The sequence below is a fragment of the Nycticebus coucang genome, chromosome 13 (assembly GCF_027406575.1).
Source record: "Nycticebus coucang isolate mNycCou1 chromosome 13, mNycCou1.pri, whole genome shotgun sequence".
Taxonomy (NCBI): Eukaryota; Metazoa; Chordata; class Mammalia; order Primates; family Lorisidae; genus Nycticebus; species Nycticebus coucang.
In genome coordinates, this window is record NC_069792.1 from 35,005,491 (window position 1) to 35,149,669 (window position 144,179).

The following is a 144,179-nucleotide window of genomic DNA, read 5'->3' on the forward strand; positions in this document are numbered from 1 at the left end:
TATCGATTTATAGTATACTCTGAGGTCTGGTAGTATAATTCCTCCTGCTTTGTTTTTATTTCTGAGTAGTGTATTGGCTATTTGAGATTTTTTTCTGATTTCATATAAAATGATGTATTATTTGTTTGAGGTCTTTAAAGTATGACAGTGGAGCTTTAATAGGGATTACATTAAAATTGTATATTGCTTTGGGTAGTATGGACATTTTAATAATGTTGATTCTTCCCAGCCACGAGTATGGTATGTTTTTCCATTTGTTAACATCTTCAGTTATTTCTTTACTTAGAGTTTCATAGTTCTCTTTATAGAGCTCTTTCACATTCTTTGTCAGATAAACTCCCAAATATTTCATCTTCTTTGGCACTGCTGTGAATGGAATAGAGTCCTTGACTGTTTTTTCAGCTTGACTATTGTTGGTATATATAAAGGCTACCAATTTATGAGTGTTGATTTTGTAACCTGAGATGCTGCTGTATTCCTTGATCACTTCTAAGAGTTTTGTAGTAGAATCCCTGGTGTTTTCCAGATATATAATGATATCATCTGTGAAAAGTGAAAGTTTGATCTCTTCTGACCCTATATGGATACCCTTGATCACCTTTGCTTCCCTAATTGTGATGGCTAAGACTTTCATTACAATGTTAAAGAGACAATGGGCAACCTTGATTCCACTCTTGATCTGAGTGGAAATGATTTCAATTTAACTCCATTCAATACGATATTGGCTGTGGGTTTGCTGTAGATGGCCTCAATCAATTTAAGAAATGTTTCTTTTATACAAATTTTCTTAAGTATCTGATCATGAAGGGATGCTGGATGTTATCAAAAGCTTTTACTGCATCAATGGAGAGAATCATATGGTCTTTGTTTTTTAAATATGTGCTGAATTATATTTATAGATTTACGTATATTGAACCAGCCTTGAGACCCTGGGATAAAACCCACGTGATCATGGTGCATAACTTGTTTGATGTGTTGCTGGATTCTGTTTGCTAGGATCTTGTTGAATATTTTTTGCATTAATGATATTGATCTATAATTTTCTTTTCTTGTTGGGTCTTTTCCTGGTTTGGGGATCAAGGTGATGTTTGCTTTATAGAATGTGTTGGGTAGTATTCCTTCCATTTCTATATTTTGGAAAAGGTTGAGTAATATAGATACTAGGTCCTCTTTAAAGGTTTGGTAGAATTCTGACATGAAGCCATCTGGTCCCGGGCTTTTCTTTTTAGGGAGATTTTGTATAGTTGATGCTATTTCAGAACTTGATATAGGCCTGTTCAACATTTCCACTTGATTCTGGCTAAGTCTAGGAAGGTGACGTACTTCCAAGTATTGGTCAATTTCCTTCAGATTTTCAAATTTCTGAGAATAAAGTTTCTTATAATATTCATTAAGGATTTTTTTAATTTCTGAGGAGTCTGTTGTAATCTTGTCTTTGCCATTCTGATTGATGAAATTGGAAATTTTACTCTTTTTTTCCTGGTTAGGTTAGCCAAAGGTTTATCTATTTCATTGACCTTTTCAAAAAAACCAGCTTTTTAATTTATCAATCTGTTGTATAATTCTTTTGTTTTCAATTTCATTTAATTCTGCTCTAATTTTGGTTATTCCTTTTCTTCTGCTGGGTTTGGAAATGGAATGTTCTTTCTTTTCCAGTTACTTGAGGTGTTCCATTAAATTATTAACTTCCTCTCTTTCTGTTGCCTTGGGGAAGGCTTGGAGTGCTATAAATTTCCCTCTTAGGACTGCCTTTGGGGTATTCCAGAGGTTCTGATAATTTATATCTTCATTATCATTTTGTTCCAAAAATTTGGTAATTTCCTTCTTAATCTCATCTATGACCCAGCTATCATTCAGCATAAGGTTATTTAGCTCCCATTTTGTATGAGTATGCAGATTCCTGTTGTTACTGAGTTCAACTTTTATTCCCTCGTGGCCCAAGAAGATGCAAGGAATAATTTCTATTGTTTTAAATTTACTGAGGTTAGACTTGTTACCTAGCATGTGATCGATTTTGGAGTATGTTCCTTGGGGATGAAAAGAATGTGTATTCAGTTTTGTTAGGAAGAAATGTTCTGTAGATGTCTATTAAATTCAAATGTTGAATGGTTAAGTTTAAATCTAAAATTTCTTTGCTCATCTTCTTATTGGAGGATCTAGCCAACATTGCCAAAGGAGTATTAAAATCTCTGACTGTTATGGAGCTGGAGGAAATCAAGTTGCTCATGTCTGTTAGGGTCTCTCTTATAAATTAAGGTGCATTCTTGTTCGGTGCATAAATATTAATAATTGAAATCTCATCATATTGAGTATTACCCTTAATAAATATGAAGTGATTGTTCTTATCGTTCCTTATTTTTGTTGGTTTAAAGCCTATTGTATCTGCAAATAGAATTGCAACATGTGTTTTTTTCTGATTTCCATTTGCCTAGAATATAGATGACCATCCCTTCACCCTGAGTCTATATTTATCTTTTAAGGTTAGACGAGATTCTTGTATGCAGCAGATATCTGGCCTGAGGTTTTGTATCCAGTCAGCCAACCCGTGCCTCTTTAGAGGACAATTTAAGCCATTCACATTAATCATGATAAGCCTGGTAGAATTTTGGGTATTGAGTTTTTCAAAAGTGCAGAGGACATTTTTAATCCTTTCCCCACAGTGGAAGTTGGAGTTTGATCAACAGTTTCTGAGTGAGTTTACTTTTGTGGTAGAGGATTGGGCTGATCATTATGGAGGATAGGTCTGAGAATATCCTGAAGAGTTGGTTTGGTTATGGCAAATTTCTTCAACATGTGAATGTTATTTAAGTATTTAATTTGTTCATCATAAATGAAACTCAGTTTCACTGGATACAGGATCCTGGCTTGAAATTTATTTTGTTTTAGGAGATTAAAAGTCGATGACTACCCTCTTCTAGCTTGAAAGATTTCAGCAGAGAGATCTGCAGTCATTCTAATATTCTTTCCCTTGTAGGTTATGGTTTTCTTACATCTGGCTGTTTTCAGAATTTTCTCCTTCATATTAACTTTAATGAAGTTAATTATGATGTGCCTGGGGCATGTCTTATTTGGGTTGAGTCATGCTGGGGTTCTGAAACTGCTTTCTGAATTTCAGAATCTCTTGGCATGTCTGGAAAGTTCTCTTTCATAATCTCATGAAGACGAGCCTCTGTGACTTGTGAGGCAACTTCATTGCCTTCAGGGATTCCTATAAGGTGAATATTAGTTTGCTTCATATGATCCCAGAGCTCTCTGAGGGAATGATCCATTTTCCCTCTCCATTTCTATTCCTCTTTGAGCATTTGAGAGCGTTCAAAAGCTTTGTCTCCAATGTCAGAAATCCTTTCTTCTGCTTGCTCTATTCTATTACTGAGGGATTCTACTGTATTTCTCAGATCTTTGAGGCATGCAAATTCTTGTGTCAATGTGTCAAAATCTTTTGTGATTTTGTCTTTGAATTCATTGAATTCTTGAGACAACTTTGAAATGCTCCTTGAATTTCTAATTCCAACTTTACCTCCATTCTCTTAATCTTATTTGCAATCCATATTCTGAATTTGATGTCTGACATCTTGGCCATTTGTTTATGAATGGGATCTTCAGTTGTGTTTGCCATATCGTTCCTTGGGGGAGTTGATCTACTCTGCTTATTCATGTTACCGGAGTTTTTCCACTGATTCTGCCCCATAATTATTTATACCATTTCGCTAGATGAGCAGATAAGGTGAAGTTGGGTTGTGGGGCTCCTGGAGTAATGATTACCAAGCCCTTTGTTCAAAATCTAGGACTGCTGTCTGTACCTTTCCCCTTAGAGCTTTGCCAAGGACCTGCACAGCGCTACAGTGTGAGAAACAGGGGACCTGCTTGGTGTGGTGGGGTAAGTGTCTCTGTCTTATTTTCAGCTGGTCTCTGTCCTGCCCTAGTGAATCAGTTACTCTGGGTTGAAGTCTCAACTGTGGAGAAATACCAGCAATTAAGTCACCCCTCCCCCCCTAAGCAACAATTAGTAAAGGAAAATAAAACCTTCCAACAATCACACACCCAGGGTACCACTTGGTTAGTCCTCAGGTAATTGGCCCAGTTCAAGAGGTCCAAATCAATTGTCTCAGTCAGCACGTGTCAGGTGGGAGAGTTCAAAAGGTCTCTGGCAACTAGATAGCACTTGAGTATGACTCCCTCCAGTGCTCCGTGAGGTCAGAAGGCCCAGTCAGCAAATAAATTAGTCTGAGAAGGTTGATGCCTACTTCCCCACCTTGTACCTTTATCACACCCAGTCACTGATAATGCTTCAGGGCTGTGAACCAGTTCCCTCCAAAGAAGAGATACTCCAGGGGTTTGCACCTGCCTGAGTCACAGGGAGATCTATGTCTCCTCGGCCAGTCCTCCGCTTGTATTGCTGCTACTATCCAGCAGGGAGAGGTGAGGCCTGATAACCTTGTGTGCTTAATGGAGGCTGGGGTGGTACACTCAGTTCCAGCCCTGCCCCTGATTGATGTTTGTGACAGAACAGAACAACGTTGCAGAATTTGTTTCTGTCCTGGCTATATTCCCCTGTGGATCAGATGCTGTTTGAGTTCACAGAAACTGTGATTCAGCCCCAGTGTATGCCGCTGCCCAGTCTCAGCTGCAGTTTATGTTGGGGCAGGCAGGGTTAGAGCTCACACTCAGTTGTCAGTTCCAGCCTCTGCCTGCCCACTTTTGTCTCAGCTATGATCTCCTGAGGGCCGGGTATGGCTTAGGCTCAGTAATGCAGTCCTCTGGGACAGCTCCACCCTTGGCGTCTGCCATCTCTGCGCATGCATATTCTAGTCCTCAGGCTCTGCCCAGGCCAGTACCGCCTTAGGCATACCCTTTACTCACGGGGCCTGTGTTTCCGTCCCAGATCTGTTCCGCCAGTAGCTGCCACCAGAGAAGATGCCTGACCTCCTCTGGTTGCCCAGAGAGACGGGCGTGTGACTCTGGAATATTCCCATGGGTGTGCACCCTCTTGTTCCCAGAATAAATACTGTACATATATAAGTAAATATATAAATAAATACTGTACTTCGAATTTTTCTGAAAATAACTTAAATAATTATATTTAAAAATTTTGGTAGCACATCTAAGATCTCATGGCATACTGGTTGAAAATCATTGCCCAAGAGTATATTTTGAAGTCAGGTAATGTGATGCCTCCAGCTTTGTTCTTTTTGCTCAAGATTGCTTTGGCTATTCAGGGTCTTTTGTGGTTCCATAAAACTTTTAGGATTTTTTTATTTTGTGAAAAATGTCATTGGTTTTTTGATAGGGATTACATTGAATCTGTAGATCACTTTGAGTATTATGGACATTTTAATGATATTAACTCTTCCAGGCCATGGACATGGGATAGCTGTCCATTTATGGTTTCTTCAATGTTTTACTTTTCATCATTGTTCTATACTTTTCAATATTTGGTACCTTCACCTCCTTGGTTAAATTTATTCCTGAGTACTATTTTGTACCTATTGTCAATATAATTTTTTTTTTATTTCTTTCTTGAGTAGTTTGTTGTTGGTGTATAGAGATACTACTGACTTTCGCATGTTCATTTCGTATTCTATGACTTTATTAAATTCATTAGTTCTAACAATTTTTTTGATTCTTTAGGTTATTCATATGTGTATATATTATGCTCATGTTACCTGAAAATAGGAACAATTTGAGTTTCTCCTTGCCAGTTTAAATGCCTTTTATTTCTTTCCCTTGCATGGTTGTTGGGGCTAGAACTTCCAGTACTATATTAAATAGGAGCAGTGAGAGTGTGCATCCTTGTCTTGTCTTGTTTCTGATCTCAGAGAAGAAAACTCTCGGCTTTTCTCTGTTCAGTATTACGTTAACTGTGGCTTTGTCAGATATGGCCTTTTATTTATTTATTTATTTACAGTTTTTGGCCAGAGCTGGGTTTGAACCCACCACCTCCAGCATATGGGGCCAGCACCCTACTCCTTTGATATGACCTTTTAAAACTATTAAATATTAAAATAAGCAAAGAACAAAGACAAAAATTTGTAATTCTGTGCTGTTATTGTATCTTCTCTGAAGGAAGAAAAACACCATCTGTCATAACTAATTATGAAATGAAAAACAAATTAACTGAATGAGACACCTGGGTCCATCAGACATATTTCCATGACACTTGGCATCATGGCACACATGGACTCATGCATTTCTGGCCTTCATTTTAGTACTGCTAAACATACGAGTCCCTAATATGTTCTGTATCACTATATTATGAATAAGGGTTAAGAAGATCAAGAGGGGTAATACCTTCTAATTAATCTGACTTCAGTTCTCTAAGGCAGGCCATTACTGTATCCAACTGCTTAATGGAGAGCTACACCTACACTGCCCATAGTATTTCAAATGTAGGAGGTCCCCACCTGAATCTCCTCCTCTGTCTTTGTCAGTTGATAGCACAGCCATTTGCTCAGAGAGTAAATGCCCAAGACTTTTTTCTTTCCAAATATTTTTTGCTAATGACCTCTGTTTTCTTTTCTTACGAGTCCCTAATATGTTCTATATCACTATATTATGAATAAGGGTTAAGAAGATCAAGAGGCTTAATACCTTCTAATTAATCTGACTTCAGTTCTCTAAGGCAGGCCATTACTGTATCCAACTGCCTAATGGAGAGCTACACCTACACTGCCCATAGTATTTCAAATGTAGGAGGTCCCCAAATCTCCTCCTCTGTCTTTGTCGGTTGATAGCACAGCCATTTACTCAGAGAGTAAATGCCCAAGACTTTTTTTTCTTTCCAAATATTTTTTGCTAATGACCTCTGTTTTCTTCAGTTTCTCTAGTTAGGTTTTTAATCTTAAGTATTCAGTAAATATTTTTGAGCACCTACTATGTGGCAGATCATCTTCTAAGTGGGGAGAGAAACAGGGATTGGAGGAAAATAAACAAAACTCGACCTTTTGGGGGAAGGACTGGGAAGGAGGGCAGATGAAACAGCTAATAATAATAAATAATAAATTTAAGATTAAAGTGACTGTTTTGAGGATATTTTAGGTTTCCTAAAGAGGACAAAGTCAGTCAGTGAAGAGTCTGGGAATAGCCTCCTAGACAGGGGATATGGCCAGGTTGGGAGGCAGGAGAGCTTGAGATTCAAGGAGCAGAAAGGCAGCTATGTGGGATGGCATTAGAAAAGCACAGCCAGCAGGGTGGAAACCGTGTTTGTAGGACACATAAATAAGTGTAAATTTCATATTATTTTATTGCAATGGGCAATCTTTGAAAGTTTTTAGGTAGAGAGAACATGATGTGATTTAGGTTTTTCTTTATTTTTGCAGTTTTTGGCTGGGGCTGGGTTTGAACCCGCCATCTCCCATATATGGGGCCTGCACCCTATTCCTTTAAGCCACAGGTGCTGCCCATTGAAGATTTTATTTATGTTTTTGCAGTTTTTGGCCAGGGCTGGGTGTGAATCCACCACCATGGGGCTGGCACCCTACTCCTTTGAGCCACAGGTGCCGCCCATTGTGATTTAGGATTTTCAAAAAGAAAACCGTGGCTCCTGCAGGAGAGTGGATCATAGTGCAGCAAGGGCAGAAGCATAGAGATCAATTAAAAGACCCAGTAATGGCTCATTTGAGGTTTTTTTTTTTTTTTTTCTTGAGAGTGGAGATACAGAGAACTGGATAGATTTAAGGTATAAGAGAAATCATTCCTATATCCTCCCAAGCCTGGATGATATAAAATTGATCTGTCAAAGTTCATCTTCTCTATAAAATCTGCTACTGACAGTCACAGAATCCTGAATGCTTGTGACTAGCAGCTTTCATTTTAGGACAGCTGTGTACTTCAGTTCCCCCTAGAAGAGAGGTATGATTATCGATAATTAGTTGTTTCCAAATGTGACTATACCAGCTGTACTTGAAAAATTTAAATGTTTATTAATGGTATCTGAAACAAGAGAAAGCTGGAGCTGAACAGCTGCTTGATATGCCCTTCTATTATACTTTTAAGAAGTTGAAAATTGCTAGATCTCTACTTTTTGCTAATCTTGCCCTTCTTTCCAGCTCTCACAACCCCATAATTCACCACGAATACCTGTGCCATATTAGCCATAATGATGCACAATAATATATGTGATTTGCTGGAAGGAGCCTTAGAAGTTCAAGCACTTTTGATACATCTCACAGATGTTTCTCTCCCCTTTAGCTTTTAAAAGAGAAACGAGTTTTCTCCTTTTTCTTTGCTAACAAAATGCAAACTATTTTCCCAGGTAGATGTCCCTTTGTTCATACAGGTGTGTATAAAAGGCCTTATCACTCAGGACTCCTTGAAGGGATCATGTGTCTCTTAATTTTCATAATTGAGTGCCAATATGTAGCAGATGATCAGTGTTTGCTGAGTAAACAAATGAAAGAATAGTCTATTTAATTTTTTGAACTGAAGACTAACTTTGTAAATATTTAATGATGATACATCCATACTATACTGTTATGGACTGAAGGTTCATCTCTTTCCAAATTTGTAAGTTGGAGTCCTCACTCCCAGTGTGGCTGTATTGAAAGGCGGGACCCCTCAGGAAATAATTAGAGTTAAATGAGGTCATAAGGCTGGGGTCTTGTTCTGATAGGACTGTCTCCTTATAAGAATAGGCACCAGAATGTTCACCCAAAGTTCCTTTGAATACATAGAGAAATGGTGGCTGCCTACAAGCTGAGATGAGAAGCTGGTATATTATATACACGTTCTGTGTATTCAAAATGAAACCTACCTTGCCAGAACTTTGACTTGCCAGGCTCCAGAACTGAGGAAATATATTTCTGTTTGTTGTTTAATCCATCCAGTGTGCAGCCTTTTGTTACAGTAGCACCAGAAGACTAATAAACACACAGGCACACACACACACGTTTAATTGATTTAGTTTCATACACATATTTCATTTACCAAAAACATCCTCAGAAGGGATTTTTAAAATGTCTAATACATGCTTTCTTCCCTTTAACTCAAGAAATTTTTTTCTTCTTTAACCTTTTCTAGATAACAACATGCATAGTATCATGAACAAAAGAGCCTTTTGGTGAAATCTTTTATCTTAAGCTTACAATCTACAATATAAATTCAAGATAGCTCTTAACAAGTGGCTAATGTGCTTGTGATTCTCTTGCCCTTCCCTGTGCTCCTCACAACTCAAGTTTGCAGATGGCTGCAGCAGCACCTCTGAACATCTGGGATCAAAACCAGAGGAAGCGGAGAAGAGGCTTTATACCTAATATGCTTGCCTTTTCATAGGAAAAGATTTCCCAGAAGCTACCGACAGACTTCCATTTATCTCACTGGTCATAATCATGACACAGGCTCAGACTCAGCTGCAAGTATTTAGTTTTCATAATTGCTATCTTAGAGGTGGCAGAGCAGAACAGGAATGCAAGTATCTCTTGGGTAAGCCAGTGAACACTGTCTATCCACAGAACTAGAGGCTTGGCCTGGCAGATCAGGCTAATTCTAAAGAGTTCTCCAGAATTCTAGGCTTAATGATTCAAAGGGATTTACATTTTCACACATTAGCAAAAGACATTAGCTACTACTTGATTAATGTTAATACATTTTGGATTGTAATTAGCTAGGCTTCAAACATTATATTAGCATATTTAAGATTTACACTTGTTCTCACCATATCTATTATAATACAGTGCTATCTTTCATTTATTGAGTATACATTGGCTGCTTTGCTTTTTGTTGTTTGGTTTAAGTGGAGATAATGACATTGATCTACTTTTCTTTAAAACATAAACGTGAGATAGTGGCAGTGAGGTTCTAATTTGAGGCTGTGATTGAAAAATGCTATTTTGACTTCATTCTGTGCTACTGCCAAAAATCTATTGCTAGCTTATCCCTGGCTAGAATTGCATTCCATATTCACTAGTCTTACTTCAAGCCATTTTTACAAGAGAAGAATAATTTAGTTTTTTTGTGATCACTGCTATCATTTACTGATGGTGGTAATTTTGTTAGATCAAGCATAGGCTATGGCAAGTTCTAAATGTAGTCAAAAATGCATTCAAGTCTGAGACTTTAGCAGAACAAGTACGTTCAACAGAATACCTTAAATAGGGAAAAAATAAGGTCAAGAGGTAAGATTAAAAAATACCATAAATATCATCTTCTATATAATACTATAACATACTATGTATTAATCGTAACTACAAGAGAACTACAATTTGGTTTAGAGCTGCCTAAGAGACTAAAACAAGAATAATAGAGTCTTTAAGATAAAAACAAATCAACAGCTTAGGAGAAGCAGAGAGAATTTCTTCCTGCGAGTCTTCATAAAAGTACACTGTGAATTACAGTAGCTATCAGCCTTAAAAACACACGTGTTGAAAATGTATGTTTTGATGATTGTTTTGCTATTAGAAGCCAACAGCATAGCAGTAAAATGTACGGCAGTGAAGGCAATTCTAAGAAGAGTCAAAATGTGGATCAAATTGCAGCTCTCACAAGATAAACTAGACAAAGGTAAAATTTAGATTCCTCTCTCTACTAGTTGGGAATACCAAGTTATCTTAACATAATCCCCAAACTCCTCTACCCCTGTAAATAATAAAATCCATTTCAAAACTAGATATTTTAAAATCTAAGGCCACTTTTCCCTTCTAATATTACACAGATGAACTAGACCATATAGAAGATTTATCTGAGAAACAAGGCTTCTTAAAAATGTGTTTTAAATGTCTAATCTCCGTATTGACAGACAAAACAATTTTAAAATGCTAAGTTTTATATTTGTACTAGCTAAATGTGAACTTAATTTATAAAAGGCTAAGGTAAAAGATTATCCACAAAAACGTTTTCTGTTTCAGTTACATTCAATTTATTATCAATATTGGTTACATTTGAAGTGCATTACACCTATTTACAAAAACTTTTAAAACATCATCAGCAATATAAAGTGTAAACTTAAAAAAAATCCATAGACTCATTCCACTTAAAAAAAATCACAGACTCATTCCACATCTGTGAAATGTAGCACATAAATATAATTCAATTTACAGTAACTATAGGGGGGACGAAGAATAACAGAAAGTGGAGGGGGAAAATCATATCTAACATCTGAACACAGCTACTGTTGTACCAAGAAATAACTTATTTAAAATGAATATAATACTGGGAGTAAAAGGCATTATAAATTAAAAAAAAGTAAATTCTAAATATAAATAATAGTGGTTTACTTAACTAACTGAAATTTTTTCTTCACCAATTCAGAATTTTAAATATAATCTCTGGAAAGCCAGACTATAAAAGTGTGTGGTTCACTTTAAAACAGGCAGCGCTATAATATTTAGAATTTGGTAAAGATCATCTTGTGTAATTAGACTTAAAATAGCACTGATTGATTTAAATGATTGTTCTTTTTAAGCCTTTTTAAAAATCTAAAAAGATAATTTAAAAATGAATAAGCACACTTATTATATTAATTTCTGTCTCTAACAATAGTAAACACATTTATAGTGTAGTTTGTGGAGAATATTCTGAGTCAGAGCATACTTGTGCATTTTCACAAAGACTTAACATTTTTTGTACTTCCGTAAAAAATAGTCTCGTAGTCTCCTTTTTAGATCAAAGGGTAACAACAGCCATTTGATGTGTTTACCTGCGCCAGAATTTCACATAGCCATATTCCAATATGTACATCAAGATACTGACAAACTTCTGAATAGTAAAAAAAAAGGAAGACTGTTATTCTATTTTGCCAGTAAATTTCTCTCAGTTTTTAGAAAGCACATGCAGTTCAATGTACCAACTAGGATTTCAAAATAATAGCATGATTACAATGCATATTAACAGCAATATGCAAAACAGTAGAAATAGAAAATAAATGAGTCACTTCACACTATAAAAACGAAACAAGGCACTTTCAATAACTGTACACAAAGCTGAAATGAACATAAACATTTATCTCCTAGACTCTAGGAGACTTTTGTAAAAAGTGAATTAGTAAAGGCACTACATAATTCTTTCTCCTAACTCTACTTACTAAAGAAATTCACCAATTAAACTTGGCACAAAGGAGTTTAATTATCATAAAGTGCATCACTTGGCTAAATATATTAAAGAGAATCAGCTATAATACACTATAACAACATCTTCACATACATAGAAATAAAAATGCAATGCCAGGAGCCAGTTAGAAACTTAGTAGTATATATGGCTTTTGATTTTGTTTTCTTTTTAATATAACTATCTGCTTAGAATCTGTATTTTCAAAGGAATATGCCCACTAAAAGAGGTAGTATTCTGAAAGAGGCTAACTCACAAAATCTAGAGTATATATTTAAGACAAAGATTATGTAGAAAATAAACAAGTATAACATGTTAATAATCTGTGACACTTATAGCATCTTGATATTAACAAATCAGCTTTTAAAATCAAGGGTATTTTTATCATTTTATCTATGTGATTACAGCTCTTTCAAATATTTTTCCTTTGGTCTTAGACAGTCACCTTTTTAAAAATGGAATTACTTTCAAATAAGAAATTTTTATTTAGTGATGGTAAACATATCAACATCTACAACTCAGTTCATGTTTATCTTTACTATGATGTTCACTGATTTAAACCATTAATGAAATCGTAACACATCAGAGGTACAAAGAAGTATACATCACCCAGGTAGTAACATGCAATTAATTTCCATTTGATTAATATAATTGGGGATTTAAAACATTCATACATTAATTTTGAGCAACTTATAAGTAAAAAATCATAATAATTTATCCACAGTACTTAAGTGTGGACTTTGACAACAGAATTCTAACAAGATTATTTTCAGTGTCTTCAATACAATGTTGGAAAAATATAATAAAAGCAGCAGTGAATATATTTTTTATCCCAATAACTTAAAAGACTTTATGTAAACTTTATACATATGTACTCTTGCTCTGTTCTGTAAATTTTTTATAGCTCTTTTTTCTTTTTAAATGGTATTTACTATTCTATTCTAAATTTGCTGAACCATCAAAATGGAAGGAACTGCTCATGATATATTAGTCTTCTGCAACATCATATGCCACTTCTGCTACTTCTATTTCTGATATAACATTTTCAGGTTCACTAAAACTTGAGCGTGGTTTATTATCAGCTCTGCAAAAAAAAGAGAAATATACAAATGAAGGGATGGGATGTATTTCACTTTACCTTTAAAAATTGTTTACTTTTGGAAAAAATTTTTAAATACTTAGTATAAAAGTACTTACTGTAAATGAATATTTAAACATTCAATCAGAAATATAATACTTATAAATAAGTTATTATTGCCAGGCAACACCTTTGGGGATATATTTCTTTTTTTTTTTTTTGGTTTTTGGCCAGGGCTGGGTTTGAACCCGCCACCTCTGGCATATGGGACCGGTGCCCTACTCCTTGAGCCACAGGTGCCGCCCGGGGATATATTTCTTTTAACCCTTTTAACTTTCCAAAGTATCATTCACCAATAAAAAGCTAGTTTCTAATTACCTTTACCAACGTAAAATTTGTTCTCATAATTATAGCTCAACTATTGCCATGAAACCATAAATAATTACATTGGATTTGTATGGAATAATAATGCTCTGTGCTTTAAAATGTTACTTTTCATCATTCCTGTGAGGTAGGCAGGGTGGTTGCTATTACTGCATCAGACTTTTTGAATGAAAAAAGGGTGACATGGAGAGAGATTAAAGTAATCTGTCAAGGTTTACAAAATTAATGAATTAACTGAGTGAGAGCCCAGTTAATTCAGGCATAGTTTCATAGTAAGCAATGAAAAAACTTACACCAAAGACCAAAGACACATTTTTAGGGAGAGCCTATAATTACCTATAGTCCTTCTCTGTTAGCTCAGCAGATTCATAAAATAACAGATTTCATAAAAAAACTTATTCAAAGGATCAGTCTGTAATAAACTAAATATTATATACCTAGATTCTTCATCCAGGACGTCTTGATCAACCTCAAGTGCAGAGGACTCCAACTTTAGGATCTGTCTACCTTCTGTTCCTGACACATACAGTGACTCTTCAGGTTCTAAAGACAAAGTTCTAAAAGTATGTTATAATAACACATTAATTTCTATGAATAAAACAGGTAGATGTTTATTATTGTGAATACATGCAGCTTTAGGAGTCTTCAGTTGTTAAATCTTAAGTAGTCACCTGGCTAATGAATAGCTCACTCTGGGAGTCAACAGAAAAATCAGTAGTAATAATTATGATTTTTAGCATCAATTCAGTATGTGCTAATAAGAAGTCAAACTAGAGCTTTTCTATGTGAAAAGGAGGCATACATGCCTGCAGACTAAGATATCAATTAAATAGAATAGTGATATGCTATTGAATAGTGGTTGTTTGTTTAATATTAATTAAATGATTACTACGGTTTATCTTGTTGAACAGCTAGAGGCTTATTGTTTCCTATTCTTCCTTATGTTTCCCATCCTCCAAATGTTCAGTTTCCTACATAATCATAACACAATTTTCCCAATCTGCAAGGAAGTATGAGTCTATAACTTTCAGAATCAGAAATTTATAATTTATGTTAAAATATAAAAAACATTTAGCCCAGATTATTAAAAGTTTAATTAGACTAAAAACACACACACCTGATTCTGTTCTCTAAAGTATCTATATGAAGTTCCTTCTCATTGAGCTGTTTCTTTAGTGATTCTACCTCCTTTTGTTTTTCCAGTAGTTCTTTCTGTAAGCGGTAGTTAGTCTCTTCTAAAGTTTCACAGAAAGCCTTAAAAATATAAGACCAAACACATGAAGAAAAAGTATAAAATTATTACCCATGCAGTATCTTTCTAAAGAGCATTACTGGTGAGTCAAGGAACACGGATAATCAAAATAATACGTATCTAATCTCACAGGATTTGTTCTCTACTGTTATCATTTGAGGCTACACTATCTTGGCTTTCTTAGTCCCCATCCACCAGGGTGACTTAAAACGAGTCCTTTTTAAGAATTATTACAGTGATCAGCTAGTATGCTTAAAGAGAGTATGTAATATCCCTGTAGCATAGAATGAAGACAAGAATACCTAGTACCTTCTCTTTGGTTTCTGTTCTCTGCAGTCTGTTTTTGCCTAGTCCTACAGGATTACGCTTACACACTGGGGCACTGATCCCATTAGTGTTAGCTCAGTAGCCACACTACTATAATAGCAGCTTCCTTGTTAGCACCTGCAACACTGCTTGGCCCTGGCAGTGGTTCACCTTATTCACTCAAAACTGACATTCTATTCTTTATAGCTAAGATGCCAAACACAGCTGAAATAAAGATTAGAACAATAAACAAAATCATACTATAACAAAGAATGATGCCATGAAAATATTTTCGTCACTTTGATAAAGCTTTCGGTGTTGCTGATCAATTTTTAAAAATTGTTTTTAGTTATGATCTAGTGATAGTTACCCACCACTCCTTGTGTCCTCTGTGACTATTTTAAACGGTTACCTGCACACCCATCAAATACTCTACACTATGTTACTATTGCTGTTTCCAAGCCCAGCAGATCATCTTGAATCCTATACCAAGGGGGGGAAAAAACCTGACTCTTCAGATTCCTAACTATATTTCCATTCTATTCTTGTCTTTAAGAACATGTGACTCTTCCAGTTAAGATCTACCTCTTTGGAAATTTAATTTATCACTTTTACTCCTTCTCAAATTTTCAACCTTTCTGACCTCTTCTGGCCCCTATACTGAATAAACTTGCTTTAAGTTTATAAGAGAAATCCTAAAAATATCTCTATATAAGAACAAAATCCCTCTATCACAGGTCTCTCTAGTTTCCTTCCTTTAAAATAAACTACATGAAAAAGTTTATCATCCAACTTTGGCCAAAATGATGCTATCGACTTCCAATTGTTTTTGTTAATCTCCAGCCCAGACCTTTCCTTACATAGGCATTATTCAAATACCTATTGTTCCTCTTCAACGGATTGCACCAATAGCAAGTCAAATAAAAAAATGTCCTCAATGGAACATCTGCTCAGCTAATCCTCGAGCTCCCAGGCAGGCATGTTAGATCATTCCATTTCCCTATTTTCTATGGCTCAAGGGCAATTCAGTGTTTTTTTTTTTTTGCTTTCTCATACCTCATCATAGTTTCTCGTGCTTTTGTCAGTTACTTTCTATCCCTATTCCTAAGTTCTTTTCTTTTTTTTTTTTAGAGACAGAGTTTCACTTTATCACCCTCGGTAGAGTGCCATGGCATCACAGCTCACAGCAACCTCCAACCCCTGGGTTTAGGTGATTCTCTTGCCTCAGCCTCCCAAGTAGCTGGGACTACAGGCACCTGCCACAATGTCCGGCTATTTTTTTGTTGCAATTTGACTGGGGCTGGGTTTGAACCCACCACCCTCGGTATATGGGGCCAGCACCCTACTCACTGAGCCACAGGCGCTGCCCCACTGTAAATTCTTAACTAAATTATAACATCAGTAAACCAATTGTCTTACGTGTGTTCACTTTGGTACTCTTCCAATTCAAACTGTTTTGAAAAACAGATCTGATTATGTTACCTGTGATTCAACACTGCCTAAAGGACAAGGTTGAATAGCTCACCTTGGTAAATGAGGTACATTATGCACATACTTTTCACTCCAAATTCACAGCTTGCTCCACTGTCTTTGCCTTCACATGCTCCATGTTCCAACCAAACTACTTTCAGTTTCTCACCTATTTGTCTTTATAAAGATGGGATCTATATAATGTGTATCATTCTGTGCCTTGCCTTGACACCTAACCACACATAATGACAAGACAAACATTCTTACATTTAAAAGTCTGGATATATTCATATATAGAAAAAAAATCAACAATGAATAAATTCCATTAATAATACTATGGTGGAATAAACCAAAGCCTTTAACTATAAAATGCCTTGTTAAAATCCCAACTTTTAAAATAGCTGTGTGAATAAGAAACAAATGTAAATCTCAGGGGTCAAAAGTGAAGAGAAATTAAAACAAGTGCCATAAGCATGCACATTGACACTAGAGTTGTAGAGAAGGAAGAGAAGCTTGACTCTTGGGTTGGAATACCAGGAGCACATTTAGGACTATTAGCAAAATAAATGAGATACTCAGGCTAAAGCAAGGGATGGAAAGAGCTAAACCAACAATAAAAGTACACAGATAGAAATCAGGAAAGACTGTTTCAATCTGGATTTCAAGTATCTCCTGAAGAATCTAAAACCATGAGCCAATACATCATGTGAATTTTAGGGAGAATAATATATTCCAAGGAACGAAAAAAATAAACACATACCTAGATACAAGATAGCGAAATTGGAAATGTCAAAATCAAATAGAAAATGCCTGTATTTATTTATTTCAGACAGAATCTTGCTTTATCATCCAGCTAGAGTACAGTAGTATGATCATAGCTCACCACTCATGAGCTCAAGTAATTCTCCTGCCTCAGCCTCCAAAGTAGCTGAGACTAAAGGCACACAACACCACATGTGGATAATTTTTCTATTTTTTGTAGAGATGGGGGTCTCATTTCTTGCTCAGGCTGGTCTCAAACTCCTGGCCACAAGCAATCCTCCTGCCTTAGCCTCTCAGAGTACTAGGATTACAGGCGTGAGCTATAGGCGTGTTGGGCCTCAAATAGAAAAATTTCTAACATACCAGGAAGAAAAAACAATTTGCTGTAAAGGGACAGAAATGCACTGAGAGTAGACGTCATACATCAATACATGTCAAAGGCAGTGCTAAACGCTTCAAAGCACTGAGAAAAATAGCTATCAAGGTAGAATTCTAAACTCACATTAAACTGCACTTTAAGAATGATTAAAAGAAATTCAAACATTGAAGACCTAAACATTACCAACACCTTAACTGAAAGAACTAGTAAAGTAGTACTTTTAAGGTTATGTTAGCCAGCTTGATATAAGCATTCCAAATTGTATATAAAATAAGCACATTGTACCCCATAAATGCACTAATGTACACAGTTATGATTTAACAAAAAAATAAAAAAACAAAAACCAAAAAACAAAGAAGTTAACTGAATCCAAAGAAAAGAAGGAATGGTGAGGAATGAAAGTGGCAAACAGGTAAATCAAAAGCAGCTTGACTACATGAAACATCACAATGGCCAACTATGGAAGGCTGTAAACAACTTGATTGAACAAAAGACAGTGACTACAGAACTCAGAAACTAATAGCAGAGAAAAAAGGAAAGAAAAAAATGCACTAAATAACATGAAAGGGAAAAGAGAAGAAAGGAAGAAAGCAACATTTAAAAAAGCAAAGTAAATAAAAAGCACAAAGTAAAATGGTAGAAATAAATACAAATATATTGATTATATCTATCTATCTATCTACTTATCTATCTACTTACCTACCTACCTACCTTCCTACCTAGCTCTGAGTAAGTAACCTTACTAGGTAATAAACACAGTTTAGAAACATACCTATCAGGGAACAAGCAAATGTTTGCTTCCTCTTTCCTCGCCAAAAGTTATAGTTTTTCTTCAGAGTTGGCAGAATGCAATTCAAGGTGAAAAACATTATAAGTCACAAAGAGTCACTACATAAGAGTAAAAGGGGGCAGTGCCTGTGACTCAGTGGGAAGGGCGCTGGCCCCATATACCGAGGGTGACGGGTTCGAACCTGGCCCCAGCCAAAGTGTGACAAAAAAATAGCTGGGCATTCTGGCGGGCGCCTGTAGTCCCAGCTACTTGGGAGGCTAAGGCAAGAGAATCACTTAAGCCCAGGAGTTGGAGGTTGCTGTGAGCTGTGATGCCATAGCACTCTACTGAGAGCGATAAAGTGAGACTCTGTGTCTAAAAAAAAATAAAAATAAATAATAAAAAGAATAACTTACCAGGAATCTTTCAACTACATAATTACAAGGGGAAATCTAGCAAATCCAACGCAGAAAGGGTAAATACAACATAGTACTGTTGGTAATTAATGGATTAAACAGAAAAAAAATCAGTTAAGATTTAAAAGATTTTACCAATAGAATTAATGAACTTGATCTGATGAACATATATTGAACTCTAAGTATGACAATTAGGAAATATACATTCTTTTCAAGTACATGGAAATTTTAGAAAATTTATTATATATGTGCAAATTGTGAAGACTGCAAAGCACCACCACAATAATGATAATTAGCATTAGCCAGGCGTGGTGGCTCATGCCTGTCATTTTAGCATTTTGGGAGGCCCAGGTAGGAGGATTACTTGAGGCCAGGAGTTCGAGACCACCCTGAGCAAGAGTGAAAACCCCATCTCTATTAAAAAAAAAAAAAAAAGAAGAAAGAAAAATTAGCCAGGTGTGGACTGTGGTAGTGGGCAGTTGTAGCCTCAGCTACTCAACAGGCTGAGGAAGGAGGATCACTTGAACCCAGGAATTTGAGGTTCCAGTGAGCTATGATGATAGCTGCACTCCAACCAGAGAACTCGTCACAAAACCCAAACCAAACCAAACTGCGCTCCAACCTGAGAACTTGTCGCAAAAACCAAACCAAATGAAAGGAATCAGTGTCATAGAAAACATAATCTCTGAAAAAACTGCAAATAGAAAAAAAGGTTAATAATATATAAAAATGCTTAAAAATGTAAGAGCATTTTAAATGTATGGAGCAAAGAAGATATTATAAAAAACATTACAAAATATGAATGACAATGAAGACACTATTAAGACCCGTGACACGAAATTTAAGCAGAATTCAAAAGAAATGTATTGGAAACAAATGTAAAAGGATCCAACTCAAGAAGTCAAAAGGAATAGACTGAAATCAACAAGTATAAGGAAAAAATTAATAGACAAGAGAAGAACTTAAGATCAAAAAAGCAAAAAATGGTTCTTTGAAAAAACTATTAAAATACACTGACTCTAAGAAAAGAGCAATAAAAACAATGGTGAGATTAAAAGTAGATTTATAATTAAAACTCTGTTGAGAGATTTTTTAAAAATCATTTGAGACTACTAAGAACAGTCTTATCAATGCATTTCAAAACCTATGCAAAGTGGTCAATTTCTAGAAAAATACAAATTATCAAAATTGATCCTTCTCTAACAAATTTTAATAAAATAATTAAAGAAATGGAATAAGTTGTGAAAAATTAACCTGCAAACTAACACATTAACTAAAGAAAATACCATATCCAAGTTGCTTTACAGGGACGTTCCAATAAATGTTAAAGGAACAAATACTCATCTTATTCAAATGGTTCTGGATAACAGAAAAAGACAATTCCTCAATTTATAAACTAATCTGAACTTGACGTGAGTTCAACAAGAGCCCTAAAAACAGGAAAATCATAGATGCAAAAATTCTAAATAAAATCATTATAATCTAAATCCAGCAATGAAAACAAAAACCTACTGAATGTATGAGTTAACCCTACAACACAGTGTGTTCTCATTTGAAAATTTATGAATGTAATTTGCCACATTAACAGATTAAAGAAAAAAGAAAACCCATATGATCATCTTTATAGATATAAGAAAAAAAATTAATCATACACACACACACACACACACACACACACTCCCCTTTACAACCTCTTAGCAATGCAGGAATAGAAGAAGACTCCCTTACCCTAAAAACCAAGATAATAAACAAAAAATCATAACCCCCAACTATCACCAGCTTACAGAAAACACCATATCCAGTGGTGAAATATAAGATCATTTCCTTTAAAGTTAAGAAGAGAGAAAAACGGATCGCTACTATAATTACTTCAATTTAACTCCAAAGATCATAGCACGTACAATAATACAGAAAAACAAAATGAAGGATATTAACCATTAGAAAGGAAAAACATAACTGTTAATGTTGTAGATAATATGAAATAGAAAATACAAAAGGATCTACAAAGTAATGAGAGATTTCAGCAAGGATATAACATATAAAATCAATACACAAAAATCAATAATACCTCAGCAACAATTTAAAATGTAATAAAAATACCAATTATGATATCACCAAAAATAAAAATAAATTCTATGGCTTTCCTTAGAAGTTTAAGAAAAAAAATCTCAACTACTATTTAAAAACTTGAAAAAAAGACCTTTACAAGCATAAATCTATTGATAGAAAGATTCAATACTATAAAGACTATGCTCCTCAAAATTAATCCATAAATGTGTAATAATTCCAAACAAAAGGGCAACAGGATTTATTCATGGACCTCCTAAGTTGATGATAAGACTCATATGAAAAAGTGAATAGCCAACATAAAGAAGAACAAGGAAGGGAACCTTTGCTCTACCAGTTATCAAGATTATTTATAAAACCATAGTGACCAACACAGGATAGTCCCAGCAGAGGGTAAAGAAAGAGACTACTGAAAAAAAAAAATTGAATGACTACAAAGAGACTCATTCATACTGAATGATTTAGGATAAAGGAATTCTTAGTGATGGAAGGATGAACTTCTCAATAAATGATGTTAGGATAACTGGTTATCCGTATATAAAAAGCTAATCAATTGTTCAAAGCAAAAGTTTAAATCTATTAGAAGGAAATTAGGAAAGTACCTTTCCTTTCTGTCCTGGGGTACGGGAAAGAAAATAAAACCACAGAAAATATTAACCAAAGGATAGGAACAGGAAATTTAAGTAAGAGAAGTATCAAATAGCTACTAAACATACAAAAGATGTCTGAACTAGTTGTCAATCAAGAAAATTAGGCTAACATAACAGCAAGATTCTATTTTATAACCATCAGGATGACAAAAATTAAAGGGTTGACAATACTAAGTATTACTGATGAAATGGAGCAATAGGAAAATATATTGTTGGTAAAAGTATAAAGTAATAAAACAAATTTGGGGAGTAATTTAAGTATATGTAATAAACTGGAGTGTATAAACTTAATACTACTTTGGTGATTTATTTAAATCAGTGGTTCTAAACCAGGGGTGATTTTAAATTTACACATTATTAATTATAATGTTAATTAAAGGAGAATTTGTAATATATATGATTTTCTTCTGTGATAGAGAACAAACTGCTCCATCAGTACTGGAAAATCTGCTAGTAAATGAAACTTAAAATATAGTTGCATTATTTACTAGAACTCGCATTCTTCACCTGTCTTTCTGGGTTTCACACATTTAGAAATAAGGAAATGAAGTTCTTAACCTATAGATTAACTGAAGATCAAAATTTAAGTGAGTGAATGGTTTAAGGATTTTAGCTATAATTATTTGTACTCATAATTTATGTTTTTATAAAATTTAAATCATAATTCATTTCTAGTTATAAGCTATTCATTAATGCTAGTATAGTAAGAACTCATTTTTTTCCCTAGTATTTTCTCTTCCTACAAGTATTTGAATTTCCCCAAATGGAGACAGACTAAATTTATATCCTTAACCTTTTCCCCTTCTTTTAGGACAGATATGTGACAAGATAGAAATGACTACCTTCAATGGGGGGCAGGAAGAAGGAGGCTAAAGATTTACAGGACTGAAGCTTCCTTTGAATAAGTTTAATTTTATACTCCAAGGGATGGAGGTTGATAAGTCATCTTAGAATTTTTCTTAAAGTGAGAGGCTGCTTAAGTAAGTCTGCAGACGAATGAGATACATATCTTGGAACGTCATTGTAAACTTTATTTTGAAAGAGAAGAACTAGCATGGAATTTTTTCAAATTTACTGTACAAATAAACACTTATTTTCAAGTTCAGTTGCAGGAAAACATATTTATTTTAGAGAAAAATTCCATATTACTTTGTTGAGTGTATAAACTTAATATTACTTTGGTGATTTATTTAAATTAGTGGTTCTAAACCAGAGGTGATTTTAAACTTACATAATACTTGACAATGTTTGGAGACATTTTTGATTGTCATAACTAGGGAGTGCTACTAGTGTCTAGTAGCAACATTCTAGGCCTGGAATGTTGCTAAATATCTAGTGCACAGGCCGGTCCCCCAAGTAGCCCCCTGCCACCAAAGAATTACTAGCACTAAATGCCAATAGTGTAGAGGTTGAGAAACCCTGACTCAAATCACCTCCTCTCTTTCCTCTACCTGGTTATAATACCTGACACACACTAAGTAGGGTGTATTTTGAACTAAGAGATACCAAAAAGATACTCAATTTGTTTTCATAAAAAAGCAAATGTAAACATTAAAAATAAACTAACAGCAGTCTTTAGGAAGGAAGAATTCTATATGATAAAATGGCCAAATAGCTGAATAAATCTCAAATGGCTGAATGGACCAAAACACATATTTCATTAGGCTAGTTTTTAATTTTTAATAGAATTTTAATGCCTTTGGAAAGGGCATGCCTTTTCTATTTTGCCACTGTACATACAGACTATTTTTATAATCCTCAAATCAATTTCAGTCTTTGTGTTCTGATCCTTATTCTAGGTCATTCTAATAAGTCTATTATTCTCGGGCTTGGCACCTGTGGCTTAAGCAGCTAGGGTGCCAGCCACATACACCAGAGCTGGCAGGTTCAAATCCAGCCGGGCCTGCCAAACAACAATGGCAACTACAACCGCCCCCAAAATAAATAATACTCATAATCATAATTATAATGGCTCAGTGCCTGTTGCTCAGCGGCTTGGGCGCCAACCACATACACCAGACTTAGCAGGTTCAAATCCAGCTCAGGCCTGCCAAACAACAATGACAACTACAACCTACAAATAGCTGGGTGTTGTGGCAGGTGCCTATGGTCCCAGCTACTTGGGAGGCTGAGGCAAGAGAATTGCTTAAGCTGAAGAGTTACAGGTTGCTGTGAGCTGTGATGCCATAGCACTGTACTGAGGGCAATATAGTGAGACTGTGTCTCAAAATTCTAGAATATATCCAAGTTAGAAAAAATACATAGTTTTGAATAAAGCTGAATTTTTAAAGATTGCCAGAAAAACTTCATTAACAGTAACCTAGTTGTCATACAGTAGCATATATAATGTCAGTTTCACTAACGAGAATACTTAGGTGAAACAGAACAAGGATAATCCTGAATAATTTGGTTTCATATGGAGACAGTTCACTTTAGTCTGCATACAGAGAGATGACAAGGTCCATACTTTTTGTATTTGGTCACATTCAATCAGAGTAAAATAGACCATGAAAACCAATAGCTTTGCAATGGGAATTTTAGAGTTGAAAAGCATAATAACTGGAATGAAAAATTAAAAGGAGGGGCTCAAGAACAGATTTAAGATGACAGAAAAATGAATCTGTAAATCTGAATATCAACAGACGTTATCTAGTCTAAAGAAAAGAAAAAAATAATTGAAGAAAAACAGCACTTCAGAGACATGTACAAAATTACTAGTGAGAGTCCTAGGAGAAGGGAGAGAAGGGACTAAAAAAATATTTTAAAAAGTAAGAGACAACAAATTTCCAGGTTTGCTGTAGAATATTAATCTGCAATTTCCAAGAAACTCAATCAAGCCGAAGGGTGAAAAACACAAAGAGATCCACATCTCAGTACATCATAATCACAGCAAGAGCAAAATGGTTTATCATGTTAATGGAAACAACAATACAATTAGAGGTTGATTTTTGACCAGAAACAATAGAGGCCAGAAGGCAGTGGAATGACACAAAGTACAAGAAGAAAAAACATCTGCTAGCAAAATTAATTTTCAAAAATGCACATTGCCAAATAAGCAGACTATGCGAATTTGTTACGACCTAGACTCTGAGGCTGAAAAGAAGTGATACCAGATGATCTACAGGGAAATGAAGATGGTCAGAAACGGTAAATGTGCGGCAAGTAAAAGAGTCTATGAAATATTTTGTCCTCATTTCTTCTCTTAAGTTCTTTAATAGATGAAAGATTACATAAAGAAATTGTTGCCCTGAGTTGTTGAGTTTATAACATATTTTTTTTTTGTATGTGTGTGTGTGTGTGTACAATAGCAGCAGTACAAAGAAGGGGAGAGGAAAGGAGATACAGTGGACAGAAGTTTGTATTTTACTGGAATGAAACACTATTACTCCTAAATAGATCATAAAGATACATAATGCAATATCTAAAGCAATCACTAAAAAGTAACTATGAAGTAAAAAGTTCTACAGAGGAATCACAAAAAGATATGTATTAATTTCATATAATTAAAAGGCAGTTTATAGGAAGAAGATAGAAACAGATGAGACAAACAGGAAACAAATGGCAAAATGGCACAGGTAAAAGATGGAGGTCAAAATGACCAAAGATTTTGACACATTAAAGCAAGAATTTGCAGCCCTCAAAGATCTAAAAAATACAGTAGAATCCCTCAGTAACAGAATGGAGCAGGCAGAAGAAAGAATCTCCGGTACTGAAGACAAAGCTTTTGAATGCTCCCAAACACTCAAAAGAGGAAAAAAAGTGCAGAACAAAAACAGATCGTTCTCTCAGCGAGCTCTGGGATAATTCGAAGAGGTCTAATATTCGCCTTATAGGAATACCTGAAAGTGATGTGGTTGCTGCAAAGAATACACATGCTTTGCTTCATGAAATAATTAAAGAGAATTTTCCAGACATGCCCAGAGATTCTGAAATTCAGATAGCAGACAGTTTAAGAACACCAGCATGACTCGACCTGAATAAAAATTTTCAAAGCTGTAAGAAGAAAACCATTACATACAAGGGGAAGAGCATTAGAATGACTGCAGATCTCTCACTGAAACCTTTCAAGCTAGAAGAGGGTGGTCATAGACCTTTAATCTTAAACAAAATAACTTACAACCCAGGATCCTGTATCCAGCTACACTGAGTTTTATCTATACTGGAGAAACTAAATACTTTAACATGTTGAAGAAATTTGCCATAACTAAACCAGCTCTTCAGGAAATTCTCAGATCTATCCTCCATAATGAACAACACAATCCTGCACCACCAAAGTAAAATCACTCGGAAACTTTTGATCAAATTCTAACTTCCATAGTGGCAAAAGGATTAAAAATGTCCACTGGACTTTTGAAAAATTCGATACCCAAAACTCTGTTGGGTTTATCATTACTCTCAATTAATGTGAATGGCTTTAATTGCCCTCTAAAGAGACACAGGGTGGCTGACTGGATACAAAAACTCAGGCCAGACATCTGATGCATTCAAGAATCTCACCTTACCTTAAAAGATAAATATAGACTCAGGGTGAATAAATGGTTATCTATAATTCAGGCAAATGGAAATCAGAAAAAAGCAGGTGTTGCAATTTTATTCAGATACAATAGGCTTTAAACCAATCAAAGTAAGAAAAGACAATGATTGTCACTTCTTATTTGTTAAGGGCAACCCTCAACATGATGAGATTTCAATTATCAACATTTATGCACACAACCAGAATGCTCCTCAATTTATAAGAAAAACTCTAACTGACATGAGCAATTTGATTTCTCCCAGCACCATAATTGTTGGAGACTTTAACACTCCTCTGGCAGTGTTGGATAGATCCTCAAAAAAGAAGCTAAGCGAGAGACAAGAGGGCGCGGGACGGTGCAGGGCACCTGCCCAGTGCATAAGGACGCAGTACCTGGGCCACCTGGAACAGAGGGTGCCGAGTCCAGTGGGCAAACAAGCACCCTTGGAGCCTTGCTGAGAGGCAGCTCTGCACCTTCCCAACTCCTGATGTCACTGAGACCCCAGATGTGAGGGGTTGAGGAGTCTGAGGGCATCCACAAGGAAATTGCTGAAGCTGACTCAGAACATTGAATTTGCCTGCTGTTTGAGGTTTTTCAGCAATATTTTCTATTTTTCACTAAGTCATTTACTTCCATAGTTAAGTTTATCTAAATATTATAGGGGGTCGGAGACAAGATGACTGACTGAAGCCAGCTTTCCACAGAGGCTCCTGTCCAGAAGGAGAGTTAAAGGACAGAAATTTAGCAAGTAACCTGGTGGATTAGAGCTGCACCAAGAGAGAAGGTTGAAAAATGCACATCAACCTTGCTGAGGTGAGCTGCGACCCCAAGGATACAAACAAAAGGTACAAAATCCATCACCAAGAAGATGGGAGGCCCCTCCCCCATGAGAATGGCTCGGACTGCCCCACAAACAAACGAGCAGAGTTCAAAGTTCCTCCCACTACACTCCAAGGTAGAGACCCTCTAAAAACTGGACATACCTGCCCTACTAGGGTGCCATGGCGTTCTCCTGACAGGCATAAAACTGTATAAAACTGTATATATTCTCTATCTGTAACTCTGAGCTCCCAGCACTCTCCTCCACTCTCACTGTGAGGTCCAGAGGCCTATCCCCCAGGAGTCCAGATTCTTGGGTGATTTCTCGAGGGGTGTGGACAGTGCCTGAACTGCAGCTGGTCAGTGCTGATTCTATAGCACAGGAGTGAGGAGAGGATGGCCAGCTGAGAGGGAACCATGCCGGAGCGGCAGTGCCCCGAGGCGCAGAGCAGCAGCCCTTTTTGGCAACAATAGGGCTCACCCCCGGATACTCTGAAGTCACACCCCTTGTACCTCTGGGCAACCAGAGGAGGCCGGGCATCTTCTCAGATGGCAACCATGGCGGAACAGATCTGGGACGAAAACATAGGACCCGGGAATTTAGCAGGGACAGAAACAAATTCCCGCAAAGTTGTTCTGTTCTGTCATCAATCGGGGCGGGTTAGAACTGAGTGAACACCCCTCAGCCTCCACCAAGCGCCCGAGGTTGTCAGGCCTCACCTCCCCCTGCTGGACAAAGACAGAGAGTAGTGGCCTGGCTGAACAGATATAGATTTCCTTGTGATTCTGGGAGGTGCAAACACCTGGAGTATCTGCTCATTGGAACTAACAGAGTCACAGCCCTGCGGAACTATCAGTGACTGGGTGTGACAGAGGTGCAAGGTGGGGAGAGAAACATCAAACTTCCCAGACTAATATATTTGATGGGTGGGTCCTCCTGACTTCATGGAGCACTGGAACAAATCATATTTGAGTTGTCAGCAGAAGTGATCTATTTGCCAGAGAGCTTTTAAACTCTCCGACCTGAGACAGGCGCTAACTGAGACAATTGATTTGGACCTTTTAAACTGAACCAATCGCCTGAGGACTATCCAAGTGGTGCCCTGGGTGTATGGTTGTAGGAAGGTTTGATTTTCCATTTCCAATTGTTACCTGTGGGTGGCGAGATGATGTAATTACTGGTAATCTCCACAGCTGAGACTTCAACCCAGAGTAACTGATTCACTAGGGTCGGACAGACACCAGCTGAAAAAAGACAGAGCCACTTAGCCCCACGACACCAAACAGGTCCCGAGTTTCTCAGGCCGTAGCACTGTACAGGTCCTCAGCAAAGCTCCAGGGTAAAAGTCAAATGGTGAAAAATAATCATGGGGCGGAATCAGTGGAAAAACTCTGCTAACATGAATAACCAGAATAGATCAATCCCACCAAGGAAAGATATGTACTTGAAGTGTACTTGAAGTGATGTACTTGAAGATCCCATTCATAAACAGGTGGCCGAGATGTCAGAAATCGAATTCAGAATTTGGATCGCAAACAAGATAAATAGAATGGAGGAAAATTTGGAATTAGAAATTCGAGGAGCAATTCAAAAGTCGGAATTAGAAATTCGAGGAGAAATTCAAAAGTTGTCTCAAAAATTTAACAAATTTAAAGACCAAACCACCAAAGATTTTGACACACTGAAGCAAGAATTTGCAGCCCTCAAAATCTGAAAAATACAGTGGAATCCCTCAGTAACAGAGTGGAGCAAGCAGAAGAAAGGATTTCTGACATTGAAGACCAAGCATTTGAACGCTCCCAAACTCTCAAAGTGGAAGAGAAATGGAGAGCAAAACCAGATCATTCTCTCAGAGAGCTCTGGGGTAATGCGAAGAAGGCTAATATCCGCCTCATTGGCATCCCTGAAACCGATGAAGTGGCCTTGCAAGGCACTGAGGCCCTTCTTCACGAAATTATGAAAGAGAATTTTCCAGACATGCCAAGAGATTCTGAAAGTCAGATAGCAGACAGTTTCAGAACCCCAGCATGACTCTACCCAAATAAGACATACACCAGGCATATCATAATTAACTTCAGTGAAGTTAATATGAAAAAGAAAATTCTGAAAGCGGCCAGACGTAAGAACTCCATTACCTACAAAAGGAAGAATATTAGAATGACTGCAGATCTCTTTGCTGAAACTGTTCAAGCCAGAAGAGTGTGGTCATCGACTTTTAATCTCCTAAAACAAAATAACTTTCAACCCTGGATCCTGTATCCAGCTAAACTGAGATTCATTTGTGATGGAGAAATTAAATACTTTAATGACATTCATATGTTGAAGAAATTTGCCTTAACCAAACCAGCTCTTCAGGATATTCTCATACCTAGCCTCCATCAATCCTCTACCACAAAAGTAAACTCACTCAGAAACTTTTGATCAAACTCTAACTTCCACAGTGGCGAAAGGATTAAAAATGTCCACTGGACTTTTGAAAAACTCGATACCCAAAATTTCACCACACTTACCAATATTCTCCATTAATGTGAACGGCTTAAACTGTTATCTAAAGAGGCACAGGTTAGCTGACTGGATACAAAAACTCAGGCCAGATTTCCTGCATACAAGAATAACATCTTACCTTAAATGATAAATACAGACTCAGGGTTAAAGGATTGTCATCTGTATTTCAGGCAAATGGTAATCAGAAAAAAGCAGGTGTTGCAATTCTATTTGTAGACACAATAAGCTTAAAACCAACAAAATTAAGGAAGGATAAGAATGGTCACTTCATATTTGTTAAGGGCAATACTCAATATGATGAGATTTCAATTATTAATATTTATGCACCCAACCAGAATGCGCCTCAATTTATAAGAGAAACTCTGACATGAGCAACTTGATTTCCTCCAGCTTCACAAAAGTCGGACATTTTAACATTAATTTGGCAGTGTTGGATACATCCTCCAATAAGAAGCTGAGCAAAGAAATTTTAACCATTGAACATTTGAATTTAACAGACATCTACAGAACATTTCATCTCAACAAAACTGAATACACATACTTCTCATCAGCAAAACAGAACATACTCAAAAATCTATCACATCTTAGGTCACAAGTCTAACCTCAGTAAATTTAAAGGAATAGAAATTATCCCTTCCATCTTCTCGGAACACCATGGAATAAAAGTTGAACTCAGGAACAACAGGAATCTGCATACTCATACAAAAACATGGAAGTTAAATAACCATATGCTGAATGACAGCTGGGTCATAGATGAGATTAAGAAGGAAACTGCCAAATTTTTGTAACAAAATGACAACGAAAACACGAATTATCAGAACCTCTGGGATACCTCAAAGGCAGTCCTAAGAGGGAAATTTATAGCACTGCAAGCCTTCCTCAAGAGAACAGAAAGAGAGGAAGTTAACAACTTAACGGGACACCTCAAGCAACTGGAAAAGGAAGAACATTCCAACCCCAAACCCAGTAGAAGAAAAGAAATAACCAAAATTAGAGCAGAATTAAATGAAATTGAAAACGAAAGAATTATACAACCTCCATCAATCCTCTACCACAAAAGTAAACTCACTCAGAAACTTTTGATCAAACTCTAACTTCCACAGTGGCGAAAGGATTAAAATGGTTAAATTATGGTTGATCAATAAATCAAAAAGTTGGTTTTTTGAAAAGGTCAATAAAATAGATAAACCATTGGCTAACCTAACTAGGAAAAAAAAGAGTAAAACCTCTAATTTCATCAATCAGAAATGATAAAGCCGAAAAACAACGCACTCCTCAGAAATTCAAAAAATTCTTAATGAATATTACAAGAAACTTTATTCTCAGAAATATGAAAATCTGAAGGAAATTGACAAATACTTGGAAGCACGTTACCTTCTAAGACTTAGCCAGAATCAAGTGGAAATGTTGAACAGGCCAATATCAAGTTCTGAAATAGCATTACCCATACGAAATCTCTCTAAAAAGAAAAGCCCGGGACCAGATAGCTTCATGTCAGAATTCTACCAAACCTTTAAAGAGGAACTAGTACCTAGATTACTCAACCTGTTCCAAAATATAGAAAAAGAAAAAAGACTACAGAACACATTCTTTATGAAGCAAACATTACCCTGATCCCCAAACCAGGAAAAGACCCAAGAAGAAAAGAAAATTATAGAGCAATATCACTAATGAATATAGATGCAAAAATATTCAACAAGGTCCTAAAAAACAGAATCCAGCAACACATCCAACAAATTATACAGCATGACCAAGTCCGTTTTATCCCAGGGTCTCAAAGCTGGTTCAATATCCATAAATCTATAAGTATAATTCAGGACATAAACAAATTAAAAAACAAACACCATATGATTCTCTCAATTGATGTAGAAAAAGCTTTTGATAATATCCAGCATCCCCTCATGATCAGAACACTTAAGAAAATTGGCATAGAAGGGACATTTCTATACTGATAGAGGCCATCTACAGCAAAACCACAACCAATATCATATTAAATGGAGTTTAATTGAAATCATTTCCACTCAGATCAGGAACCAGACAAGGCTGCCCATTGTCTCCACTGCTCTTTAACATTGTAATGGAAGTTTTAGCCATCGCAATTAGGGAAGAAAAGGTGATCAAGGGTATCCATATAGGGTCAGAAGAGACCAAACTTTCGCTCTTCGCAGATGATATGATTGCATATCCAGAAAACACCAGGGATTCTAGTACAAAACTCGTAGAAGTGATCAAGGAATACAGAAGCGTCTAAGGTTACAAATCAATATTCATAAACGGTAGCCTTTATATATACCAACAAAAGTTAAGGTGAAAAAACAGTTAAGTACTCTATTCCATTCACAGTAGTGCCAAAGAAGATGAAATATTTGGGAGTTCATCTAACAAATGACATGAAAGATCTCTATAAAGAGAACTATGAAACTCTAAGAAAAGAAATAGGTGAAAATGTGAACAAATGGAAAAACATACCATGCTCAAGGCTGGGAAGAATCAACACTGTTAAAATGTCCACACTACTCAAAGCAATATACAATTTTAATGCAATCCCTATTAAAGCCCCACTGTCATACTTTTAACGATCTTGAAAAAATAATACTTCATTTTATATGGAATCAGAAAAAACCTTGAATAGCCAAGACATTACTCAGAAATAAAAACAAAGCAGGAGGAATCACGCTACCAGACCTCAGACTATACTATACATTGATAGTGATCAAAAAAACATGGTACTGGCACAAAAACAGACAGGTAGATGTATGGAACAGAATAGAGAACCAAGAGATGAATCCAGCTACTTACCGTTATCTGATCTTTGAGAAGCCAATTAAAAACATTCAGTGGGGAAAAGATTCCCTATTTACAAATGCTGCTGGGTGAACTGACTGGCAACCTTTAGAAGACTTAAACTGGACCCACACCTTTCAACATTAACTAAGATAGACTCTCACTGGATAAAAGATTTAAACTTAAGACATGAAACTATAAAAATACTTGAAGAGAGTGCAGGGAAAACCCTTGAAGAAATTGGTCTGGGCGAGTATTTTATGAGGAGGACCCCCCAGGCAATTGAAGCAGCTTCAAAAATACACTACTGGGACCTCATCAAAGTAAAAAGCTTCTGCGCAGCCAAGAACACAGTAAGTAAAGCAAGCAAACAGCCCTCAGAATGGGAGAAGATACTTGCAGGTTATGTCTCCAACAAAGGTTTAATAACCAGAATCCACAGAGAACTCAAACGTATAAGCATGAAAAGAACAAGTGATCCCATCGCAGGCTGGGCAAAGGACTTGAAGAGAAACTTCTCTGAAGAAGACAGGGGCACGGACTACAGACATATGAATAAATGGTCATCATCCTCAATCATCAGAGAAATGCAAATCAAAACTACTTTGAGATCTCATCTAAGTCCAGTAACATTAGCCCATATCACAAAATCCCAAGACCAGAGATGTTGGCATGGATGTGGAGAAAAGGGAACACTTCTACACTGCTGGTGGAAATGCAAACTAATATGTTCCTTTGGAAAGATGTTTGGAGAACACTTAGAGATCTAAAAATAGATCTGCCATTCAATCCTATAATTCCTCTACTAGCTATATACCCAGAAGACAGAAAAATTACATTATACCAAAGATATTTGTACCAAAATGTTTATTGCAGACCAATTCATAATTGGTAAGTCATGGAAAAAGCCCAAGTGCTAATTTATTAATCGATCTACAGATGGATTAATAAATTGTGGTATATGTACACCATGGAATATTATGCAGCCTTAAAGAAAGATGGAGACTTTACCTCTTTCATGTTTACATGGATGGAGTTGGAACATATTCTTCTTAGTAAAGTATCTCAAGAATGGAAGGAAAAGTATCCAATGTACTTAGCCCTACTATGAAACTAATTTATGGCTTTTATACGAAAGCTATAACCCAGTTATAACCTAAGAATATGGGGAAGGGGGACAACGAGGGGAGGGATGGGGGAGGATGGGAGGAGGGAGGGTGACTGGTGGGATTACACCTGCATCTTACAAAGGTACATGTGAAACTTAGTAAATGTAGAATATAAATGTCTTAACACAATAACTAAGAAAATGCCAGGTTAGCTATGTTAACCAGTGTGATGAAAATGTGTCAAACGGTCTATGAAAACAGGGTACAGTGCCCCCTGATCTCATTAATGTACACAGCTATGATTTAATAAAAAATAAATAAAAAACAACAACAAAAAAAGAAGCTAAGCAAATAAATTTTAGAATTAAACTGAATGGTTTAATTCAACATTTGCATCGAATAGATATCTATAGAACATTTCATCCTAACAAACCCGAATACACATTCTTCTCATCAGCCCATGGATCATCCTCCAAAATTGATCACATCTCCGGTCAGAAGTCTAACATCAGCAAATTTAAAAGAATAGAAATCATTCCTTTTATTTTCTCAGCCCACCACGGAATAAAAGTTGAACTCAGTAACAACAGGAATCTCCACACGCATACAAAAACACGGAAACTAAATAAGCTCATGCTAAATGATAGCTGGGTCATAGATGAGATTAAAAAGGAAATTACCAAATTTTTGGAACAAAATAATAATGAAGAAATGAACTCTCTGGGAAACAGCAAAGGCAGTTATAAGAGGAAAATTTATAGCGTTGCAAGCCTTCCTCAAGAGAACAGAAAGAGAGGAAGTCAATAACTTAATGGGTCATCTCAAGCAACTGGAAAAGGAAGAACTTTCCAACCCAAAACCCAGCAGAAGAAAAGTGCCGCACCCCCGGCATCTAGCCGGGGTGAAGTGGCGCTGTCCGCATTATAAAATGCGTGAGTAGGTGGTATGTGCTCCCCGGAGCGAAACCCCCAGCACCCCTGGTTTGCGACAGCAGCGCATAAGTTGCCTAGCATGCCTTTGTTTGAACGTAATGACTCACGAGGTGCGGCATAAAAGCCTAAAAAACCTTTGCTCTGAAACCTGTCTGTTCAGTTGAATGCTTGATTGTTTGAGAAACTAAGAATAAACACAGTGACTTACTGATCCACAATTAAACACAGCAAGTATGGCTGTGCCGGACTCAGTGGCTCCAAGAGAGCCTGCACAACAGCACGTCCCTACCATAAATGTCAGTGACTTGAGACAATGCAGGCACGGCAAACAAGATGTTCCAACTTGACATACACTATCACCTCCTGCAGTAAAACTTTACTTAGAAAAACATCTTACTTCACTAATTTTCATATGTAACACAAATCAATAGAGTAGTTTAATGTTTAACAAGCAATTAACTATGAATCAAAATATAGTTACTAATTAGAGTAAAAATATATAGAAGTAGTCAAGCATTATACATAAAAGAATATGTTCAGCTGTTTTTAAAAGAGATCATAAGAAACTAAGACCAATTACAGAACTAAGAGAAGTTACAAGCCTTGACATTCCTAGATAAGGGGAAGCAACCAGGTGTTACTAATGAAACCACCTCCCTCCAAAAAGAAAAACCTTGAAAACATATAGTGCATGATAAACCACATATGGAGACACAAAGGTAATTGGAGACACAAAGATAATTTACAAGCATAAACAAAATAATGATTACATTGTTTAAACCCTGGGAAAAAAATGTATAAATACCAGACTTAAAAATCAGTAAAGTACAACTGTTTTCATCATCACTCGTGGTGTGTGGCAGTTTGTCATTTCATCCTGCGTCGACCTTTCAACCAACCTGTGTCGTTCACCCTGAGCACCCTCGGACTGAGGCCCATCGACTGGCGGTCCGCGACAGAAAAGAAATAACTAAAATTAGAGCAGAACTTAATGAAATTGTAAACAAAAGAATCATACAACAGATCAACCAATCAAAGAGTTGGTTTTTTGAAAAGGTCAATAAAAGAGATAAACCGTTAACTAACCCAACCAGAAGTAGAAGAGTAAAATCCCTAATTTCATCAATCAGAAATGATAAAGGCCAAATAACAACGGACTCCTCAGAAATTCAGCAAATCCTTAATGAATACTACATAAAAATACTTTTCTGAGTATTTTTTCATACTCTCAGAAGTATGAAAATCTGAAGGAAATAGATCAATACTTGGAAACATGTCACCCTCCCAGACTTAGCCAGAAAGAAGTGGAAATGTTGAACAGGCCTATAACAAGCTCTGAAGTAGCATCAACTATAAAAAATCTCCCCAAAAAGAAAAGCCCGGGACCAGATGGCTTCACATCAGAATTTTACCAAACCTTTAAAGAGGAACTAATACCTATATTACTTAATCTTTTCCAAAACATAGAAAAAAGAAGGAATACTTCCCAACTCATTCTATGAAGCAAATATCACCTTGATACCCAAACCAGGAAAAGACCCAACAAGAAAAGAAAATTATAGACCAATATCTCTAATGAATATTGATGCAAAAATATTCAATAAGATCCTAGTAGACAGAATCCAACAACACATCAAACAAATTATACATCACGACCAGGTGGGTTTCATCCCAGGGTCCCAAGGATGGTTCAATATACATAAATCCATAAATATAATACATCACATAAACAAATTAAAAAACAAAGACCATATGATTCTCTCAATTGATGCAGAAACAGCTTTTGACAATATCCAGAATCCTTTCTTGATCAGAATGCTTAAGAAAATAGGTATAGAAGGAACATTTCTTAAACTGATAGAGGTCATCTACAGCAAACCCACAGCCAATATCATAGTGAATGGAGTAAAATTGAAATCATTTCCACTCAGACCAAGAACCAGGCAAGGATGCCCACTGTCTCCACTGCTTTTTAACATTGTAATGGAAGTCTTAGCCACTGCAATCAGGCAAGAGAAGGCAATCAAGGGGATCCAAATAGGACCAGAGGAGATCAAATTGTCACTCTTTGCAGATGATATGATTATATATCTGGAAAACCCCAGGGAATCAACTATAAAACTCCCAGAAGTGACAAAGAATATAGTAACATCTCAGGATACAAAATTAACACTCATAAATTGGTAGCCTTTATATACACCAACAATAGTCAAGGGTAAAAAACTATCAAAGATTCTATTCCCTTTACAATAGTGCCAAAGAAGATGAAATATCTGGAAGTGTATCTAACTAAGGATGTGAAAGATCTCTATAAAGAGAAGTATGAAACTCTGAGAAAAGAAATAGCTGAACATGTTAACAAATGGAAAAATAAACCATGCTCATGGCTGGGAAGAATCAACATTGTTAAAATGTCTATACTAACTGAAGCAATTTACAGATTTAACGCGAACCCTATTAAAGCACCTCTCTCATATTTTAAAGACTTGGAAAAATTAGTACTTTGTTTTATATGGAAACAGAAAAAACCTCAAATAGCCAAGACATTACTTAGAAATAAAAACAAATTGGGAGGAATCACGCTTCCAGACTTCAGACTTTATTGTAAAAAAAAGTGATCAAAACAGTATGGTACTGGCACAAAAACAGAGAGGTAGATGTATGGAACAGAATTGAAGACCAAGAGGTGAACCCAGACACTTACCGTCATTCGATTTTTGATAAGCCTTTAAAAATATAAGTTGGGAGAAAGATTCCCTATTCAATAAATGGTGTTGGATGAATTGGCTGGCAACTTGTAGAAGACTGAAACTGGACCCACACCTTTCTCCTCTAACAAAAATTGACTCTCACTTGTTAAAGGACTTAAACTTAAGACATGAAACTATAAATATTCTTAGAGAGAGTGCAGGGGAAACACTTGAGAAAATTGGCCTGGGAGAATACTTCATAAGGAAGATACCCTGGGCAATTGAAGCAACATCAAAAATACATTACTGGGATCTGATCAAATTAAAAAACTTCTGCACTGCCAAGAACACACTAAGTAAAGGAAATAGACAGCCCTCAGAATGGGAGAGGATTTTTGCAAGTTATGCTACCAACAAAGGTCTAATAACCAGAATCCAAAGAGAATTCAAACTTATTACTAAGCAAAAAACAATTGTGGGCAATTGTTTGCCCATTTCATTGTGGGCAAGAGACATGAACAGAAGAAGAAGACAGGCGCACGGCCTACAGACACATAAAAAAATGCTCATCATCTTTAATCATCAGAGAAATGCAAACCAAAACCACTCTGAGATACCATCTAACTCCAGTAAGAGTAGCCCACATCACAAAATCCCAAAACAACAGATGTTGGCATGGATGTGGAGAAAAGGGAACACTTCTGCACTGCTGGTGGGAATGCAAGCTAGTACATTCCTTCTGGAAGGAAGTTTGGAGAACACTCAGGGATCTAAATGTAGACCTGCTGTTTGATCCTGCAATTCCTCTACTACGTGTATACCCAAAGGACGAAAAATCATTTGGCAATAAAGATATTTGCACCAGATTGTTAATTGCAGCTCAATTCATAATTGCCAAGTCATGGAAGAAGCCCAAGTGCCCATCGACCCATGAATGGATTAATAAATTGTGGTATATGTATACTATGGAATATTATGCAGCAGTAAAAAAAAATGGAGACTTTACCTCCTTTATGTTTACATGAATGGAGCTGGAAAATATTCTTCTTAGCAAAGTATCTCAGGAATGGAAAAAAAAGTGTCCATGTACTCAGTACTACTGTGAAACCAATTTATAATAACTCACACTTGCATATGAAAAATGAAACACAACATTAGGCTATGATGTAGGAGAGAAGGGGAGGGACAGGGACGGGGAGGGGGTGGGAGGGATAGTAGGGGATAGTAGGGGGACCACAACTATAGAGCACATTGCAAGTACAAGTTGGTTCTATTGTGTGTAGAACACAAATGTCCTAGTGCTATAATTGGAGAAATGAGATGAAAGCTATGTTGATTAGTATGATGTAAGCACTCCAATTTGTACAAATAATCCAACACGCTGAAATGGGCATATTATGATCTATGTACAAAAGACTTAATAAAAAAATAAAATTATAAAAAAAAATAAAAGATGGAGGTCAGAATGAATAAAAGACCAAGACCCCATCAGATGCTATGTACAGAGACAAATTTTAGATTGAAAAACACTAACAGATTAAAAGTAAAAGGATAGAAAAATATATACCATGCAAATGGTAACCTTAACAGAGTTGTAGTAAATAAAACAGTATCATACTGGTGTAAAGATAGATAAATAGATCAATGGATTAGAGTTAAGAGTCCAGAAATAAACCCTTCATTTTATGGTCATCTGATATAAAAGGTGACAACAAGACAAAATAAAGGGAATTGAGAAAAATTAAGATATCTATAGGAGACCCGTACCTCACAGGTTAAGAAAGTTAATATGAAATAGATCATAAATCTAAATGTAAGAGCTAAAATCATAAAATTACTAGAAAAAATGTATGGGAAAATTTTTGTGACCTTGGATTAGGCAAAGAGCTCTTATAATGTAATACCAAAAGTATAAGCCATAGCAAAACAGTCAAATGAACCTCATTAAAATTAAAATCTTTTGCATTTCAAAAAATGCCATTAAGAAGATGAAAAGACACACATAGACCAGGAGAAGATACCTGCAAATCAGCTGGGCGCAGTGGCTCACTTCTATAATCCTAGCACTCTGGGAGGCCCAGGAGGGTGGATTGTTTGTGCTCAGGAGTTTGAGACCAGCCTGAGCAACAGCAAGATCCCATCTCTGAAAAGTAGCTGGGCACTGTGGTGGGCACCTATAGTCCCAGCTACTGGGAAGGCTGAGGCAAGAGGATCATTTGAGCCTGGGAGTTTGAGGTTGCTGTGAGCTATGACACCACAGCACTTTACCCAGGGGGATAAAGTGAGACTCTGTCATGTCATATATCTGATAAAGGATTTCTATTCAAAATGAAAAACTCTTATAACTTAATACGACAAATAGCCCAGTTAACAGTGGGCAAGACCTCAATAGTGCTGTGGGCTATGACACCACAGCACTTTACCCAGGGGGATAAAGTGAGACTCAGTCACTACCATATATCTGATAAAGGATTTCTATTCAAAATAAAAAACTCTTATAACTTAATATGACAAACAGCCCAGTTAACAATGGACAAGACCTCAATAAACATTTCATTGAAGAAATCTTGTGAATGGCTAAACACATATGAAAAATTATCACTATAAAAAATCATCAGGGATATGCAAATTCAAACTATAATGAACCATCACTACATACACACCACAATGGCTATAATTCAAAAAACAAACAGTAACAAATGTTTATGAGGACACAAAGAAAAGGGAACTTTCCTAGGGTACTAGTGAAAAGGCAATATGACATAGCCACATCAGAAAACAGTTACTCTATTTCTTTAAAAAGTGAACATAATCTTGCTAGATGACCAAACAATTCTGCTAGTGATCATCCAAAGAGAAATGAAAATATGTACATACAAAATGTATATGAAATTGTTCACAGTGTTACTCAAAATAGCACAAAACTAGAAACAATGACAATATCCCTCACTGGTTCCTGGATAAACACAATGTGGTGTATTCATACAATGGAAACCATGTAGTAATGAAATAATGATAGAGGCTGTAACATGGAATATCGTTCAAAGCATGCTAAGGGAAGAAGCCAGATCCAAGAGATTGCATATAGTTTATATTATGCATGCTGTAAACATAAAACAGTATGTATATTGTATACCAATTATACACAAAGTTTATGATTTTATTTATATTTATTTATATAAAATATGTAGGAAAGTAGATATTGGTTGCCTTAGGCTGGAAGAGCAGGATGACTGCAAAAGGATTTGCAGGAATTATTTTTGAGGTGATAAAAAAAATTCTAAAATATTCTGGGTGATGGTGATGGTGGTACAGCTCTTTAAATTTACTAAAAGTATTATAGCAAATGGGTGAATATTATAGATGAACATTTTACTTCAATAAAGCTGTTTTAAAAAGGGATGGCATTCACTCAAACACAAAAAAACTGATAAAGTTTGATTGAAAACATTACAAAAACAGACCAACTAAATCAGTTCTATTTAAACACCATTCAACATTTGGGGGAAATTTGCATAAACTCCTAGCTGATCCATTATTACCAAATCTGTTTTGTAAGTGTAGCCCATTGGTTCAAAAAATAGGCCACTTTAACATGTCAATTAACGTAATTTGAGTAGCACCAAACATGAATGAACTGATGACAATCATGTCTACCTCTGAAGTTTTAAATTTGATTTTAGGTGTAGGTTCTTTACTTTGATACTTAGATAGAAGAAAATTCAGCATACAAATAGTACTAACAAATGTAATAAATATAAATTTCCAAATCATTTTTTTAAACAGTAAAAATAATGAATAATAGGATTTAATTTTACAGCTTTCTTGACAATATGACATGTTCGGATTTTTATTTTTTTTACTGCACCAAGTCCATGTATTTCAATGAAGAAAGCTTTGATTGAAAACATTAAAAGCATTCTGTGCAAAACTATCATAGTCTGAAATTAGAATATTTTGCTGTGTGCCACTGCATTCAAGAAACAATGTAGTTATTGTACTGTATTATTTGTTCCTCTTTTCATGTGATATGTAATACACACTTACCCTGCTTTCTTCTAGACTATCAAATGGACCTGGTGGATCATCCAGACAAAGAAATTCTCTCACTGCGAGGCTTTTCAAAGGAAAAAAAAATTATTAAGTTCACAGAAGATAGCAAAAAGCAAAAGTTTTTTTTGAAGCTATACACTTTTTAAGCACATTGGTTTCATTGATATACCAAATAAGCAAGTTGGTTATATGTTTTCATTCAAGTAGCCAAACACAAACTATAGAAGATACAAAGATTTTTTTTTTTTTTTTGCGGTTTTTGGCTGGAGCTGGGTTTGAACTTGCCACCTCTGGCATATGGGGCCGACGCCCTACTCTTTTGAGCCATAGGTGCCACCCAAGATACAAAGATTTTAAGGTTTTTAAGATCTTATGAACATAAAGAGACTGCAAATGTATTGCTATATATATAGAACAGGACGTAAAACATACTCCAAATAATGGATCAAAAAACCTACCTAAGCAGTGAATAGCTCCTTATGACTTTCAAAGAAATATTAGTCTGAACTAGTTTAGCAAAGTCATTATCCTTTTATGAATGAATGCAATTTCTAATTTACACTTCACTTGTTTCTCCTATAGTAGATGCTTTTAAACTGAAAAGCATTTATACCGAAACAAGATTGATCTTGCAATCACGTTTATTATGTTAATTTACTTAAATATTTTCCCCAGATAGTTCAAGAAAAAAAATTCTGATCATCCCATCTCTGAATTACGACAAGTTGTAAGACAATGAAATAATATGGTGGTGTTATACTTGCAATTATCGTAAATAGGTTAAGAAGGTAGATAACCATATTTTCTTATAACAGCCCTTACTCCCTTTTTGTATTATAAAAAGCAATTTCAGACTGAAAGCCAACTCACATACAAGTCAAAATATAAATGTGGAGACAAATTTGTTTTTTACTTGTAAAAGAACAAGAATATGATTTCTTGATGTACTATATAAAGGAGATGCCAATGTATACTGAAAAGGGGGGTTTTGGGGTTTATACTAGGCCTCACAGGTTGATGATGGTATGGGGCATTCATGAAGAGAACTGAGATTTTTAGTGAAATTTTTCCTAAAAAAAAAAAAAAAAAAGCCCAATATGAATATAGAGAAGTGGTGTTCAGAAAATAATCCAGAAGATCTCAAAGACAGAACAAAAAGTTGCATCCAGAGAAGCAAATTCTTGAGAACATAGATAAAAAGGAACAGATATTCAGGGAAACTGGGAAAGACTTGAGTTCATAATCATGGAATAATATGTGATTTAGTTGAACTATCCATAGTATGCTTTTATTCTTTTTACATGTTCAGGTAACAGTATACCTAAACAGTGCCAGAGATAGAGGATATTCTAATGTTTGAACATGTCAACAATGTTATCCTCATTCCTCTAACCTTGTATCTCCAAGAAGCAATACTAACATTTTCATAGTACATGGCACACATGAGGTTTTTACATACCCTATTGTTTTAATTCTCATCACAATCATATGAGTTGTTGTGTATCCTATAGGCTTACCTCCATTGTACAAATGATACTAGCATTCAGAGATAAAATGACTTGCCCAATGTCAAAAAGCGCACGTGGGAGAGCTGCAATCTGTCTTCTGAGTGTAAACACATGCCCTTTTGTACCTTTAAATTCTTTTGTCTTATGTTTTCATTTGTTTGGATTATCTCTGCTAGACATTTTTCTGAACATATTCAAGTTGTGTATATTCCTCTCTAATTATGGCCTCTAGATTACCTAACCTTACGCTACTAATGCAGAGTACAACAGGGTTACTACACAGTCTTCTGGTTTAGATATTATACTTCTAACTACCCATTACTTACATTAGAGTACCTACTCTTAGATAAGAATGATCCACAGGAAATAAATTGACCTGGGATTGAGAGGTGAAAAGTTTATATGAAACCCTGACATAGTATCAGTTAATACTGAAAGGGCAATGCTACAAAATACATGGGAAGGTTTTGTTTAATACTCTCAGTATATGACAACCCACTGTGAGACATTATTTTCTTACAGGTTTATACCCTGATCTCCTCGTATTTTAATAAACTTCTTTTTGTTCACAAATTACTCTAATTATTGGACTGCTGATGCTAGCAAAGGAAAAATGAATAAAGGAGTATACACATATATATCCCTTTTTATATACTTGGTTTATAGTAGAAATTTAGCCAAGATGAATAGTGATGTTGACAATGTACTCAGGTGGAGAAATCTTTTTTTGGAGTGGCAGTTCTATTTCTTTCTCCTTTCCTAAAAATCTTTATAACTCACTAGAGTTTTACATAAATGAAATCTAATAGATTCCCTAAATGTTTTTCAATATACTATTTCCTAGGTGCTATTCCATAACTTACTTTCTTTAATCTGTAGTGTAAAAATAAAATTCGATACTAGCTTTACAACCTTACTTTACAAAACACTTTTTCAATGGTTCATTACATTTCTTCTGCTCCAGGACTCAGTTGGTAGAAAGACAACCAATACCCTCAACTCTATTTCTGTCCAAGGAGAGGACACATAGAAATCTATGGGAAATTTAGTGTTTACATTATCAGTGCATGATTTTTAATTAAGTGAATTCAAATATTTGTTCACTGAGGGGTCAATGTAAACCTCTAATCTCTGCACAATGTTCAATCTCTAGTGCTTTTGCTTCCATTTGACTATTATAATAAATAGGTAAGAAAAACATCATGTGTTATCTAATTAAAAGAAAATCCAATAATCTTAAATTAAAAGGCAAGGAAGGACTCTGTATCTTTCAATTCCTTTTATTATCTGGAGTATCTTTTTATTGTGTTTGGGATAGTTACATTAAAATTAGGATCAGGTGTCGCTATAAATTGCCTGAAAACAGATGAGAAAACCACTGATGGTATATTTCGGCATTGTTTGTATTATCAGAGCAAATTTGCACTAACTTTACTCTTTCTTTGATCATTTTGAAAACATTTTCTTTAAAAGAGTTTGGCTAGGTGTGGTTGCATAAGCCTGTAATCCTAGCACTCTGAGAGGCTGAGGTGGGAAGATGCCTCTAGCTCAGGAGTTCAAGACCAGCCTGAGCAAGAGGAAAAAGTAAATTATTTTTTTAAGAATAGATTTCCATTTAATTTATATGCCTGACTCTATTTCTACTAAAAATAGAAAAATCAGCTGGTGATGGGATTGTGTGCCTTTAGTCTCAGGTACTTGGGAGGGGGAGGCAAGAGGACTGCTTGAGCTCTCAAGTTTGAGGTTGCTGTGAGCTAGGCTGAGGCACTTTAGTCTAGGTGAAACAGACTGCCTCAAGAAAAAAAAACAAAAAAACAAGTTTTACTGTACTTTAAAACTATACTCTTAATAAACTATTCCATTTAGTAAACCTTCATCTTAAATTTACTGTTGCTTTTTTCACTTTTTATTTCTTTCATAGATATGTATCTGTTTACGTTTCACAAATTTTTTAAAAGACCAGTAACTTAATAATTATACATGCTCTTTATCTTAAAATTTTTTATATTTTACAAGGAAAAAAAGCCCTAAAACTAATATACTCAGTCAATTAAGAACTGAGTAAAAAAAGGTACTAAAAATATTGATACCAATTGTGCCAAAACCAAATACAGCACAAAAAGTCATTGCATAAAAATATTCCTGAGGGATTTCAGACAGAAATGTTCTATCAGTATTTCTCTTCAGTATTCTCTACTAATCAAAAGAAAATAAGAAAAAATAGATATTAAATATAACCCTGAGGTTATCACCAGAGTTGACAGAGAGGGTCATGGTGGATGAGACGTGTGGGTGTGAGGCCACTTAGCTTCCCTTCTGGATGTGAAAGGCTGGCAGTGGGAATGTAAGTTAAGTCTTGATTATCTCTCACCTAGATAGTTTTAGCCCACTGGCATGCCTACCATCAAATTTTATCCCTTCTAATCAAGAATATTTCCAAAACCCATCTATCATTTCTCTATCAACAAGGAAAGCCAAGCTCTTGGTGTGGCATAAAGCACCTGCCTACATTCAAGTTTCAACTTTCTTTCTTAGTTGACACTCTGCAGTAGTATATCCTCAGGCCTAGCCTGCTGTTTTACGCTTCTATGCCTTTCCTCATGCTTGGTGTTATTATCCTGGCCCATTCTTCCCACCCATATGTGGATAATTTTTTTTTTTAAGACAGCTCACCTATTATTATCTCATGAACATATTCTCTGACTAAATTTCCCTTCCCTACTCCTCTCTAGGTTCTCTGTTCTTTTATGTATTACCACAGCACCTTGAAAAGATCCTTTTCATAGGACTAACTATGGTAACGTGGCTAGTATTATCTATTTACCAAATGGTTTGCTACACTAAAAGGTAGATGACAAGTTCCTGAACTGTCATCCAAATCATCTCCAAATCAATTAGCACAGGACCAAGTATTCAACACATAATACATTTTTTAATAAGAGCTATCAAATTAGAAATAAAATTTATGTGACTATTAAAAGTATCAGAATAAGGTAGAACACATGCTTCTTAGTAAAGCATCAGAAGAATGCAGAAGCAAAAATTCAACGTGCTCAATTCTAATATGAAGGCAGTAGATGAGCTCATATAAGGTGGAGGTTAAGGGAATGAGGGAGAGGGATGAAAAGGGGGTTGGGGATCACAGTGTATGGCACACCTTTTCAGGGCAGGACACAATTATAAGAGGGACTTTATCTAACAAATACAATCAGTGTAACCTAATTCTTTGTACCCTCAAGGAATCCCAAACAATAAAAAAAAAAAAAATCAGAATAGGTATCTATTTGCTAGCATAGAGGAAAACCACAGTGTAATTCTCAAATTTGAGATGCACTTTAGTTTTTAACAGATACTCCAACTTTCACAAGAAAGTAGGCTCAAGACTATAAGTAAAACACAAATCCTGAGTGTTACAAGGTTAGAATCTTTCTTATTATTTTGAAATTTTAGAGTAATATAAGGACACACATGATTAGGTTACACTGTTTGTATTTGTAAGGTAAAGTCTGAGTTGTACTTGTTTCCTTCACTTAGGAAGTGTGTCATATACCTGTGTGTTATTCCCTTTGGGTGGGAACTTGCTGAATCCTCTCTCTCCAACCCCTTCTTGAATTTGAGTTTCAGAATCTGACTTTCTGTTGCTATAACTTCAAGATTCATAAAGAAGCACAACAAAACCAATGGGATATGAGAAATTTAGAGTTAAAGGGGATTTTTTTAGAGAATATCTAGCCCAAATACCTCACTTTTCAAAAGAGGACACTGATTCAAATCAGTTAAGCAATTTGCCTAAAATTATTTTGCTATTAAGCCCAGAAAATTGAGTTTTGCATAAGGTCTCTGAGACCCAGTTTAATTAGGTAAGAATTTACATGTATCTGAATACAAAATGTTTGGCTTTAGTACGCATTTTGTAACTGCTCATAATCTAATTTCTACCAAATTCACCTTCTATGGCAAAAAAACCACACAATCTTAGCAATGATGTATTGATTTTCATGAGACAGGATATGAGCTACTACGTATATTAATATAGCTGAATTCTTTAATTTTACATAAATACTAAGATTAACCCATTTTCTCTTGATAATAACTTTTGAAAATTAAAAATGTTTATTTTATTATTTTATATTTTTAATTTTTAAAAATATTTACATATATAAAACTTTGAAACATTAACAATTAAATTTCCTATTAAAAAAACAGTTCAGGTTGAAAATGTATAGTTACTGTTAAGTATTCTTGTTGAAGAAGTATAGATAATTGAATTTTTATAAGAGAAGAGATGTAAGTTGCTATTAAAAATGAGGTCCGCAGGGCCAGATGCGGTGGCTCACATCTGTAATCTTAGTACTCTGGGAGGTCGAGGTGCGCCGATTGCCTGTGCAAGCCTGAGAGCCCATGTCTACTAAAAACAGAAAAACTGAGGCAAGAGGATCACTTGAGCCCAGTAGTTTGAGGTTGCCGTGAGCTATGACATGGCACTCTACTGAGGGCAGCAAAGTAAGACTCTGTCTCAAAAAAAAAAAGAAATGAGGTCCCTATCCCAGTGGTTATCGGCATCACCTAGAAACCCATTAGAAACAGACTCTTCAGCCCAACCTGCTGACTCAAGGTCAGCACTGACAAGCCCCCCAGGTGATTCCCAAGCACACTACAGCTGGAGAAGCACTACTCTGAAAGCTAAATATATATGATTAATCCTTCTCCCCTCACAATCTTCCAAATATATGAAGATATTATTAGGGACTAATGTTATCCCTCAAGTATTTTTACTTTTTAATGTTCTCATTTCTTTCAATTGCTTCATAAAAAAATGATTAGATATAATTTTATTTTATTTTTTCCAGTCATGAGCTGTTAAGCCAGATTCATCCAATTCAAAACCTTTAATTTTGGTATTGAAGCCCTTATAGGTGGATAATAGTATGAAAAAATATAAAAAGGAAAAAATTGGTAAATAGGTTACAAATGAAGTGCTTGTGAAAACGGAATAGCAAAATATTTGCTGTGCTAATTAATGATGTAATGGTTTCAAAGTGGTTCGAGACAGCATAAAACAATAAATACTATGTTTTAACTGTGACAGATTGTACAGTATAAGATTATCTTTATATATTCTTCACCTTGATAAACTGAGTTGCATGTACCTGTACCTTCTTGCTTTCATATTTTGATTATAATATTCTCTCTTATCTGCTAAATTTTCCTCCTTCATCTTCTCTTCGTTGGTCCAAGTATCACTAAATCTTAAAAATTGCAGCTCAAATATTACCCTCTGGAAAGCCTTCTCTAATTCTCCCAATAAAAAGTTGTCTCTCTTTTCCTCCTCTAAAGTAGACTCTTTATCCGTTATGATTTTTTTTTTGAGTACATCTTCTTTTTCCAGCTTTCTGAAAATGGGATTAGCATCTAATCCATCTTTCTGTAGTCACCTTTTATACTCTAAGCTCTAAATAAATATATGTGGAACAGATAAAATCTCTAGTAAGTCTTTTTATTGTGCAAATATTAATGTTTTTAATATCCTTACTTAGTTTATATTGTCCCTACGTTGCATTTTCTAAATGTATCTGAAATAATATTCTCTTAGAACATTCAAAACAGTTCCTTTCAGTTCTTTATTTCTTTCCTTTCTGCTTTTTTACAGTTGAAGAAGTTATAACACACTTAAGAGCTGCTCATTGTGTAATGGTAAGCTCTTAGCCAACATTAGAGTTTAGAAATAAATGTATTATAAGGTGCAATGGCTATAAGAAAGGAAAGTGAAAGAACAATTAATATGTATAAACAACCTCAAATACCTATTTGGCCACCTAATGATAGTAATTTTTTTCTATGCTGCCATTCCAGTTGGAACAGAATGCTAATATGTATCCCAACAGGTAAATGATACTTTATGTAGCGATTCTTAAATTCAGTTTTATGCTTTCATAAGTAAGTGCTGGGATTTGTCTTTCCTCTTTTTCTCTCAAAAAGGGATTTCCCTTCTTCCTTCTTAATTGTAAAAAATGAAAGAATCTTATGACATACCTACTATTTGAATTTAGACCACAGAGACAGTTAAAATCCTGGCTGTGTAGCAGAATGATAATAATAATACTGATGAAGAATCACTGCAATACTCTAGTCCATGACATGTTGAGAATTAGGTTATTTATTTTATAGCAGGAATAGTACTGAGGAGTGAGAAGATAAAATCTCAAAAAAAAAATGCAGGAAAGTACTACACAAGTTTTAATGGCTTGATTTTCAATCTACTTGGCAACCTCAGACTTTCTACTATCTTCTAATTATTTATTTCTGACTCATATTCCTTTTCCTACCTATAATCTTAATCAAGACTGCCAGGCTGTCAAAACCTACTTCTGGAATTGTTTGATCATAGCAAACATCATTATCTCCCTCTTCTCTTAGTTCCTGTTACTTTCATAATCTGTTATCATATCAAGTAGCAATTCATAAATGTTCTTATTTTATTCAAACAGAGGCTTAATTTCTCCAAATGAGTTTTAAGACCAGGAAGTTCATTTTTTCTTCTCTGATACCCTTCTTAGCATGGTACACAGCAAATGCTTATGATACAGATGAATAATCCTCCCTCCTCTTCCCCCACTCATGTTTTAAACAACATATTAAGAAACCTCTTACATTGTGAAATATAAAAATGCTACCCATTACCCATAAGCTAGATAGTTGGTACCAAGGCGTAAGTACCCTATTTTGAATTCAACCAAAGTCATCTTACTGCATTTTCCAAATGCCTGATAATATGAGCAAAGTGGGTAGTCAAATAAATGTGAGGCACATTAGATTCTTTCATGCAAGATTTCTTAGAGCTTTAATATTCCAGAGATAACAAATGAAACCTTTCCCCCATTTGGCTAAGAGATTTTTCTTTCCCTGAAATGCCTTTTTATGAATTAAGCAAAACCATTAGCACTATTCTGAGCTAAGCAATTTTAGAAATGATAGGATATTGAATAGTTCTAGTAATGCCTACCTTACCAACTAAGATTATCAGTAATTAAAAAAAATACATCTGAATATTTCAACTTACAATAAACTTTCACTACCTAAAAAATAAATTATAAAATGAGTTCATGTGGTTCATATTATTTAATATTTCACTAGCTAAAAATAGAGAATAGTCATTTACAGAATATTTGATTTTAATTAACATTTTCAATACAGAGACATAAACGTTTAGTAAATAAGAAACAACAGAAAAATGAAAGGATGTATTGACTCACTAGTGGAAAAGCCTTCCCTTATGGTATGGTATAAAATGTATTCTCTTCAAAGTCTTTCTCTATGATTTTAGTGTTTGTTGGTTTTTACTCCTCCTTTGTGTGTCTGAATTAACACTAATCATTTTTCTTTATATTTTGAGAGGGATAAAAAGTACAGAAAGGAGCACTCATGCTCCCACCACCTAGACCACATAATCGTTGTTATATTTACTTCAATTTTTTTCTAATAAGCAGTATAACATTAAATGTCAATATTCTGTCATTCATTCAAAATGTATTTACTGAGAGCCAACTGTGTTAGCACTGTGCTAAGCACTGGACATTTAATGGTGAATAAAATAGGCACTCAGCCTATTGTTATATGCCCTACAATCTAGTGGAAGAAATACAAGTACATTATGAAAAGTGTTATAAAAGTGACCAGCAGCCTTTCTCAAATGGGATTCCTTAGAAGAATTAAATTCTACTGATAATGATTTAGGTGACTATTTTCTTAATTCTCTTAGGCTTGTACATAGCTAGTATCATCCTGGACTTATAGGAAGGAAGCTAATCGTTACGCACAATGGGTGTCTTAAAGTGACTCAAAGAACCAGTTGAGAGGGGCAGGCATAGACGCTGGAAGAAAGAACTGACCTAGTCTTTGGTAATGGTGACCTATGGAAATGGAGTGTGTATTCAAATCTAAAGTATATATGAGTTACTTAGGCCAGGGCTAGGGGTGGAGGGGGTGGTAGTAGTGTGAAAAAAAAGGTTGTCTTTTCAGGAAATAGCATATTTGAAGCCTCTATGAAACAAAGGAACAAAATGATATTGGAGAATTAAAAGAAGACCAATAAAGGAAAGGTAGAAAGAATGGAAGGGAATAGCAAAACTTGAGGTTAGAAGAAAAGGCAGGTAGGCAGAAACCAGAAAAAATGACTTAGTCAAACTGCACCACAAAAGATCACTGTGGCTCTGAAGGATGTAACTGAGGAGAGAGATATCTGCTTAGACTTAGGGTGGTGATGATAGGGATGGAGAAAAGTAGACAGATGATTTGAGTGGTACTTAAATAGCCAGGGAGGGATGTGTCAAGAATGACTCAGGTTCTGGGTAGATGATGCTGAAAACTAAGTGGGAAAAGTGTGGTGACTAATTTTTCAAGTGTGTTTTAGGTTTGAGGTAACAGAGATGCCTGAAAAAAATGTCAAGGAGGCAACTGCATATATGAATCTGGGGTAGAGAGGTCTGGTTTGTAATTCTTTCCTTAAGAGAAAAAATGAGGGGGGATGGGCAGAGATTTTGTGACATCATCAAAGGTAGCACACATTAAAAAGCAAGATATATTATATAGCATGTGTATGTAGCGTGTGTTATGCCAAAAAAAGGTGATATACATAAAGACTGAGAAAAAGGGTAGACAAAGTTAAATGGATGGTTTTCTTAATTATTTTCTTCCTCATGTGAAAAACTGCTAAAGACAGTCATAGGCAGGGATATCTATAATATGTTATTGTTGCATTATAAACTCTGTTTTTTTTCCATAACAGTTCTAATTTACCATGTAATGTAATTTCCAAAATTGGGTACTCAGTTGCTATTAAATCATTAAGCAATTTTCTTATAAATATATTCAGAAGCAAAATGCTTATAGATCCATTCTTTTCCTTTTTAAAATGTTTTTTGGTATTTTCACTTCACCTTCTATAAAAATTGAGCCAACTTCACAATTTTTTTAATTTTGCATTATTTTAGAGAAATATAAAAAATATTATTGCCAAAATTTATAGTGTTATATTAACAAAACATTTACTACCAATCTTTTTTGCCTAAACTCTTGCAATAAATACTAAAATCAAGATTACCACTGGGTGGTTTTAGTGTATGTATTCATTTCATTTTCACTGTAAAATGAAAATGTCAAATAAAGTCCTTATTGAAAAAAAGCAAGAAAATCCCATGTAATGCTTTATCAGAGACGATGATTATACTCTTACTCTTCTGTGCTTAACCACATAAAGTCCTCCTAGATTTATTCTTTAGTTTAAGTCAGTCGTTGGAATGCTTTTATAATCTTTTACTTCAATTTGCTACATACCAGTTAGCAATGTCCTTGTGAGCTATTAAATTTTGAAGAAATGCTTGTAATCCTAATTGTCTATCTTCTAAAAAGTCGGCATTGTAATTATCTTTAAACCAGCGTTTTGGTGGAAGCGCTAATCGAAAGCCTGGGAACATCTCTTTTAACTGAAAAAAGAAGAAAAGAACAAATATAATGTTTAACTCAATTATCTCAATTTTACAAAATTGATCCTGCTGACTAAAGTTATTCATGAAATAAGCTTAAAATAAGAAAATTAAATTCCACTAAGCTTTTTATGCCATGATCGCTTTATTTCTTGATTTCTGCAACTTTTGTATACATTGGAGTTCTATTCTTTCTACATCCTTGCACTAACTTGGCAATGCTGATCATTTCAGTGTTACCTATTCCAATGGGTGTGCAGTACCATTCATTTTGGTTGTAATTTGCATTTCTCTGTTGACAAAAATGATGTTTAATGTCTTCTCAGCTGTTTATTTGCATTTACAATATATCATTTTAGGTGAATTATCTGTTCAAATATTTTCACCTTCTCTTTTTAAAAAAATTGTTGCCTTTTTATCAAGTTATAATAGTTTTTTCTACAATCCAGATAGAAGTCCTTTGTCACATAATATATGTATCACAAATATTTTCTCCCAGCTGTGATTTAACTTTTCAATTTAACAGTCTAAACCAGACGTTTGAGGTTATCTCATTCAGCCATTATTCCTTTTATGGTTTGTGCTTTCTTAGGTTATAAGAAATTTTTCCTCACTCTAAAAGGCAAAGGTTTTCTTCTATGTTTTTTCCTAGATGTTTACAGTTTAAATTTTTATATTTTGGTTTATGATCCGTTTTGCGCATAGGCTTATATTTTATTTTCTTAGGGAAAACTTTCCCAACCTTCTAAATTAAGTCTTCTTACACATTAGGTTTAAGTTACTCTGCAAAACAAATTATTTGAAAATTCAGTGGTATAAAATAAACCATTTATTAACATTAAAGCTTATGGATTCTGTGGGTCATGACCATTAGGATGACTTATCTCTGTCCTACACTGAATTAAGGCCTCAGCTGGAAGACTTGAAGGCTGAGAGCTAGAATTGTCTTAAGATCACTCACTCACATGTATGGTGATGATGTTGGTTTCTGGGTGAGACCTTAGCTGGGGCTGTCAGGCACAAGTCTAACATTAGCTTTTCCAGCTGTCCTGGACTTTTTCATAGCATGGAGGACAGGCTTAAAAAGGGAGAATCTAAAGAGAGAAAGCCAGAATGAAACTGTATACTTCTTGTGATTTACCCTTGAAAGTCACATAGCATCATTTTCTTTTTATTGTTCATTTTAATTCTTAATTATTACGTGTACATCATAGATGTATATGTTTATAGGTCCATGTGATGTTTTGATAATCAAATCAGGGTAACTGGGATATCCATTACTCAGGTATTTATTATTTCTTTGTGTTAGGAGTATTTCCAGTCTACTCTTTAAAGTATATGCTAACTTATTGTTGATTATAATCACTTGGTTTTGCTATCCATTATTGTTCATTCTATCAAATTATCCTATTATATGTCTGTACCCATTAGGCATGTCCACTGTATTTCCCTGTTCCTGCTATCCTTCCCAGCCTCTGGTCGTCATCATTGTACTCCCTCGTCTTCATGAGATCAACTGTCTTTAATATTTAGCTCCCACATATGAATGAGAACATAGCATTATTTCTACTGTCTTCTGCTAGGTTCAAAGTCACAGGGTCATCTGGGTCAAACAGTGGGGAAATAAATTCTACCTCTTCAGTGGCAACATTTTGGAAGAGCACACGGGACTGCAAATACTGCTATGGTCATTTTTTTGATAAGACAAAGTGTCACACATTGTCAAATCATGAATTTATTTTTTTAATGACATTTATCACAATGTAAATAGTGCTTATTTTAAAAAGAGCTTTAAAAGATATGTGCTACCTCTGATAAATTAGGATTTAATTAGCTGGGGAGAAGCCTGGGCCTATAATTTTACCTAAAAATTTTAATTTTAAAAAGCTTTCCAGGGGAGTTCTAAGTGTAATTAAGATGAGAATCATTTTACTATCCTACAATTATTATGCCGTAGTCATAGTTGCACCCTTAATGCCTAGTGTCTTTCATGCCTACTACAACAAAGAGTCAATGTATGTTCAACAAATGAATGAATGAGTCCATGTATATTTACATTTCTACACTTAAATATAAAACTAAATATTGCCGGTATAATCAAAAGGGGAAAATGTACAGGGTAAAATAGTAAGTAAAAATGTGAATTAAAACATTCTATTTTTCTATAAATCTGTGAAGATAAAATAAATAAGACAAAAATTATTAAGTAATTTATATAACTCAAAACCCTGATTTGATTTCAAGATGTGAGTAGGTATTTTTGGCCTTGGAGCTTTGCCATTTAATGTATCTGCAATGAAAATAAAATACTAAAAGTCATAAATAAGAAATAAAAAGTCTTTTTTATTAATTTTAAGCTTTATAATTTAAATGTCTATGTCCAAATAAATAGATTTTTTCCCCTTAAAATATTATCTACAGAAAAGAGGGAATTGCGCCTCGTTAGTACCTTAATTAGTGTCTAATTAAGTACTTCAAGAAAGAGGAAGACAAAGGATAGAGAAAATAAGATCCAATAAAGGAGAGAAATGAAAAAAAAAAACCCACCAGAAATACAGTGAAAGGTAATCTCAGGATGCCACTTAGGAACCACATACCAGTTGAGGACAGAGCAGTGTGACTCAACCTCACCTTAAAAAGGCCAAGACAATTTAGCATTCTATATTTTATTTTTTTCCCTTAGACTGAGGTTTTCAAAGTGGCAGAAACTTTTTGGTAGCTAGATAGTTGCAAAGTTACATGAGTTTCCCTCCTATAAACATTATAAGAATATACTAACTTTAGACGTTTCTACTAGTCTAAGGGAGGACAGGGAAAGTGGCAAATGGGGGAGAACAGGACCAATATGAGTTTCTCCATAAATACCTGTCAAAATTAGGGAGTAATTTCTGTATGTTCTAAGACTATCTTACATGGTCTCTGAAAACACCACAAACCACTTGCTTCTTTTGGAAAAATGGTCTTTTTTTGGTTTTCAAAATATTCTCCCCACCCACCCTCACCTCACCCATCCAGTTTTCCTCTAGCTTTGGAAGTAGCTCAGCTCTTCTTTATTATAGTCTAACTGCCTAACTGCTTACTTCTAGAGATTTCATTTGCTTCTAATTTTTAATTAATACAATTAACACGATACATAAAAAACTGTGATAAGCAACCTTAGAATTAAATCTTTCCCATAATCATGACTATTTATATAGAATACATCCTAGAAATGTAATGATTGTGTCAAATTATGCAAAACTTTTGTGTCCTCTAGAAAATCATATTTCTAACACCTGATAATACCATCTAAAAGTCTGTTATTTGACAAATGAAAAGTAGCTTATTTTTTTTTCTTAGAGTACTTGTGATATTAAATGTCTTCCAGATTTATTGGACATTTATATTTTTATTTCTTCTGTGAATTATCCTGTTCATAGAATTTGTATTTTTTATTTTTGTTCTAATTTTTAAATTCATTTTTAAAAGCTTTTCATATATTGAGATTATTATCCTCTCTGTTTCATATGTGTAGCAGACAGAATTCAAGATGGTGGTGGTTCTATGATTTTGTTATGTTACTATAACAAAGAGAATCTGAGCAAAAGAGAATCTGTAGCTGTAATTAAAGTTACTAATCAGTTGTCCCTAAGATATGGAGATTATTTGGGTAAGCTTTATCTTACTGCACGAGCCCTTTAGAGTGTTTTCTCTGGCTGGTGGCAGAAGAATAAGTGGAAGAGATTCCAAGCACAGGAAGGACATGGACAACTGTTGCTGGCTTTGAAGATGGAGGGGCCATGCACAAGGACCAAAGAGCAGTCTCTATGATGTAAGAATGATCTCTAGCTGACGATCAGCCAGGAAACAAGAGACCTTGACTTACCAAGTTCAAGAAACTAAATTCTGCCATTAACCCAAATGAACTTGGAAGTTGATTCTTCCCCAGAGCCTCCAGATAAGAGCCCCAGCCTAGTCAACAGCTTGGTTGTGACCTTGTTTGATTCTAAGCAGCAAGCGCAAATGAACTCGTTCAAACCGCTAAATAATAAATAGGTATTATTTTAAGCAACAAAGTACATGGTGATTTGTTATGCAGCAAAAAAAAAAAAAGTTAAAAATTTTCTTATGTTTATTCTTTTATAGACAAATATAATTTTATAAGTTAAGGGATCTCATATATACATTTTCATACTCACAAGATTATATATAAGCATTTATATTTCTGATGACAAGTTTACAGCTTCACATTTTTACACTAAAAATAATTTTATTTTCCCACAAAAATGAAGTTATCTGTAAGTATGGGATTTAAGACTATTAAAATGAAATATTTAGTTTTCTTAGGAAAAAAATTTGAACTTACTCAAATAATTAATGAAGAAAATTCAAATATAACAAATATAACAGAAAAATTGTAGGAAACATAATTAATTCAAGATTGAAATGTCAGTTTTAGATTTATTAATGTACTTACTTTGTCATTAAGCCTAGAGAAGTCAGTGTATCTTCTGAAAACTACCCAGCTTTCTTCTGGGGTTTTCTTTACTAGTATTTTATACACCTACGCAGAGATAGAAAGAAAGAGAGATGGAGGGAGGGGGAAACATACATATATGTATACATATACATATACACACATACATATAAAGGTATTAAAAAATTAAAATCAAATATTTTTAAAACTTTTACTTTATAACCCAAACTATTAAAATTATGTAAAAAAAATCAGAAATTAGTTAGATCATCAAAAGTATGAATAACCAATGCTGGCAATGAAACCAATATTTTTTTCTAAAGAAATGTAACTAATTTGAGACAAAATGACTTTTTCTGTGCATACTACCAATAATAAATTCATCAGTTTCCAAAGTATGTTTTACATCAGTACATTCTAAAATTGACAAAATGATTGTTTGAAGAAGCTTTAAAAAATGTTCACTTTTATCCTATACAAAGTTAGTTTACATTTCCATAATTATGTGCAATTATCTAAGCTATTGAAAAGAAAAACTTGGTTGAAGCAAGTCGACATATTTTAAAAAGCACCTAAGAAAAAAGTAGATTGTTTATAAATATAATTTTAGAATTTATTACAAAGAAATGTGTGTTATTTATGACAAAAATCTCAAAGAAATATTTACTACCTTTTGGTACAGTATTTTGGGCCACTATGCTAAATATAATAAACATAGCACATATGAGGTACTCAATAAATACCTCCTGAATGAGTAAAATTCTCTTAAAAAGTGTTAATTTTGGGGGTGGCGCCTGTGCCTCAGAGGAGTAGGGCACCAGCCCCATATAAGAGGTGGGGGGTTCAAACCCAGCCCCAGTCAAAAAAAAGAGTTAACCTTTCTTGAAGTCTGTTGTGCAACATTTTTCAATTGCAGCCACAGAATTGTGTTTTAGCCACATGTGAACACTCAAAATGTGACTAGTCCAAATTATGAAGTACTCTGACACACTGGATGTCAAAGACTTAGTGTAAAAAAGATGTAAATGGTTTTTCTTTAAAGAGTTTAATATTGATTCCATGGTGAAATGATAATAATTTGGATATATTAGGTTGAATAAAAATATATGAATAAAAATAACTTCAAATGTTTCATTTAGTTTTTTAAAAAATCTGGCTTCTAGAAAATTTAAGATTATAAATGTGATTCACATTTGTAGCTCACATTGGACAGTGCTGCTCTAAACACTATTTAGGGACTATAGTTCTTACCTTTTGATTGATTGTTTATAACCATTTGATACCTTACCATTTGATTGTTAATAACATACAGACTCCTCTTTAGCTCTTTAAGGGGTAGAATCAGCAAGACTTACGGATAAATCCTTCAGGTTTGAATTAAAAACCAAGTAATATATCTTTGCGACATATGAGGATGGAAAACAAGGTAACTGGATTCCTTTTAAAGCCTGAAAGTACTGATCTAAGAAAGTTGCAATGCAAATACAAAAGAAACATTCTTTTTAGGAGTCATTCATTAAAACAAAAGAGAGAAATTGACTTTTGAATGTCAATGACTCCTGTATGATAAAAGACCACTTCATATAATAATTAGATTTACCTAAAAATAATCCACATTGATTTTATTTTCCTGTTTTATTTTTTTTATTTTTTGTAGAGACAGAGTCTCACTTTACGACCCTCGGTAGAGTGCCGTGGCCTCACACAGCTCACAGCAACCTCCAACTCCTGGGCTTCAGCAATTCTCTTGCCTTGACTCCCAAGTAGCTGGGACTACAGGCACCGCCACAACGCCCGGCTATTTTTTGGTTGCAGTTTGGCTGGGGCCGGGTTTGAACCCGTCACCCTCGGTATATGGGGCCGGCGCCCTACCGACTGAGCCACAGGCGCTGCCCTATTTTCCTGTTTTAAAAAATGAACTCCCCTTTCTTTTTTTTTTTTTCTTTTTGAGGCAGAGTCTCACTACATCGCCCTCAGTAGAGGGCCATGGCGTCACAGCTCATAGCAATCTCCAACTCTTGGGCTTAAGTGATTCTCTTGCCTCAGCCTCCCAAGTAGCTGGGACTACAGGTGCCTGCCACATGCCCAGCTATTTTTTGTTGCAGTTTGGCCGGGGCCAGGTTTCAACCCGCCACCCTCAGTATATGGGGCCGGTGCCCTACTCACTGAGCCACAGGCACTGCCCTGAACTCCCCTTTCTAACTAAGCTATTCTCCAGAGATCCCTGAACACCCTTGTTTCTCTAGGAAAGATAAAGTACAGACTTTTGTGTTTTATCTTTTCTAGAGAGCCCTTTTCTACCTTTCAATTTGTTTAAGCAGTGCTTTCAATGAAAACTTCATGTACAGTACTGATCATTCCCTTCTCTATGTCCTAAAGGTAGCTGTTTCTACTTTTTACTAGAAACTTAGTATCTACTACTTTGTACTGTTTTTTTATGTAGTACTTATTTTCTTAATTATAAAATATTATATATACAGAATAGTGAACACATCAGAAGTATACAACTTGACAAATTTTCACAATGTGAACATACCCAGGTAATTAGTACCATGAGCAAGAAACAAAATACTACCAACAAAAGAAACCCACCATCTCATGCCTCCCCAATCCTACTCACCACGGATCCTAGTCACTTTTTGTTTTTAAACACTTTCTTCAAAAATGTGATATTTTATATACCACCAGATCAACGGTCCAAATACTTTCTGGTAAGTTATAAGCTACTTTCTCGTAAGTTATTAGATCAGGTCAAAGAACTACATTTAGGAAAAATCTTTTATTTATTTATTTTTTTTTTGCAGTTTTTGGCTGGGGCTGGGTTTGAACCCACCACCTCTGGCATATGGGGCTGGCGCCCTACTCCTTTGAGCCACAGGCGCCACCTGGAAAAATCATTTTTAAAACTCAGACTTCACATCTTTTATATTAACCTGGATTGAGGTGGGACACATTTTTCTTTAGTAAAGCATCATAAGAGTGGAGAAGCAAGAATCCAATGTACTTAATTTTAATATGAAGGTAGTAGATGACCTAATACATAGTGGGGGGGGGGGCAGAGGTGGGGCATGGTGTATGGCACACCTCTTGGGGGCAGGACACAATTATAAAAGGGACTTTACCTAACAAATGCGATCAGTGTAACCTCATTCTTTGTACCCTCAACGAATCCCCCGCCCCAAAAGAAGACATCCAGAGTTAAAGGAATTTTAAAGGTTTCACAGCCCAACTCAGAGGAGAGTATTTATATTATATATATATCCTTTGAATGGAATTCCATGAAAATACCTGTGTTAAGATATTTTCAATATCTTGAAATGATTTTTTCAATCCACAACTTTTCAAGGATTCCTATTTTAACCTACTTTAGCATGGGTGACAGAATGAGACCTTGTCTCTAAAACAATAACAAAACCACAACTTTTCAAGGATTCCTATCTTATGCAGAGATAGGAACAGCACCAAATAAAAGTTCTGTCACACACACACACACAAACAAACCTCAGACTTCCAAGTTTCTATCTTCAGCTCAGATTTCTCCCCTAAACTCCACACACACACACACACACACACACACACACACACACACACTTGCATACATGATTCCTCCAGTTCAATGTCTAACAGACACTTCAAATCTAGCATGTTCAAAAATAAAATCCTGACCTTCCTCTCAAAACCTGCCATCTAATTAAATGGTGACCACATCCTTCTTGACCTGGAAGTCATCTTTGACTTCTTTTCCTTGCACACACTACTTCAAAATCATTAGGAAATATTTTTGACTCTACCTTCAAAAGAGATCCAGAGTCTGATTACTTCTCAGGACTTCTCAGAACTACCTTAGTTCACAGTCACCATGTCTCCCTTAGACACTCCCAAGAGCCCACTATCTGTTTCTTGTTTGTACTCTTTGCCCCCGATCTAGTCTTAACTCACCAGCCAGAATGTACTTTTTAAACATTAAGTCAGATTACATGACTCTTCATTCAGAAACCTTTTTAGGCTGAACAGTGGCTCACGCCCATAATCCCACTACTCTTGGAGGCTGAAGCAGGAAGACTGAGCCCAGGAGTTGAAGGCCAGCTTGCTGAACACAGTGAAATCTAGTTCTACAACAAATTCCCTAAAAAATTAGGTGGGTGTGGTGGCATGCTAATTGCTAATTGGTGGCAGGATTGCTGAGGCAGGAGCTCATTTGCATGCAGGAGCTGGAGGCCACAGTGAGCTATGATCTTGCCACCATACTTTAGCATGGGTGACAGAATGAGACCTTGCCTCTAAAACAAAACTCACAACTTTTCAAGAATTCCTATCATATACAGAGTAAATCCAAAGTCCTTACAATAGCCTAACACCATACATAATCTGTGTACCACACGCCCCGTCCTTATCTGTTATATCATTTCCAACTTCTCTCCACATTGTTTAGTATGCAGTCAGCTACAAGGGTGTTCATAATTGACCCATCCGTGTGAAAAGTTCTTTCCTCAGATAGTCTGATGGCTCATTCTTTGTTAGTACTAAAATCTTTTCTGTGAGATTATGACTGACAACACTATTTAAATCCCAAGTCCACTTTCAGGGACACTCTCTCTTCCCTCCCTCTTTAATCCTTTCTTTGTTGTTGTTTGAGACAGAACCTCAAGCTGTTGCCCTGGGTAGAGTGCCATGGCATCACAGCTCACAGCAACCTCCAACTCCTGGGCTCAAGCGATTCTCTGGCCTCCGCCTCCCAAGTAGCCTTCGCCTCCCAAGTAGCTGTGACTAAAGGAGCCTGTCACAACGCCTGGCTATTTTTTGGTTGCAGCCATCATTGTTTGGCGGGCCTGGGCTGGATTCGAACCTGCCAGCTCAGGTGTATGTGGCTGGCACCTTAGCTGCTTGAGCCACAGGCGCTGAGCCTCCCTCTTTGATCCTTATCTAGTATTTATCACTCTGTGACATACCATTTACTTACTTATCATTCATTCAAGTTGCTGTATACTATCTGATGCATAATAGGTAATTAGAAAATGCTGACTTAATGAATATGAAAAATTTCATATCTGTCATTTACTTCTTCCTTTATAATGTCTCAAAAGATTATATTTTTATACCGCTACTTTAAATTTGGCTACATACTTGCATTTTTGCATCTATCACCTGTCTTAAGTCTGTTAGGGCTGCTGTTACAAAACATCATAAACTGGATAGCTTATAAACAATAGAAATTTATTTCTCATAGTTTTAGAGGCTGAGAAGTCCAAGATCAAGTTGTCGGCAGATTTGGTGTCTAGTGAGGGTCAGTTTTCTGGTTTACAGATGACACATTACAGTTGTGTCCTCACGAGCAGAATATTGGCAAAGGAGCTCTTTGGAGTCTCTTTTATAAGACCAATGGTACTACTCATGAGGATTCTGCCTCTACAACCTAATCATCTCATAAAGGCCCCATTCCTTAATACCATCACCTTGAAGGTTAGGTTTCAGCAAACGAATTTTGTGGGAACACACATTCAGATCACAGCATCACCTCAATGAATGCTCATTCCTTCATAAGGAAATGAGACATTAGTTTATTATAATATCTAAAACTGCTCTCCAAAAAGGGGGACAGTTCCATACAGATTTCCCATATCACCAGACTTATGATAACTTAATTTTAAAGAATGTTTCTTCATAAATTATCTTAGCAGTTGTTCTGCAAGGTCCTCCCATCCTATCATAAATTTATAGAATGAAATACCGCAGTAAACTTAAAAACTTTACTCCAAGAAAATCAAAAAGAACAAACTCTTTGAAATAATAAGTGACTTAGCAAGGTTGCTCAATACATAAAACCACATAGGTCGACATACATAAATCTACAAAATCAAAGTACATACATTAGCAACAAACAAATAAAAAATAAAAAAATTATCTCTTACAAGAGTATCAAATATCCACACCAGAAATAAATCTAAACAAAAGATGTAAGATCTCTGCACTGCAAACAACAAAACATTACTGGAAGAAATTAAAGAATTATGTCAATGGATTAAGTTCATAGATTGGAGAAGTCAGTATTATAAAGATGTCAGTTCTCCCTAGATTAATCTATAGATTTAACAAGATCTCAGTGCTAATGGCCAAAAATAGCCAAGGCAATCCCGAAGAACAACAAAATTAAGGTACTTAACTACAAGGTTACTATTAAGACCTATTACAAAAATTTACTAATTAAGACAGTGTGACTTTAGCAAAGGATGAAAAAATAACACATAGAAGCAGATGTATACATTCACGGTCATAGAGGGTGGTCTTTTAAATAAAAGCCTGACTAATGGATCCCATATGGAAAAAAACAATGGCTTCATCCCTACCTCACACCTTGGTCAAAAATCAATTCGAGATGGTTTAAAAATTTAAATGTGAGGGTGGTGCCTGTGGGAAAGGCCTAACAATAAAGCTTTAAGAAGAAAACACGGAACAAAATCTTTGTAACTCTGAAGTCAGTAAAGATTTCAAAAACTGCTAGCCACAGAAGAAAAAAATAAATTGGACTATATTAAAATTAATAACTTTTGTTTATCAAGTACATTATTAAGGAGGGGAAAAGGCAAACCACAGAGTCACAAAACACATTAGCTAAAAAGGACTTCTGTCCTGAATGCTCAGAAAACTACAAATCACAATGAAGATGACTTCTCAAGAAAAACCTTCAATAGACATTTCACAGAATATCCAAATGACCAAAAAGTTTTTCATATTAATTTATTCTTAAGAAAATTAAATTAAAACTACAATGTGATATATTACTTTATTATACTCACTAGAATAGCAAAAATGAAAAATGTGTTAAAACACCACATGTTGGGAAGGTAAGGAGCAAATGGAACTCTCATATGATGCTTATAGGAAAATAAAAGTACAACCATTCTGGAACATTGTTCAGTATCTTCTTCTCAAGCTAGACATAGCAAGGGTTTACCAAGAGACAAATACTAAAATGTTGAAAGCAGTAGTATTTGTAAGAACCCCCATACGGAAATTATCCATATGCCTTTTAACAGAAGAATGGATAAATTATTGTATATTCACATAAAGGAGCATTATTATAGTGATAAAAATGAGCTGTGTACAATTCATGCAAAATTAAGAATGAATCTTACAAACACAATGTAAAGTTCTAAAACAGACAAAATTAATCTAGGTTGTAAGAAAAGTGTTGTGTGAGTGGGTCTTGATTGACAGAGAGTATAGGATGCTTTTAGGATATTATCTGTTTCTTGTTCTATGTGCTAGTTAGTTACATAGGCATGTCTGATTTGTGAAAATTCATTAAGGTAAAAACCAAAGTTTACTATAGCCTGACAGAATTTAGCGGTATAAAAACCATCAGAATTTTTATGTTCAAGACATTGTAAGTACAGGCTTACATTAATTTAACACTGGTTTAAACACACAAGTTAGCCTATCTTTCACTAACTATTACTATTTAGTAGAAGTCCATACTTACAGTAAATTTAGCTCTTTCTTCCATCACCTCATAACCCAGTATAGTAGGTGTAGATGGTCTATCTTCCCAATTCATTCTTTCAGGATTTTGTTCCTCAGTTTCTCTTGGTCTAGTAGAATACTCAATGGAAGAATCCGCACCTGTAAATTTAGTCCTAATAAGGGGACTACTACAGACAGATGAAGTACTATCCATTTGATCAGGAACACTTGTCTGTTTAAAATTACCCATATTTGAATCTTCTAACTGGCCTTTGGAAGAGTCTGAGGTTGTTGAGATACTGCCAAAAGAAGAACTTCTTTGATTTCTGTTGGTTGTATAACTGGAAGCAGAGTTTCCTATGGGCATAGGAACTGGGACATAAGGAGTTGCCATCTTCTTTTCGCCTTTGCAACAAACCTGAACACAGTTGAGTCCAAATACTTAGAGAACAACTGATACGCAATCCATTGCTTTCTTCTTAGGAATTCACTATCTAAAAATGAGAAGGACATATTAAAGATTAGTCTTTAAATTTGGAGCTGGATCCAAAAGAAAACAAAATGTTCTTTTTAATTTTACGGCATTCTATTGTTTTCTTTGACATAAAAAAACACTCAACCCCTTTCCTTTAATCCCCATTATCTCTATGACTTCCCTTTGCAACATAAAGACAGCAAACCATTTTACACCTTTCCAAGACCTTCCTGTGAAGGATTTTTGTAATGTTCATTTTAATTTGGTTTTGACTATATAAAAGAGTTGGTAGGAAAAATGGCGATGAAAACCATCCTGGAGCTTTATTCCATGCTTCATCTGGATGTACCATATATAGCAGGAGGGAAGGAGAGAAAGGAGAAAAGAAAGGGAGGAAAATTATTCTCATTACCTTTCCATTCAATTAGTGAAACTCTCAAGGCTTACACAGAGTAGTAACAGTTAACCCAAAGTTTAGATGCTACTTAGGAACTATCAGTTTCCTATGGTTCCTAAAGTAACATTTTATAGAACCCAGGATCCTTATTTTAAAAATAAGCTTGATCAAGTAAGTGCAATAAAACTCAATGAACATTAAATTTATATCCAACAAGACGAAACGATTAAAAGTTAAACTGCTTTTCAGTTTCCAGCTCATCACCAATTCTGCTATGCAATAAACAGAGGGTACTTACAAAATCTTTATAATTCATACTCAATCTCTGTTAACAACAGGACTAGTAGATCTTGTATCAGGATATCATAATACAAAGAAGAGATGGTTTAAACCAAAGAAATTGTAGTAACCAGACTAAAAAAAAAAAAAAAATGACAAGACTACACATAACAGGTCTGCCTGCTCAACTTCATCCACCAAACTCTACTGGTGAGAAATGTAGGAAACCAGTCATCTGAAAGATGCTGAAATAAAGATTTTTTAACTCGGGCGGCGCCTGTGGCTCAAGGAGTAGGGCGCTGGTCCCATATGCCGGAGATGGCGGGTTCAAACCCAGCCTCGGCCAAAAACCACAAAAAAAAAAAAAAAAAAAAAAAAGATTTTTTAACTCAACACGTGGCCCTGGGAAACCTTCCCACTATCAAAGATTCAAGAAACTTGAGCTGCTGATTCACCGCAGTTCGGTTCCGCCTGAAGGCCTTCCAAAAAAGTAAATAAGTCCGAAATCTCAACGTTAGCATGGCCTGTGGGATCCACCTGCTGTTTGCCACTTCTCTACCTGAGGTCTCCGGGCTCGGGCGGTCGCATGTTAATATAACCACTGACGTCCAGAAGTGAGAGCTACAAGGGTATATGTGAATCCTAGTAAATGTGGAATGTAAAGGTCTTAGCAAAATAACTAAGAAAATGCTACAAAAGCTATGTTAACTAATGTGATGAAAATGTGTCAAACGATCTATGAACCAAGTGTATGGTGCTCCACGATCATACTAATGTACACAGCTATGGTTTAATAAAAATAAATAAAAAAAAAAAAAGAAAAAAGAAAAGGTATTGCGTTCCTTAGGAGCTTTCTTAATGTTTGCCCTTGCGTGGAGATGCTCCTAGGACTATCACCTCAGTCTCACCCTGGAAAACCTCGAGTAGGTGAGGTGGCCCAACACTATGGAACCCGGTGGGCTAGAGAAGTGGGTGGCGAAGGAAAGTGGAAAATCCCAGCGGCAGCTTGACTCTGGGAAGGTAAGGTCGGGGTCTGCGTGGACCAACGGTCTGCGGCTCTGTGGGCGGTGAGGTCTACAGCTCCCTGGGGCCCAAGACCTTACCGCTTCCGCCGCCGGGTGCGCGGCCAGCGCCTGCCTGACACACGGCGGAGGCGGTCAGGGCTCCCAGCTGGCCAGGGATGGGAGGGACTCCAGAGGCGTCCTTTTACCCTCCCGCGGAGACCTATCCCCCTGTCAGCCACGGAGGGTGCATGTGTCACCCGCGCCAGAGCCCAGGACAGCGCTCGCCACCCTGTCCCCGCCTCAGCCCACGTTGCGATCCCGTTCGAGAGCACCTCCCCGTGACGGAGAAACCGGACTCTACTTACCTGCAGCTTTTTGCCTCCTGCCACAGCACCGAGACGCTTCACGTGACCCTCCACCCGGAAAGCAGCTACTCCCGCCTGTGCCCGGCCGCGGAGCCCAGGATCCCGAAGTGGAGAAGGAAGGCGGGGCCGAGCCTGGGACGCCTCTGCCGGAAGTGACATCACGCCGAGGGCGTCAGTCCCCAGAGGCTACGACTGGCGTTGTCCCGCCCCGGCTGTTTGGTAGAAAACTTAAGTATAGTCCTATGGCTGGGAACCAAATGTTATTTGCGCTATCTTTAATTTTTCAAAAGCGCTTTTGCGAAATGGAAGCTACAATACCTAGTTTACTTGACAGGTGATAAGAAAACTACAATTCCCAGGAGGAACTACGGTGATCATTGTTCTGGGTTCCTGCTTTTCATCATGGGACTTGTAGTTTGGTCTGATTCTGGTACGTTATGGATCGTTTTCCAGAATTAGCAGTGCTTTGAAGGATGACAATAGATTAGAAGAGTAGGAAGATTCAACACCATACTGTAGCCGATCCGTCCTACATAATTTAGAAATTGTCATTAGCAGAGAATACGTGAAATTCTTCAGTGTTTTTTTTTTTTAATTTTTTTTACTATATGGGGAGCAATTTTAATCTCAAATGATTATTTGGCTTGTTAGACTTGCGCATCTGAAGATTGATAGTTATGGAGAAAGCCCTTTTTTGATAGTCAAATTCCAAGATTCAGACCAGAATATAGGCTTGTTCATCATTAGAATTGTGCAATTTGATTTAATAATCTTTCCACGATTACTAAGGCTTCAGAGCAGCCCCAAGACTGGGAAAAAGTGACAGTGGTAATTTCAAAATGAATATAGAAAGATAATCTGGTTTGTGGTTTTGGTTTGAGACATGTTACTCTTTCAGCATGAAGGAAATAGAAAAATAGAATCCTGCAGAAACAGTGGACTAAAATATACGTAGTTTTCAGGATAGACTTGGCAGTCTTGGTCTTGAGGTGGCAATTGTACCCTTAAATTCTATGAAAAAAAAAAAGCAAAGATAAAAACGAGTTTTGGAATATGTCCCTAATTTGTGGGCAGGGAAGTAGGTAGCAAAAGAGACCTGTATGAGGAAAGCCTCCAGGAAGCCAAGGAAAATTAAACTTTCAGTAAATAAGGGTATATAAATACTATAGTTAGAATAAAGATTGAGGTCAGGGTTTTCCAGCCTTTTTTTTTTTAATCTCATGGCACACTTGAACTTACAGTTCACTTAGGCACACTTAAATTATATTGATCAAAACAAAAAGAGTAAAAAAAGAATATACTTGCTATACTTGAACTTTTTTTTTTTCTTTGTGGTTTTTGGCCGGGGCTGGGTTTGAACCCACCACCTGCACACCTCCGACATATGGGACCGGCGCCTTACTCCTTGAGCCACAGGCGCCACCCTATACTTGAACTTTTTGAAAATAATTTAATTAGTGATCTTTAAAAATTTTTGCAGGACATCTAAGATCCTCTCACGGCACACTGGTTGAGAATCACTGATCTAGGTCCTTAAAATTGTGCAAGAAGAACTTCCTTCACAGATTATTAAAGGGAGCATAACATACATACTACATATTTTCATTATATCTTAGAATATCTGGCATTTTTAAAATGTCTAGGTTTTACTTTCAAGAAATGAAGTAAATATCTTTAGTAATCAAGCAAGAATTATCCTGTGGTTGGTCAAAGTGAAAGTTATTACATTACATTATCACAGACTGTATTTTATGGCTAGTCTTTATGTAATATTTTAGCTCAGCTCTTGGGTACCTTTATAAAGTACCTACAATCAAATTGAATTATTTACATTTTAAATGAAGAATAACAAAAGATTGTTTATTCTTCCTCTTTCATTAATTTAATTTTATATAAAATATATACCGCTAGAAGGGCAAGGTTTAATTTTATGCAGTAATCAGATAGATATAGATAATGGGACTAGGGAGGGGGAGAAAGTAAAAACCACAGTAGAAAAAAAAAGCATGTTCAAAGGGCAGGCATATTTGGAGGTGGCTTCCTTGGTACAAACATTTACCCCTTCTTGCAAATTGGTCTCTTATACAGGGCTGGACCCCTGGTGACCATGTTTGTAATAGATCACTCTTCTAACAAAGGTTTTTTGTCATAGTTGATTGTGTTATGCCCATGGAGGACATTTAACCCAAGTTTTGTCCAACAGTTACTTCTTCCTAGGAATTAAAATTTGGGGTGAGTGGAAAGATACAGGCTGGGAGTCTAGGAGCTAAAGTAAAACTAAAGGTAACTAAAGATGGATGAGAAGGCCCATGAGGTTCCACTCCTTGGAATTGATCTGGCCCCTTCTCCTGATGGAGTTTTCCTTGGACACCATGAGATAACCTAGTGTTATATCAATAGATTAGCTTTTTGATGAAATCCATCCAGAGGTGGTTCTTTTACTTAAAACCAAAGTACAACTAATGCAGCAAGTTGGAATAAGGTGAGCTGAAAATAAATAGTATATGCTGATAAAATACCTCCGATGTTTTGCAAATAGCTGTCGCAATTTATGATCTAAGATCTTAAAACAAAGTTATGATATTTCATAATCTGTTACCTGTTTTTAATATAAAAACAAATTTTCAATAAAAATAACTCCTTCATTAATTATAGGCAGTCCCTGCATAATGGATGAGTTATGTTTCTGAGAACATCTTTGGGTCAAATTTGTATGTAACTCAGATCCCATATACTGTGATAATAATAACAGTACTATAGTGGCTCATGTGTGGTAATAATAATATAATGTGATATTGTAATAATAATGCCCATTTACTATAACAATAAGTTATAGAAACTAGTGTGGTCTTTTAATTCAACAAATAACACACAAATTCATACAAAAAGTTTAGACAGAAGATAGGAAAATTTTTCAAAAAAGTATTAAAGGTTAGCACTCATTTAATGTTGCATCAGTATCTTGCTCATTGGAAGGAGCATTTTTGAGGCTAGAAGGTAGGCTAACATTAATTGGAAGATGATGATAGAGATGGTGCTAGGGAATCAGGATTTGATTTGATTCTGTTCTTAGAGGGGAGCTTGCCACTTAGGTCTGTTTTTCAAAAAAGGTATTGGTGATTATTTGCACAGTCTTTTTCTTTTTTTCATCATAAATGCTCTTATAGCAGCTTGTGTTCTCACTAAGTGCATGGCAAACTTTTGTAAACCTCTTAGTGTTAGTATCTTGCTCCTCAAGCTTCGTAAATCCTGCTTCAGTGAGATAAAAGGCTCCAGCTACTTCTTTTGTTGTAAACTTTCTTGGTTCTGGATCTTCTGGTTTTTCATTTTCCTGTGTTTCTATCAGCTGCTTCTCTATCTATGAGACTAGCCACTAGCATAAAGTTGCTGCCTCAGTGAAATGTTTATGCCTTGTGGGTTTGCTTACATGTGTGGAAGAAACTGGTTCCTGAATTTTCAATTTAATTATCTAATTTTAAATTATCCTGATGGGAAGCCTGAACATTGTAAGTCAGGTCATTCATAGTCTGGGGACTGCCTGAATTTTGATTTAATTTCATAGATTCCCTAATTCTTGTATGTTGTTCTCCACAGGCAGTTTTTCTTTAATCTTCAGTCTCTATACTCCTCTTGTCAGTACTATTTTCTCCCTTCCGTGAAATTGTGAGTCTGGAGAACTATAAGTGATCTATTCTTAAAGTAATGGGAGGTAGTAACAAGGAAATGTGACAGCTGACTTTATCTCAGTGAACCTGTGACCTGTGCAGTTTCCTGTCAGGGTAGGAATTTTATGATATTTATAATGGCATGGAGCTGCCATTCTTCAATACTGCTGCCACTGATTAGTGATTTTTCCACTCACCATGTAACGTAAGAAAAGCACGTTTGGAAATCCTACTGAAAACATAACAAAAAGATGAATTCTTGCTCCAAATTAGAGTCATTCTCTTAGAACCGAAAAGAAACATAATGATCACGAGGAAAAGCCTCCATTTTGTTGATAAGAATGCTGAGGAAAACAGAGGCTCCGTGATCTTCCTGAAATCACAGAGCCAGTCAATCCTTATCTCTCAAACTAGTAAATTTCTCATTGTGCACAGTAGGACACCCTTTCCTGAGCACTTCACTCTGTTGTGTCCTGTGTGTCATTCAGCTTTCTAATATGTTTGGCCTCTGGTATGTTCTCAATGAGCATTTGATATGTGGGACACCTTTAAAGATTTTGCATATGAGGAAGGCCTGCATGGGGTCCTTAAGGGTCAGTAAAAATCGAATAAGTAAAGGAGTAAGGCAGGCCACACCAAACACAGTCAAGGACTTGAGAGAAGGCATAGCAGAGTGTGGGATGTTGTGGGACAGTGAGGAGACCTACCTGACTGCAATACAGAAAAGAGCTCCTGCTCATCCCTCCTGTTCATTTCAGATAAAAATCTCATCAGTAATATCTTCCTGCTTCCTTCAATTAAGTCCCTTTTCTGAGATCCCATTTTGTTTAGTACATGAATGGAGGCAATCTGCATATTACACACATATTATATGTGCTTATTTGTATGTGCAGCCCTTAGGGCCAAGATCACATATTAGACATCTTTGTGTTGCCGCATCTCATTTGGTACCTGAATATGTTGCAGTTCTCATAGTTACTAGTTTTTTACACCTGGCCTACTTTACTTATTCACATTTCCTACAAGGTCCTTGTAAACATTTGCATTTTCAAGTACTAGTTTAGAGAATAAATCCAAATTCTTTGAGTAGTAGGCCTATAAGCCCCTTACTTCATGAACTAACGTTTACAAACTTACTCCCTCTGGAATAATAATTTAGTTAGTTAGCCAACTAACCAGCTATTTATTGATGTCCTACCATATGCAATGAACCTCAAAGTCTAGACAAACCAATTAGTTTCCATTCTGAGATCTCTATTTTTTTCTCTTGTTAGAATTTGTTGTTGCTTTTGTTGTAGGTCACCTCTTCTCTGAAAGCTTATCTTTTAGTCCCTCTTCATCATGTCCTCAAAGTTCCCTCTGCAGGCTTCTGCCATGCCTTGTTCCCATCGATATGGTTATCTTCTATGTCTGCATCTAGAAAATGAACCTATGGAGGCTAGACAGTGCCTTTTTTTTGTTCTCTTCATGGTCGACTGGCAGAACCTCTGAGACACAGTGCAACTAAATTGAATGAATAAATGAATGAAAATAAGTGAATAAAGTTTGTTTTTTCAATTGGATCAACTTGGTGATAAACACATACTGTATATACATGTTCTCAGTAGAATGTGTTAGTTCTTCAATTTTGTTTTGAAGAAACATTAAATGGAAGCTCACTCTATAAAACAAATAAAAGCTCACTCTGTAAAACAAATAACAAACAAATGAAGCAGGTCTGTTAAAGAGAAAGACACCTTTAATTGTCTGAGAAATTTGTAAATCATTGAACTAGATAGATGATTTTTAAGATCTAATGCTTTTTGAGTTTATGTCTATTACTTGAAATCTGAAGTAGATAGCAAAATAAATATCATAACCTAGTTAGTAGTGCTAAGATTTATAAAAAGCATGCAGCACAACAAAAATAAAGTACAATTTAAAAAGTGAAACTTCTGGAACCAAACAGAATATTGAATCAGACATTATTGTACTTTTAAGTCTTCATCTTAAGTAAGTTTGAAATTTACTTAACTCCTGGCATATATGTAGAGAATTAAGCTTGTTCTCTGAGTTCCCGGTGCCAGGAGTTTCAACATCCCAGTTTGTAGAAGATCCTTCAAATAAAGAAGAACATTTCCAGGTCAAAAACAGAGAGAGACTTGGAAGGGCAGCAAGTCTCTTATCTGCTAATACCAGGATTCCTGTCTAAGGATCTTGATACCTTTTCAGAGAGGACTTAACACATCTGGGTTACCTCTGAGTCTTTTGTTTCGGTTACTTCTGCTTTTTTTCTTCAGTACGAGGCTACAATAATTTTTCCTCATGAGGTTATTGTGAAAAGTAAAAATAATCTTTCTTGTTAAATTCTTAGTACAGTGGCTGGTGAAAGGAACAATAGCTGTTAGCATCATCTTCTGAGTAAACTAAGCAGCTGAGCTACTTTAAAAAGACGTAAACAATAATACTGTATATAGATAATTGTTGAATGAATGAATAGCAGTTAGTTGAGCATAAAACTGTGCTGTTATATCCACTCATTTTTGACCCATATTTCTCTGTGAGGTTTCTTTTTCATACTGATTTTTATTTTTTAAATTTTTTGGCCGTATTGAGATATAACTGACAAGACTGCAAATATAAGGTGTATAACATGATGATTTGGTATTTGTTTAGCTTGTGAAGTGATTAGCATAATAAAGTCAGTTAACACATTGCATTAATTTATTTAATCCTTCTAATAACCTCATTAGATAGTGCTATTATTTATTATTATTATTATTATTTTTGTAGAGACAGAGTCTCACTTTACTGCCCCTGGTAGAGTGCCGTGAGGTCACACGGCTCACAGCAACCTCCAACTCCTGGGCTTACGCTATTCTCTTGACTCGGCCTCCTGAGAAGCTGGGATACAGGCACCTGCCACATCGCCTGGCTATTTTTTTGTTGCAGTTGGCCAGGGCTGGGTTTGAACCCGCCACCCTCGGTATATGGGGCCAGCGCCCTACTCACAGAGCCACAGGTACTGTCCTAGATAGTGCTATTATTATACTTGATATTTCACAGATTTAATTGCTGAGAGATTGGTTAGCTTGTTTTTTTATATGAGAGTTATTCTGAGAGGTATTTTGTGTGGTACAGTTGGGACTGAAGCCCAGCTGTGTCTGTCTCCAGAATTCATGCTCAGATTTCCATTCCACCATACCCTTTCCATCACTGCAGTAGATGGAGCATGGACTGTCAAAGAGACACTCTTGGCAAGACATTGGTTGAAAACCAACTCTCTGGACTCAGTTTCAGGAACTCCTGGGTTCATCACACCATTTAATATGCAGACTATTTAACCCAAATTATTTCATTTTTTTCTTTCACTTTGACCATTAGCTATTTCTAGTATAATTTATGTATCTTAGATTTGGCTCTTAAAAATATTTGTCTTCATAAACTAATGTTATCCTGTGCCTTTTCTGTCTCCAGCTTTCTATTATTATATTATTATGACTTATTCTCTGGGGATAGTTCTGATGTCTTACTTCTTTCAAAAGACTGATCAACTGGTTAGATTGGGAAGGAGTTAACCATGTGAAGTGTGTTCTGAAGAAGAGATAAGGGGTATAGTTGGATAAAGGAGTATCCTGGGCAGAAAGGTGTAAAGGTGTTATATAGAAGTTGCTTAATAATGAGAAATCATGCTATTTGAATTGAATAAAAACGTACAGATATAAAAATGGAATTTTTATATGATTATATTAAATACCCTGAGCTCCGTGAGGAGACAGATCTTAAAACTCATTTAGCAAATATTTGTTGAGTGCCTACCATATGTGCCAGTTATTGTTCTAAGCCTACAGGAATTTGCCAGTAACAAGATACATAAGGTCACTCTTTTCCTAAGTTTACATGGTGGTGAGTGCGTATGCTGAGGCTGGTAACAAACACAAGAAATAAGTTTAAAAATTTAGCTAGATTTATATTATTTGAAGACAATAGAATAGAGTAATATTTTAAGAGTGGCTGGAGCAAAGGGAAGCAAAGTAATAGTAGATTGGGGCACCAAGTATAGTGTTTCTTAGAATACGTCTTTATGGCTGACATTTTAATATTTTGAAAAAAACAATCTTACAAAACTGTGGTGGCTGAGCATTTCAAGAAAGCTGCCTCTCATGTTCCACAGGACAAAAAAGGAAAGTAGGTAGCAAAAACTCTCCCCTTTCCTCCTTCTACAGGCTCCAATTCCAAGAAATAAGATACCAGATGTTTCTGTAATCACACATGTGATTCACGTGTCTCTGAGACATTGAGTTTTTAACATTAGTACCTAATTCCTGCTCATTTCAAACTCTGACTTCCTTCTTAAGGAATCTTAGTCTTTTGTAAATTTTTCTCTTTTCTGAGTATTCCTGGTGTACCCAAGGGTTATATACAGTGCTCTAGCAAATCTATTCTGGTTACAGCTCCCTCTCTCTATTGCTGGCTGAGCAGCTGTCATTGCCTTGCTGCTGGCTGAGTCACTGCTTGCTTTGACAACTCTACACTAGCCTTTGCCCTAACAGAGATTAGTCATGCAGTGTCTCGTGAGTTAAACTCTGACACCATGGAGATCTTCCAGTAATACTACTTGCCTTCCTGAGCTAGACACCTATGGTGCAGAAGGCTGCTGCCAAATGAAATGGAGAAGCTTCTATCACTTTTGCTCGAATCCTGAAATGTTGAGAGGTTGGTGAGCCAGTCCTTTAGGTTTTTTTCATAGTCTCTTTCCCCCAGGTGTCACCATACCACAAGGGTGGCTGAGTTAGCAGAAACTCCTATAACAATTCTAGGGAATTCCTGTCCTATGAATTTTGGTGGAAGTCAGAGACCATTTCCCACTATAAAATTATAAATTGCCATATGCTTGGTATCTTGGCCACCCTTGAAATTAATGTATGTATACATGAGCTAGGCCTTGCTAATCAGAGCAACTGTTTCCCATGCCTGCCATGTCAGTGTCTGAGGTACAGGGTCAAATGCATAGTGATAGCATCCATAAGACTAGTTTTATGATTTGGTTTTAAGTTTTGTTTCTGACTGCATTGTCCCCAGCTGTTATAGAATTTCTGTGAGCTAGTCAATACCTTTTAAAAAATATCCTTTTTAAGTTAGACAGAGCCATTTTGGCTGCTTACTGCATAGGCTAAGAGAAAAGCTGAGGGAAGAAAAGTGCTTATTTCTTATGCCTGGGGAATATACTCTCTTCTTCTCTTCAACTGCATATGAACAAGAAAACACAGGGTCTTGATTAACATGGAAGTCACCTTGCAATGGCAAGGGAATCACTATGGAATCATGCCTCACTAGGGCCAGCTCGACAAAAAGATAGTAGAGTGAAGAAGGGTAAGTCATCTGGATGATATCAATGAGCCTTTGGCTTACTGTACCTAAAGTCCACTCTGCTGCTGGACTTGAAATTACCTGTGATAATAAATTTCCTATTGATGTGCAAGCTTAAGTTTGAATTTTTTGTTGTTACTATCTATATTGCAACAAATACAAATAATAATTCTTAACCTTTATTGAGAACTTAAAGTGTTACTGGAAATTTTTATTCACTCAACAATTATTTATTGAGCATCTACATATATTAACTTACTTAATTGTTATGATAATTCTAACATTACAACCATGTAGTATAGTCATGTGCCACATAACAATGCTTTGGTCACAGCAGGACTGCATGTATGACTGTTGTTCTGTAAGATTATAATGGAGATGAAAAATTCATATTGCCTAGTGATGTTGTAGCTGTCATAATGCAAAACATTACCTTTTATGTCTAGATATGTTTAAATACATAAATACTTACCAGTGTGTTACAGTTCCTTTAGTGTTCAGTGTAATAACATGTACAGGTTGTAGCCAAGGGGCAGTAGACTATACTGTATAGGCTAGGTATATAGTAGGCTTCTGTCCCATCTAGGTTTGTGTCAGTATACTTCATGATGTTTGCACAATGATGAAATTGCCTAATGACACATTTCTCACAGCATATCCCCATGGTTAAATGATGGAAGGCTATAGTATGTGTGTAACTGGATGTATACACTTATACCTAGCTGTAGGCATAGATCTTGATTTGTATATGTAATAGATACAGCTATAGACATGCATATGTATATGGGTATAGATATATGTAGAGGTATGGCTATGGGTGTAAATATTGGTATATACAGAGTTAAAGTTGGCAGCTAGTTGAAAAATGAAATTTCTATTTTGTCCTGAAATGGAAACTAAAACTCAGAGCAGAGGAAATAAGTTAAGTACTCCACTATATCCATGTTCTCAGGACATAGTGCATGAGTAGTTGGAGCCAGCAATATTTTCCAAAATTGTTATGAGGAGTGCTAGTTCAGAGAACTGGCTCAATCACCAACATCACCCACATACTATTACAGAAGGTCTTAAAAGAGAAAATAGTGGGATTTTTTGGTTTTTGTTTGTTTGTTTGTTTGGAAAATGTAGTTGTTTGTGAACAGAGGCAATTTCTTTCCCATTACAATAGTTAAAAGTTTAACATTTTTTTCAACCTCATAATCAGGATGCCTAACTACTCAGCCTGGGATATTGCACCCTGTTTCTCTCAACCCACTTCATGTTTTAATACCAGGGTCTGAATTAGGTAGTATATTTTGGGAGAACATGTAATAGAAACTATGGGTCAAACTTTTTGAAACATTAATATGAAAATTTATTGGCTCAATTACCTGAAAATGAGAAGTAGGACAAATTTTAGGTTTGGGAGATTATAAGACCCAATGGTTACATTTTGCTTTCTGTGGTGTTAGGTTAATTGGCCCCATGAATGTAGGAGGGCTGCTAGTAGTAATCAACTACATGTGTTTCCCTGTTTATAGTCCAGTGGGATGAAGGAGAAAGAATTTTGTCTGAATATTCCAACTAACAGTCCATTTATTCTGATTTAACTGTTTAGGTCACATGCCAAACAATAAACCAGTAACTGTGGTCAGGGGACTAGAATATGCTTGCTAAGTCAACCAAAGTCTAGCCTTAAAGTTGGGGAATTTGAATCAACTTTATAAAAAATATATAGGTTGCATGGGATATGAAGGTTGATATCTGAATTAAAACCTAAAAACTGTTAAGAAGGGAGAATAGAGCATGAATGCTGAAAAACAACCAATAATGTTCTCTGCAAGGCGAGGTTAATGACCAATAATGGGAATATATGCAAACCTGATAAGAGGCAGAAGAATCTGGATCGTGTTCCAGTTAATAAGTAAAGATGTGCAGCTTGTGGAGAAAGTTTGGGATAACTTTGAAGAATTCTTTCTTAATAAAGGTTCACTTACACTTTTGTTGGGGTCTGTGTTCATTTTGGAAAGTCCTATTAGATGGTTTCTAGAACGGATTGAGGAAGGGGACCTACCTGTAGTGATCTATTGGTAGAAGCATTGACTTCCTGTAACTGCTTAGGAATAAGCAGCATTTGCCCTCTGAAAACAGTCTAGCTGGAGAAGTGGTAATGCTGACTCTCACCTTAAGTTTTCCCTTCTCTACGAGTGAAGAGATACATTCTGTGGAACAGAAGAAGAAGGAGTACACCAACTAGGCTTATTTCCAAAAGCTGCTTAAGTGTTTCGATCTGAATCAGCACTTTAACACCATCATTTCTTCAGTGTTTCTCTCATCTAACTATTCCTGACCTTTTCTATTTTGGTTTGTGATGATATTGCCACCTACTGGTCACCCAAAGTCAAAAACTTGGGCTTTGTCCTGGATTTCCTTTCCTCTATTCCTTACCCCTTGTCAGAAGTAAACCCTGTCAACTGTTTTTTCTAAATATCTTCTACAACTGTTTTATTTCCCATCATTTCTGCAAATACACACCTAAGCATTTACATTTATTGCTTTGGGATAACAATATCAGCTCCGGATTAGTATCCTTGACAATGGGCCTCCATTCTCTATTTGCTACTACAGTGAGCATTCAGGAATACAAATCTACATGCATTATAATTCACCTTCTCAAAATCCTTTATTATTTCAGCCACTTATGAGATAAAATGCAAAACCCCTTGGCCTGGCAGTTGGTACCCAGGGACCTGTATGATATGGCCCCTGCCTATGATTCTAGCTTTATCATTGATTATTTTCTGTTTCTCTCCCTCTTGTCCAGGTCCTGAATGAATCACCTGTTATAAATGTGAAGTGCACTTTTTCGTTGGTTCATACTGTTTCTTCCCTCTCCTCTGAAAAACCTCCATTCCCAAAGCTCACATTTTAAATCCTTTACATGCATTTTCACAGGTTTTCCAAACTTACTTGGCACTTTTTCTTCTGTGCTCCTATTTGTCTTTTGTACAGATTTTGGCCTTTATCACACTGTACTGAAATTCTTTCCATGTTTGTCTCCTTCTTTTTGTCAGCCCATGTTTCTTGAGCACCTTTTATTTGTGAAAAAAAATTCCAGGGGCTGGCCACATAAAGCAAAAATACTTTGTATTTACTGACTTCGGCCAGCAATTATGTAGAGATAGGCATTTAAATCAATAAAAATTCTTCTAAATGAATGTATTCTAAATGTGTGGAGGGATCTCTCAAGAAGATACCTGATCATAAAGAAGCATAAAGAAGAGAGAGGAAACTTTACTTGGAGTTGGCAGTAAAGTGTTAGGTTTAAATGCTAGTCACTTTGCATATGTTCTCATTTATTCTTTTCACTAACAACACATATATATTTAATATTAATGGCTGCCACATTATGAACTAAGAGATACAGTGCTAATGAAAACAGGATTAGTTGTTACCTTTATGATGTTTCCAGTATAGTTAGAAGGAGATGGACTTTGCAAACAGACACTAATCATAGAGTACAGGAAGCACTATAACTGGGTAAAGTAGATGGTGCTGTCACATCAAGTCATAGCCAACAGACTGTGGACTGGGGAGGCAGCAAAAACTTCCTGGAGGCAAAAGCGACTACACTCACAACTGAAGGATGAGTAGGAGTTAGGTGAGATGGAGATGGCGGGGGTGGGGGTGTTAGATTGTTCCAGGTAGCATAGAATTTCTCAAGGTTGTTCGGCCTTTTTCAAAAATTGATAAGGGGCTGGTTTTTTAAGAAAAATAAGGAAAGAGAGGGAGAAATGGGGTGGGGGGGAGAGAAGAGAAAAGACTTTATACCAGCTGATCAGAATGGAAAGCATTCTGGGGAAGAAGAGTTACATAAGAGATGCTTAGGCAGCTTTCTGTGTAATTCTTTGTAAAACTCCTGTGCCACATCTTTAAAAACCCCATAGTTAAGTTCTACTATTCTTCAGGTTCAGAGATAAGTCTCATGTATTTGTGGCTGGAATATCACATAGGGCCTGGATTCTGTTGGGTCCTGGGAATTATTTGCATTTCTGAACGGATTTTGAGAAGGGAAATAGAAAAGGTCATAAAGTCCACACCCAGAGTATAGAGCTGTGAAGCCTCGGAGTGGAGAAGAGGGGGTAAACAAGGACCAGGTTCATAACACGCCCTGAAAACAAGGCCGAGGAGATTAGAGACTAACTGTTGGGAATGGGCAATGAGAAGATAAGAGAAAGGGACCCAGATTGGCGTTTCAGGGAGACTCCTGGTTCTGGTGTCCAGAATAAATAGGAGAGGCAAAGCAGAAAGCAGGGAGATGATTCATGGGGTATGTGGCAATCCTTAGAGACATTTGGTCTCATGCTGCATAGAGATGTTGTGGTCACTGAAGGACTGTATAGACCACGGTGGTCACATAAGATCATAAGACTGTATTTGTACCATAGCTTTTAATGTTTAGATACACTTAGATACACAAATACTTACCACTGCGTTAGTTTCCTACATTATTCTGTACAGTAACATGCTGTACAGATTTATAACCTAGGTTCAACGGACTGTGCCCTATACCGTAGGTGTAGTAGCTACACCATCTTGTCTACACATGCCTATGTAAGTACATTTTGTGATGTTCGCACAATGACAAAATCACCTAGCGATGCATTTCTTAAAATGTATCCCTGTTGTTAAATGATACATGACTATATTATGACCTTGAATTTCCAGGTACAGAATCAGAAGGTCAGTGAGATGACAGGAAACACAGAGGACTGGGACCCTGGGCTATCTGGAGCCAAATTCTAACCTTTCTCTCAGTGGACAAATATTTCCCTTTGTATTGTGCTAGTCTTTGAAAGAAGAATTTTATTTTTTAGCTACTGTGCCTGTTCTAGTTATCTATTGATTTTTAAGTAACTATGACAAAACTTAGTGACTTAAGACATATTTTACTCCTACATCTGCTATATAATCAGGGCTTGGCAGACAGAGTGCATTCCTGCTCTTCTCAGTGACACCTGGGTGGTTTAAAGACTGGGGACTGGAATCACCTGTGAGCTCATTCACAGTTGATGCTTCTGTTGCCAGGAACTTTAGCTGGGGCTTCTGGGCACAGAACTTCTAGGTGGTCTTTCCTTTTGTCCTGTCCCTTCTTACTTCACAATAGTGTGACTGGGATTCCGGGGGTAGGCATCCTACAGGAAAGGGAAGACCACGTTGAAGGTGTATCACTTTTTCTAACTAGCCTTGGAAGTCACTGCATTCATTCCATTTATTAAGGATGCCTCACCAAGGCCAGCTCAGATCTGAATAAAAGGAAATTAGACTTTTGATAGGAGTAGTGTCAGGGAATTTGCCAATGTGATTTAAATAGACTACACTGCCTAATAATAGCTAATACTTAAAAGTACTTAAATATAGCAAGCATTCTTCTATAAGTTTTTCTTACCATAGCCTAAAACTATCATACCCATTTCACATATCAAGAAATCTAGGTGCAATAAGTTTTTACCCAAGACCATACAAGTAATAAGAAATGTAATCACTATTAGAGCCTAAACAATCTGGCTCTGGAGTCTATTTTCTTAACCACTATGCTTTCTGGAATGTAGTCTGGACAAATATGTGTTTGTTGAATGAATGAATGTTTGGTATTTTGGGATTCTCTATGATGCTAGTGAAGCCATTCTTTAAGTGGATGATTTCATATGCCACCCTGCACTGGACATTGAATAGGAGATATGCTGCTGTACAAGTGAAGAAGGTGCAATTTCCAAAGTGATGGATGAACCCGTTAAGAGCACCTTCCATTTAATAGCTGCCTTAGGTACTACATTCTATTACAGTTCCTCAGAAGCCTGGATATTTCTAAATACATCATGATAGCAGTTTCTCTCTCTCTCTCTTTCTGTCCTTCTCCCTCTCTTTTATACATATGCATACCGCCCCCCCAAAATGATTAAAAGAATCAATCTATATGCATATCTATCTTAGATTTTTTTCTCCTTTCCCTAATGTTGGTTTTATTTCAATAATGTTCACTTTATTTATTTATTTTTTTATTATTTTTATTATTAAATCATAACTGTATACAACGATATGATTATGGGGCATCATACACTCACTTCATAAACCATTTGACACATTTTTATCACAGTGGTTAACATAGCCTTTCCGGCGTTATCTCAGTTACTGTGCCAAAACATTTACATTCTACATTTACCAAGTTTCCCAAATACCCCTGTAATATGCACCACAGGTGTGATCCCACCGATTCCCCTCCCTCTACCCAGCCCCCCCTTTCCCACTTCCCCCTATTGTTAAGTTGTAGCTGGGTTATAGCTTTCATGTGAGAGTCCCAAATTAGTTTCATAGTAGGGCTGTGTACATTGGGTATTTTTTCTTCCATTCTTGGGATACTTTACTAAGAAGAATATGTTCCAGCTCCATCCATGTAAACATGAAAGAGGTAAAGTCTCCATCTTTCTTTAAGGCTGCATAGTATTCCATGGTATACATATACCACAATTTATTTTTATTATTATTATTATTTTTTTTATTAAATCATAACTGTATACAATGATATGATTATGGGGCATCATACACTCACTTCATAAACCATTTGACACATTTTTATCACAGTGGTTAACATTGCCTTTCCGGCGTTATCTCAGTTACTGTGCCAAAACATTTACATTCTACATTTACCAAGTTTCGCAAATACCCCTGTAATATGCACCACAGGTGTGATCCCACCGATTCCCCTCCCTCTACCCAGCCCCCCCTTCCCACTTCCCCCTATTGTTAAGTTGTAGCTGGGTTATAGCTTTCATGTGAGAGTCCCAAATTAGTTTCATAGTAGGGCTGTGTACATTGGGTATTTTTTCTTCCATTCTTGGGATACTTTACTAAGAAGAATATGTTCCAGCTCCATCCATGTAAACATGAAAGAGGTAAAGTCTCCATCTTTCTTTAAGGCTGCATAATATTCCATGGTATACATATACCACAATTTATTAATCCATTCGTGGATCGATGGGCACTTGGGCTTTTTCCATGACTTAGCTATTATGAATTGGGCTGCAATAAACATTCTGGTACAAATATCTTTGTTATGTTGTGATTTTTGGTCTTCTGGGTATATGCCCAGCAGAGGAATTACAGGATTGAATGGCAGATCTATTTTTAGATCTCTGAGTGTTCTCCATATATCTTTCCAAAAGGAATGTATTAATTTGCATTCCCACCAGCAGTGCAGAAGTGTTCCCTTTTCTCCGCATCCATGCCAACATCTCTGGTCTTGAGATTTTGTGATATAGGCTAGTCTCATTGGAGTTAGATGATATCTCAAAGTAGTTTTGATTTGCATTACTCTGATGATTAAAGATGATGAGCATTTTTTCATATGTCTGAAGGCCGTGCGCCTGTCTTCTTCAGAGAAGTTTCTCTTCAAATCCCTTGCCCAGCCTGCGATGGGATCCCTTGTTTTTTTCTTGCTGATGCGTTTGAGTTCTCTGTGGATTCTGGTTATTAAACCTTTGTCAGAGTTATACCCTGCAAATATCTTCTCCCATTCTGAGGGCTGTCTGCTTGCTCTGCTTACTGTGTTCTTAGCTGTGCAGAAGCTTTTTAGTTTGATCAAGTCCCAGTAGTGTATTTTTGAAGCTGCTTCAATTGCCCGGGGGGTTCTCCTCATGAAATACTCACCCAGACCAATTTCTTCAAGGGTTTTCCCTGCATTCTCCTCTAGTATTTTTATAGTTTCATGTCTTAAGTTTAAATCTTTAATCCAATGAGAGTCTATCTTAGTTAATGGTGAAAGGTGTGGGTCCAATTTCAGTCTTCTGCAGATTGCCAGCCAGTTCACCCAGCACCATTTGTTAAATAGGGAATCTTTTCCCCACTGAATGTTTTTAATTGGCTTGTCAAAAATCAAATAGCGGTATGTAGCTGGATTCATCTCTTGGTTCTCTATTCTGTTCCAGATATCTACTTCTCTGTTTTTGTGCCAATACCATGCTGTTTTGATCACTATCGATTTGTAGTAAAGTCTGAGGTCTGGTAGTGTGATTCCTCCTGTTTTGTTTTTATTTCTGAGTAATGTCTTGGCTATTCGAGGTTTTTTCTGATTCCATATAAAACGAAGTAATGTTTTTTCAAGATCTTTAAAATATGACAGTGGAGCTTTAATAGGGAGTGCGTTGAAATTATATATTGCTTTGGGTAGTATGGACATTTTGATAATGTTGATTCTTCCTAGCCATGAGCATGGTATGTTTTTCCATTTGTTAACATTTTCAGCTATTTCTTTTCTTAGAGTTTCATAGTTCTCTTATAGAGATCTTTCACGTCTTTTGTTAGGTAAATTCCCAAATATTTCATCTTCTTTGGCACTACTGTGAATGGGATAGAGTCCTTAACTGCTTTTTCAATTTGACTGTTGTTGGTGTATATAAAGGCTACCGATTTATGAATGTTGATTTTGTAACCTGAGACGCTGCTGTATTCCTTGATCACTTCTAGGAGTTTTGTAGTAGAGTCCCTAGTGTTTTCCAGATACACAATCATATCATCTGTGAAGAGCGAGAGTTTGATCTCTTCTGACCCTATATGGATACCCTTGATCGCCTTTTCTTCCCTAATTGCGGTGGCTAAAACTTCCATTACAATGTTGAAAAGCAATGGAGACAATGGGCAGCCTTGTCTGGTTCCTGATCTGAGTGGAAATGATTCCAATTTAACTCCATTCAATATGATATTGGCTGTGGGTTTGCTGTAGATAGCCTCTATCAGTTTAAGAAAAGTCCCTTCTAGACCAATTTTCTTGAGTGTTCTGATCATGAAGGGATGCTGGATATTATCAAAAGCTTTTTCTGCATCAATTGAGAGAATCATATGGTCTTTGTTTTTTAATTTGTTTATGTGCTGAATTACATTTATAGATTTACGTATATTGAACCAGCCTTGAGACCCTGGGATAAAACCAACTTGGTCATGATGTATAATTTGTTTGATGTGTTGCTGGATTCTGTTTGTTAGGATCTTATTGAATATTTTTGCATCTATATTCATTAGTGATATTGGTCTATAATTTTCTTTTCTTGTTGGGTCTTTTCCTGGTTTGGGGATCAGGGTGATGTTTGCTTCATAGAACGTATTGGGTAGTCTTCCTTCTTTTTCTACATTTTGGAACAGGTTGAGTAATATAGGTACTAATTCCTCTTTAAAGGTTTGGTAGAATTCTGACGTGAAACTATCTGGTCCAGGGCTTTTCTTTTTAGGGAGGTTTTGTATAGATGATGCTATTTCTGAACTTGATATGGGTCTGTTCAACATTTCCACTTGATTCTGGTTAAGTCTTGGAAGGTGGCATGCTTCCAAGTATCGGTCTATTTCCTTCAGATTTTCATATTTCTGAGAATAAAGTTTCTTGTAATATTCATTAAGGATTTTTTGGATTTCTGATGAGTCTGTGGTTATTTCGTCTTTGTTGTTTCTGATTGATGATATTAGAGATTTTACTCTTTTTTTCCTGATTAGGTTGGCCAGAGGTTTATCTATTTTATTGACCTTTTCAAAAAACCAGCTTTTTGATTTATTGATCTGTTGTATTATTCTTTTGTTTTCAATTTCATTTAATTGTGCTCTAATTTTGGTTATTTCTTTTCTTCTACTGGGTTTGGGGTTGGAATGGTCTTCCTTTTCCAGTTGCGTGAGATGTCCCATTAAGTTGTTAACTTCCTCTCTTTCCGTTCTCTTGAGGAAGGCTTGCAGTGCTATAAATTTCCCTCTTAGAACTGCCTTTGCAGTGTCCCAGAGGTTCTGATAGTTTGTGTCTTCATTGTCGTTTTGTTCCAAAAAATTGGTGATTTCTTTCTTAATCTCATCTCTGACCCAGCTATCATTCAGCATAAGGTTATTTAACTTCCATGTTTTTCTATGGGTATGCAGATTCCTATTGTTACTCAATTCAAGTTTTATTCCATGATGGTCGAGAAGATGCATGGAATAATTTCTATTCCTTTAAATTTACTGAGGTTAGACTTGTGACCTAAAATGTGATCAATTTTGGAGTAAGTTCCGTGGGCTGATGAGAAGTATGTGTATTCAGTTTTGTTGGGATGAAATGTTCTGTAGATGTCTGCTAAATCTAAATATTGGATGGTTAGGTTTAAATCTAAGATTTCTTTGCTCAGCTTCTTTCTGGAGGATCGATCCAACACTGCCAAGGGAGTGTTGAAATCTCCAACGATTATGGAGCTGGAGGAAATCAAGTTACTCATGTCTGTTAGAGTTTCTCTTATAAATTGAGGTGCATTCTGGTTGGGTGCATAGATATTAATAATTGAGATCTCATCATATTGAGTATTACCCTTAACACATATGAAGTGACCATTCTTGTCCTTCCTTACTTTTGATGGTTTAAAGCCTACTGTATCTGCAAATAAAATTGCAACACCTGCTTTTTTCTGATTACCATTTGCCTGAAATATGGATGACCATCCTTTCACCCTGAGTCTGTATTTGTCTTTTAAGTTGAGATGTGACTCTTGTATGCAACAAATATCTGGCTTGAGTTTTTGTATCCAGTCAGCTAACCTATGCCTCTTTAGAGGACAGTTTAAGCCATTCACATTGATGGAGAGTATTGATAAGTCTGGTGGAATTTTGGGTATCGAGTTTTTCAAAGGTCCAGTGGACATTTTTAATCCTTTCGCCAGTGTGGAAGTTGGAGTTTGATCTGAAGTTTCTGAGTGAGTTTACTTTTGTGGTATAGGTTTGGGTTGGTCATTTTGGAGGATAGGTCTGAGAACATCCTGAAGAGCTGGTTTACTTATGGCAAATTTTTTCAACATATGAATGTCATTGAAGTATTTAATTTCTCCATCATAGATGAAACTCAGTTTAGCTGGATACAAGATCCTGGGTTGAAAGTTTTTTTGCTTTAGGAGATTAAAAGTTGATGACCAGCCTCTTCTTGCTTGAAAAGTTTCAGCAGAGAGATCTGCAGTTATTCTAATATTCTTACCTTTGTACGTTATAGTTTTCTTTCGCCGGGCTGCTTTGAGAATCTTGTCTTTCATGTTAACTTTAGTGAAGCTAATTATGATATGTCTGGGAGATGGCTTATTGGGGTTGAATCGTGCTGGGGTTCTGAAGCTGTCTGCTATCTGAATTTCAGATTCTCTAGGCATGTCTGGAAAATTTTCTTTCATAATTTCATGTAGAAGGGCCTCTGTGCCCTTGGCAGCCACTTCATCGTTCTCCGAAATTCCTATAACTCTTATGTTGTTTTTTTTCGAATTATCTGAGAGTTCTCTGAGTGAGTGATCCGTTTTTGCTCTCCATTTCTCTTCCTCTTTGAGAGATTGGGAGCGTTCGAAGACTTTATCTTCAATGTCAGAAATCCTTTCTTCTGCTTGCTCCATTCTGTTACTGAGGGATTCTACTGTATTTTTCATATCTTTGAGGGCTGTAAGTTCTTGCTTCAGTGTGTCTAAGTCTTTGGTGGTTTTGTCTTTAAATTCGTTAAATTCTTGAGACAATTTTTGAATTTCTCCTCGAATTCCTAATTCCATTTTATTAATCTTGTCTGCAAACCAAATTCTGAATTCGACTTCTGACATCTCAGCCAGTTGTTTATGAATGGGATCTTCAATCACATCTGCCGTATCTTTTCTTGGGGGGGTTGATCTATTCTGGTTATTCATGTTACCAGAGTTTTTCCGCTGATTCCGCCCCATGGTTTACTCCCTTTGGTTTTTCCCCTGGGGTTTTATTGAGGGCCCGTACAGTGTTGTGGCCTGAGAAACTGGGGCCCTGTCTGGTGTGGTGGAGCAAAGTGGTTCTGTCTTGTTTTCAGCTGGTTTCTGTTCAATCCTATTGCAACTTCTACTCTGGCTTGAAGTCTCAGCTGTGTGGAAAAATCAGCAATTAAGTCACCCCACCTGCCCACCTCTGGCCCCAGTTGGAAAAGGAGAATCAAACCTTCCTACAATCGCACACCCAGGACACCGCCTGAAAAGTCCTCAGTCTATTAGCCCAGTTCAAAAGGTCCGAATCAACTGTCTCAATCGGCACTTGTCTTGGGTGGAAGGGTTCAAGACGTCTCTGGGAACTGGATCACAGGGGCCTGGTGACTCCTCTGACACAGCTCACCCCAGTGCAGCGTGGAGTCAGGAGGAGCCACCCAGCAAACAGAGCAGTCTGGGAAGGTTGACGTCTCCTTCCCCACTTTGCCCCTCCGTCGGACCCAGTCACTGGTATCTCTGCAGATGGCTAACCCAGTTGCCTGCAGTGAACAGACACTCCAGGGGTTTGCACCTGCCTGAATCGCAAGGAAGTCTGCCAGGCCCCCGCAGACTGCCGCTATCTAGCAGGAGGAGATGGGGCCTGACAATAATGTTCACTTTAAAAGAACATTTAAGAGATAATATATCCTGTATGGAAATTTTATTTTGAGATCTGTTTACATGATACAGTTACTTTAGAATCTAGGAAGAGCCACTTTTGTGGCAAAATTTAGCATTTAACATTATATATATATATTTTTGAATTTTTTCCTTTTTTTTATTGTTGGGGATTCATTGAGGGTACAATAAGCCAGGTTACACTGATTGCATTTGTTAGGTAAAGTCCCTCTTGCAATCATGTCTTGCCCCCAGAAGGTGTGGCACACAGCAAGGCCCCACCCCTCTCCCTCCTTCCCTCTCTCAGCTTTTCCTCCCCCCCATGACCTTAATTGTCATTAATTGTCCTCATATCAAAATTGAGTACATAGGATTCATGCTTCTCCATTCTTGTGATGCTTTACTAAGAATAATGTTTTCCACTTACATCCAGGTTAATACAAAGGATATAAAGTCTCCATTTTTTTAAATAGCTGAATAGTATTCCATGGTATACATATACCACAGCTTGTTAATCCATTCCTGGGTTGGTGGGCAGGTAGGCTGTTTCCATATTTTGGAGATTGTAAATTGAGCTGCAATAAACAGTCTAGTACAAGTGTCCTTATGATAAAAGGATTTTTTTCCTTCTGGGTAGATGCCCAGTAATGGGATTGCAGGATCAAATGGGAGGTCTAGCTTGAGTGCTTTGAGGTTTCTCCATACTTCCTTCCAGAAAGGTTGTGCTAGTTTGCAGTCCCACCAGCAGTATAAAAGTGTTCCCTTCTCTCCACATCCACGCCAGCATGTGCAGTTTTGGGATTTTGTGATGTGGGCCATTCTCACTGGCCTTAGATGGTATCTCAGGGTGGTTTTGATTTGCATTTCTCTAACATATAGGGATGATGACCATTTTTTCATATGTTTGTTAGCCATTCATCTGTCATCTTTAGGGAAGGTTCTATTCATGTCTCTTGCCCATTGATATATGGGATTGTTGGCTTTTTCCATGTGGATTAATTTGAGTTCTCTATAGATCCTAGTTATCAACCTTTTGTCTGATTCAAAATATGCAAATATCCTTTCCCAATGTGTAGGTTGTCTCTTTGCTTTGGTTGTTGTCTCCTTGCCTGTACAGAAGCTTTTCAGTTTAATGAAGTCCCATTTGTTTATTTTTGTTTTTGCAATTGCCATGGCAGTCTTCTTCATGAAGTCTTTCCTCAGGCCAATATCTTCCAGTGTTTTTCCTATGCTTTCTTTGAGGATTTTTATTGTTTCATGCCTTAAATTTGAGTCCTCTATCCACTTGAATTGATTTTTGTGAGTGGGGAAATGTGTGGGTCCAGTTTCAGTCTTTTACATGTGGATATCCAATTCTCCCAACACCATTTATTGAATAGGGAGTCTTTCCCTCAATGTATGTTCTTGTTTGGTTTATCAAAGATTAGGTGGTTGTAAGATGTTAGTTTTATTTCTTGGTTTTCTATTCGATTCCAAGTGTCTATGTCTCTATTTTTGTGTCAGTACCATGCTGTCTTGAGCACTATGGCTTTGTAGTACAGACTAAAATCTGGTATGCTGATGCCCCCAGCTTTATTTTTCTTGTTAAGAACTGCCTTAGCTATACGGGTTTTCTTCTGGTTCCATACAAAATGCAGAATCATTTTTTCCAAATCTTGAAAGTACGATGTTGGTATTTTGATAGGAATGGCATTGAATAGGTAGATTGCTTTGGGAATTATAGACATTTTAACAATGTTGATTCTTCCCATCCATGAGCATGGTATGTTCTTCCATTTGTTAATATCCTCTGGTATTTCCTTTCTGAGGATTTCATAATTTTCTTTATAGAGGTCCTTCACCTCCTTCGTTAGGTATAGTCCTAGGTATTTCATTTTCTTTGAAACTATGGTGAAGGGAGTTGTATCCTTAATTATCTTCTCATCTTGACTGTTATTGGTATATACAAAGGCTACTGACTTGTGGAAATTGATTTTATATCCTGAATCATTACTGTATTTTTTGATGACTTCTTTGAGACTTGTGGTTGAGTCTTTGGGATTCTCTAAGTATAAGATCATGTCATCAGCAAAGAGGGAGAGTTTGACCTCCTCTGCTCCCATTTGGATTCCCTTTATTTCCTTGTCTTGCCTAATTGTATTGGCTAGAACTTCCAGCACTATGTTGAATAGTAAAGGTGACAGAGGATAATCTTGTCTGTTTCCAGTTCTAAGAGGAAAAGCTTTCAGTTTTACTCCATTCAGTACAATATTAGCTGTGGGTTTGTCATAGATAGCTTCAATCAGTTTTAGAAATGTGCCACCTATGCCTATATTCTTCAGTGTTCTAATTAGAAAAGGATGCTGGATTTTATCAAATGCTTTTTCTGCATCTATTGAGAGGATCATAGGATCTTTATTTTTGCCTCTGTTAATATGGTGGATAATGTTTATGGACTTGTGTATGTTAAACCAGCCTTGTATCCCTGGGATTAAACCTAATGATCATCATGTATGACTTTTTTGATGATAAGCTGTAATCTATTGGCTAGGATTTTATTGAGAATTTTTGCATCTATATTCATGAGTGAGATTGGTCTGAAATTCTCCTTTTTGGTTGGGTCTTTTCTTGGTTTTGGTATCAGGGTGACATTTGCTTCATAGAATGTGTTGGGGGAAGATTCCTTCCTTCTCGTTTTTTTGGAATAATTTCTGCAATACAGGAATAAGCTCTTCCTTGAAGGTTTGATAGAATTCTAGTGTGAAGCTATCTGGACCAGGGCATTTTTTGGTTGGAAGATTTTTTATTGTTTCTTTGATCTCAGTGCTTGAAATTGTTCTGTTCAGGAGCTCTATTTCTTCCTGGCTAAGTCTAAGGAGAGGGTGTGATTCCAAATATTGATCCGTTTCCTTCACATTGTCAAATTTCTTGGCATAGAGTTTCTGGTAGTATTCAGAGATGATCTCTTGTATCTCTGTGGGATCAGTTGTTATTTCCCCTTTATCATTTCTGATTGAGGTTACTAGAGATTTTACTTTTCTATTTCTCATTAGTCTGGCCAATGGTTTATCTATTTTATTAATTTTTTCAAAAAACCAACTCCTTGTTTCATTAATTTTCTGAATGATTCTTTTGTTTTCAATTTCATTGATCTCTGATTTGATTTTGGAGATTTCTTTTCTTCTACTGACATTAGGCTTAGATTGTTCTTCTTTTTCCAACTCCATAAGATGGGTTGTGAGTTTGTTGATGCGTTCTCTTTCTGTTTTTCAAATGTAGGCATCTAAAGCGATAAATTTTCCTGTCAAAACTGCTTTTGCAGTATCCCATATATTTTGGTAGCTTGTGTCTTCATTTTTGTTATGCTCAAGGAAGTTAATAATTTCCTGTTTTATTTCTTCCTGCACCTATCTGTTATTCAACAGAAGATTGTTTAATTTCCATGTCTTTGTGTGGGGTCAAACGTTTTTGTTAGAGTTGAGTTCCACCCTTAGTGCCTTATGGTCTGAGAAGATACAAGGTAAAATTTCAATTCTTTTGATTCTGTTGATATTTTTTTGTGTCCCAGGATATGATCAATTTTGGAGAATGTTCCATGGGGTGATGAGAAGAATGTGTATTCTTTATTTTTGGGATGGAGTGTTCTATATGCATCTATCAAGCACAGTAGTTCTAGGATCTCATTTAAATCTCTTATATCTTTGTTTAATTTCTGTTTAGAGGATCTGTCCAGCTCTGTAAGAGGAGTGTTAAAGTCCCCTGTGATTATGCTATTATCAGATATCATATTTCTCAGACTGAGTAAGGTGTGTTTCAAGAATCTGGGAGTATTTAAATTGGGTGCATATATATTTAGAATTGAAACGTCTTCTTGTTGTATTTTTCCCATGACCAATATAAAGTGACCATCTTTGTCTTTTTTGACTTTAGTTGCTTTAAATCCACATGAATCTGAAAGCAGTGTGTCAGAATCTTTGGCTATATTTGGGAAATTTTCTTTTATAATATTCTCTATATGGCTTCCATTCCCCTGGGGCATTCTTCTTCTCCTTCTGGATTCATATAACTCGTATGTTGGAACGCTTCATAAGGTCCCATAATTCTGACAGTGAACATTCTGCTTTGTCTCTCTTCTTTTCTGCCTCTTTTACTATCTGAGTTATCTTAAGAACTTTGTCTTCTACCTCTGAAATTCTTTCTTCTTCATGGTCTAACGTGTTGCTGATACTTTCCATTGCATCTTTAAGTTCCCTAATTGACTGCTTCAGTTCCTTCAGCTCTGCTATATCCTTTCTATATTATTCATATTGTTCATCGCTTATTTGATTCTGTTTTTGGAATTCTTTTTGGTTATTTTCCACTTTATTGGCAGTTTCCTTTATTGTTTCCATCATTTCATTCATTGTTTTCATCATGTGTATTCTAAATTCCCTTTCTGTCATTCCTAACATTTCTTTATTGGTGGAATCCTCTGCAGTAGCTACCTCATGGTCCCTTGGAGGGGTTGTTCTGGACTGGTTCTTCATGTTGCCTGGAGTTTTCTGCTGATTCTTCCTCATGAGTGATTTCTTTTATCTGTTTCCTTGCCCTAATTTTCCTTTCACTTCCTCTTGCTCTTTAAGTCCCCGTGCCTGTGGACTAAGGTTTTGATGAGTCCTTTTGGTATAGGACCAGAAGGATGAGAAGGTTGAAAAGCAAGAAGTGATGAAAGAAAGAAGGAAAGAACGAAAGGAAAATAGAAAAAGGAGAGGGGGTGGGTAAAAGGAATATTTACAAAAAGAAGAGAGGCACAGAAAGAGGGAGACAGAGCAATATAGGTGTACAGTAGGGTACTTTGACACAACCTTAAAAAACCCCAACCTCTGGGGTGCCTGATTGGGTGGTTCCCTTGAGGTCAGCAACTCTTTGCTAACCTGATCAGACACAGTACGTGGGGTCCACCAAGTAGAGAGGAAAGACAAAAATGCTATAAATCAATCCAAAACAAGCAAACAGAAACTTTACGGGATAAAATTGGGTGAAAAACTGAGTGCCAAGTCCAAAAACACCAAAACAGTTCACAGGTAAGGCCTTTCTGGTTTGCAGGCTCGCTGCTACTGCACTTACAGCTATCGGCGGGATTAGACCAATAGAACACATGCGATTACTTGCCAGTTTTCCACTGTTTTTGTCCTCCTCTTGGGGTCCAGAAGTCTCTCGCTGACTCACTGTATCCTCAAAGGGATGATTATAGGCAGATCCCATCAGCCAGAGATTCCTGGAGTCTTATCTCCCCAGACTCATGGTGCCCAGATGCAAAGAAGCTGTTACTTGGCCGCCATCTTGCTCTCCTCCAACATTATGTATTTTTAAAGAAAAAATTATAAGCAGCTCTAAAAGAAATCCATTGCATAGCAAAATAAAAGGTATTGATGTTGTATGCAAGTCAGATAATGTGGTTTCTGAGATTTATAATGTTGATTTAACATTAGCAAATAGTATTCAAAGGTATTTTTTGAGAAGTCAAGAAGTCTGGAGTAAAAAATGTACTGTGTATTATATCTGCTAATGGGTTTATATTTAAAATATCAATTTTATGGCCACAGTTGTCTCCCAGTACTCTGTTTCTGCACTAATGTGGGACTGAAAAATGAAAACTTAGAAATATATTCAGTTAGGTTTTTATTAGTATTTAATTTTAATAAATCTTAAATTATATATTGAATATAGTTACATAGTATCAATTTAAATTATGTTTGCACTATACATATTAAATTTACTTTTTGGTTCAATTATTATATTGATACTTCTGTAATTTTTCCTAATTTGTTTCTTATACCCTTGCAATTCAGTAAACTATACTTCTTTCAGTTAATCCCAAATAGCCAAGTCTTTCATAAGTCTTTCTCCATTTAATTGAATATGGTAGTAAATTTGTAGCTCGCTCATAAGGAACACTCAGGACTGAATGGCCACATCATTGTAGAGCTCTTTTTTTTTTTGTTTCCTTTTCACCACTGGGGCTTTGAAAACTTGCTGGAAGGGCTGAGGTTAATTCAGCATCTTACTATTTACCCTTCCTTTTTCTTGCCCTGTTTTATTTCCTTCATTACTGGTCTCCAAATTTCATCTGACATCAGTACCCGTCTGGTAATGGTGGGGTTAGCATATGTGCTATAGATATGGGGATGGAAATATAGCAAGGAGATCTGAAATCTAAATATCATAGTAGGAGGACAAAAGTAGGGATGAGCTGGAATAAAAGAGGAGAGAGGGAAAACATTGAACTGTTCTGTTACTTCTCATTAACAAATCCCTCTCCTTGGCTGCTCCTTCCTTTCTCATTTCTCAGCATGTTTCTTCCTCTTCAGTCTCTTCTTTCCTTTCTCTTCTTTTTTTTTTTTAGACAGAGTCTGACTTGGTCACCCTTGGTAGAGTGCTGTGGTGTCTTAGCTCACGGCAACCTTAAACTCTTGGGTTCAAAGGATCCGCTTGCCTCAGCCTCTCAAGTAGCTGGGACTACAGGTGCCTGCCACAAAACCCGGCTATTTTTTAGAGACAAGGTCTCGCTATTGCTCAGGCTGGTCTCGAATCTGTGAGCTCAGGCAATCCACCCACCTCGGCTTCCCAAATGCTAGGATTACAGGCATGAGCCACCATGCCTGGCTCCAGCCTCTTCTTTCCTTCAGCCTCCAGTTTTGATTATTTTCCTTTAATCAGCTATTAGTTTACAGAACATTCTTAGAATAGTGGTTCTCAAACTTTGGATTTCAGGACAGCTTTATGCTCTTTAAAATTATTGAGAGAACCCCAAAGAGCTTTTGTTTTGTGAGTTATATAGTCTTGTGCTGGAGCTGACTTTGTACTAGGTCATGACAGCTGTTTGTTAAAATTTCAAGAACTGCAACCAAAAAATAGCTGGGCGTTGTGGTGGGCGCCTGTAGTCCCAGCTGCTTGGGAGGCTGAGGCAGGAGAATCGCTGAAGCCCAAGAGCTAGAGGTTGCTGTGAGTCCTCATCATGGCACTCTACTGAAGGTGGTAAAGTGAGACTCTGTCTCTACAAAAAAAAATGTCAAGAACTTTGTTAGATGGTTGTTTAACAACCAGCACATAAATTACATTCCATAAACTTGCAATTAAATAAATTATCTTAATACAAATAAGTACATATTCATAACTGTTTCCTAATTATTTCACTGTCATCTATACTTTTGCTGTCACTTGCATCCATTAGATCTATAAGGTGGAAATATGATATAATGACATGCTGTTGCACAGATCTTGGAGACAACATAATGGTAGCTTAAAATGGACCTGTGGGGTAGTATTTACAGCTGGCAAATACTACATGTCAGGGATTGATTTATTCTTTTGTTGACTGTCTTAAGAAAATTTGAAAAATACAATAAAGCAAATTAAATATTTTGCTTAATTTCAGTTTAATGAACAATTTATACAAGACTGAGAAACAGTCTAACTAATAATAGATTACATATCAGATTTAATGACAGTAAATATGTTGAGAAAATAGTGGATTGGGATGTAATTCTATTTATTAAATAAGAGTTGAATTGGAAAAATAGTTTGGCTAGAGATTCAAGAGTTAGGAAAAGTCAATGAAAGAATTCTACGAAAATCATTAGCTATATAGAATTTACAATAGAAAGCACACATATTGTATTGTCATTTGTAAATTTTGTGCTATGTATTTATATCAGTGAAACATAATAAACTAATATATGTGTATTGATACACATTTTTCTCCTAGAGGGTTGGTTGTGATACATTACCAGCACAGCACTTTTTGCATATATTGCTATATACTATATTGGAAACAAAATTGAAAAATTCTAAAAATATTTATGAATGTATTAAAATAATAATTACTTGTGATCGTTAATAACATTTTTTGAAAAAAATTCTGTATTTTATAAAAATTACTGGGAATACTGGTATTGTTTTATATTTTGAAAAGTTCATTAATATTTGTCTTAACAGAAGGTAGCCCAATTCTCTCATATGCTTCTGTATTTAATTTCTTATGTATATATATGTATATGTTGTCTTGGTTGACGTTTATAAAGTCAATCCAAATACAGATACATAATTAGAAAAAGCAAGAGTATTTTAATAGTCTTTTGGATAATTTTGGATACTTTTTGATGCCACTCCAAAGCTCAGGTGATAGTTTTTTTTTGAGACAGAGTTTTCCTTTGTTGCCTTCAATAGAGTGCTATGGAGTCATAGCTCACAGCAACCTCGAACTCTGGGGCTCAAGCAATCTTCTTGCCTTAGCCTCCCAAGTATCTGGGACTACAGGCACCCACCACATTGCCCGGCTATTTTTAGTTATGAGGTCTCACTCTTGCTCAGGCTGGTCTCTAACCCCTGAGCTCAGGTGATCTACCTTTCTCAGCCTCCCAGAGTGCTAGGGATTACAGGTGTGAGCCACCATACCCTGGTAACTACACAGGTGGTAGTTTTTTAAAAGTCAGTTGTGATGTAGAATCTGAGGCTGTATCAATGAATTTTTTATTTTCTAGTACATTTAAGTCTTTTGTCTACTTTAACCTTGATTCATCTTCCCTTTATGCAGGTTTAGTTAGACATTTTCTAGAATTCCATCTTAATTTATGTATTGTGTTATTGAATATTTTTTTTTTAATATAGCATTTTTAGTGGTTGCTCTCAGGAGTGTCCAACGTTTTTTCTTCTCTGCCATACATTGGAAGAAGAGTTGTCTTGGGCTACACACCAAATACACAAACACTAATGGAAGCTGATGAGCAAAAAATTCCTCACATAATATGCATATTGCCAGCAGGCTGTAGGTTGGACACCCCTACTGGATATTACATTATTTATTCATAATTTACCATGATCACTTTTTCAGTTTGAAATCGTATATCATTTTCTATCATTTTACCTTCTCCCTGTTTATAATAATTTCAAATATTTCTTCTCACATATTTAGATCCACTCAGTGTTTTTGGTTTTGATTCAACCATCACATATAATTTATAAGCCTCAACAAAAGAAAGAAGTGTATTATATATATGTTTTAAATTTCCCTTTTTGCTTATTATAGTGTTTCTTTTTTCATAATGTTCCAAAATTCCCTTTGAAAGAATTCTTTTCTTTTAAATTTGTTTTTTTATTTCAAATTAATGTAGGAGTATTTATAATTAGGTTATGTTGTTAGTTGAGCCCTTCACTCAGAGGGTGTGCCATATACCCCTACATTGTATTCAATAGGTGAGACCTTACCATACCTTTTCCCTCTCTCCCTCAAGTGTTATTTTCTTTCTGTTACAGAACTTCCTTTGGCCATTCTTTTAGGGTAAGTCTACTAGAGATAAATTCTTTTAATTTTCCTTTAATTGGTGAATGTCTTGATTTCTTTTTTATTGCTCAAAGAGATTTTTACTGGGTAAAGAATTCTAGGTTGATAATACTTTTCTTTCATCGCTTGATAAACTTTGTGCCACTTCCTTTTGGCCTCCATGGTTTCTGATGAAAAATCTGATGCCATTTGAATTTTTTTCCTTAATAGGTATGGTGTTGCTTTTCTGCTGCCTGCTTTCAAGATTTTTTCTTTGCTATTAGTTTTCAGAAATTTAAACATGATGTTTTTTCATGTAAATTTCTTTGGGTTTATTTTGTTTGGGGATTTGTTCAGCTTCTAAAATCTATAGTTATGTCTTGTTAAATATGGGAAATTTTTAGTCATTATTTCTTTGTGAATGTTTTTAGTACTGCCTTCTCCTCCTGTGACTCTAATAACACAAGTTGTGTCTTTTGTTATAATCCCACAGGTTCTTGAGGCTCTGTTCATTCCTTTTGTGGCCTATTGTCTTTCTGTTACTTGGATTGGGTAATTTTTATTGTTCCATTTTCCAGTTTATTGATTCTTTCTTCCATCTTCCCCATTCTGCCTTTGAGTCCATCTACTGAAATTTTAATTTTAGCAATTCTGTTTTTTCTTTTGTCAAGTTTCCATTTAGCTTTTCTTTTATATCTTTTATCATACTGTATTTCCTTACTGACACTTTGCTGAGCCTCCCTGTTTATCATTTGTTTCAGGTGTGTTTATAGTTGCTAATTTAAGCATTTTTGTCATGGACGATTTAGAAATCTTTGTTAGATAAGGCTACCCTGCCATCTTAATGTTGGCATGTACTCATTATCTCCTCTCCATTTTGAGATCTTTCTGGTATGACAAGTGATTTTTAATGGAAACCTGATTTTGACACTTGTCTGGCAAGGAATATGGTGAGTGAGTAGGGCTGTATCATTACTGTCCAGTAAGAGCAAAAGCCTAACTTCCCCACTCAGCCTCCATTAACACACTCCTGGTATTATTCTTCATTACTGCTGGGTGGGGGTGGAAGTTCTGGTTTCTCATGTCATCTTCATTGACACCACAGTGACTCGTTACAGATGGGGAATGGTGAGCCCTCCAACTACTTACTAGGCTTCCTCCAACTCCAACCCACTGAGAAATGGGTTTCTTTACTACCGACTGAGAAATAAAAAGCTCAGCTCCCCACTTGGCTTTCACCGACATCCCCTCAGTAGGGGATGTGGGTACCTTCTTGTAGCCTCACAAGCATGGAAGCTTCATTCAGCTTTCGTTGGCTTGGGTAGCTGTGGGAGGTCACAGTTTATTTCCGTGGTGTTTGATTGGAGTAGAATAGTTGATGTGTAAAATTTTTCAATCTTACTGTCCTTACCTGGATATTGCTATCATTTCTTGGATATTAACTAGAAAGAGCAAAGTTTTCTTGGGAGTGTTTTTGGTCTGTGTCTATTTGCAGCCTCTTCAATTCCAAATCTTGGATCATTAAAAGAAGAACTTTAAACAAATTAAATAAAGCTGAGTTTGACTAAGCAAGAAACAATTCACAAATCAGGCAGTGCTCAGAACCAGAAGAGGTTCAAAGAATTCCACCCAGCAATTGTAGGTAGCTGAGATCTTTTATAGGACAAACATAGAAGCAAAGTAGAGACATCTGCCTTCTTTGGGCATGGAAGATGAGGCATTTGCCTTATTCATTCATGGTTTGCTCAGTTGGCTGTCTGTGGATGGCTGACACTTGGCAGTTAATTATATTCCTAGGTTAGGTTTCAGTTTGAATAGATACTAAGTTAGGTTACAGTTCATTATGTAGAAACATATAATATGGGAACAGTCTCAGGATAACAGCCTCATGCTAATTTTTTACAGAAATATTACTTTATTTTAATTATTTTATTAAGGGGGGACAGTGTTTTTGTTACATGGATACCTTGTGTAATGCTTAAGTCAGGGCATTTGGTCTGCCCATCATCAGAATAGTGTTCATATTGTCCAAGAGGTGAAGTGTCCTCCACCCTTACCCTATGATGGTTTCTCATGTCCTTTGTATTGATTTGTGCCTACTTGTACCCATCATTTATTTCCCATGAACTTTTGAGGACATACAGTATTTGGTTTTCCACTGCCCAAATACTTCACTTAGGATAATTGTCTCCAGTAGCCTCCAAGTTGCTGAAAACTATGTTGTTCATTACCTTTTATGATCAAGTAGTACTTGATAATGATATATGTTTAAAAAACATATTTTCCTTATCCACTAATGAACTGATGAGCACTTAGGTTGATTCCACATATTTGCAATTGTGAATTGTGCTATGATAAACATTAAAGTGTAAGTGTCTTTTTGATAAAATGACTTCATTTCCTTTTTGTTGATACCCAGCAGTGGGATTGCTGGATCAAATACTAGCTCTACATTTATTTCTGTGAAGAATATCCACCGTTTTCCATAAAGATTGTACTACTATACAGTCCCACCAGCAGTATATAAGCATTCCTGTATCTGCATATCTACATCAGCATGTATTCTTTTTTTACTTTTTAATACGGCCATTCTGATAGGGGTAAGGTGATACCTCATTGTAGTTTTAATTTGCATTTCCTTGATGATTAGTGATGTTGAGCATTTTTCATATGCTTTTTGGCCATTTATCTGTCTTCTTTCCAAAAATTTTGTACATGTCTTTTGCCTAATTTATGATGGAGTTTTTTTTTTTTTTATTATTGATTTATTTGAGTTTGTTGTAGATTCTGGATATTAGCCCTTTTTTGATGTATAGTTTGGGAATATTTTCTCCCATTCTGTAGGTTGCTATTCACTCTGTTGATTTTTTCCTTTGCTGTGCAGAAATCTTTTAATTAAGTCTCACTTGTTCATTTTTGTGGTTGCTGTATTTGCCTTTGGGGGTCTTAGTCATAAATTCTTTGGCTAAGTTTATGTATAGAAGAGTTTTTCCTATGTTTTACTAAGGAATTTTTATGGTTTCATGTCTTACATTTAGGTCTTTTATCCATCTTCAATTAATTTTTCTATATAATCAATCTTGGAGAATGCCCCATGTGCTGATAAAAAGAGTGTATATTCAGCATTTTTTTGGGTGCAATCATTTACAAATGCCTGTTAGGTCCATTTGTTCTAGAGTCCTATTTATGTTTAGTGTTTCTTTATTCATTTTCTGCTTTGATGATCTGTCCAGTTCTGTCAGTTGAATGATTGAAGTTTCCAGCATTAGAATGCTACTGTTTATTTCTTTGCTTAGATTTAAAAGAATTTGCTTTATGAAACTGGGAGCGCCTGTGTTAGGTACATAAATATTTAGGATTATTATGTCTTTTTGCTGAATTGATCTCTTTGCTAATATAGAATGATTATCTTTGTATTTTTTTATTAAACGTTGTTGGTTTAAAAGCTATTTTATCTGATATGAGAATGGCTATAGCTGCTGGATTTTGGTTTCATTTACATGGAATATATTATATATATTTTTAATACCTTAACTATAAGTCTGTGTGAGTTCTTATGGTTTAGATGTTTTTGTTGGAGACAACACACCCTTGGTTTTGGTTGTGTTTTTTCATCATTTAGCCCATCTATATACATTTATTGGGGGGCATTATTGGAGTTACTGACATGTTAATATGTGGGATGCTGTTCTGTTCAGAATGTTGATTGATATCTTAATGCTTTGTTTTTTCCTTTCTGTAATTGTTTCATAAGGCCATGAGGTATAACTTTTGGGTGTTTTTACACTGTTATCTATTGTGTTGTTGCATAATTTGCTTTTGAGCATTTCCTATATAAGGAGTCTAATAGTGACAAGTTTCCTTAGTGTTTGCTTCTCTGGCAAAATTTTTATTTCTTCATCGTTTGACAAACTTAGTTTTGCAGGATACAAAATTCTTGGCTAGCAGTTGTATTTTAGTGTATTTTAGACAATTGACAATGAGGCTGTAATCCCTACTGGCTTATCTGCTGTTAGCCTAAGGGGTTTTTTTTTTGCAGGTTAGTTGTTTTCCTTTTGTAGCTCATAGCATTTTCTCCCTTATTTTTACTTTGTCCAGGTTGATGACTGTGTGTCTTACAGATGTCTGGTTTGCTATGAATCTTCCTGGAATTCTATGACCTTCTTGTATCTGGATATCTGCATTTCTGGTGATATCAAGGAAGTTTTCCTTAATAATTTCCTTGATTAAGCTTTCCATGCTTTTGCTTTTTCTTCTTCTTCCTCCAAGATATCTATTTAACTTCTACATTGGCTTCTTTCACATAGTCCTGTATTACTATGTGTGATTTGCTTGTTCACTCTTCTTTATTTTTTTTTCCTGCATCTTTGACTGGGTGAGTTTGAATTTCTTGTTTTAAATTTCTGAGATTCTTTCTTTTGCTAGGTTTAGCCTGTTTTTGATTCTTTCTGTTGTATTTATAATTCCCTAAATGACTCTTTCATTTCTTTACATTCTGTTATATCAGACAGTTGTGGTGGCTGATGGCTGTAATCCTAGCACTTCGGGAGGCTGAGGTGGTTAGATTCCTTGTGCTCAGGAGTTTAAGACCAGCCTTAGCAAAGAGTGAGATCTGTCTCTACTAAAAATAGAAAAACTAGCTGGGTATTGTGTTGAACGCCTGTAGTCCCACCTACTTGGGAGGGTGAGGCAAGAGAATTGCCTGAGCCCAAGAGTTGGAGGTTGCTGTGAGCTATGAAGCCACATGCTCTACCCAAGGCAATAGTGAGAGACTCTGCCTCAAAAAAAAGAAAAAAAAAAAAAGTCATGTTATATCCTTTGTTAAGTTTTTATTCATGTCCAGAAACATTTCTTGGCTTCTTTTTGTTGGTTTTCAACTTCCCCTTCAATTCTATTCATGTTGTTTACCATCCACTCTGAATTCCATTTCTAACCTCTTGACGACTGGGGCTGGGGTCCATTGCTGTGGATCTTTCGTGATACTTTAGGATGTTGAACTAGCTTATTTTTTATGTTGCCAGAATTTCTTTGGCTGATTTCTTCTCATCCGAAACCTCTTCTCTCATCTTAGGTCTGATAAGTTTGCAGCAAACTCTTTTCCTGGGAACTCTCCTACTTAGAAGAAAGAGGAGAGGTCCTAGAAAATGATTTTGTGTTCTATTCTAGAGGATATACCTGGCAGGAGAGGAGTGCATATACTGGAAGCCTGAAACATAGCTATTCTCCTTCATTGTCTTCATCCCTTTTGTTTGTTACAGTCTATGTTAATACTGGGGGGATAGTCATTCAGATTGGTGTATTCACCCCCAGGCCACTAGTAGAAGTTTGGGCAGGGGGCTGTACATGTCCCTCTCCATGGAAATGGGTGTTATGACCTTTCCCAGTGCTTGGACAGTTTACATGTTCTTATTGGGTGTCTGGATGCACCATGGGACTGCAGCTAGTATTAGAGTGGGTTGCTCTTGGCCAGTTGCCTGAGTACATCGTGGGACTTGGCTGGTGCTGGGGGATCTCTGTGTTGAGTGGTAGATTGGTTCCTGGGTCACTGTTGGAAACTTGGGCAGCAGGCTGGATGATTCCCTCTCCAATGGTGGGTGTTGCAGGAAATTGCTCTGTCTAGGTCTTCCCATGTTAGTGGCAGTGTATGTTTGGAGAGGCTATCTAGTCAGCGGCTGCAGGTATTAGGGTTGTGGGTATTCACTACATCCAGGTCCAGGTATAGTGGCTTTACATGGTTGGAGTGGCTTGTGGGCTTGTAGTTTGTGAGTCTGTGGTAGAGAATTAGAGCCCAGGTGTTGTGTGATGTGGTACTCTGGGGGCATGGCTCACTAGCCAACATGCAGGGCAGACTTTTTCTTCTGGTCAATGCCAGAAGCTATGGGGACATGGACCACTGCACTGTATGGCATATGGGCCTGCAGGGGTGTGACTTTCTGCTTGGCATAAGGGTCTAGGGGTATGTGGTCCATAATAGTACAGGGCCAGTCTGCCTCAGGAAGGTTGGGTCTGAGGGGCATTGTATGTCAGGTGGTGTGGAGGACTGGGAGGCTTGTTCTTCTAGTTAGCATGTGGGTCTTCAGGGGCCTGGGTCTCAATGCAACAGTGCATGGGGCCAGAGGACTTGTTACACCGGTCCAGGTGTGGGAATGTAGGGCCTGGACTGCTGAATGGCTGCAGCTCTCCTCTCACACAGGTCCTGCTAAGGCTGCTTAAACTTCATTTAAGTTTTCTGGTTGCGGAGGGCACCCAGCTCTCAGTCACTAATATGCAAGAGCATCTTCTTGCCTCCTCCCTCCCTGTCCCAGCAAGGGGTGACATTGGGACAACTTTAGGAAAGCTGATTTCTGTGCATACCAGGAGCTCTGGACCTGAGAGTTCAGAGTGGTACCAGCTGAGGTAACACTGGAACAAAGGCTAGTGGGTCCTGCTGAGCCTCTTCTCCAATGCAACTTTATTATATAGTCTCCATGCAGTTCCCTGATCAGTAAAGAGGCCTGCAGTGGAGGTGGGGAGCCCCCACAACTTGAGTCCCAGCCATTGTGTGGGGAGTGTGAGGCCCTGGTGCTCTCTCCTTGATCACTTCCTCATGTGTATGCATCTTTCCCAGGTATCTTCTGATTTGACAAATGGAACTCCTCCTCCTCATCTCCTTTGCTCTGAGTACCTCCCATGAGTTCTCTGGTGATTTACAATGTTCTGTCCCTGAGGGTACATCTGCAGGTGAGTATCTACTTGTAGTTTTGGCCCTCTCCTAGGCTGTGGCATGTGAAGGCTCCTCCTAGTCTGCTATCATGGCCCTTTCCCCTCCCGCTAATTTTATTTAATAATTCCCTCTTTTGGTCAACCTCTCAATCTTAAGAGATTGATCAAAACTTTAGGCATTGATACTATTCTCTATTACCATGATAAAGAACTTATTTGGTCTTAGTATGGAATTTATAGGTTACAGTATCGTGTTGAGTTATGCTTTTTGTTCTCTGTGTTTTTCTTGCTCCAACTTGAGTGAGACAATTTGATGTACTGTAAATGGCTGTATACATGCATTTAAGACTTAAAAAAATACAGTGTACCAGGGAGGCTACAATGGTGAATATCAGGAGGATAACAGTGACAGAACAAAGTGTACTCCTTCATAGGAGCCCTCATGAACCAGAACAAATTAAAATCAAATAAATTAAAAAAGAGCTCGAAGATGAATTTAGTTCTTTTAACTAGCTTATTTGTCAATTTCTTGGAACTGAGCTTCTGCCATACCAGGCACATCGTTTATCCAAGTTCAGTAAGAGATCTTAGCTATCATATACACTCCCTTCCCCTTTTATCTAAAACACTGCTGGCATGAGAATTTCAAAAAGTTTGCTGGGCAACTGAAGTCTTTGCAGGAGAGTCAGCTATGTAGCTAATGTTTGAGGCATATTTTCAATCATAACCTTATTAATTTACATTTATGCCAAACCAAGGATGGAGCATTCCACCAAGATGCCCATTTGAAGAGTTTTATGTCTTTTGACAAATTCCTCTTCATACTACAGTGCCAGTAAGAGGTGTAAATAGATAAGCAGTTTTCAACTGATTACAGAGTGATAGTGGTACTGTTAGGATCTCTAATCCACATTGGTCTCTAATTTTTCATGGAGATTTGGAGTTATACATACATATGGTAGGATCATCAACCCATCCACAGTTAAAAATATATGCTGGAGGGGCACAGTAGACATGTCCCTGTGGTATGCCTGATGTGTTAGAAATCCCTAGTAGGGAAGCACTAGTGATATTTATCCAGGCTCCATTATGGAATCATTGCATGGTGGGAGGCAACTGTTAATTAAAAAATTAGGGTTATACATTTGTCCACAAACTATTTAATTATCTTTACTTCAGTCTTCTTATTCAACTTCTGGCTTAACTAGAAAAACCCTCACTATAGGTTTGTCTACTGTTAGATTTAAACATGGAATCTGAACATGTGAATCTAAATGCCTAACCCTATAGAAAGGAGGGAATTTGTAATTTGAACAAATAGTCGCCCTGATAATATCAGTGAAATTTGTTACAGAGTCAACTTGAGGATCTCTAAGATCATATAAAGATGTGGGTTGAACATGTCATATGCAGGATTCAGTGAAGTTTTCTGCATAAGTTTATTTATTGTGAAATCTTAATTATCACATTATCTTGTCATGTATAAGCTCAAACATAGGAAACAGTAGAAGAGGGACAAAGTTTTCATTATGACAGAGGAGAGAATCCTGATCCATAATCTTGGGAAAACTATCTGCCTTTGGGAGTTGCCTGCATCTAAGGAGAAACCTCCCTAGTAAGTTTTACTTTGAGGTCTTCTACATGTGTATAGCTCCAGGAGTTTGGAGTAGCTATCTTAAGTTGAGAGTGATGAATCCCAGACTCAGGTCCTAAAGTGTGGCTGGTGGGAAGAACTTGGTAGGGTCCCTCTAATGGGGTTCAAGAGCAGTCTCTTTCTAGTATTGTTTCCAAATGACTTAATCTCTGGGTTCTAGATCATGAACGGTCTGGCTGTTCTCAGTTGGTGGATCAAGAGAAGCTTCTTTTAGTTGGTGAAAGTATACTTTTGGCATAGCAGTAATCATTGTTTCTTAATACATTAGGCATTGCAGAATATATTTTGATAGTGCTATATCTGGAGACAAGCTATAGTTTTTCTGTATTTTATTTTCATCACAAATGTACTGTTTTAAGGAAATATTTTAAAAAGCTGGAGTTTCTATTTGTCATTATAGAATTTTACCAAGAAAAAGATAAAGGACAACATTAAAACTTCACAATCATACTGTAACCTTTGATTGTATTCCCAGAAGTTGCTTGGGCTGAATGAAATTTTTTGGGTTATAATGAGCTTTGGAAGAAATGAAGAGAGTGGAGTAATTGGAAAATGCAGTATGTCTCTTAATTGAAAAGAGACTATGATTATTTCTTTCCAGTCTAAATCATATTATGACAGTGGTTTCAGGCAATTAGAAGGAGAAATTATCCTCTGGAAAGAATGACCTCATTATATAACCAAAAAATAGAAGTTAAAAAGTAACATTTGTTGTCTTTCTGCTGAAATAAGTGATTTAGAAGTGAAAATATTGTTATTCTTTACTTGCAGAATTCATTTTTTCCCCTCAAAAAAAGAATGTAAGCATTAGAAGAAAGGTGTGTCATTCTTTAGAATTTTTATTTGGGCCACCATGAGATATATACTACCTATACAAAGGAAGTTTCACTGACTCCGTGCCTCAAGCAGCTAAGGCGCCAAGCCACATACACCTGAGCTGGTGGGTTCAAATCCAGCTGGGGCCTGCCAAACAACAATGATGGCTGTAACCAAAAAAACAGCCGGGCATTGTGGCAGGCGCCTGTGGTCCCAGCTACTTGGGAGGCTGAGGCAAGAGAATCACTTTAGCCCAGGGAGTTAGAGGTTGCTGTGAGCTGTGATGCCACAGCTCTCTACCCAGGGCTACAACTTGAGGCTCTGTCTGAAAAAAATTAAAAAATTAAAAAACCCGAAAAAGCAAAGGAAGTTTCACTTTATATATATGTCACTACACAAGCAAATATATATATATATACACACACACACCCATAATATAAATATATGGTAATAAACGTGTTCATTATTTTAATGGATTTATTTTCATAGAACTTTAAAAAGTTACTTTTTAAATTTGTAAGTTGAAAATATAATTAAAATTTTTAGAATATAATCTATTTCATATAATATATATTACTACAAACATAATTTCAGTAAATTAAAAAACACACTATTGAACATGGAGTGTCCCAAATGTTGATGCTTATAGAGGAACATATGCCATATTCATATACATCTGGGAGAAGAAATACTTTCAAGTATATATTCTTTACCTATTAGGGAAAAAGATCTCCCTGAACTCCCAAATCAGTAGACTTTTTAAAAATGTGAAATAGTACCCATTTATAACCTTAAGAACAGATACTAATTGTTCAAATCCAGATGTTAGAAATAATTCCTAAAGCCTTCAGTCATTTTCCTTTTTCCATTTAATGGTACATGGAGCATGCAAATTATTATTCAGGCATAGCTTTTCCACTTGGAGTCCTATCTTGATTGTGGCTTCTGCATTTTGGAAACTGAGAAATTTGGCAAAATAATGTAGTAAATACTTACGTGTCTATTGCTCCACCTATCTATTTAAAATATCCATTGATCTCTTCTACCTGCCAATCTATTCATCCATCCCCTACCAGTTTTCCTACAGCACACACACCATGCATGCTACTCTTCCTTCTATTGAACATATGCTGTTTTTATCTGCAAATGTATAATGCTGGCCATACTTCTTTCCCATTTTTGCGTAACATTCAATAGATTGAACTTTTAGAATAGAGGCATTTGGGATTAAATGCTCATAGAATCACATAAACTCACTTCATTCTTGGATTGTGGTAATTGTTTGAAAATTCTTTCTTACTTTGAAACAAAACTTCAAATTCTACCTGTTGGGCCCTTCCTATTCTACTAACAGCAGCGGATCCTGTCTTTCTTGAAATGCCAGTCTTGTTTTATAACCCTACTATTCCTTTCCCTTTTTATCTTTAACCCAATCCTCTCCTATATGCTTTTATGCTTAGCTTTGGGGCTTTGTTTAGATACGTCTTTAAACAAGAAGTATTTGTATGTACAAATATACATATTTACCCCCTCTGCCTGTTTGCGCCCCTACCCCCTGTTTTCTGATTGTTAATCTTATTCTCCACAAGTCTTAGTTGCAAACAATTTCTAAAGCCATCACATATGTTTATACAAATGTGCAAAGTGGGATAATAAAATAAATTTGAAATACTAAACCACTGTGATAAAAACAACCTTATTGGTCTAATTATGATTCCTTCTGTATGCTGCTCTCAAAGATAAATTTTCTGAAAATAGCCTTGCTTAAATCATTTTGTCAAAACCTTTTCTAGCTTCACAATGTTTAAAGAATGAAGCACAATTAACAAACACATGAAAAAATACTCATCCTCCCTAATTATCAGAGAAATGCAAATCAAAATCACTTTGAGATATCACCTGATCCCAGTGAGAATAGCCCACATCACAAAGTCCCAAAGCTGCAGATGCTGGCACAAATGTGGAGAAAGGGAACATATTCACATTTCCTGGTGGGATTGCCAACTAATACAGCCTCTTTGGAAAGAAGTATGGAGAATCCTCAAAGAACTCAAAGTAGACTTCCCATTTGTTCCTGTAATCCCATTACTAGGTATCTATTCAGAAGAAAAATAATCATTTTATCATGAGGACATTTGCCCTAGATCATTTATCACAGCTCAATTCACAGTTTCCAAGATGAGGAATCAACCCAAGTACCCATCAACTAATTACTAGATTAGTAAATTATGTTATATGTACACCATGGAATACTATTCAGCCATAAAAAAATGTAGACTTTACATCTTTTGTATTAACCTGGATGGAGTTGGAGAACATTTTACTTAGTAAAATATCACAAGAATGGAAAGCAAGTATCCAATGTACTCAATACTAATGTGAACCCAGTAGATGAACAACTACACACCCACACAAGAGAAAACACAAACTCAAGTTTGGGACAAGGGGGAGGAGGGAGGGGAAAGGAGAAGGAGGGAGGAGAATTGGTGTACTGTACTTAACAGGCACAATGTAAGCATGTATGGCACACCTCCTGGGTGTGACGCACAATTACAATTTGGACTTTACCTAACAAAATGCAAACAATGTAACCTAATCATCTGTATATTCATATTAAACTGAAATTAAAAAAAAAGAATGAAGCGCAAATGCTTTATCAAGGTGGAATGGACCCTTTTATTCCTCTTGCCAACCTTATCTACCACTATTTTTTTGTCATAAACTTTAGCAAAGTAAACCTACTTATTATTCTCTGGTAGGTAAGGTATTATAGAAGGGCTGGGGTACTGGTGTTTAATTTTTGCTCTGCCATCTTTTCACTGTGTACCTTGTGTAAATTAGTTACATTTACTCAACTTGACAAAATATTATGCTTTACTAGAAAAAGGCTTATAATAGTATCTACCGTATATGGTTATTATAAGGAGTAAAAGGAGCAATGTGAGTAAACACAGAGAATTGCACATGACACATGGTAAGAATTCAATGTATATTAGCAAAGAAATGACAGGTATGCCTCACAGAGTTTATTTCCATATGCTGCTCATTTTTCCTATAAAATCATTACATTTTTTTCTTTTTGTTTAAACACTCCCTTTCTTTAAGATACATTTCAGATAGACTGTGATCTCTTTCATCCTTCAGTGACATGCCCCCTTATGACTTTTCTGTGTCATTGATGCAGTGCTAAGGTTGGGTGATCATAGTATTTATTGTTAAATCTGGTACTTGTGGTACTGAAAGTGAGCACTCATGATCATTATACTGGATAGCGGGCACAAATTGGATCTGACCCGGGCAATGAGACAGATGTTTACCCTGTGTATAGTGGAGCTTTAAGTTGTTTAATCTGTTATTATCAAAGCAAACTTTATATTTGCACGCAGATTGTTATGGCAAATCTCTCATCAACCTAATTGTCAGGAAATGAGGTTCATCAAAATGAAACTCAGCTTTTTCAGGCTTTTCCTTAAGTACTGGTTCTCATCTATCTGTTCAGGCACAAGCTCCTCAATTCCTTCTTTTCAGGCTTCTTCATTTGATACAGATGCTTCTGCCTTCCTGCCCACTGAGTCTTATGAGACGGCCATTCCACCTGGTGCTTTTGTTGCGCCCAACTCATTCCTTTTACTTGTAGTGCTCCTTCCTAAAATGCCTATACCTGGGCCTTCCTTAATAGCAACAACACAGATGAGGCCTTTAAAATTTTTGCTTAGGCTTTACTGAAGCATCATGGATAAAAGGAGAGGGGTTTATAGCAGAGAATTTCTAACAAACACTGCCCCAAATTATGCTCATGCTTATGGTTACTTATAGGTTTGTTCTCTATCTTGCTTTAAGCCTGCTCTGGTAGCTCAAACTTTACCATTTGAAACACTCCATGATTCTCAGAACTTTTCATGCATCAAATGCTCCTGTCCAGAAGAGACAAGTTTCCTTTATTGCCCAAGTTTTTTCCCCCAACCCTCTGGTTTAACACCTTTTAGGATGATTGACAATAGGAAGGAAAGCTCTTTTCTGGGGAAACTCTACTCCAGTCTCTAAGGATGGCCTGATTCTCTATTCTTGATAATATAATCATAAAAGCCTAACATCCTATATTTTCTTAAAACTTGGTATTTGGCTTTATTCATTATTACCTTGTTATAAGTATCTGCTACTTTATTATGTTATTTACCTTTTCATAAATATTGTCTGTATCTTTAACAAGATTGTTTATCTTTGGTAGCAAGTATTTTCTTTTCCTAGCAAGTTCTGTGACAAAGAAACTGTGTGGTCTTACGGTTGATGAGCATGAAGTGGAAAGGTGATACAAGACACCGAGGTTGTGAAATGCCTATTCCTTCCTCAGGTATTGCCTCTTCATGTTTGGACAGCAGTTCATACATAGAACAAATTACCACGAACCTTAAGGTTCCCTTACCCAAGGCCATGTACCAAACTGATCTGCTCAGGGCATTCTGCTGGCCCATGCTGCTTGTGTTGGAAAGTAACTTCCTTCCTGGGACAAGCCCATCTTTTATTCTTGGCCTCCAGCATAGAGCAGCCCAAACTTCAGTGAAAAGAGAGCTTGATTGGGCAGCAACATCTACAAGAGTTATTTGTCACAACATTATCACAACTGATGCTAGGCTTACTGTATTAGGAAATCTCCCCCATAACCGCAGTGTCATCTTCCTCTGAAAATATCTTTCAGCAGAACATCAGTGGCCTATTCCAGCAACTCTTCAATTGTTTAATATAAAAGTAATTTTCTCAAGTATAAATTTTCCTCCTTCAACTCTAATAGCTTTCACTTAACAATATATCTTTGCCAACCAACACTTTCTGTGTGTGCCCCCTTGGATATAAAACACGACCCAAAACAAGAAAGGTCTACTCTTTTATGAGAGCAGTGTTTCCTTCTATCATTTATGCTGACCTGATGTCAGCAGCTGTTTTACCAGACTCCCTTATCAGTGCTTATGGTTAACCACAGGGATGTATTACCAGACGAAGAAGAGGAGACAGAAAATGATGAAACGGTTGAGAAATGGAGCCCAAATAAAAAATTTTCTACTTGTTATGATTTATTAGCTTTTAAAAAGTCTATACCCATTTTAGTTAAATTTATTGAAATCTTCCAAATAATAACAAATCTATTATCTTTAGTAATTTCACTGATTGCTATATAATTTTAATACTTAGCATTTTTGCTGAGCATTATAATTTCTGGGTTTTGAAAGAAGTTAATTAAATCACATCTTAATCTTTGGTGATAGGTCAATATTATTTATCTTATATTTTATGAAGAACATTATATTAGAAAATATGAAATTTGATCTAAAAGATTTTTAAATTCATATGTGTTAGGGATTATTAGATTAAATGTTACCTCTTTTTCCCAAGGAACAAAGCAGATGGAAGTTCAAATCTTATCTTCATTGTACATAAGCTGCTATTTCACGTTTGTTTTTTAATATTGAATTTTGGTATTAGACAAATTTTCCCACAAAATCATGGCTGTCTGGAATAAGGAAGCTTTCCTTCTGCCCATACACAAACACATCTTAAAGCAAAGGGTAGGAATCTAAGACTAGAACTGAGCAGACTGCCCAGTTGTCTTAGGTAGGTAGGGGCTTCCTGGAGAATGGAAAGAACAGACAGGGTTTTGCATACCTGTTTCTCCTTTTAGTCTTACCTGTTATGTAAATTAGTCAAGGAATAGATTAATGAGGGGGTGGAGAGTGGCCAGGAGTGTTTCACTAATAAGCCACCCTTTGCCTCAATGGAAATATTAGGAGTAGGCAGTAAACATCTGTCATCACTAAAACTTCCTAGGTTTTTGGTGTCTTAATCCATTGGGTTTAACTATTAGATCTTTGGTCAACCAAAGATATGACCATAACACCAGGACAAGGGGAGCAATAGTCTCTTCAGGGATGACCCTTCCCCAACTTCTTTGAGGCTGCTCTGCCAATACTAGACCCTCTAGATTTTGCATACAGAAGGTCATTAATGTTAATATTCAATTAAATTAACTTCCAGGGTCACAATGTATTCAGGCTCAATGAAATTTACTTATATGCTACTTTACATCTCCAATATGTCCAATCACATATCCAAAGTCTCCTCTCAGAAGTTCTTCAAAGGGAACAAATTATAAAATACACTCCCCTTCCTATTATCAACTTTTCAGGGAGAAGGTAAAGTTTTAAACTTAATTCCCCTTTCAGGTTGTATCCACTAGGCCCTAACCAGGAAGCAGATGGCACATTCAGATGGGGCAATTGAGAACACTTTAATAAAGGGACTGGTTATACTGGTGTAGACACAGTATAGAGAAACTAACAAGGACGTGCTATACTTTGGGTTTGTCAACAGACTGTGCTTGTCACCACTGTAGGCCTGAAGAGGCAAGGGGTGGGGAAAACTCCCAATATGAATAAGGCAGTTGAATGGAGAAAGGTGCCAACAACTCCTAGTAACCAGCGGATAAGGAATCAAGGGGAAAAAATGCCCTAACCTACTTTTCCCCTTGTCTTCTTAGCACTTTCCACTGGCTGAATCTAGGGAGAAGCCAGATGGAAGGGAGACTGTGCAGCCTCTGGGGTACAAAGTAGGATAGAGAGTGGATCTGGAGGAGCAAGCAGGAAAAAAAAAAGAGTTCATAAATTTAAATTCAAGTTTATGGAAAAGCATGAAGAAAATGAAGTCTAAAATCAAATTCCATGAAATCAATATATACCCACCTACACACTGATATGAATGGCAAAACATAACTATAGTCCAGAAAGCAGAAGGGAAGAGGAGAGAGAGAGGACAGAGGAGGGGTATATGGAAGGAGGGAGGGTATTTGCGGGGACCTCACCTAATATGCATGATGCAATGGTACATTTCAAAACTATTAAGAAATGAGTATAATTGTGATGGATGTGTTACTTAGTTCAATATAAAAATTTCACATTGTATATCAAAGCAGTATCCTGAACCCCATAAATGCATCAATGTACAAAGTTATGATTTAATAAAAAAAATAAAAATATAAAATCAAATTCCCTTGCCCATGTTGTAAAATGCAAAAAAAAGTCCTTAATATTCTGTTCAATCTCAGCTAGAGGCATTATGAATGCCGGTAGAGTTGGATTTCTTTTAAAAGCTTCTGATTGGTCTGTCTCTTACTGAAATGGCTGTAGGTCCTTCAGAACCTCAGAAGTTATGTTAGCTTAATGCCAAATGATTTGTGAGCTATACTCTTAAAGAGTTCAAATGATGAACAGGACACACCAGCTCAACAAATCTGAAATGAGCAGTCTCTAGTCCTTAGAAAAAGTTATACAAGGCAAGTAATGTTCCAAAGAACTAGTCTTATGAACTACTATTGCACAGTGCAGGCTCAATGGTATCTGAGTGAAGGAGCTCGGACTGAGAAAATAGTCTTAGTCTTTCATAATGCCAGCCAGCTTATGCCAGTTATCCAGAATTCATTATAAACTCATTTGAGAGAATTCAGCAAACAGTTAGTTTTGGCATTATGTATATAGGGGAGAGACTCAACTATGTGAACTTTCTTCTCTCCCAGCTTATGGCATTGAGACACTGCTGCTATTTTTCAAAGTTTAGATTTTTATTTATTTATTTATTTAGGAGATAGAATCTCACTGTATCACTCTGGCTGGAGTACAGTAGCATCATCATAACTCACCCCACCCTATAACTCCTGGGTTGAAGTGATCCTCCTGCCTTAGCCTCCTGAGTACCTAGGACTACAGGCATCTGCTAACACATAGAGATAAGTTTTCTATTTTTGTAGAGATGATGTCTTGCTCTTGCTCAAGCTGGTCTCAAACTCTTGAGCTCAAGTGATCCTCCCACCTTGGCCTCCCAGAGTGGTAGGATTACAGACCTGAGCTACTGTGCCTGACCTTAGAAATTCTTTTTTTCTAAGAATCAGCAGAAAACTCCAGGCAACATGAAGAACCAGTCTAGAACAACCCCACCAACAGATCATGAGGTAGCTACTGCAGATGATTCCACCAGTATAGAAATGTTAGGAATGACAGAATGGGAATTTAGAATACACATGTTGAAAACAATGAAAGAAATGATGGAAACAATGAAGGAAATTGCTAATAAAGTGGAAAATAACCAAAAGGAAATCCAAAAACAGAATCAAATCAGAGATGAACGATATGAAGAATATAAAAAGGATATAGCAGACCTGAAGGAACTGAAACAGTCAATTAGGGAACTTAAAGATACAATGGAAAGTATCAGCAACAGGTTAGACCATGCAGAAGAAAGAATTTCAGAGGTAGAAGACAAAGTTCTTGAGATAACTCAGACAGTAAAAGAGGCAGAAAAGAAGAGAGAGAAAGCAGAACGTTCACTGTCAGAATTATGGGACTTTATGAAGCGTTCCAACATACGAGTTATAGGAATTCCAGAAGGGGAAGAAGAATGCCCCAGAGGAATGGAAGCCATACTAGAGAATATTATAAAAGAAAATTTCCCAAACATCACCAAAGAGTCTGACACACTGCTTTCAGAGGGCTATCGGACCCCAGGTCGCCTCAACTCTAACCGAGCTTCTCCAAGACACATTGTGATGAACCTGTCCAAAGTCAAGACAAAAGAAAAGATTCTGCAAGCTGCCAGGAGTAAGCGCCAGTTGACCTACAGGGGCAAATCCATCAGAGTGACCGCAGACTTCTCTAATGAAACTTTCCAAGCAAGAAGACAATGGTCATCTACCTTTAATCTACTTAAACAGAACAATTTTCAGCCCAGAATTCTGTACCCTGCTAAGCTAAGCTTCAAAATTGACAGAGAAATAAAATCATTTACGGATATACAAACATTGAGGAAATTCGCCACAACAAGACCAGCTCTACAGGAAATCCTTCAACCTGTTCTGCACACTGACCACCACAATGGATCAGCAGCAAAGTAAGAACTCAGAAATCAAAGGACAAAACCTAACCTCCACACTGATGCAAAAGATAAAACTAAGCAATGGACTCTCACCAAATAAGACGAATAGAATACTACCACACTTATCAATTATCTCAATAAATGTTAATGGCTTGAATTCCCCACTGAAGAGACATAGATTGGCTGACTGGATTAAAAAACACAAGCCATCCATTTGCTGTCTGCAAGAAACACACCTGGCCTCAAAAGACAAATTAAAGCTCCGAGTCAAGGGTTGGAAGACAATTTTTCAGGCAAATGGAATTCAGAAGAAAAGAGGAGTTGCAATCTTATTTTCAGATACATGTGGATTTAAAGCAACTAAAGTGAAAAAAGACAAAGATGGTCACTTTATATTGGTCAAGGGAAAACTACAACAAGAAGACATTTCCATTCTAAATATTTATGCACCCAATTTAAATGCTCCCAGATTCTTGAAGCACACCTTACTCAGTCTGAGCAATATGATATCTGATAATACCATCATAACAGGGGACTTTAACACACCTCTTACAGAGCTGGACAGATCCTCTAAACAGAAATTAAACAAAGATGTAAGAGATTTAAATGAGACCCTAGAACAACTATGCTTGATAGATGCATATAGAACACTCCACCCCAAAGATAAAGAATATACATTCTTCTCATCACCCCATGGAACATTCTCCAAAATTGATCATATCCTGGGACACAAAACAAATATCAACAGAATCAAAAGAATTGAAATTTTACCTTGTATCTTTTCAGACCATAAGGCACTAAAGGTGGAACTCAACTCTAACAAAAATGCTCAAGCCCACCCAAAGGCATGGAAATTAAACAATCTTCTGTTGAATAACAGATGGGTGAAGGAAGAAATAAAACAGGAAATCATTAACTTCCTTGAGCATAACAACAATGAAGACACAAGCTACCAAAACCTGTGGGATACTGCAAAAGCAGTTTTGAGAGGCAAATTCATCGCTTTAGATGCCTACATTCGAAAAACAGAAAGAGAGCACATCAACAATCTCACAAGAGATCTTATGGAATTGGAAAAAGAAGAACAATCTAAGCCTAAACTCAGTAGAAGAAAAGAAATATCCAAAATCAAATCAGAGATCAATGAAATTGAAAACAAAAGAATCATTCAGAAAATTAATGAAACAAGGAGTTGGTTTTTTGAAAAAATAAATAAAATAGATAAACCATTAGCCAGACTAACAAGAAATAGAAAAGTAAAATCTCTAATAACCTCAATCAGAAACGATAAAGGGGAAATAACAACTGATCCCACAGAGATACAAGAGATCATCTCTGAATACTACCAGAAACTCTATGCCCAGAAATTTGACAATGTGAAGGAAATGGATCAATATTTGGAATCACACCCTCTCCCTAGACTTAGCCAGGATGAAATAGACCTCCTGAACAGACCAATTTCAAGCACTGAGATCAAAGAAACAATAAAAAAGCTTCCAACTAAAAAATGCCCTGGTCCAGATGGCTTCACTCCAGAATTCTATCAAACCTTCAAGGAAGAGCTTATTCTTGTACTGCAGAAATTATTCCAAAAAACTGAGGAAGAAGGAATCTTCCCCAACACATTCTATGAAGCAAACATCACCCTGATACCAAAACCAGGAAAAGACCCAAACAAAAAGGAGAATTTCAGACCAATCTCACTCATGAACATAGACGCAAAAATTCTCAACAAAATCCTGGCCAATAGATTACAGCTTATCATCAAAAAAGTCATTCATCATGATCAAGTAGGCTTCATCCCAGGGATGCAAGGCTGGTTTAACATACGCAAGTCTATGAACGTTATCCACCATATTAACAGAGGCAAAAATAAAGATCACATGATCCTCTCAATAGATGCAGAAAAAGCATTTGATAAAATCCAGCATCCTTTTCTAATAAGAACACTGAAGAGTATAGGCATAGGTGGCACATTTCTAAAACTGATTGAAGCTATCTATGACAAACCCACAGCCAATATTTTACTGAATGGAGTAAAACTGAAAGCTTTTCCTCTTAGAACTGGAACCAGACAAGGTTGTCCTCTGTCACCTTTACTATTCAACGTAGTGCTGGAAGTTCTAGCCAATACAATTAGGCAAGACAAGGAAATAAAGGGAATCCAAATGGGAGCAGAGGAGGTCAAACTCTCCCTCTTTGCTGACGACATGATCTTATACTTAGAGAACCCCAAAGACTCAACCACAAGACTCCTAGAAGTCATCAAAAAATACAGTAATGTTTCAGGATATAAAATCAATGTCCACAAGTCAGTAGCCTTTGTATACACCAATAACAGTCAAGATGAGAAGCTAATTAAGGACACAACTCCCTTCACCATAGTTTCAAAGAAAATGAAATACCTAGGACTATACCTAACGAAGGAGGTGAAGGACCTCTATAAAGAAAACTATGAAATCCTCAGAAAGGAAATAGCAGAGGATATTAACAAATGGAAGAACATACCATGCTCATGGATGGGAAGAATCAACATTGTTAAAATGTCTATACTTCCCAAAGCTATCTACTTATTCAATGCCATTCCTATCAAAGTACCTACATCGTACTTTCAAGATTTGGAAAAAATGATTCTGCATTTTGTATGGAACCGGAAAAAACCCCGTATAGCTAAGGCAGTTCTTAGTAACAAAAATAAAGCTGGGGGCATCAGCATACCAGATTTTAGTCTGTACTACAAAGCCATAGTGGTCAAGACAGCATGGTACTGGCACAAAAACAGAGACATAGACACTTGGAATCGAATTGAACACCAAGAAATGAAACTAACATCTTACAACCACCTAATCTTTGATAAACCAAACAAGAACTTACCTTGGGGGAAAGACTCCCTATTCAATAAATGGTGTTGGGAGAACTGGATGTCTACATGTAAAAGACTGAAACTGGACCCACACCTTTCCCCACTCACAAAAATTGATTCAAGATGGATAAAGGACTTAAATTTAAGGCATGAAACAATAAAAATCCTCAAAGAAAGCATAGGAAAAACACTGGAAGATATTGGCTGGGGGAAGACTTCATGAAGAAGACTGCCATGGCAATTGCAACAACAACAAAAATAAACAAATGGGACTTCATTAAACTGAAAAGCTTCTGTACAGCTAAGGACACAATAACCAAAGCAAAAAGACAACCTACACAATGGGAAAGGATATTTGCATATTTTCAATCAGACAAAAGCTTGATAACCAGGATCTATAGAGAACTCAAATTAATCCACATGAAAAAAGCCAACAATCCCTTATATCAATGGGCAAGAGACATGAATAGAACTTTCTCTAAAGATGACAGACGAATGGTTAACAAACATATGAAAAAATGTTCATCATCTCTATATATTAGAGAAATGCAAATCAAAACAACCCTGAGATATCATCTAACCCCAGTGAGAATGGCCCACATCACAAAATCTCAAAACTGCAGATGCTGGCGTGGATGTGGAGAGAAGGGAACACTTTTACACTGCTGGTGGGACTGCAAACTAGTACAACCTTTCTGGAAGGAAGTATGGAGAAACCTCAAAGCACTCAACCTAGACCTCCCATTCGATCCTGCAATCCCATTACTGGGCATCTACCCAGAAGGAAAAAAATCCTTTTATCATAAGGACACTTGTACTAGACTGTTTATGGCAGCTCAATTTACCATTGCCAAAATGTGGAAACAGCCTAAATGCCCACCAACCCAGGAATGGATTAACAAGCTGTGGTATATGTATACTGTGGAATACTATTCAGCTATTAAAAAAAATGGAGACTTTACATCCTTCGTATTAACCTGGATGGAAGTGGAAGACATTATTCTTAGTAAAGCATCACAAAAATGGAGAAGCATGAATCCTATGTACTCAATCTTGATATGAGGACAATTAATGACAATTAAGTTTATGGGGGGGGAAGCAGAAAGAGGGATGGAGGGAGGAGGGTGGGGCCTTAGTGTGTGTCACACTTTATGGGGGCAAGACATGATTGCAAGAGGGACTTTACCTAACAATTGCAATCAGTGTAACTGGCTTATTGTACCCTCAATGAATCCCCAACAATAAAAAAAAAAAAAAAAAAAAAGAAATTCTTTTTTTCTCCCTCTTTTTTTTTTTTTTTAGGTCCTAAGTGACCTTTATTTATTTATTTATTTATTTTTTTATTAAATCATAGCTGTGTACATTAATGTGATCATGGTGAACCATACATGAGTTTCATAGACCGTTTGACAGATTTTCATAACACTGGTTAACATAGCCTTCCTGGCATTTTCTTAGTTATTGTGCTAAGACATTTACATTCCACATTTACTAAGTTTCACATATACCCTTGTAAGATGTACCGCAGGTGTAATCCAACTAATCCCCCTCCCTCTTCCCACCTACCCCCTCCCTCCCCTCCCTTTCCCCCTTCCCTCTATTCTTAGGTCATAACTGGGTTATAGCTTTCATGTGAAAGCCATAAATTAGTTTCATAGTAGGGCTGAATACATTGGATACTTTTTCTTCCATTCTTGAGATACTTTGCTAAGAAGAATATGTTCCAGCTCCATCCATGTAAACATGAAAGAGGTAAAGTCAACATCTTTCTTTAAGGCTGCATAATATTCCATGGTATACATATACCACAATTTATTAATCCATTCGTGGATCGATGGGCACTTAGGCTTTTTCCATGACTTAGCAATTATGAATAGGGCTGCAATAAACATTCTGGTACAAATATTTTTGTTGTGACGTGATTTTTGGTCTTCTGGGTATATGCCTAGTAGAGGAATTATAGGATTGAATGGCAGATCTATTTTTAGATCTCTAAGTGTTCTTCATACATCTTTCCAAAAGGAATGTATTAATTTGCATTCCCACCAGCAGTGTAGAAGTGATCCCTTTTCTCCACATCCACGCCAACAGCTCTGGTCTTGGGATTTTGTGATATAGGCTAGTCTCACTGGAGTTAGATGATATCTCAAAGTAGCTTTGATTTGCATTTCTCTGATGATTAAAGATGATGAGCATTTTTTCATATGTCTGTAGGCTGCACACCTGTCTTCTTCAGAGAAGTTTCTCTTCAAATCCCTTGCCCAGCCTGCAATGGGATCACTTGTTCTTTTCTTGCTTATATGTTTGAGTTCTCTGTGGATTCTGGTTATTAAACCTTTGTCGGAGACATAACCTGCAAATATCTTCTCCCATTGTGAGGGCTGTTTGCTTGCTTTACTTACTGTGTTCTTGGCTGTGCAGAAGCTTTTTAGTTTGATCAGGTCCCAGTAGTGTATTTTTGAAGCTGCTTCAATTGCCCGGGGGGTCCTCTTCATAAATACTCGCCCAGGCTGATTTCTTCAAGGGTTTTCCTTACACTCTCTTCTAGTATTTTTAAAATTTCATGTCTTAAGTTTAAATCTTTAATCCAGTGAGAGTCTATCTTAGTTAATGGTGAAAGGTGTGGGTCCAGTTTTAGTCTTCTACAGGTTGCCAGCCAGTTCACCCAGCACCATTTGTTAAATAGGGAATCATTTCCCTACTGAATGTTTTTAATTGGCTTGTCAAAGATTAAATACCGGTAAGTAGCTGGATTCATCTCTTGGTTCTCTATTCTGTTCCAGACATCTACTTCTCTGTTTTTGCGCCAGTACCATGCTGATGACTATCAATTTGTAGTATAGTACGAGGTCTAGTAGTATGATTCCTCCTGCTTTGTTTTTATTTCTGAGTAATGTCTTGGCTATTCGAGTTTTTTTCTGATTTAATATAAAATGAAGTATTGTTTTTTCAAGATCTTTAAAGTATGACAGTGGAGCTTTAATAGGGATTGTGTTAAAATTATATATTGCTTTGGGTAGTATGGACATTTTAACAATGTTGATTCTTCCCAGCCATGAGCATGGTATATTTTTCCATTTGTTAACATTTTCAGCTATTTCTTTTCTTAAGCGTTTCATAGTTCTCTTTATAGAGATCTTTCACGTCCTTTATCAGATAAACTCCCAAATATTTCATCTTCTTTGGCACTACTGTGAATGGGATAGAGTCCTTAACTGTTTTTTCAGCTTGGCTATTGTTGGTATATATAAAGGCTACCGATTTATGCATGTTGATTTTGTAACCTGAGATGCTGCCGCATTCCTAGGTCACTTCGAAGACTTTTGTAGTAGAATCCCTAGTGTTTTCCAGATATACATCATATCATCTGCGAAGAGTGAAAGTTTGATCTCTTCTGACCCTATATGGATAACCTTGATCGCCTTTTCTTCCCTAGTTGCGGTGGCAAAACTTCCATTACAATGTTAAAGAGCAATGGAGACAATGGGCAGCCTTGTCTGGTTCCTGATCTGAGTGGAAATTATTCCAATTTAACTCCATTCAATATAATATTGGCTGTGGGTTTGCTGTAGATGGCCTCTATCAGTTTAAGAAATCTCCCTTCTATACCAATTTTCTTAAGTGTTCTGATCATGAAGGGATGCTGGATATTATCAAAAGCTTTTTCTGTATTGATTGAGAGAATCATATGGTCTTTGTTTTTTAATTTGTTTATGTGCTGAATTATACTTATTGATTTACGCATATTGAACCAGCCTTGAGACCCTGGGATAAAACCGACTTGGTCATGATGTATAATTTGTTTGATGTGTTGCTGGATTCTGTTTGTTAGGATCTTGTTGAATACTTTTGCATCTATATTCATTAGTGATATTGGTCTATATTTTCTTTTCTTGTTGGGTCTTTTCCTGGTTTGGGGATCAGGGTGATGTTAGCTTCATAGAACGTGTTGGGTAGTCGTCCTTCTTTTTCTACCTTTTGGAACAGCTTGAGTAATATAGGTACTAATTCCTCTTTAAAGGTTTGGTAGAATTCTGACGTGAAACCATCTGGTCCTGGGCTTTTCTTTTTAGGGAGGTTTTGTATGGTTGATGCTATTTCAGAACTTGATATAGGCCTGTTCACTTGATTCTGGCTAAGTCTTGGAAGGTGATGGGCTTCTAAGTATTGGTCAATTTCCTTCGGATTTTCATATTTCTGAGAATAAAGTTTCTTGTAATATTCATTAAGGATTTTTTGAATTTCTGAGGAGTCTGTTGTTATTTCGTCTTTGTCATTTCTGATTGATGAGATTAGAGATTTTACTCTTTTTTTCCTGATTAGGTTGGCCAAAGGTTTATCTATTTTATTGACCTTTTCAAAAACCCAACTTTTTGATTTATTGATCTGTTGTATAATTCTTTTGTTTTCAATTTCATTTAATTCTGCTCTAATTTTGGTTATTTCTTTTCTTCTACTGGCTTTGGGGTTAGAATGTTCTTCCTTTTCCAGTTGCTTGAGGTGTCCCATTAAGTTGTTAACTTCCTCTCTTTCTGTTCTCTTGAGGAAGGCTTGCAGTGCTATAAATTTTCCTCTTAGGACTGCCTTTGTGGTATCCCAGAGGTTCTGATAATTCATGTCTTCATTGTCATTTTGTTCCAAAAATTTGGCAATTTCCTTCTTAATCTCATCTCTGACCCAGCTATCATTCAGCATAAGGTTATTTAACTTCCTTGTTTTTGTATGAGGATGCAGATTACTGTTGTTACTCAGCTCAACTGTTATTCCATGGTGGTCTGTGAAGATACAAGGAATAATTTCTATTCCTTTAAATTTACTGAGGTTAAACTTGTGACCTAAGATGTGATCGATTTTGGAGTAAGTTCCATGGGCTGATGAGAAGTGTGTGTATTCAGTTTTGTTTGGATGAAATGTTCTGTAGATGTCTGCTAAATCCAAATGTTGGATGGTTAGGTTTAAATCTAAAATTTCTTTGCTCAGCTTCTTGTTGGAGGATCGATCCAACACTGCCAAAGGAGTGTTGAAATCTCTGACTATTATGGAGCTGGAGGAAATCAAGTTGCTCATGTCTGTTAGAGTTTCTCTTATAAATTGATATGCATTCTGGTTGGGTGCATAGATATTAATCATTGAAATCTCATCATATTGAGTATTACCCTTAAGAAATATGAAGTGACCATTCTTATCCTTTCTTACTTTTGTTGGTTTAAAGCCTATTGTATCTGCAAATAAAATTGCAACACCTGCTTTTTTCTGATTACCATTTGCGTGAAATATGAATGACCATCCTTTCACCCTGAGTCTATATTTGTCTTTTAAGGTAAGATGTGACTCTTGTATGCAACAAATATCTGGCTTGAGTTTTTATCTCCAGTCAGCTAACCTATGCCTCTTTAGAGGACAGTTTAAGCCGTTCACATTAATGGAAAATATTGACAAGTCAGGTAAAATTTGGGTGTCGAGTTTTTCAAAAGTCCAGTGGACATTTTTAATCTTTTCGCCAGTGTGGAAGTTGGAGTTTTATCAAGCATTTCTGAGTGAGTTTCTTTTGTGGTAGAGGATTGGGTTGGTCATTGTGGAGGATAGGTCTGAGAATATCCTGAAGAGCTGGTTTGGTTAAGGCAAATTTCTTCAACATATGAATGTCATTAAAGTATTTAATTTCTCCATCATAAATGAAACTCAGTTTAGCTGGATACAGGATCTGGGGTTGCAAGTTATTTTGTTTTAGGAGATGAAAAGTTGATGACCACCCTCTTCTGGCTGGAAAAGGTTCAGCACAGAGATTTGCAGTCATTCTAATATTCTTCCCTTTGTAGGTAATGGGTTTCTTTCGTCTGGCTGCTTTGAGAATTTTCTCCTTCATATTAACTTTAGTGACGTTAATTATGATATGCCTGGGGGATGTTTTATTGGGTTGAGTTGTGCTGGGGTTTTGAAGCTGTCTGCTCTCTGAATTTCAGAATCTCTAGGCATGTCTGGAAAATTCTCTTTCATAATTTTATGGAGAAGGGCCTCTGTGCCTAGCGAGGCCACTTCATCGGTTTCAGGGATTTTAATGAGTCAGATATTAGCCTTCTTTGAATTGTCCCAGAGCTGTTGGAGAGAATGATCCATTTTTCCTCTCCATTTCTCTTCCATTTTGAGAGTTTGGGAGCATTCAAAGGCTTTGTCTTCAATGTCAGAAATCCTTTTTTCTGCTTGCTCCACTCTGTTACTGAGGGATTCTACTGTATTTTTCCGATCTTTGAGGGCTGAAAATTCTTGCTTCAGTGTGTCTAAGTCTTTTGTGGTTTTGTCTTTAAATTTCTTAAATTCTTGAGCCAACTTTTGAATTTCTCCTCGAATTCCTAATTCCGACTTTTGAATTCCTGCTTGAAGTTCTAATTCCAAATTTTCCTCCACTTTATTAATCTTGTTTGCAATCCAAATTCTGAATTCGATTTCTGACATCTCAGCCAGTTGTGTATGAATGGGATCTTCAATTACATCTGCCATATCTTTCCTTAGGGGGAGGAGGGTTGCTCTATTCTGGTTATTCATGTTACCAGAGTTTTCCCCTGGAGCATTGTTGGGGACCCGTACAGTGCTGTGGCCTGAGAAACTTGGGCCCTGTTTGGTGTGGTGGGGCTAGGTGGTTCTGTCTTGTTTTCAGCTGGTTTCTGTTCGACCCTGGTGAAACAGTTACTCTGGGTTGAAGTCTCAGCTGTGGAGAAATACCAGCAATTAAGTTACCCTGCCCACCACAGGCAGCAATTGGAAAAGGAAAATCAAACCTTCCTACAACCACACACCCAGTGCACCACCTGAATAGTCCTCAGGTGATTGGCTCAGTTCAAAAGGTCCAAATCAATTGTCTCAGTCAGCACCTGTCTCAGGTGGGCGAGTTTAAGAGGTCTCTGGGAACTGGATTACAGGGGTGTGGTGACTACTCTGATATGGCTTGCTCCAGTGCTGTGTGGATTCAGGAGGAGCCACCCAGCAAATAGATCAGTCTGGGAAGGTTGATGCCTCCTTCCCCACCTTGCACCTCTGTCACACCCAGTCACTGATAGCCGTGCAGTTGGCTTACCCAGTTGCCTGTAGTGAACAGATACTCCAGGGGTTTGCACCTGCCTGAATCACAAGGAGTTCTGCCAGGCCTCTGCGCTCTGCCTCTATCTAGCAGGAGGAGGTGAGGCCTGACAGCTGTGGGCGCTTGATGAAGGTTGGAGGGTGTTCACTCAGGTCCAGCCCCACCCCTGATTGATGTTACTGACAGAACAGAACAGAACAGAATAGAACAGTACAGAACAGAACAACTTTGTGGGATTTTGTCTGTTCCTGTTAAGTTCCCCTGCAGAAGAGAAGCTGTTTTGAGTTTCAAAGCCCTGTCTTTGCTCCTGCAGTTTTGTATTCAGTTACCTGTCAGTTCTATCCTGCTTCCTTCCTTTGTCTATAGGCTGATGATCCCCTGAGGGCCAGGTGCGTCTTAGGCTCAGTAAAGCGGTCCTCTGGGTCAGCCCTGCCCTGGGAACTTCCTGGGACTGTGAGTCAGTACCGCCTCAGGCAAATCCTTTACTCACAGGTGGTTGCCAGCCTCCTCTGGTAGCCCAGGGAGACAGGGAGTGTGGCTTCAGAATATCTGGGAGAAGATGGCTGCTGCTTTGAGCCTCAGGCAACTGTTGCTCTGGTGTGGTTCCCTCTCAGCTGACCATCCTCTCCTTGCTCCCGTGCCCCAGAGTCAGCACTGACCAGCTGCAGTTTAGGCACTGTCCACACCCCTCAAGAAATCACCTAAGAATCTGAACTCCTAGCAGACAGGCCTCCAGACCTCAGAATGAGGGTGGAGGGGAGTGTTCGGAGGTCAGAGTTGCAGGTAGGGAATATATACAGTTTTGTGCCTGGCAGAACACCATGGCACCCTAGTAGGGGAGGTAGGTCCAGTTTTTAGAGGGTCTCTCCCGTGGAGTGTAGTGGGAGGACCTTTGAACTCTGCCCATTTGTTTGTGGGGCACTCCGAGCCATTCTCATGGGGGAGGGGACTCCTGTCCACTTGGTGATGGATTTTGTACCTTTTGTTTGTATCCTTGTGGTCACAGCTTACCTCACTGGGGTTGATGTGCGTTCTTCAACCTTCACTCTTGGTGCAGCTCAAATCCACCAGGTTACTTGCTAAATTTTTGTCCTTTAACTCTCCTTCTGGACGGGAGCCTCTGTGGAAAGCTGGCTTCAGTCAGCCATCTTGTCTCCTCTCTTAGAAATTCTTAACAGGCCTGAGCTACTGTGCCTGACCTTAGAAATTCTTAACTGTGGAAGCTCCAAACAGCAAATCTTATTTGGAGCGATCCTTTCTCGTGCCGTACACAAAGCCTCTTATTTCTGTATTTCTCTTTGTACCATTTACCTGTACCTGACTTTTTTTTTTTTTTTGAGATAGAGTCTCACTTTGTCACCCTTGGTAGAGTGCTGTGATGTCACAGTTCACAGCAACCTCCAACTCTTGGGCTTAAGCAATTCTCTTGCTTCAGCCTCCCAAGTAGCTGGAACTACAGGCACCTGCCACAATGTCCAGCTATTGTACCTGACATTGTTAATGTAAACCTGGAAGCTTACAAGTACAGTATAGCACATGAAAAACTCAGGCGCAGCATGTGCTAAATCCTTTCAGCATAACATTGGCAAATATTGTCTGCCAATATTTTGTCCCACCAATCACCCTCCCTCTGCCCACCTCCCCCCTCCCTTTCACCCTTCCCTTCCTAATATTTAATTGTATAAAAACGCTGTTTCCTACATTTGAATCCTTGCCTCAGCCAGAATTTAGGAAGCTGCACCTGTGTGGTCCAAGGTCAAATGACAGTATCATATTTCCTGAGCCTGCCCAAGTCTACCATAGATTGATGCATTGATGAAGCTCACCACCCCTCATTCCTATGGCTATCGCCCAGTTTAGACCATGACAGTGTCTGTGAAGAAAGAGCTGCCATAAGCTGTAGTTATCACCTAATGAAAAAATACTATGGAGCCTAAGGCTTAAAGCCTTTCAAACCAGAGTAAAACCAAAAACAAACAAACAAAAAATTGCATAATTGCAAACTTCTACCTAGTCTGATATATATTTCTATACATGGTCAAAGTAAAAACTGAGGCCATATTTTATAGCTACCCTGGAAGACCCTCAGTCACTACTGGTGTATGTCAGTCCCCCAAATTTTAATACTCATTTCTTTTATAAGGACTCTGGTCTCATGCACCAGACACTTCCTCCCTCAAAAATAAATTTGGGCCTCTTTACTCACCATAGAATAAATCTATGTCTTGACCTGAAGAAGTAAAAAACCATAATTTTTTGAAGGGAGAGGGTCTGGAGCTAGATAACATATACCCAGTTGCTTCTTTGGCAGCCATGAAAACACGCTGCCTACATCATCTGTAGCAAAGAGCATGATGGACTGACTACCACTGCTTCTGCCCCTCTGGATCCAGCTTTGATTTTTTTTGTTTAATTTTTATTATTTTTTTATTAAATCATAGCTGTGTACATTAATGCGATCATGGGGCACCATACACTGGTTTTACAGACCGTTTGACACATTTTTATCACACCGGTTAACAGCCTTCCTGGCATTTTCTTAGTTATAGTGTTAAGACATTTACATTCTACATTTACTAAGTTTCACATATACCCTTGTAAGATGCACCACAGGTGTAATCCCACCAATCACCCTCTCTCCACCCACCTCCCCCCTCCCTTTCACCCTTCCCTTATTATTGGGTTATAACTGGGTTATAGCTTTCATCTGAAAGCCATAAATTAGTTTCATAATAGGGCTGAGTACATTGGATACTTTTTCTTCCATTCTTGAGATACTTTACTAAGAAGAATATGTTCCAGCTCCATCCATGTAAACATGTAAGAGGTAAAGTCTCCATCTTTCTTTAAGGCTGCCTAATATTCCATGGTGTACATATACCACAATTTATTAATCCATTCGTGGATCGATGGGCACTTGGGCTTTTTCCATGACTTAGCAATTATGAATAGGGCTGCAATAAAAATTCTGGTACAAATATCTTTGTTATGATGTGATTTTTGGTCTTCTGGGTATATGCCTAGTAGAGAAATTATAGGATTGAGTGGCAGATCTATTTTTAGATCTCTAAGTGTTCTCCAAACATCTTTCCAAAAGAAATGTATTAATTTGTATTCCCACCAGTAGTGTAGAAGTGTTCCCTTTTCTCCACATCCACACCAACATCTCTGGTCTTGGGATTTTGTGATATGGGCTAATCTTACTGGAGTTAGATGATATCTCAAAGTAGTTTTGATTTGCATTTCTCTGATGATTAAAGATGATGAGCATTTTTTAATATGTCTGTAGGCTGCACGCCTGTCTTCAGAGAAGTTTCTCTTCAAGTCCCTTGCCCAGCCTGTGATGGGATCACTTGTTCTTTTCTTGCTTATACATTTGAGTTCTCTGTGGCTTCTGGTTACTAAACCTTTGTTGGAGACATAACCTGCAAATATCTTCTCCCATTGTGAGGGCTGTTTGCTTGCTTTACTTACTGTGTTCTTGGCTGTGCAGAAGCTTTTTAGTTTGATCAGGTCCCAGTAGTGTATTTTTGAAGCTGCTTCAATTGCCCGGGGGGTCCTCTTCATAAATACTCGCCCAGGCTGATTTCTTCAAGGGTTTTCCTTACACTCTCTTCTAGTATTTTTACAGTTTCATGTCTTAAGTTTAAATCTTTAATCCAGTGAGAGTCTATCTTAGTTAATGGTGAAAGGTGTGGGTCCAGTTTTAGTCTTCTACAGGTTGCCAGCCAGTTCACCTAGCACCATTTGTTAAATAGGGAATCATTTCCCTACTGAATGTTTTTAATTGGCTTGTCAAAGATCAAATAATGGTAAGTAGCTGGATTCATCTCTTGGTTCTCTATTCTGTTCCAGACATCTACTTCTTTGTTTTTGTGCCAGTACCATGCTGTTTTGATCACTATCGATTTGTAGTATAGTCTGAGGTCTGGTAGCGTGATTCCTCCTGCTTTGTTTTTATTTCTGAATAATGTCTTGGCTATTCGAGTTTTTTTCTGATTTAATATAAAATGAAGTATTGTTTTTTCAAGATCTTTAAGGTATTACAATTGAGCTTTAATAGGGATTGCATTAATATTATATATTGCTTTGGGTAGTATGGACATTTTAACAATGTTGATTCTTCCCAACCATGAGCATGGTATGTTTTTCCATTTGTTAACATTTTCAGCTATTTCTTTTCTTAGAGTTTCATAGTTCTCTTTATAGAGAACTTTCACATCCTTTGTTAGATAAACTCCCAAATATTTCATCTTTTTTGGCACTACCGTGAATGGAATAGAGTCTTTAACTCTTTTTTCAGCTTGACTATTGGTGTATGTAAAGGCTACTGATTTATGAATGTTAATTTTGTAACCTGAGATGCTGCTGTATTCCTTAATAACTTCTAATAGTTTTGTAGTAGAATCCCTGGTGTTTTCCAGATATAAAACCATATCATCTGTGAAGAGCGAAAGTTTGATATCTTCTGACCCTATATGGATACCCTTGATTACCTTTTATTTCCTAATTGTGGTGGCTAAAACTTCCATTACAATGTTAAAGAACAATGGAGACAATGGGCAGCCTTGTCTTGGATCCAGCTTTGAAGTTGGTCTGCCTTTGGGCTACTCCCTATGAGTGACTGAGATTTGCTTGGGGACCAGTGTTGGCCTATTCCTGCAGACTCTTAATTATCAGCCGTGAAGTGACATGTCACATTGGTTGTCAAACCTCTCTTTGGCAACTATCTCAGCCAGTTCTACTCATCAAGGTTCAGACCTGTGCCACATTATGAAGGCTTCCCACTCCTTCCCTGGCTCCCTTCCCTTCATCCATCACACCTACAGAGGCATTTCCCCCACTGAACCTCTTGTTATGTATAATTCAATTTTGCATCTTTTCTCACATTGTTTTGTTGGTGGAAGTGCTGATGCTGCAGAGAGACAGCCTTGGAGCCTCAGGGAGAAGCTCGCTCCTGTAATGTTAAGAAAAGGGGGGCAAGAAACAAACTACACTGCATGAGATGGCATGTAGCAAAGTTCTTTATTTGGGGATCTGATTTTATATACTTCTAGTCACCTACACACTTAGTCTATCATCTGTTAGTTTCACCATTACCTCATTTTACCTATCTGAAATTAACTTGTAAGGAAATATCCTGTTACCACATCAACACAATCACTTCTGCAGTTAACATTCTTTTCTGGACATTGACTAATCTCTTGGTCAAGTATCTAAATAAAGATCACAAAGAAGAAAACAGCCACGGGGGAACAGAGTTAATGGAAGATTGCCTTCAAGCGTTCACTTAGTTTACCCAGCATGAAGTAATGACTGTGTTTCTCCACAGGCAGAACACCTATAGACTTCTGACAGTATGTTTTTTAACATACTTCAACCCTCTGGCCCATATGTCTGAGGAGGGGTGGCATGCCCTTTGACCTCAGGCTTAAGAAGCACAACTTTAGAGACCCAGCCTGTGGGATTTTAACCCCAAACAAGCCAGCTCTGTTTGTTTGATCCATGGGGGCCCAGATTCCTTAAACCTCTGTAAAAACAGCAAGCTGTTTTTAACTCACACTGAGTTCACTTTGTGTGCTTGATGTAGGATATGTTTATTTCTAAATATTATCCTACAGGGCTTGAACTGGCACACCTTCCAAACTATCTAATTTGGGGGCAACTCTGTTCATCTCTGCTAAGGCTGAGTGAGGAGAGGGAGAGGGACAAGAGTTTGAAGCCCTTAAGTATTCTACTGGATTGAAGATGACATCAAAAGTGGGAAATAATCTGTCCTCCCTATGGTTTCATAAGGAGAAGTTGGGGAAATTAGAGTGCACACATGGGATCGTTTGTCTGCTTTGAATATGTCTCTATCAAAATACTTTGAGCATTTCCAGGAAGAAAATATTGAGGAAGGGCTTGAAATGGCCCACATAGCTTTTACTGTCATGAGAAAACATATCTGATTAATTTTAAGCAATTGAATAAAAATCAAATAAATTAATTGTTGCATTTTTACATTTCAATTTTCAAATAATTGCTGTTGCATCTTACAAATGCTATGATTTCCTGAGGTTTTTAAAGTGCATTTCCATCTGTTTGGTATCTCTGGCACTGCTCTCCTTATTCCACTTGACCTACTTAAATAGCAAGTTGCTGCTTTTCTACCTTCAGACCCTTCATTATTCCAAATGATTATTTTTCTAATTGTATAAGTCAAATTCTATTACTCTCCTTCTTAGAAATTACTTTCCACTACCTGTAAGCTGAAGTTAAAACTCTTTACCATGATGCAAAAAGGCCTTCGTAATCTGACGCATATCTCTCTTTGGAGAATCATGACAGTAAGTCCCTTCTCTTCATGTCCCTGTTGTAGCCTCACAATCATTGGATAGTCCTGATACTTGCTGGTCATTTACTTCTCTGTAAAATTATGAATTTTTTTTTTTGGTTAGGCTTTGAGTTTTATTTCCTCTTCTCACTTTCCTTTTTCTGATAGCTTCCTCCACATTCTGTAAAGACTGGCTCAAAATCACCTCCCCTAAAAGGACTTCCAAGGTTTTCCCAGGGAGAATGAATCATTTCCAGTATTTTCTGTCAAAACATCACATGTATAGATCTACCATAGAACTTTTAAATTCTATTTTAATTATTTTTTTCCCATGTGTCTTTGTCCCTTTTGATTATGAACCAGGCAATACTCGTTGGCTGATAATAAAATTTTAAGGTGTCAGAGAAAAAAGGTCTAGAGATAATAGGCATTAAAATATGTTTTTTATTTAACTTATAGATTTCTGATCAATAAGTGTTAAATACATATTAAATAATACATCATAAATAACGCGAATTAAAGTAACAGAGTTGTGCTAAAACCTAATTTTCAATATTATAAAATTTTTTAGCTTTTAACATTTATCCAAAGGGCAGTAATATGCAGAATTATTTAAATTATATAACTACACCTGAGTGTAAGCCCCAGGGAAAAGTTTTAGCTTTGGTCTGTAGTCCCTAAAACCCGAGCCACAGACTGGTAGTTGTTGGGTCTAGGAGCCAGTGGCAGAGCTGTGCCTCCACCTCCTCCCTCTCCTTCTGTGCCCTCTGCCTCCATCTGTGGGGCTCTAGGTATAGTGAAATCATACCTCTAAAACTGATTGAATAGACTGTATGGGTTATGTCTTGATGTTCCTTCTTTTTTTGTTTTTAACCAACTTTCTTAATTAGAAATAAAAAAATCCATTATAAGCAAAGAACCTAAATACAGTTGGGTATACTTGTAAATTTTGAATTAAATTACTAGAGAAAATACTAAAAGTATATATGTAGGCCCAGTGTCTGTTGCCCAATGGTTAGGGTGCCAGCCACATACACTGAGGCTGGTGGGTTCAAACCCAGCTCGGGCCTGCTAAACAATAATGACAACTTCAATAAAAAAAATAGCTGGGCATTGTGGCAGGTGCTACAGTACCAAGTACAAGCTACTTGGGAGACTCAGGCAAGAGAATGGCTTAAGCCAAAGACTTTGAAGTTGCTGTGAGCTGTGATGCCATGGCACTCTACTGAGGGTGACATAGTGTGACTCTGTCTCAAAATAATAATAATAATAATAATTAATAAATAAAATAAAAATATGTATGTAGCTGATAAATCATATATATGAGTATATAAGCAACATTAATGAAACATTCATACTGGGTACAGGTTCATTTAGCAACCTTTTAATTGTTTTTAATGAAAGAAGGAAGAACATATATGACCTCTGTGGTCTCAATTTTTTCAGCTGTTGGGGGAGCAACCTGCAGCTTTAAGGAACCGTGGTCTTCTTCATCTTTAAGTATGGTCTTTTTACTAAGTACAAATTTTACATAACAAATCCTTTCATTAAAAATAATATGCAGAGAAAGATGAAGCTTTTCTTGCCTCCTTTGGTGCTTAAAAAGGAACAATCTTGAAATCAGGTTCCCCATGCCTTAAAAAACATAAGTGAATTTTAAATTTTTTCCCTCTCTAGGGTTTCATAAACATGACATGGCAATATAAATTATTAGTAAATGAGATAGATTATGAAATGTTACTCATATTTTTCTTTACATTTATTGTGAAACATATTTTCTTGAAGTTTTTATCTTATTAAAAATTCTCTTCGGAAGACAGGTTTGGTGATATCGTTGTTATAAACATATTGTCACAATTTTGTATAGTAATTAGATCTTAGCTTTAAACAACAGAAAGTTGGTCAATGTATTGACCACATATAGATTAGATTTTAGTTCAGACATGCATACTTACTTCTCAAACAGACTTTCTGGTAAAGATTTCACTTCACACATCAAGTTCTACTAAATCTATATTGGCATTATTGTCTATGGTCTTTCACATGACTTGGTAATGGAGACAGGAAAATAGAAATTTTTCTATTGCTTTAAAGATTGCTCAGAGGGGAAATTTCATTTAAAAGTAAGAATCATCTAATCCCCTTTTAAAATGAATATTGGATGATGAGTAAGGAAGAAAAAGAAATAAGCAAGTATTTACTTTCTTAGTAAATCTTCTCCATGAAGATTTAGGGGACTAATAAGAATGACATAAAGATACTTAGAGAAGGATTATAATTTTGAATCCCTATTCTAAATGTTTTCATTTTCAATTGCTAAGTATGTATTTGTTAATAGCATGAGAGATGTTTCCACTATTACAATCTGATTATATCCAAAGCATCAGCCTTTAGAATCAGAAAACTTGCCTCTTTTTAAAAACATTACAATAAATTGTAGCCACAAAAATATATAATAAACAAATCAGTTCTACAGTGGGTACTTTTGGATTCACTTTTCCATTTAAAGATAATAAAATTGTAATATTCTGTAGTGTATCAGGAATTATATTTTTAAGGTATTAAACCAGGTGGCTATTTTCTAGAAACTTTATGGCTTTTATATGAAGAATCATGTCTAGTATCTAACATTACATGACTTATTCTTCAGTGTGGAGAGAACAAATGTCTTTTATTATGGCTGAGCTGTGAGGTTTAATGTCCCCCCAAAAAGAGTCAACTATAACATAGGAAAAGTCTTAGTTGGAGAGGAATTAGAAATAAGATATCCTCCTTTTTTTTTTTTTTTTTGTAGAGACAGAGTCTCACTGTACCGCCCTCGGTAGAGTGCCGTGGCGTCACACAGCTCACAGCAACCTCTAACTCTTGGGCTTACGCGATTCTCTTGCCTCAGCCTCCCGAGCAGCTGGGACCACAGGCGCCCGCCACAACGCCCGGCTATTTTTTTGTTGCCGTTTGGGCGGGGCTGGGTCCGAACCCGCCACCCTCGGCATATGGGGCCGGCGCCCTACTCACTGAGCCACAGGCGCCGCCCAGATATCCTCCTTTTTTGATTTTGTGGATTTGGACAAAGAGAAGAGAAAAATAGATTTGATAAAGAGGTCAGATTTCTATACCCTCACATTTCCCCCCATTGGGATGAAATCCAGTGGATATGCCAGAGACATTGAAACCTGCTTTGAAGAATCTGAGCATATCACAGGGTCTAGGGAAGCCAGCTCAGAAGGGGATGCAAAATTCAGGTAGATTCTCATATTGGGCTTTGTGCAATATGGCAAGAGTATTCAATATGGCACAGGTATGGTGAAGGGAGTTGGCTGATAGATGACATAGGGCAGGATTCTTGGCTTCACAGGTATGCACAGAGTGGGAATAGATTACAAAACTTCCTTGTCCTATGGTGAGGGGATGGAGGGGCTGAGAGTGTCAATGGAATGTCAGATGCCTGATGTTGAGACAGGTCTCCATGTGAGGGACCTCATAACCAGAGTCAATGATCTGGGACCACAAAGCCTCATGGTGGCCCCCATCACAATTCCTTACCATACTCATCACACAACAGCAGGCTTTAATTCAGGCATTAGATCAGGCAAGTCATATTGTAGCAGCAACCAGAAAGGACCCAGAGCAGACTATGCACCCTGGAAATGCACAATCACCTTCTGCCACAACAGTGTGAGCACCTAGGACACTCAGACACTACTTACATAAAGGAGGAGTCAGGACAGAGGGAATGGTCCAAATATGACTGCTACAAAATAAACTACTAACATACTTACTTGTGCAAAATAACAATTTTATTATGCATACAGAGTTGCAATTAGACATTTGGAAAGACCCAATGGGGATGATTTATTTTTATCTACTGCCTGATGTGTAAGGCCATCAAGTAGGCTGGGAGTGACTGATGGCTGGGACTGGAATCATCTGGGGATGTTTTCACTTATAGATCTAGTGGCTGTTGGTTAAGACCTTAGCTGGTCTACAAGACAAAGCATGTACATGTGGCCTCTATGTCCAGCTTTTGTTTTATTTTGTTTTTGAGACAGAATCTCACTCTGTCACCCAGGTAGAGTGCAGTGGCATCATCATAGCTTACTGCAATCTCCAAGTCCTGGGCGGGAGCAATCTTCCTCCCTCAGCTTCCTAATTAGCTATGCCACCATGCTAGGCTCATTTTTTTCTATTTTTAGTAGAGACTGGAGTCTCACTTTTGCTCAGACTGGTCTTGAATTCCTGAGTTTAAGTGAGCCTCCTGCCTTGGGCTCCCAGAGTAGTTGGATTACAGGTATGAGCCATTGCACCTGGCTGTGGCCTGGTTTTTAAAACATGGAAGCCTCAGAGTAGTCGGACCACTTATGTGGTCACTCTGGATTCTAAAAGAAAGTATTCACTATTTATGAGCTATCTTTGAATGTTCATAGCATCACTTTTGCTGTACTCTATTGTGGAACAATCATGAACCCATCTAGATTTGAGGGGGAAAGATCTGGACTGCACTTGTTGGAGGAAAGTCACATTGTCAAAAAGTAGGTGGCATAGGAGATATTGTTTTGACAATCAGAAAAGTACAGGGAGACTCCATGGAGCATATTTCCTTGAAAGGCACTGCTGTACACTAAAAGGACACCAATTAAACCATAAGTGACTAAAATAATATTAATTGATAAGTTCCTTGTTATTTAGTAGAGTGTGGCTTATGAAAAAGATTAGCTTTGTGGGCGGCACATGTGGCTCAAAGGAGTAGGGTGCCGACCCTTTATGCTGGAGGTGGTGGGTTCAAACCCTGCCCCAGCCAAAAACTATATATAAAAAAAAAAGATTAGCTTTGTTTTTCTTTTCATATATTGGTAATAATATATACATGTATTTATTTGTAATCTCTCTGTGTTAGTCTAATTGATTAGGTTTAATTGACACTCTATTCTCTCTCAATGACATTTTAATAGCTAATCTATATCTCTAGTGACTAATCTCAATTTCAGCTATCCAGGAGCAAACATTTTTCTCTGGATTTGTAGTCAAACAGGTTTTGTGTCCCTCCAAATGATGATTACCTGTTTCTTGGGGTGCTCAGAAATTCTTTACCTCGAACACCAGTCTGTGATGTCTTTGAGAACATATGTCTCTTCCAATTGTGAGCACATGCTTTTCAGATTAAATATCTCTTTTATTTGCTTTTGAATATGTTGTTTTTCCTTTTTGGTTTTCAAGTGTTTATCCCTTATGTTTTCTACTTCCTGTCCCAGGCAAATTTTGTGTATGCTGTCTTGTCTACTAAGTTAGATTTTCTTTTTTTCTTTTTATTTTTTTAATTAAATCATAGCTGTGTACATTAGTATGATCATGGAGCACCATGGTCATAGACCGTTTGACACATTTTCATCACACTAGTTAACATAGCCTTCCTGGCATTTTCTTAGTTATTTTAGATTTTCTAATTGTCCCTCCTTGGTTGAAAAAATTGTATCCAGCTGGGCAACAGAAACACACGGAAACTTAACTATTTATTTAAATAGGAAATATATGGCTGTTACAGAGTGAAAAATATATGGATGTTATATGGTACCAAAATGGTAAAGAAATTGTAAAGAAATTTCTTCTCATAAAGTTTAGATGGGGTGGAGGAGGCAAGCACTCAAATGAGAATGCACCTGTGATGCAGATGCACACTCTCTGAAAGTTAGAGATTTTTCACTCTTGCAACTGAAATCCTGGGTAAGAGGAGGGAGCTGGGCATGTCATGGGAAAAAGCTAGTAGTGCCTTTTTGGGCCAGTGAGGAAGAGAAGCTAAGAATCTGTCCACTTCTCTTTTCAGTTTGCATGAACCAAGAGATATTTCAAAGATGGAGCATTGTAAATGGCACAAGTAAACTTTTTCTTTTGCCTATATTCCTTTTTTTTTTTTAACCCAACAAGGCTCCTTTATACCCCAGAACTCTGGGCTTCAGAAGAGCAGTTTGAAAATCAGTTATTCCAAGCTTGTAATATCTGTACTTCTTTTCATAGTCACATTTGTGATTTATGTATCTATTTTATTGGTCAAGAAGTAGCTTTTGAATTAAAAAAAATAAAAAATACATCCTTCTACTGAAATTTGTGATTTCTTTTGAATACAGGTTTTCAAAAATTTTTTGGGGAAATTAGTTTGATTTGACCTGAAAGCAATAAAATTCATAATGAATGTGAACACTGAGGAATTTCCCATTGGGAATTTGTTCTCCTACATTCTTTACACTTAATACTTTAGGTAGGTTGAGTATTTTGTGTTGTATTTCTGAAACTGATGACAAAGACTAACCTATATTGAAACCCAAACCTATATTGATGAAATAGTCTTAAATATTATAAGTCTACATAACATGCATATATTCTTACTTTTAGGGGATATGATAAGTAAATAAAATAAACTCTTACTTAGTATAGATTGTGATGTTTTGACAAATGTAAACACCAACATAACCACTGCCAAATCAAGTTATAGAAATGCCCCATCAGCACCACTTTGCAAGATCAATCTGTGATCTATTTCCTATCATTAGGATTTAGTTTTACCACTCTAGAATTTCAGTTAAAGGAAATCATATGTTGTAGCTTCTTTAACTTAAAATAATGTTCCTGAGATTCATTCATGCTTTTGCATTTATCAGTATTTCGTTCCTTTATACTAATCAGTATAAAGTATATACTTAATTAAGTGGATATACCACAGTTTATCATTCAATTGTTGGTGGACATTTGGATTGTTCTCAGTTTTAACTGCTTATGGATAAAAGAGCCATGAACACCTGTTCATGTGATTAGTATCCTGACTAAAAATTGCTCACTACCCCAATGTTAAAACAACTTTACTTGACTTGGCACCCATAGCTCAGCAGCTATGGCACCAGCCACATACACTGGAGGTGGTGGGTTCAAATCCAGCCCAGGTCTGCCAAACACCAGTGACAACTACAATCAAAAAATAACTGGGCATTGTGGTGGGCACCTGTAGTCCCAGCTACTCGGGAGGCTGACGCAAGAGAATCACTTACACCCAAGAGTTCGAGGTTGCTGTGAGCTGTGAAGCCACAGCACTCTACCGAGGGTGACATAGTGAGACTTTGTCTCAGAAAACAAAACAAAACAAAACAAAACAAAACAAAACTTTACTTGTACTGAAGAAGGCTGGGCATGGTGGCTCACACCTGTGATCTTAGCACTCTGGGAGGCCAAGACAGGTGGATTGCTTAAGGCCAAGACAGGTGGATTGCTTAAGCTCACAAGTTTGAGACTAGCCTGAGCAGAAAGCAAGACTCCGTCTCTACTAAAAATAGAAAAAAACTGAGGCAAGAGGATTGCTTGAGCCCAAGAGTTGGAGGTTCCTGTGAGCTATGATGCCAGGGTGACAGCTTGAGACTGTCTCAAAAAAAAAAAAAAAGGAGACCAATGATTTATAAATTTCACATATAAATTTCCTTCGTGATTTCTCCTTTTTTTTTTTTTTTTTGGTAGAGACAGAGTCTCACTTTATGGCCCTCGGTAGAGTGCCATGGCATCACACAGCTCACAGCAACCTCCAACTCCTGGGCTTAAGTGATTCTCTTGCCTCAGCCTCCCGAGTAGCTGGGACTACAGGTGCCTGCCACAACACCCGGCTATTTTTTGGTTGCAATTCAGCTGGGGCCGGGTTTGAACCCACCACCCTCGGTATATGGGGCCAGTGCCTTACCAACTGAGCCACAGGCACTGCCCCGATTTCTCCTTTTCATATGGACAAAGTATGTTGTTTAATTGTTTTGTTTATAAATATCTTGAGTTTTTCTAGACATCCAATAGTTATTTACATCATTTAATTCCATTGTGGAAAGAAAATATACTCAAGGTGATGTCAATTCTTTATTCATTTAATCATTGACTTATTGAAACTTATTTTACTGTTCCAGAATGTGGTCTTGCGAACATACTACCCTGTTTCCTCGAAAATAAGACAGTAAAGGTATGCTCCCAAAGATGAGCTAGGTTTTATTTTCAAGGGACGTCTTATCTTTCCTGTAAGTAAGTCTTATTTTCAGAGGATGTCTTATTTTTGGGAAAACAGGGTATATGCAGTTGAAAAGACCATGTATTCTGACTATAGTCTATAAACATCACTTAGGTCAAGTCAAAATGGTGGATAGTGTTGTCTAAATTATCTATGTATTTACTTACTCTGTTTGTCTAGTTATTTTATCAATTGCTGAAAGAAGTATTAAAATCAACTATGACTGTGATATTGTCTATTTTTCAATCTAATTCTGTCAATTTTTTTTTCATGCATAGTATAACTATGATTAGGCACATCTATAATTGTTATGACTTCCTGGTAAATTTTCCTTTTATTATTGTGAAACAGTGACCTTTGTGTCTGAAAATATTCTTTGTAATAAAATCCATGTTATCTAATAATAACAATGATAAAAAAAGAAAATCAATACCTAATAGGTATTGATATACTGCAGTATATGGAATATATTAGGGTATAAATGTAGACATTAACTTATTATAACATGACTAATATTTGAGAAAAATAGACATAATTTATTAAATTTTATTTCTTTTTTCATATGTAAAATCCCAGGCATTATTTCCTGACCAGTAGAAATTAAATTCTTATGTCTCAAAGAAAGTGACATATGAAAGACAGTCTAGTTTACAATGAATGGTACATGTATTCTTGATCACTTAGAAATAATTAAATGAGTTAGGGATCTTCTATGTAGGAAACCAGTGGATATCCTCAAGGAAATAAAATGAAATATAGTTTCCAAGTTTGTTTAAACTACTATATTAAAATTCTGGTTAAAATCAGATGTTTGTGAAAAACACAGTAGTGTTGATTTATCAAAATATTAGGAAACATTTTATTTGGGGTTATTTTTATTGAATATCTCACTTTTGAAAGATTTAAAATGACTGGAGTTTTAGATCTGGATGTTTCTCTGGATGTTAATGAACTGTTCAGATTTACTCATACGAGGTTAGCGATAGCTAAAAATCTCTCCAACATGTTTGATGGCTTTTATATAATGTGTTTGTCTTCCTAGAATGTTTGCCACTAAGCACCTTCCTGAGAAGCAATCGATAAATACTTGAGTGACAGGACATAGAGCTACTTAGCTAATAGATGTCTTCGTTGACAGTCTCAACATAGCAAAAGCAGACTTACTTTACTGTTTATAAGTTTTCTATCTTCTCTAGTTTTCTGTCACCCTTAGTCATAAACTGTACCATCTCCTCTGAGCACGTAATCTCAGATTCACTTCATCTTTTTTATTTCTTATATGCTAGTAGTCAAAAAATCAAGAGAAGTTATCATTTCCCTAACTTCACAAAGCTATAATTGTTAATCATAACCTCCATGCCCTTGAGTAAGAATTAGATGATCCCAGAGGGAAACTGGAAAAAGGCCTGTTGGTTCTCAGATTGGCTGATGTTTTCCTAGAAAGGGAGAAGCAGCATCACCAGCTAACTGTAATGATGATCTTGCCCTTGATAAGCGATATCACACTGGATATCTCCAATCCTTGAAAATCATCAAGGTAGTTTGATGGTATAGAAATTATCTGTGTCCCTGAGTAGATCTCATTTAGACACTTCTGTTTGTGAGCCACTGGTATAATCCTATTGTGATAGGAACTACTAGAGAGGAACCAAGCATGGCCTCTCTAATGTTAGAAATTTATAGTTTGAGAGGATGTATTGCATTGTGGTTAGAAACAGACTCTAGAGCAGGGGTCCTCAAACTGTGGCCTGCAGGCCACATGAAGCGGTGTGATTGTATTTATTCCCGTTTTGTTTTTTAACTTCAAAATAAGGTATGTGCAGTGTGCGTAGGAATTTGTTCATAGTTTTTTTTTTTTGTTTTTTTTTAAACTATAGTCCGGCCCTCCAACGGTCTGAGGAACAGTGAATTGGCCCCCTGTTTAAAAAGTTTGAGGACGTCTGCTCTAGAGTATGAACACAGAAAATGGGCATCTGAACTCTTCTCTTCCTAGTTATACAACCTTGAGCAGTTACTAATATTTTCTACTCTCCCAAATTCTACATCTTGAATGAGGATTATGCACATAACTATCTCACGTAATTACAAGAATTAAACGAGTTAATGTAGGTAAAATATAGGTACTTTATAGGTGCCAAATACCTGCAGATAGTAAGTCCTGTATGCTATTATGCTCGGAAGACATTTCATCTCTTTATTTCCGATTCCTCTACACTACATATATTTTGGGATCTTGAGCTGAACTCCTAAAATGATAATGCAAAAAATGCCTCTCCCAGTGTTTATTTGTACTAATATTTGTACTTAACGATAAATGTGCATGTGGGTATGCGTGTCTGTATGTTTTGAAAGAGAAGCTGAGAATGAAGCCAGTGGTTTGGTAACTGTTTCTAATCAGGCCCATGGACTGGTTTGAATGGCCATGTTTAAGGATTTCATAGAACTATTGTTCTAAGAGAGATCTGGGATGATTTCAGCTAAGAGATGAGAAGCTTGGAGAACTATCCACGGAGACTTTGTGAATAGCAAACAGAATTACTTTGAAGAGTTGCAGAATAGCTTCTGAAGGTTGACTCTATCAATTAACCATTACTTATTTCACTTTGCTCTAGTCTACTTTTCTAGTTCAAGTACATCAAAACACTTTCTTTCTTTCAACTAAAAGAAACCCATTTAGTGGATAGGTGCCCCAAATAGGAAAAGCTAAGAAAGAGTAGTTTTCCAGGGCTCCTCCTTGTTCTTCTCCTATTCCTTCTTCTTCTCCTCCTCCTTTTTTTAAGACAGAGCCTTACTTTGTCACCCATGGTAGGGTGCCTTTGCGTCATAGCTCACATCAACCTCAAACTCTTGGGCTCAAGCTATCCTCTTGCTTCAGCTTCCTGAGTAGCTGGGCTATAGATGCCCACCACAATGCCTGGCTATTTTCAGAGATGGGGTCTCACTCTTGCTCAGGCTGGTCTCAAACCTGTGAGCTCAAGCAATCCACCTGCCTCGGCCTCCCAGAGTGCTAGGATTACAGGCATGAGCCACTGCACCTGGCAGGCCCCATTCTTCCACTTCAGGGTCCAGAGCAGAAGATCTGCAGTGATGACAGAATTCTATCCCTGGGGATACATTAGCTTGGGCAGCTACAGTGTAGATGGTCCCTCTTGGACCATGAGTGGCCTGGATCCATATCTTCCTAATCTTGGGAGAGGTGGCTAAGGGTCCATTTTTAGGCATAGGTAATGCCAACTGTAGTAGCCCAGTTGGTGAAGGACTTCTATCTGTCAGAGCAGTATCAGGTCTTACTAGTTCCAATGAGCTTATGCCCCTTCAGCATATTTCTTGCTGGAGTTAAGACAGAGAAGAGAGGCCTCAACTACCTTGACAGGTCAGAAAATAGTAGATTCTTCTTATTTCTAGTAGTTGGGTTATTATGTTTGTTTTTTTATTATTATTAAATCATAGCTGTGTACATTAATGTGATCATGGAGCATCATACACTGGTTTTATACACAGTTTGACGTATTTTCATCACAATGGTTGACAATGGTTGACAAAGCCTTCCTGGCATTTTCTTAGTTATTGTGTTAAGACAATTATATTCTACATCTACTAAGTTTCACATGTATCCTTGTAAGATGCACTGCAGGTGTAATCCCGCCAATCACCCTACCTCCACCCATCCTCCCCACTCCCTCCCCTCCCTCTCCCTCTTCCCCATATTCTTAGGTTATAACTGGGTTATAGCTTTCATAAGAAAGCCATAAATCAGTTTCATAGCAGGGATGAGTACATTGGGTACTTTTTCTTCCTTTCTTGAGATACTTTACTAAGAAGAATATGTTCCAGCTGCATCCATGTAAACATGAAAGAGGTAAAGTCTCCATTTTTCTTTAAGGCTGCATAATATTCCATGATGTACATATACCACAATTTATTAATCCAGTCGTGGATTGATGGGCACTTGGGCTTTTTCCATGACTTAGCAATTATGAACTGGGCTGCAATAAACATTCTGGTACAAATATCTTTGTTATAATGTGATTTTTGGTCTTCTGTGTATATACTTAGTAGAGGAATTATCAATCAGTTTTATGTGGATTAATTTGAGTTCTCTATAGATACTAGATATCAAGCTTTTGTCTGATCAAAATATGCAAATATCCTTTCCCATTGTGCATGTTGTCTATTTGCTTTGGTTATTTTCTCCTTAGTTGTAGAGAAGCTTTTCAGTTTAATTAAGTCCCACTTGTTTATTTTTGTTGTTGTTGCAATTGCCACGGCAGTCTTCTTCATGAAGTCTTTCCCCAGACTGATATCTTCCAGTGTTTTTCCTGTGCTTTCTTTGAGGATTTTAATTGTTTCATGCCTTACATTTAAGTCCTTTATCCATCTTGAATCAATTTTTGTGAGTGGAGAAAGGTGTAGGTCCAGTTTCAGTCTTTTACATGTGGATAACCAGTTCTCCCAGCACCATTTATTGAATAGGGAGTCAGACTTGCCCCAGTGTATGTTCTTGTTCAATTTATCGAAGATTAGGTGGTTGTATGATGTTAATTTCATTTCCTATTTTTCTATTTGATTCCAAATGTCTGTGTCTCTATTTTTGTGCCTGTACTATGCTGTCTTGACTCCTATGCTTTGTAGTACAGCCTAAAATCTGATATGCTAATGCCCTTGGCTTTGTTTTTATTACAAAGAACTGCCTTAGCTATACGGGTTTTTTTCTGGTTCCATACAAAACGC

The 144,179-nt window shown here is 36.7% G+C and overlaps 1 protein-coding gene across 2 annotated transcripts; it reads right to left on the reverse strand.

The window, feature by feature from the left end:
• Window positions 1–12,501: 12,501 nt before the first annotated feature.
• SNX16 (sorting nexin 16) lies at window positions 12,502–66,534 on the reverse strand. Of its 2 annotated transcripts, XM_053559418.1 has the most exons (9): window positions 66,404–66,534; window positions 64,130–64,377; window positions 63,903–64,042; window positions 56,423–56,509; window positions 51,818–51,966; window positions 40,971–41,040; window positions 14,616–14,752; window positions 13,936–14,055; window positions 12,502–13,120 (listed from the first exon to the last, which is right to left on the reverse strand). In XM_053559418.1, the coding sequence occupies exons 2-9, from the start codon at window positions 64,275–64,277 to the stop codon at window positions 13,024–13,026; spliced, it is 948 nt and encodes a 315-aa protein (XP_053415393.1). In that variant the 5' UTR covers window positions 64,278–64,377; window positions 66,404–66,534; the 3' UTR covers window positions 12,502–13,023. The 2 variants fall into 2 exon arrangements, with proteins under 2 accessions (XP_053415393.1, XP_053415392.1); XM_053559417.1 differs by having other exon boundaries at window positions 63,903–64,377.
• Between the last annotated feature and the right edge of the window lie 77,645 nt (window positions 66,535–144,179).

Bases quoted from the DNA above. Each gene is read 5' to 3' on its own strand.
- SNX16 (XM_053559417.1), bottom strand. From the start codon at position 64,277: ATGGCAACTCCTTATGTCCCAGTTCCTATGCCCATAGGAAACTCTGCT. The intron at 41,041-51,817 runs GTATGTAGCAAA...TCCTTTGAAAAG, and splicing joins CACAAGGACATTGCTAACTG to CCTCGCAGTGAGAGAATTTC. The intron at 13,121-13,935 runs GTATATAATATT...TTTTTTTTGCAG, and splicing joins GTCCTGGATGAAGAATCTAG to AGCTGATAATAAACCACGCT.